This window comes from Ranitomeya variabilis, chromosome 1, assembly GCF_051348905.1.
Source record: "Ranitomeya variabilis isolate aRanVar5 chromosome 1, aRanVar5.hap1, whole genome shotgun sequence".
In the NCBI taxonomy this organism is placed as follows: Eukaryota; Metazoa; Chordata; class Amphibia; order Anura; family Dendrobatidae; genus Ranitomeya; species Ranitomeya variabilis.
Window position 1 is genome coordinate 605,223,747 of NC_135232.1, and position 115,720 is coordinate 605,339,466.

The 115,720-nt window shown below is 43.6% G+C and overlaps 1 protein-coding gene across 9 annotated transcripts; it reads left to right on the forward strand.

Annotated features, from left to right (window-relative positions):
* Positions 1 to 8,898: 8,898 nt before the first annotated feature.
* Positions 8,899 to 111,779, forward strand: IGSF9 (immunoglobulin superfamily member 9). 9 transcript variants are annotated; one of them, XM_077259797.1, is made up of 21 exons: positions 8,899 to 9,454; positions 16,040 to 16,424; positions 16,659 to 16,847; positions 41,929 to 42,081; positions 67,188 to 67,339; positions 69,235 to 69,352; positions 69,434 to 69,575; positions 69,737 to 69,882; positions 69,973 to 70,115; positions 70,196 to 70,336; positions 70,415 to 70,531; positions 71,448 to 71,598; positions 88,140 to 88,251; positions 90,026 to 90,201; positions 90,346 to 90,596; positions 93,638 to 93,722; positions 96,916 to 97,089; positions 105,410 to 105,455; positions 106,483 to 108,036; positions 109,607 to 109,743; positions 111,280 to 111,779. In XM_077259797.1, the coding sequence occupies exons 2-21, from the start codon at positions 16,346 to 16,348 to the stop codon at positions 111,498 to 111,500; spliced, it is 4,287 nt and encodes a 1,428-aa protein (XP_077115912.1). In that variant the 5' UTR covers positions 8,899 to 9,454; positions 16,040 to 16,345; the 3' UTR covers positions 111,501 to 111,779. The 9 variants fall into 9 exon arrangements, with proteins under 9 accessions (XP_077115912.1, XP_077115904.1, XP_077115853.1 ...); XM_077259789.1 differs by having other exon boundaries at positions 69,740 to 69,882; positions 88,140 to 88,263; XM_077259738.1 differs by having other exon boundaries at positions 8,900 to 9,454; positions 88,140 to 88,263.
* Positions 111,780 to 115,720: the final 3,941 nt, after the last annotated feature.

Consider the following 115,720-nt stretch of genomic DNA (forward strand, 5'->3'; position numbering starts at 1 on the left):
CGAAATTACTAATCTGATTGTGAAAAGCATGAGTTGTCACATGTCTGGCTGCCGCTCCGCTGTCAGGAAACCTCCTGGATTATGGAGCATTAACTGCTGCGTCAATTAAGGATTTCTCACTATTTTAACCATAATTACAGAAAAGCAGCCAAGGGGTAGTGGGGAGGCGTCAGTAAGAAAATAAGTCTTCTTTCTACCAGTCAGTAACACCTCTATTGCCATTATCTTACCTACCTGTCTTGGGGCACGGGTATAAGGATCCAGGATCTGCTTTACTCTGAAGGTGTATTTTGGTGCCTACTCTGTTCACTTTAGCAATAGAGAACCATAGGGGATTTACTAGTAAGATTACACTAGTTCCCTCCCCAAATCTTTGTATATGGCACCCATGTAGCCAAGAGGGGATGTGGTCACCAGGTCCCCTCTTCCTCCTATGTATGTCCCATGATTTTCACACTACACGGACTCTGCAGAGCTGTTATTCCGCAGGGTAGGGGCCATTGATAATAATGGGCGTGCACCAACAGGCCGAGGCTTAACGCCAGGAAATTAAGGGGACTAAATTTGGTGTAGCTATGGGGCCCACCTGACTAAACCTTTAGGTGATGCAGATTATCGGCTGTATTTATCACTACTAGGGGGCAATCTATAGATGGTTTTATGTGGATGATAATAAATGGCAGATACAGGATAATCTGGAGGGTTCTGACATGGGCGATACATGTGGTCTGTGAGTGATGTAATCAGTAGGTTCTGCTCCCCGTGTGTTGCTGATTTAGTCAGCGGCTCTGTCTTTGTATAGAAATATCCGATGCTTGATACAACGAGCCACATCCGGAGGGGAAAAAGAACACTGGATCAACAAGGACAAAGAAACCACCAGCTAAGCATTGAGTGTGTTATTACTGAAAATACCAACCCCCCGACCAGGACGGGCACAACAGGAGCCGCTGTACAGTGACCTAAGGAGGACATCAGCGACGGCTTGTAATAAATCACATATACTTGATGGTAAAAAAACCCTCAAAAACAGAATAAATAATCGTCCTGGTGGTAAATAAGGTAACTGAATCCTGTAATTTCTCACCTTGGGGCACAATTTTCAACACTTCTCGAGATACAGTCACTGCATAGTTGGAACCCACCAATTTTTAAGTTTCTTTGCACATAAAATGTTAGTGTGACACTAGTCACTACTTATGAGTCCGAAGTCTAAAGCAAGGAGGGTGCGTCACAGAGGGCTGAGGCAAAGGTGTAGTCAGGTTACAGTTCGGGGTCAGAGATCCAAGAAGGTAATGGATCAATACAAAGGGCCTAGGCTTTAGTCCGAAGTCTAAAGCAAGGAGGGTGCGTCACAGAGGGCTGAGGCAAAGGTGTAGTCAGGTTACAGTTCGGGGTCAGAAATCCAAGAAGGTAATGGATCAATACAAAGGGCCTAGGCAAAAGGATGGTCAAAGGAGCACTCATCTGGTCCATATCCCTTCCAGTGAATGAGATACTGGAGGGAATTACGGGCCTTCCGAGAATCCCCAACTTTTTGTACCTTGTATTCTGAACTGTCATTGACAGAAACTGAAGGCAGCGTGGATGAGGGAGACAAAATCGAAGGAACAAACTCATTTAACAGGGATATATGGAAGAAGTTAGGGATGTGAAGAAATGGATTAAGTTTCAACCTAAAAGCACTGGATTGACAACATTCAGAATCTCGATGAACTTCGGACCTAACTTTGCCAACGGCACTTTACGGTTAATGTTTTTGGATGACAATCAAACCTATTACCTTTTAGTTTTTGAGGAATCTGAACGACCCCCATATTTTTTTAACCTACCTCCAAACATTCCCGAGTTTCTGTATGGCGAACGCCATCCTAAGACATCAGAACTAATGCTAGAAAACTCACCAAAATGGAGATGAAAACCATAATTACAAAAACACGCAAGGTCAAAGTGGACTGATTGACCTTACTGTTAACGACAAGCTCAGCAAGAGGTAAAAATGAAGACCAGTCCTCCTGCTGAGCTGTAATAAAATATCTTAACCCCTTTGAGACTCAGCCCTTTTTCGTTTTTTTTTTCTGTTTTTTGCTCCCCTTCTTCCCAGAGCCATAACTTTTTTATTTTTCCATCAATATGGCCATGTGAGTGCATGTTTTTGCTTGACAAGTTGTCCTTTTGAACTACACCATTGGTTTTACCATATTGTGTACTCAAAAATGGGAAACAAATTCCAAGTGCGGTGAAATTGCAAAAAAAGTGCAATTCCTCAACCTTTTTTGGATTTTTTTTTTTACCATATTCACCAAATGCTAAAACTGACCTGTCATTATGAGTATCCAGGTCATTATGAGTTCATAGACACCAAACATGTCTAGGTTCTTTTTTATTTAAGTGGTGAAAAAAAAAATCCAAAATTTGTTAAAAAGAAAAAAAAAATTGCGCTATTTTCTGAGACCCGTAGCGTCTCCCTTTTTTATGATCTCGGATTGGGTGAGGGCTTATTTTTTGCATGCCGAGCTTACGTTTTTAATTATACGACTTTTGTGCAGATACGTTCTTTTGATTGCCGGTTATTGCATTTTAATGCAATGTCGCAGCGACCAAAAAAACGTAATTCTGGCGTTTTGACTTTTTTCTTGCTACGCCGTTTAGCGATCAGGTTAATCTTTTTTTTTTTTGATAGATTGGGGCGATTCTGAACGCAGCGATACCAAATATGTGTGTGTTTGATTTTTTTTTTTTAATTTTGAATGGGGGGAAAGTGGGGTGATTTAAACTTTTATATTCTTTTTATTTTTTTAAAATATTTTTTTAAATTTTTTTTTTAACTTTTGGCATGCTTCAATAGTCTCCATGGAAGACTAGAAGCTGCCATAACCAGATCGCCTCTGCAACATACAGGCTATGATCAGACCACCTATATGTAGCAGAATTGCTGACTTGCTATGAGTGCTGACCACTAGGCGGTGCTCACAGCAAGTCGGCAGTGACAACCACAGAGGTCTCCAGGAGACCTCTGTTTGTCATACCAACCCACCGGTGACCCGCGATAATGTGATGGGGTCACCGGTGGGCGGATTTCTGGCCCGATGGCCGGAAGCGTATGTTAAATGCCTCTGTCAGAGTTTGACAGTGGCATTTAACAAGTTCAAAACAGCTCACATGTGCCAGGAAAGATGTTGGCTCACTGCTGGAGCCCACATCAAAGGGAGGGAAGCGACCAGCGCAGTACTAGTACGGAGGAGGTCGTGAAGGGGTTAAAATTTGTTCCAAAGATTGATTTGTCCTCTCAGTCTGACCATTGGTTTCAGAGTGGTAGGCAGAGGAAAATGGCAATGAATCCCCAATTTCTTACTGTACGCTCTCGAGAGTTTTGAAACATATTGCACTTATGTTAAGAGGAATTCCATGTAATCTCATAACATGGCAAATAAACAACTAGGCAAGTGTCTTAGCATTAGGTAACCCTGATAAACGAACAAAATGAGCCTGCTTACTAAATCGATCAACCGCCACCCAAATAAGAGTTTTCCACCAGAAATGTTTTCCACTCTTATGAAATCCATGCATAGATGAGTCCATGGTCTTTCCGGAAATGGCAATTGAAACAATTCCCCGGCTGGCCGGTTATGACAGACTTTTGCAAGTGTACTCACTAAACACAAATACAAAATCTTTAATAACATTATTCATAGAAAAAGCTTCGGAATCGCGTTCTGCATAGCTGTGACCTCAGGATGTCCAAAACAGAATCATGAAACTCCTGCAACAAATGCAATCCTAGGATCACAGGTACAAATAATTTGGACCCTGGAGTGGTGGATGGGGCCAACGACTGGACTTTACGGTTCTTAGCCTCCAACTCTGAGGATACCACAGAAACCACATTGCCTTTAGGGAGAACAGAGGATGGGGTTCTGGAGGAGAAACTGAACTATGACTGCGTGATAATGCAGATGCCTTACTATTTTGGACACCAGCCTGAATGTGATAAGAGCAATTGAACCTAGAGAAAAATAATGACCATCTGGCCTGTCTAGGACATAGCCGTTTAGCTGATTCAATATACGGTCAGTGACCACAGTAACTTGATGAACTGCCGCCTCCAAAAAACGTCTCCATTCCTCAAAGGCTAATTTCACAGCGAGTAAATCACGATTCCCAACATCATAATTTCTTTCAGGAGACAAAAATCTTGAGAAAAAGCACATGGCCACAAATTGGTCACAGTTTTGAACCCTGAGATAAAACGGCCCCTACCCCGTCCTCCAAGGCATCCACCTCCACAATGACAGGCTCCTGAAGACTCGGTTGAATTAGAGCAGGAGCGGATATAAAACACTCTTAATTTTTCAAAAGCCTTAATAGCTTGAAGTGACCAAACCTTGAGGTGTGCCTCCCCGTATGTGTGAGGTTAGTAAGAGGTTTAGCAATCGGAGAGAAACCCTTAATGAACTTCCTATAATAGCTGGAGAATCATAGAAAATGTTGCAATGCTTTCAGGTCACTAGGTTAGACCCAATCTATTATGGCTTGTACCTTCCCAGGATGCATCTTAGACTCACCAGTCGATAAAATGAACCTTATGATTGAAATTTCTTGACCAGAAAAAATATATTTCTCAATTTTCACAAACAAAATAATTGTCCCTCAACCTTTCTAATATATGAACATGTTTCTGATGAGAGTCCAAAAAAAGGCAAAAAAAAAATATCATCAAAGTAAATCACAACAAATCTCCCAATGCAATCACAAAAAATATAACTCAAAGTTTTGAAACACTGCTGGAGCAGTGGATAATCCAAAAGGTGACAACATTTTTGAATAATCCCTCAGATATTAAAAATGCTGTTTTCCACTCATCACCCTTCAGTATGCCTATCAAATTGTAAGCCCCTCTAAGGACCAGTTTAGAAAACTATTGAGCCCCCCATAAGCTGATTATAAAGGCTGGGGATGAGTAGAAGTGGGTATGGATTCTTAACTGTGATTTTGTTTGCTTCTCAGAAATCAAGGCAAGAACGGAGGCCCCCATATTTTTTTTTACTAAGAAACATCCGCCAGCTACAGGGGAGGAGGAAGGACAGATATGACCATTACGTAAACTTGCGTTCACATAATTTTTCAGACAAATGCCCAGGTCTGAGGGCCCCCTCACAGTAGGGACATGATTATTCCCATCTGCTGGAACTCGTCCTCTGAAGACTGAGGTTGCAGAGTAAAAATAGCCTACAGGTCTCCTTGAATACCCTAAACTAGTTTTTCTCTACTGAAAATGTATCAGGGTGGGCCATTACAGGTTCTGGAAAGACCAATTGTACGTCAGAAAGAACCAATGTCACAGCCTTTGCCGGCAGTACAAGGCTATGGGAAGTTTTCATTAAACTAATTATCTGACCCTGCAACTGATATTGCGAAGACACAAGACACTGGCATTCCTTAGGCAGATCCTGAATCATCTGCATCAGATTTGCCACCTGGTCACAGAATGTGTGAACAGGATGTTTAGGTCGGGGTCACACTTGCGAGTGCAATGCGAGAAACTAGCAGGAGTCTCTTGCATCAATACCCGGCACTGCCGCAGACACTCGGGACCGGAGCGCTCAGCTGCATAGAAATACATGCAGCTGAACGCTTGGGTCCCGAGTGCCGGCGGCAGTGCCGGGTATTGATGCGAGAGACTCGCCCGAGTTGATGTGATGTGATGTGACTCGCAAATGTGACCCGGCCTTACTGGCGAAAAAGGCAAGTGTATACGGCTGTCATGGTTCACGGGGAGGATACCCTTATCTTCCCCACCACTCACACCAATTTGTCATGAACCGGGGTTGTTTGGTTGCCTCTGGTTCCTTTCTGAAGGGGATTTATCTATATCCCACTTCCAGTTTGGAACCTGCAGCTCTCTGGCGCCCCCCTTACCCTCAGGTCAGACCGGGTACTGCACCTAGGATAATTAGTCGCCAGAAAGGCTGCCTTTCTTTGTACTGGCAAATGGGCACACTGCAGCGAGGGCGATATGACTACTCCCACTTAGGTGGGAACAATAATTATCAACGCCGCCGTCACTATAAAGCTTCCCAACGCACCAGGACAAATTCCTCTGTCATCAACTCTGATTTCTTAGTTATTAACGGGTCTGGAGCCAACCCAGATTAGTAGCGTAATTTACTTCAGGCGACGTGACAGTTCGTTAAAGAGCAAGGAGAGACAAAGCTAGTAATTTTATATTTTACTCCAAAAAAGGTAGGCAGTGTTTACTGAAGTATAAAAAGATATAATAAAGAAGACAAGTATCGTATGTTCAGTACATTTACAAATAAAATGGGATTAAAGTTGAAAGAACACTTACATTTCGTTTAGATCATTTCATCTTATGGCGGACCGTGTGCTGTGGGGGAAGGGCGAGCATATATCCAGATGCATCACCCCTGTATTGCAGCTAGACCCCGGTCAAAAGACACGTGAAGACTGCTGCCTAAAACCAAGGCACTCCCCGTGTGGTGACCTCACTTAAAGGCTGAATCCTCCCCTTTTCTTAGAGTTATGGCAACCATTTTTATACATATCTCACTATATGAACCTCGTATACAAAAGACACAATAATCAGGGTGTGCACCATGTCAGGGGGGATTCTTTTAAGTGTAAACACGGCGTAGATACATGACCCACTTGCGGAGAAACCCGCTCCTTGCACTGGCTGGGTTTAGCTCCTAACGATTTCAGGGGGTTATAGATCTCTCTATGGACATCCGGAATATATAATCCTTATATCTGTAGCCCTGATTGGTGTCAATATACATAACCTTAAACGAACAATAGAATTCCATGCTTTCTGTACCAATTTTAGCCAGTATCAGGTGGGAGGGGGGAATGAGGAGGGTAGGGGGAGACTTGTCTGTCGCAGCACAGAGCCATATAAATTCTTGAGGGAGGGGGAAAATGAGGGGTTTAAGATTCAAGCCTTCTGCTGGCAGGCACAGAAAACTGCAGCTGAGAGCTCTGTATGTGTGATTGAAGTAGTCAGAACGTCTTCCTATTTCCTGACAATGGCCAATTGTAATATCAAGCTAGTCACTACTTACGGATATCAAAAACCCGGGCGGTTATGTCATAAACAGATGAGTGAGGCAAAGACATAGTTGAGGTCATAATTTGAAGAACGTGGCAGATCGAGACAATGGGGCTAGGCAAAAGGATGGTCAAAGGAAAATCCAAAGTCAGTCAACAAAGATCAAAATACTAGAACTCACAGCACAGAGCAAACACACACCAAACTGAGCAGAGCTACAACTGGCAGTGATAAGAGGCAGACAGCCAGCTAAATAGCCTGGGAATTATTCCGAACATGAGACACCTCTAGGAATGAACTGTCACTCAGAAATACTGACAACTCAGCATACCCCAGATTGGATGCCTGAGCTGCCACTCCCCTCACTAAAAGGAGGAATTGTGACAGTTAGTAAATTGCAGTCTCCTGATACAGTAAAGTTCTGATATTCTGAAAATCCATGACTTGGCCAATCTAGTAGTCCAGAATATGGGCAAAATAGTTTCCATGTGTGAGCAGTTATCCAATCATCATCAGGCCAAAAAAAGGAAAATCATGGATGGACTCCATCAATCCTCAACTGCCTGAACTGAATTTTCCAACATTTCTCTTTGGATATCTACTCTGAGGTACAGTTGACCCCCTACTTTATGGGTTGAGGTGGCCCAAAGGGCTTTAGACATAAGGAAAGTGCAGGAGCTGCCCCTGAATTGTGACTGGATGCTCATTTCGCTCTACAATGTATCATTTTTTTTAGTAACAAATGGTAGATAAGTTGCCAAGCTCTGCTCACTTGTACAGAAAACAAAGTCCACCCCCTCTTCCCCCCCAAAATGTTATCATTTGTAAATGTCACTTTTACAAAATGTTTTACTAAGCGACAATATGTCTCCTTGTGGAGAGAGCCAAGTTGGAGTAAGGAGACCGATAGGCTGTGCAATGCTCCTCTGTGAAAATATAATAAAATGAAAAAATATGAAAATATTTGCATATTCAAATAAAATGAAAAATGTTAAATACTTTTATAATTTAGTGTTATCTACAGTGACCACAAAGGGGTACCATTTATTAACGCAGTAAAATAAAAACATTTTTTTCCACCTTAAAAATGAAGGATATTGCTAAATTAAAATTTATGTAAAAATATAGTTTTTTTTAAATATATATTTATTATTTCCAGAAATAATTTTTTATTTATTTTTTTCTTTTCCATGTATTATTTTCCTTAAAGTAAGATATTGCAAAATAAAAATGTAAGTTCAACGTTTAAGATTTTGTTACATTTATATTATAATACTATTATAAATTAAGTACTATAGTAATACTTATATAGTATTTTTATATTTTATAATATTAAAATAATGTAATTTTTTAAATAATTTTGATATATATTTTTTTTACTATTTTAATATTTATATAAATTCATGTAAAAATGTATATAAATTATGTTAAAATTATGTAAACAAATTACAAAAACTTTAAAAGAAAAAAATGCAAGAAAAAGTAGATGAAAGGCAGTTTATGAGCTTAGTAGAATATCTGAAGGATCATGTACTGTTGAATTGGGGGATGTTTTTCATGATCGTGGATGCATTTGGTGTTTCTATCATATGGATCCAGATTTACTGGGTGAAATAACAGAATTTTTTTTTTTTTTTGCGAATTTGCAGAATGTGCACTTCTTAGGTTAGAAATTTTAGGTGTGGTGCAGTACACTAAGCTTCCACCAGAGGGAGACAGCATAGCAGCCATGTCTCCAGCCAGAGCTCAGGACTACATTTCCCATAGTGCACTTGTAACTACAGCTGATTGGCTGCAGCTGCTCAGCCTGTGATGGGTAGACAGCAGCAGGGCAGTCTTGGCAGCAGACAGCTTCATTGGTTGTTGCTGTGGAAACAATGGGCGCTTGATTGAAAGAGTGGGTGGGCTCCAGCATCATGGGGCACACCTACTATTATGTTTGCAAGTTGCAGGCTGGCAGGGAGTTCAGGCAGGAATAGAAAGGAGGAGAGAGAGGGGGAATTAAGACACAGGAGCTTGGAGAGCAGAGTGCAAGCTTCTCTGGCAAAATTGCCCCTAGCGAATGCAGCCCGGGCACAGGTATTGACACCGTCCATCATCCCTGCCAATGCAGCAATTATTGGGGTGCGTCTCCAACATGTGCGTCCTCATCCCATGAGGCGGGAGGTCCCTGCCAGCCTCCTACCTCCTGTAATACAATTTGCCACTAATGAAGGATCCCTGGCACGCTGGCAACAGGTAGAGGGTGGATTGGATCTGGGCGGTCCAGCTTCATGCCCTCCGACGGCTTATGGTGTGCTAGGTGGTCCGGCCACCAGGACCTACACACCACCCCTTCTTATCCATGCGTATATCCCAGGAAGTCCATGGGCCCTGCTCCACCAGGTAAGCCAAAGGTGTTGCACCTGGTAACCCATGCCCTAACACCGGGCACGTCTTATGTCGGGGACTTGTTGATCTTTTGTTTGATTCTGTTAATTTGATCATTTTCCTTTTTTTCGCACTCTGGTTGCCTTGGTGGTACACCAGCATTTCGATGTGCCAGGACATTCCATTTTCCATAGCTGAAGTGGCCCTCAAAGCCCAGCCGGGTGCCCTCTATGGTCACCGCATACACCGGTCCTGGGCTAATGTGGTATCGGCATAGTCGCCCCAATCCTATTTGTAACCCCCCCCCAAATCAATATATTACATTCTGCCCCCGAAAACCCTGAACTCTCTGGCCGACTGTCCTCCGAGGTCTCGTATAACTACATCGTATGTAAATAATCCAGGGATGGGGGGGGGGGTTATATTCGTCTCTCGTGAAAGAAGCAGCAGAAGAGCTTACAATCTAACATCGACTCAAGGTCACATAGATGGAGGGGGGTGGTGATAACGGGGTGTTGTTGGGGATTAGGGTCTTTTCGGAAGGGACAAAGGGACTGTAATCCATATTATCTCTTCCCTTCCGCGCAGACAATGGAGGCGAAGGGCAGGATCGCCCTCGTAGACTGGACGGCGCAATAAAATGCCAATTATTCCTTGTGACATTTAGTGCCTATCCGTCAGCGGGGTGATCCTGGGGGGCGCCGATGGTTGTGAATGTGTCACATTGTGTGGTAAGGGCCTTTATTCCTTCCGTGCCACAATAAAACTATTTGAGTCGGGGCTGAATCCAAATCCCGAGGCCTCACTTTGTCTCAACGGGGATTTTATATCGCCGTGAGGCGATGGGTGTGGGGTCCGCCCTCTTTCCCCCTCGTAAAATCAGCGACTGCGGAGCTGGAGAAGAATAGGTTTGCAGTCAAACCTGCTCTGTGTGTTTGGCATCGGCCTGGGTAAAGTGCTATGCAGGTTTCCAGTCTACGCCTTGTGGTGTGATGGCAGACCCTCGTTACATGGATGAGGAAGGTGGTGGTGGGGGGTGCCAGTATTAAATACCATGTGGCAGCCGGGAGGTTAACTTGGCAAGAACAGATATAAGGAATCAAACGCGTGGCCTGTGTACAACGCACCTGTCCTCACCTACCTGGGCCTCGGGGCTCTACCAAAATGCCGAAAAATGCAACTTTCTGTGTTGTACTTGTATTGACTTATCTAACACTTGGGCTTGGAGAGCATCTAACGTCAGCTAAGAAAAGCCAAATATTTATTTCTTTTTATGTATGTGTTATTTTTTGTATTAGTTTATTTTTTATTTTTTTTCAAATATTTTTCAGGTAGTCTGCCTGCCACGATCCAGTTTTTATTATTGCCACGACTTCCAAGTCCTTAGTCCTTTTCACTTAGGATTTTGTTTGCAGAGCTGAGTCTGTGACTTAACTCTTTGTGGCTGCATCATCTGCGCAGTCCTATGTAACACCACCGATAACTGATTACAGATAAATAGGTGCTGCAGTCCTACGTAACACCACTGATAACTAATAACCGAGTACTCCTACTTCCCATTTTATTAGTGGAATGGTGAACATTTTCAAGAAGGAAGAACTATCAGCATTATCTTGTAAACTGTTTAAGGCATATCTGACACAGTTTATGATGTCATCAGCTATGACATCATCTTACTCTGAAGAATCTTTTCGAGACACAGACATGGGTGCGATATCCCATGCCATCGGGTTTAATTATCCCAGCTGTGTTACTTATGCAAATCCAGAAATCCTGAAGTCTGTTAGAAACTATGACTTCACTGCCATTGATATTTCGATGATGTCATAAATGACTTCATCGCCATTTTTAGAATACAGTTAGGAACTCATCATCCACATGGAGCTCCCCCTCTCTGTATTTCTGTATGTGCTACCCAAGTGCAATGATATCAAACATTGTGCGACAAAATATTATCGCCACTAAGTGAAATATTTGCATTTATTTAAGATGTGACTTGTAGTTCCTGATTATGTAAAGGCACTGAGGACGTGTAATCTGATAGGTCATTTATGGTGTGATGTCACAGAGGTCTAATCTATAATGATGGTTACATACTGTATCTACGGAATGTATTATCCATGTTGTGAGGTCACCAAAGGCAAGTCTGTGGTTATATTTAATGTTGTGATGTCACTGCGGGCAGGGCTGTGGCTATAATCGATGATGTGATGTCACTGAGGGCAGGGCTGTGGTCACATTGGATGATATGTCACTGAGGAAGGGCTGTGGTTAGTGGATGATATGATGTCACTGAGGGCAGGGCTCTGGTTAAGGTGGATGATATGTCACTGAGGAAGGGCTGTGGTCACATTGGATGATATGATGTCACTGAGGGCAAGGTTCTGGTTGCAGTGGATAATGTGATATCACTGACGGAATGGCTGTGGTCATAGTGGATGATATGTCACTGAGGAAGGGCTGTGGTAACTGTGGATGATATGATGTCACTGAGGGCAGGGCTGTGGTCACATTGGATGATATGTCACTGAGGAAGGGCTGTGGTTAGTGGATGATATGTCACTGAGGAAGGGCTGTGGTTAGTGGATGATATGTCACTGAGGAAGGGCTGTGGTTAGTGGATGATATGTCACTGAGGAAGGGCTGTGGTTAGTGGATGATATGTCTCTGAGGAAGGGCTATGGTTAGTGGATGATATGATGTCACTGAGGGCAGGGCTCTGGTTAAGGTGGATGATATGTCACTGAGGAAGGGCTGTGGTCACATTGGATGATATGATGTCACTGAGGGCAAGGTTCTGGTTGCAGCGGATAATGTGATGTCACTGACGGAATGGCTGTGGTCATAGTGGATGATATGATGTCACTGAGGGCGGGGCTCTGGTTGCAGTGGATGATATGATGTCACTGAGGGCAGGGCTGTGGTTAGTGGATGATATGTCACTGAGGGCAGGGCTGTGGTAACTGTGGATGATATGATGTGACTGATGGCAGGGCTATGGTTGCAGTGGATGATATGATGTGACTGAGGGCAGGGCTGTGGTTAGTGGATGATATGATGTCACTGAGGGCAGGGCTCTGGTTGCAGTGGATGATATGATGTCACTGAGGGCAGGGCTGTGGTTAGTGGATGATATGATGTCACTGAGGGCAGGGCTGTGGTAACGGTGGATGATATGATGTCACTGAGGGCAGGGCTCTGGTTGCAGTGGATGATATGAGCTGACTGAGGGCAGGGCTCTGGTTGCAGTGGATGATATGATGTCACTGAGGGCAGGGCTGTGGTTAGTGGATGATATGATGTCACTGAGGGCAGGGCTGTGGTAACGGTGGATGATATGATGTCACTGAGGGCAGGGCTCTGGTTGCAGTGGATGATATGAGCTGACTGAGGGCAGGGCTCTGGTTGCAGTGGATGATATGATGTCACTGAGGGCAGGGCTCTGGTTAGTGGATGATATGATGTCACTGAGGGCAGGGCTGTGGTTAGTGGATGATATGATGTCACTGAGGGCAGGGCTGTGGTAACGGTGGATAATATGATGCGACTGATGGCAGGGCTGTGGTAACGGTGGATGATATGATGTGACTGAGAGCAGGGCTCTGGTTGCAGTGGATGATATGATGTCACTGAGGGCAGGGCTGTGGTCATTGGATGCTATGATGTAATTGAGGGCAAGGCTGTGGTGACAGTGGATGATATGATGTCCTGTTTGCAGGGCTGTGGTCACAGCTCATAGTATGATGTCACTGAGGGCAGGGCTGTGGTTACACTGGATGATATGTTACGAGGGCAGGGCTCTGGTAATATTAGATATGATGTCCTCTGTATACAGTGGTTGATATGATGGCACTGAGGATATGATGTCACTTCCGGTGTGGCTATAAAATGTGAACCATTGTGCAGAATGGTATGATAACACAGAGGACAGGGCAAATGTTTTTATAAGGGTGTGGTTTTTATGTCATCGTTTCCTTGAGTACAGATTCATGGCATCTCCAAAATTGAAGGCTAAAAAAGAATGTAAAAAATTAGGAAAACTTGTATAATCTTACCTTATTTTACTATCATTAAGGTAAGTGTCCTTTTGGTTTCCTGTGCCGGCACCCATGCCCTCAGACCTGGACCACTCCATACATGTGACTAATCTGCCATTAATGATTCTGGGAATCTTTTAGCCCCCATCAAAGTCTAACCAGCTTTTCCATAGCCCTCTGTCCTTCACGGCACCATAAACTGGCACTTTCCAAGGCCTGCACCTCATGATCCTTATGTACAAGCTTTTGAAGTGTTCCTGGTGCTTACAAGCCACATAGGTGGCCAATCTGTGGATTGAAAGATCATTAAGTCTATCTGTCACATGTATGGTCACTGAGGCATGAATCACAAAGTGGCTCCTTCAACGATGTGAGATAATTCCCTTTGTGATTAGGAAAATTACTATTATGGATAACATCTTGTGACACCCATATAACTTTATTTAGTTTCTTTTTTTCTAAGTATTGCATGAAGTTTATAACATCTAGCCATGTGCCGTTCATGTATGGTATGGCTCTTAACACACAGTGCGGTATCGTCCTGGTATGGTTTGGGCACAAGGCATACATCTGACACCCTGCTGCAACAGTCTTGGCCCAGCTGCTAAACCCTTCGGTGCCAAGGTCAGTAGTGGCTGTGGTATCTAATGGGTTAGATTCAAAAACACAGTTTCACTTGTCACCCTGCTGGCGCCCCCAAATTGTAATCATGAGGTGCTGATGGGTTTCAGTGGTTGTGTTGGTCTTATTAAGACCACAAGGTTGCCATTTTGTACTTGCATTACAAGAATTCACAGCCATGCAGACTTATGGCAGAGTATTATATAAGTGGGCATGTATAATCTAGGACCCTATTGGAACTGCAAAAAAATATATATTTTATATACAGTACACACAAAACATTTTTTTTTCTCTAAAATATGAAAGAATAGAATAATCAGTGTCACCTCATCTATTTATACTATGATTTTTAACACCCAATCCCCTCCCCCCCAAGAAGAAAAAACCTCCTAAAGGCAATAACGGAATTGCCTGCAAAAAGCAAAACAAATTGAATTTGCTTTAAAATGTTAGCAATGCAACAACAAATTGCCCTGCAAAAAAAAATAAAAAAAATAAATAAAACTCTGTTCAAAGAAAAACATGTGGGTCTTGAAATGCGTCAGCACTAACTATTGTTTGTGTGGAAGGGGAAGTAGTCATACATTATATGTAAACCAAAATGGTACAAAAACACCCCACATTTTCTTTCCACCTTCCTTTCCTTACCCCACCAGTCTCCTGCCTCTTTATTATTATACCCTTTTGAATGATTGTTATTATTATTTCTGTATCCCTTTCCCATTTATGGTAAAAGTTGATTAAAAAAAAAATCCCACGTTGATGGAATAAATAAAAATTCTAAAAAATAGAATAATGCCCTGAAAGTGCTGGGACCTGAAGAGCTTACATATGGATTCAATTAGGCACAGAGGATCCAGTCATCGAAGCCATTAAGGCACCCACTCTCATTTCGGAGAAACTACGGTTGTGGTGATCACTTGATCGCCACGGGTCCCAATTCATACACCCCTAGCAAAAAGCTGCAGCGGCCACTAGAGGAAAAATGTAGTATTACATGGTGGCCATTCAGATGAAAAGGAGAGCTCTCAATTCTGGCTCACAGTGGGGTCTTGAGAGACATCCTTAGGTATTCCTTACTTATACCTGCTGGTACTTGCTGTTCTCCAGCCACTGAAGTGCACACAAATAGAGACGAATCTTGAAAGCTCAAAGTTCCTTCCACCCTGTCTACATCTGTCTTATATTGGCTGAGGCTGTTTTGTGCCAGAACCATGCTGGGACTGTTTCAATTATCATTGGGATATTAAATGTCCGCCCAACATGGCAAGAAATACAAAGTGCCCGATTTCTTTCCAAGCTTCTCTCCAAGAAAAATAAACTATTTTCTTCTTACTATTCAGCGACTTCAGTATAAAAATAAAGCTTTGGAGGTGCAAGTTTGAGAAAACCATCATGGGGAACGTTGATGCAGAATTCCAGATTTTGGGAAGATAAATATAAAAGAATAAAAGCTGTGTCTGCGGCGGCAGTGAGGCATGAGGTTCCAGGCGGTTTTGTAGTGTATAACTGGAAAAATATAGTTAATGCTATGAATCAGTTCTTCAGGAGAACATTCCTCTGCTGGAATAGTCCTCAGAGTTTTGATGGGTCAGATTCCTCTGGAATATTAGTTTAATCCTTTGGCCTTCGAGCTGCCGATCAAATCTTGGGTTTCTTTATTGTCTGCTATAAAAGGGAGAATAGTCAGACAAGTGGTTACCGGCATAGGAAGTATGGACTTCTGAAAGTGATCGGTCCTAAACTTGAATCACCAGGTCAAGTTCATGCTTAGGGTGATCTTTTCTTTTTGCAGCTTTGATTCTGCTCAGGAATTTACTGTTTGCCTTGCCCCCTGTTCAGAGTTTAGTGGACACTATGTAGATAGGTGTGGACTGAGCAAATATTGACTGATCTGCTGAGGAACAGTGGTGCTCATTACTCTTGAACTTCTCTGTTGCAGGTCTGTAAGGCGACGCTGTGCAGCCCGGGACGTATACCCCACTAGGGAAGAAGACGAGGGTCTCATAGGAGAAGTTGCAGCTCCACACACTGGATATTACCTAATAACTGGACGTTCAGCTGACGCCTTAGGGTGACTTCAGCATCGTGGGCTTGGACTCCGGCCTGAGGCTGAGTGACATTTTCCTGGAGGGACACATTGTCCGTATCTCTGTGCTGTGGAGTGTTCAGGCACGCTGGAGGTCACTGCATTGGGTCTCCTGATGCTGCATGAAAGGACAGCTGAATTTACTGTGGCCGTCTGCCTATGTGTGGCTGGCAAGTGTGTGCTATGCATTGGGCTTCCTGGATATTCTTCCTCAGCCTGTCATTCTACTGCAGTGAAGGTAAGTGGGGGAAAAAGAAACTTATCGCACAGTATTGGCGGTAGATAACCTGTAACGACCATTGTTACCAGTTTAGTCATTTAGTCACTCAGGCTTCAGAGAAATGCACAGGCCCTGCTCACTCCATAGTAATATATCCTGCAGATTATTACACTACTCTCTGTCCATATTTGTCCTGTCTCCTGAAAGATACATGGTGATGGTTGTCTTCATGCAGTTGTCTTCTTCCCTTAGGTACCATTCGATCGGACGCTCAGGCTGTGGTTGGCCGCGTAGGAGAGAGTGCGGTGCTGCCGTGCAGCCTTCTCCATGAAGCTGGCCGCCCTCCTCTCTATGTCATCGAGTGGGTGCGCTTTGGCTTCATGCTCCCCATTTTTATTAAATTTGGTCTCTTCTCCCCTCGTGTGGACCCTCAGTATCTTGGTAAGTTTCCAAAATGTAGAGTACTCCCGACATCGTTCAAGCAATTAATGATGTCCTCAATTATCTAAGTATCCGTATTCACTTCAGTCTAGACACACATGGACAGCTGTAGTGTCTACATATGTGTGCAGTTTGCGGTATGCTTCATATGTGTGCCTTCTGTAGTGTGAGATACATACGTCTGCAGGTTCTGGTGCGTGCCGGGATGCGTATGCTGAATACAGTGTGTCGGAATATACGCGAGCTTGCAGCCTGAGGCTCATAGTAACAGTTGTGTGGACATGTTGACTGATCATGAAGATCAGCATCTGTCACCTGAGCCTGGGGATAGAGTTACCTGGCCAGACACAGGCTTCCTGTTCCTTACCTGCTGTAATATAAACATCTCAGTCCACCAGCGCAGGTGGAGCAGACTCTTAAGGGAATGAGGATATGCATGCTCGAGCGACTATATAAAGAAAATCCGGGCCGGTGTGATATGGGTCACTGGTGCCTGATAACAGACTGGCATATATTACTAGTTACAATATGACTTAGTTACTTTACTTGATGTATAGTGGCATCTAAAAGTTTGGGCACCTCTGGTCAAAATTACTGTTTTTAAGAACAGTTAAAGCAAGCTGAAGATGAAATACTCTCTAAAAGGCTTAAAGTTAAAGATGACACATTTCCTTTGGATTTTAGGCCAAAATATATATATACTAGATGGTGGCCCGATTCTAACGCATCGGGTATTCTAGAATATGTATGTCCACGTAGTATATTGCCCAGCCACGTAGTATATTGCCCAGCCACGTAGTATATTGCCCAGCGACGTAGTATATTGCTCAGCGACGTAGTATATTGCCCAGTTACATTGTATATTGCCCAGTGACGTAGTATATTGCCCAGTGACGTAGTATACAGCACAGAGCCACGTAGTATATTGCCCAGCCACATAGTATATTGCACAGTTACGTAGTATATTGCCCAGTTACGTTGTATATTGCCCAGTCACGTAGTATATTGCCCAGTGACGTTGTATATTGCCCAGTTACATTGTATATTGCCCAGTGACGTAGTATAAAGCACAGAGCCACGTAGTATAATGCCCAGCTACGTAGTATATTGCACAGCCCATGTAGTATATTGCCCAGCTACGTAGTATATTGCCCAGCCACGTATGTCACAGGTTAAAAAAATAAACATATACTCACCTTCTGCAGGCGCATTGTAGCTCTGTCGCCTGTGTGGGGTGCAGGCGGCAGCATCCGGTCTCAGGGTGTGATGACGTCACGGTCACTTGACTGTGTCGTGGTCACATGACCGTGACGTCACAGCAGGTCCTTCTCGCGCAGGCGCGCAGGACCTGTGATGACGTCGCGGTCACATGACCGTGTTGCGGTCACATGACCGTGACGTCACGGCAGGTCCTTCCCACGCAGGCGCGGAGGACTTGTGATGACGTCGCGGTCACATGACCGTGACGTCACGGCAGGTCCTTCTCCCAGACCATCCTTGCCACTGGAACGTGCCGCTTGCATGGACAGGCCGGAGCATCGCGAGGAGCGGGAAAGGCAGCGTAGGTGAGTATATAATGATTTTTTATTTTTTTAATTATTTTTAACATTAGATGTTTTTACTATTGACGCTGCATAGGCTGCGTCAATAGTAAAAAACTTGGTCACACAGGGTTAATAGCGGCGGTAAAGGAGTGCGTTACCCGCAGCATAACGCGGTCCGTTACCGCCGGCATTAACCCTGTGTGACGTGACCGGTGACCGGAGGGGTGTATGCGGGTGCCGGGCAGTGAGTGCGGGGAGTAAGGAGCGGCCATTTTCTTCCGGACTGTGCGCGTCGCTGATTGGTTGTGGCAATGGTTGTGGGTGTTTTGCCACGACCAATCAGTGACTTGGATTCCATGACAGACAGAGGCCGCGACCAATGAATATCCGTGACAGACAGACAGAAGGACAGAAAGACGGAAGTGACCCTTAGACAATTATATAGTAGATATATTTTTTTTTACAGTTTAAAAATTACAAAAAGGAAAATGGGCACATGCAATAGTTTGGGGACCCTGCATGGTTAGTACCTATTAGCACTTCCTTTTGCAAGTATCACAGTTTGTAAATGCTTTTTGTAGCCAGGCAAGAGTCTTTCAAATCTTGTTTGAGGGATTTTCATACAGTCTTCCTTAGAGAATTCTTCCAGTTCTGTGAGATTCCTGGATCGTCTTCCATGCACTGCTATTTTGACATGTAGCCACAGATTTTCAATGATTTTCAGATCAGGGGACTGTGAGGGCCATTGTAAAACCTTCAGTTTGTGCCTTTTGAGGTCGTCTATTGGGAATTTTGACTTGTGTTTAGGATCATTATCCATTGGTAGAAGCCATCCTCTTTTCACCTTCAGCTTTTTTGCAGATGGTGTTATGTTTGCTGCAAGAATGTTGAAATCTCACTGAATCCATTCTTCCCTCTACCCTTGAAATGTTTGCCATGCCATTGGTTGCAACACAAACTAAAGGCATGATTGATCCACCTCCATACTTAATGGTTGGCGAGATGTTCTATTCCTGAAACTCTGTACAATATTTTACCCTCATTGATCCACTGGACTTGTTTCCAAAATGCATCAGGCTTGTTTAGATTTTCTTTTGCATGTTTCTGACTCTGAATTTTATGATTAGGATGCCGAAGAGGTTTTCTTCTGATGACTCTTCCATGATGGCCATAATTGTGCAGTTGGCTTTCAACAGTAGAACAATGTACCACAACTGCAGAGTCTGCTAAATCTTTCTGAAGGTCTTTTGCAGTCAAGCGGAGGTTCTGATTTGCCTCTCTAGCATTCCAATGAGCAGCTCTCACTGAAATTTTGCTTGGTCTTCCAGACCTTATCTTGACCCCTACTGTTTCTGTTAACTGCAATTTCTTAATGACATTTCGAAGTGAGGAAATGGCAACTTGAAAACGCTTTGCTATCTCCATATAGCCTTCCCCTGCTTTGTGGACCTCCACCATTTTCATTTTCAGAGAGCTAGGCAGCGGCTTAGAAGAACCCATGGCTGTTGCTTTTTTGCGCATGATTAGAGGAGGCAGTTTTCTTTTATAAACCTGGGAAATTTGCATCACCTGGCATTTCCTAACGTTGATATTAAACATGCCATAACCCTAACAGGATAATTAAGTTCTGAAACCTTGGTAAAAGTGATTTGAGCACACAAATCTCCAAAGGTGCCCAAACTTTTGCATCAGCCCAATTTCCTTTTTGTGATTTTTAAAATGTAAAAGATGAAAATAATTTAGTTTTGTTTTGCTTAAAATACGAAAGAAATATGTCATCTGTAACTTTAGGCCTTTTAGAGATCATTTCACCTTCAACTTGCTTAGGCTTCTTTCACACTTCAGTTGTTTGGCGTCAGTCACCTCCGACATAGTGACGGATCCGTCACAATTGTTGAGAAAACGGTTCTAACGGATCCGTTTTTTTGACGGATCCGTTACTTGGGGGTTGTCTGGGAAAAGTATCTACTTTTTGGAGCATGCGCAATTGAAAAAGTGGATTGGGGCGATGGATCTGCCGAAATGACAGTCGCGACGGATCCGTCGCCCATAGGCGGCCATTCTACGGAATGGCGGACGCGACGGATCGGTCGCTAACCGCCATTTCGGCGCAGACAAAAACGTTATAATGTCCGTCAATGTCTAGATGACGTCCGCCAAATCTCGACGGATCCGTCGCATGGCGGATGGAACGGACGACCATCCGCCACAATCCGTCGCTAATGTATGTCTATGGGAAAATAGCGGATCCGCCAAAAAAAATGGCGGATCCGCTATTTGACGAAAAAGGCGGTTTCAAACTGACGCCAAAAGAATGAAGTGTGAAAGAGGCCTTACCTGTTCACAATAACAGTAATTTTGACCAGGGGTGCTCAAAGTTTTACATGTCACTGTATTGTGTGTAAGCTTGTTATGTATTTTGTCTGAATTGTCAGCTCTTGGGACTGGACTACTGTCGCTATCTTTTTTGTTTTGTTGGGGTAGAGGGCATAACAAATTTCTTAGATTCATAGGCTCTTGGCAGATGAAGGGTAACTTTGCCTTTGGGAATCTAAGACGCCTTGCAGTTTTGCCTCAGGTGTCAGATTGGATTATTCACGCTTTACTGCATATAGAGGGGAAAGGGGGGCTTCTACTTGACAGTTGGAGAGGGGGGAGCACATTTTATGAATTAATCCTCTCATTTAGATTAGGGTTACACCCGAGACGGAGACTTCAGGCGATAATCCCAGACACATGCAGGTCATGCAAACTAAATTGACATCCACCCTCCCCCACGTTGAGATTTGGAAGAATATTTGGTCTTCTGTCACTTATGGTACAACTGACTATTACTTGTTAAGCAAGTCGCAATAAAGTGGGGTACAACTGCATCAACGTATGGTGGTATATTTAAGTCTTGAGCCAAAGAGTGTGAAATCGCTTACCATTTGACCTCTGAACTACCAATTTGTTTTCCTGAGAATCTAGTTTACGCAAATTGGATAGAAGAGGATACTGGATAAATGAATAATGAAAACGGAGTTAGGCGATCCCTTTCAACATCACAAAGCGCTTAAGAGTGGGGTATCGACTGGGAGATCTTGCCTCCATTATTTTAGGATTACTAGGTGTCTATTCAAAGAAATATGTCTCCATGAGACGTTCTCTAAGTTGGTCAAAGTAAAGACAAATAAAGTCTCTGACCTACCATCATGTCAGTAAAGTAAGACTTAAGATGACTACAACTGTATCACTATTATTATTTAACAGCCTTCAGTTCGATCTCGAGCCATGGTGACTTGATGGATGAATGTCCTGTAGGAAGATCAACCTTGTGCAAGCCTAGATCGGTCCACCAGGGTCTTCTACGCCGTTATCTTGATAGTATCAAGCTATCGGGTTTCTGGTCTTTGTCTTCTTCCTTGTACACATCACTACGTATATATTACGGCATGGTGTTGTATTTAGACCACGAACTAATGAGCTCGGTGTCACCCACCAAAAGACCACTGAAATACCAATTTGTATTACCAAAGCTTCTGTTCTAGTGTATTGGGGAGCTTAGGATTTTTAGGGTGTCTATTTGAAGAAGTCAATATCTGAAGTTCTCCAAGTTAATTTATACATTTCTTGACTTTAACTAACATGTAGACAACTTGACCAACTGGCTGTGTTCATTATAACCAGAGGGTTGAGCTGGTGACGGAGATAAATGGCACATTTATCTTCATGGATGGGTAAAAAAACAATTTGCCCAGTCCAGCTTTTCCTCAGTTTTGTAAATCCCACTGAAATTGATGCCCAAGAACAGGCATTTTTGGTTCCAAGTCTTCATATTGAACAGGGTCTCATTTTCTGGTCTATGTTAATTCTTATAATGTATCCATTGTGAACATGGAAAAAAACATCAACCACATGATTAAAATACATTAATGAGCATAATTAAGATGAGAGCAAACATTGTCTCCATTCTCTGAACCTGCAGTTCTTGTCATGAGATGATCCCAGGTGGTGTCACCAGAGATGAGAGAAGATCCTATTCTCTTGGGAAAGCAAGCATTGTCTCCTACAGGGACAAAAGAACCTTTATCTTCTCAACAGGGGAGGGGTCCCAAGGGTCACTTCAGAACAAGTTAGTGTCCTCCGGCATTGGGGTGTGGAACATTCGGTCCTTTCACAGGAATATTTTTACTCTGAAAGTTTCTGTGGTATTGGGATTAGGTTTAAACGTAAGACGTATATTGGAGGAGAAAAGCGGGTGTATTTACAACTAGTGGATTATGGGACAAAATGTGAATGTAAACTCCCAGCAGCTCACACAACTTCGAGGTTACACAGCAAAAACAGTAGCAATAATAATAAAAGTGGGAAGAAAAATATTTGTTTCTAAAACTTTTGCCTTTAATATTTTCATGGTCTCAACTTCTAAGTAATGTGACCAACAGCAATTTAAGAGTTTCTTATTAACCTCAATGAGTGGCCGAGAATGCTCCCCGAAAACTATTTGGGTCCTTGTATGGTCCGAAGATTAATGGATTCTCACTACTTTGGCTACCTAAACGTTTCATTAAATAGTAGTTATGTAGAAGTATATCTGGGTCTGGGAATGTCATGTCTGGGGGGGGTCCAGTCTACACATTTTTCTAAGGTAGGCACATAGTAAACCTTCTAAGACACCACCTCAAAAACACACAAAGTCCAATGCGGATAAGTTGTCACGTCGGCCATCCTTTAGCAGGAGATTTACTCAAATGGTAGTGGGCCACACAGCTTGTAACTGCCATAACTAATCAGCCACTCTGCTATTAAGGTAGAGGTTTGTTAGCCACCATTTTTCTTCCAGACTTCAAAAATTAACTGTAGCCAAAATATATAGTCAGAGAGCCACTTTTAATAGTTATTCACAGATATCATCTCTTTTAAGGTCCTCCACAATAGGATACATACAACTAAAAGGAGAACTCATGCCAAAAATTATTGCTTGAGATATTTAGGGAATTATTATTTTTTTAAGGCCCTCCCAAAGAGTTGTCAATTGTAGGATTTATATGGGACGTGGTGCAATTATTTTTTCCCATGCTAATCTGTTAACCCTCTTTGTGCTGTGTTTTAATTCCTACAAGATGATGATGACCCTCTCCAAGGTGATCTGTGTTCCCTAACAGCAGGTAGGGGGTATATATCACATATAGGGGGCTTCTGTGATGGATACACCAGATTCACTGATGAGGAGACCTAGTATCTAAGCCATATTTTCACCCGAGTCTCATAAGTGGGCAAATTGTCACGGGCTGAAGGTATCTGCTGCCTATTCAAACCCATTTGGACATACCCAATACATTTTCAGTATAAGTAAAAAAGAAATGAAACCATGCTCACCAGGGCTCTAGACTTACTAAAGCAGAGGATTCCATGGGACCAAAACCTGACTATTCAATCGTAGAGAAATTTAGCTTCTTAAAGTGCAAAAACGTTATTGGAAAACTAGGTTAAAAAGATTTTGTGTCACGATTGTAAAAAGTTATGCATTTCGAACGCACTCGGCAATCTTTGTCAGAGCTCAATTCTCCCTTTTTCAACAGTTCAACAGTGCATGTGGGCGAACAGTCCCAGCAATAAATAATAATTTTTTTTATATAGCGCCATGATATTCCACATCACTGTACAATTAAGCGGTAACATATATAAACAATAAATTCAATACAAGGTAAGACAATTTGGAGAGTTCAAGTAGGAGTGAGGGGCCTGCTGGCAAGCTATAGGGGGACACAATAGGTGAAAAGTCCCTGTCCTACCCATCCATGAAGGGCTGTGACATTCTAGCGCAGCTCAGCTGTTGTTTGGTTGCCAGGAGCAGAGGGTGGCATGCGTTTTTTTCCTCTGTTATTTATTAATGGTCTCCTTCTCGAAGATGGGAGCCTCAGTAGAGGGCAGCCATGGTATGGTGCATAAAAAGGCCAGGTGACTAGTGGCGGCCATCACCAAGTGATGTGAATTGGTAATGACAGGCAAAAGGCAGAGATTTGGGGCTTGTTGCATGGTCTCCGCTTCCCTGGTAACAGCTTGTTTATTTTCAGTCCCAGGGAAGGACGGGTGTGGAGAGGCAGGGACGGAGGGGTGACAGGGGAAGCGGACGGCCATTGTCCAAGTGCTTAGATTTGAATTTCCTTTGCCATGGTTACCAGGTGGACGGAGGGAGGGTCTCAGGGCCGTGATGGAGGAGGGGCGGGTAGGCAGGCAGAGGTATGGAGCTGTTGCTTGTGGTTGTTTTTCATTTTTGCATTTTTCAAAGTTTTGAATGAGAGATTTTAACACAACCCGGCATTGTGTGTACTCCCTGATGGAGGAAGCCTGAGGCCATGCACTATTACCTGTGATCAGGGAAAGGGGAGATACCAGGAGTGTGCCCACCTTGCATCACAGAATATCTCAGCTGCTGTATCTAAGCATCTCAAGTGTGATACTGTCTGCTGAGCCATGTATCCAAGCCTCTCATTACTGTGGCATGGCGGACACTTTGGTGCTGCCCTGAGAATACCTTTCTTCAGCATGTAATGGCACAATCATTCTCATTCGTCTTTTCTAATAAATTGCTTTTCTTTGTTTTCTGGCTGTAAAATGGCTGACATGTGACTGTGGCAGAAGCCAGGGCAATAAAAGCTGTGGAGGACACTGTGTCCCCTCCCGAGTCCTCGATGTGCTGCTCTGCACACTTCATATGTGGAGACTATATGACAATCCACAAAGCTAAATGAAGGCCAAGGTGCGGCTCCGAGAACGGGACCAACGAGGGGCGGTCATAACACCCTCATAAACACACCGCAGTCGTTTTAAGGTAATCTCTGTAGAAAACACCTGAAAAGCAGCATGCTTACGACATGACCATTTTTTTCCAATTATTTTCTCCATAGGAAATGTCAGAAAATATATGTACAAAATGGAAAAACATCTCCTCACACAATACCAAGTGGTGTATCTAATCCCATCATATGAGATACTGTCTCTTGAGCTGTGTTTCTAACCTTGTGTGATGCTGTCTGAGATGACAGTGTGTCTGTATTTTTTTTTTTTACAAGTAGCCAGTAGATTGTAAACTCCTGCCATTCATTGTCCTGTAAATGGGAATGGATTATAAATGTCATTGTCTGAATTCCAATCCTGATTCCGGATCTGATTAGTGAGAATAATCAAGCAGTTGCGTCCTCCCCAGCTTTTGTCTGGGTCTCTCATCCGCACACCATGACCCTGGGAACGAGAGCGTTAATGGCCGACGCTGAGGCTTTTCCTGGATGCATCTTTTGAAAGTTTGAAAAATGCATATTTAACTTTGATCTGACCCCCCCCCCCCCCCCCACTCTCTGGCCCCAAATCCCTCACCCCCTCCCCTCCACCCCTAGTCATGAACCCACCCCCCCTTCCTCCTCTCTCTTATCTCCATTCTTCTTTCTCCCTGTTCTTACTTGTATGAGGCGCAATGATGTGAATGGCTGAGGGGAAGGGGGGCACATACTTTTTTTTTTTATACTACATTTCAAGAATCTTTTCACATAGGGTACCCGAGAGTCACAATTTTCCATTTTAGGATACAGTGTGGAAAGCTGGGTGACAATTAAGTCTATGAAATCAACAGATTTCCTAGACTACTGAATGGAATAAATGTATCACCCTTGGTCTCCCGGGTTTTGTCATCTTTTTTTTTTTCATAGAACCCCCACCCTGGTTAAGGATTGACCATTAAATTTTCTTTTCGGCTCATAAATTCAGGGAGAGCGTTGTCATGGCCTCTCCCTGCTTTACCCCAAATCCTCCTCTCAGAGTGATGCTGTCAGTTGCTATGCAGTCTGCGGCCGGTTACTAAGACGACAATAATGTCATTGAAAAAGGAAAAAAAAGAAAAATTCATGAATGGAAGTTAATGACGACGCGGAGGCTGCAAACATGAGGGCTATATATACACACCGCAGAACACCCCGGCTTCTCCTCAGCCAATCAGATTCCCTGCTTCTTACGGTCATCATATCTAAACATGCATGAGGATGGGGGTCTAGGCGCAATAGGATTTAAAGGGCTAGATATTCTAAAGTGGTCACCTTTAAGAAGGGAGTCCAAGGCATTAATCCAGGACTGACTAGATTTCTGTTTCGGCAAGCTGCCTCTCGGCCCAAAGAGTTGTTAAGGTTTTAGGAGAAGGTGAATCTTTTCGCTTCACCATTAGGAGTGTTCCTTTGAACTCTCAAAAAATCCATCCTAGAGGACTAGGACTGTCTCTTGGCACTTGCCCAATCATGGGCCCTTACTGGGTGCCAGGACAGTGGTTTAGACACAAATGGTAAGGCCTGAATACACATTCGTGGTGATGGTGATGTGACCTCACTGCTGTCTACATATGAGGTTATGTCTCGTAGGCGCTCATCATGAAGCCGCGTGTATTTACTGTAAAGAATGGCAAGTGCTTGAGTCGTCTTCAGGAGATTAGACGGATTTCCTCCCGACCCCAGGTGACCTCAGCCACATACTCTCCAAGATTTACACGGGGTTACCCTTTGTTACCCGAAGCATGGATATTAGGTTGTAAGCTCTACTGCAAAGACGACTTGTGTGCACATCTGACATAAGGCACCACAGAAAACGTGCCACTATATGTGTACGGTATCGATATACTACTCGATAGATCTCTGATTTACACTGTCTTCTTCTGGTATCTCATACACCTTAAGATACAGGTTGGCTTTCTGGAATGGAGGGACTTGTCAATAGCCGCTGTTGGTGAAGGAGTTAAGTATAGGTGAGGCCTGTGCCTCAGACTCGAGTTCTACAGAGGGCTAAGACCTGTTGTGGGTAAGCTGCGGTGTCACAATGACTATCCCGAGCTTATCCACTACGCCGAGGGTCTGTGGTTTTAGCCAATTCAAATTTTACTAATGTCGTTCTGATCGGATCAGGGGACTGATAATAGCAGCAGGCAATTAAGGCGATTGAATCTTCTCCTCCTGTCTTATCTCCCATCTCATCCCCTGCTGCTGTGTCCATCAAGAATCCTGAGAAGTACATCAACAATATTAATAATCTCTAAATCTGACAGATTTGAGAACGGGCAATATCACTGTACTTCTATTCTTGTTCATTCTTATACATATTGTGCAGTATTATAGTAATTATTTTCTTGTACATAGGGGCAGTATTATAGTAGTTATATTCTTGTACATAGGGGGAAGTATTATAGTAGTTATATTCTTGTATATAGGGACAATATTATACTAGTTATATTCTTGTATATAGGAGGCAGTATTATAGTAGTTATATTCTTGTACATAGGAGGCAGTATTATAGTAGTTATATTCTTGTATATAGGGGCAGTATTATAGTAGTTATATTCTTGTACATACGAGCCAGTATTATAGTAGTTATATTCTTGTACATAGGGGGCAGTATTATAGTAGTTATATTCTTGTACATAGGGGGCAGTATTATAGTAGTTATATTCTTGTATATAGGAGGCAGTATTATAGTAGTTACATTCTTGTACATAGGAGCAGTAGTATAGTAGCTATATTCTTGTACATGGGGGCAGTATTATAGTAGTTATATTCTTATATATAGGAACAGTATTATAGTAGTTATATTCTTGTACATGGGGCAGTATTATAGTAGTTATATTCTTGTACATAGGGGGAAGTATTATAGTAGTTATATTCTTGTATATAGGGACAATATTATACTAGTTATATTCTTGTATATAGGAGGCAGTATTATAGTAGTTATATTCTTGTACATAGGAGGCAGTATTATAGTAGTTATATTCTTGTATATAGGGGCAGTATTATAGTAGTTATATTCTTGTACATACGAGCCAGTATTATAGTAGTTATATTCTTGTACATAGGGGGCAGTATTATAGTAGTTATATTCTTGTACATAGGGGGCAGTATTATAGTAGTTATATTCTTGTATATAGGAGGCAGTATTATAGTAGTTACATTCTTGTACATAGGAGCAGTAGTATAGTAGCTATATTCTTGTACATGGGGGCAGTATTATAGTAGTTATATTCTTATATATAGGAACAGTATTATAGTAGTTATATTCTTGTACATGGGGCAGTATTATAGTAGTTATATTCTTGTATATAGGGGACAGTATTATAGTAGTTATATTGTTGTATATAGGAGGCAGTATTATAGTAGTTATATTCTTGTACATGGGAGGCAGTATTATAGTAGTTATATTCTTGTACATAAGGTCAGTATTATAGTAGTTATATTCTTGTACGTAGGGACAGTATTATAGTAGTTATATCTTATATATAGGGAGCAGTATTATAGTAGTTATATTCTTGTACATAGGCAGTATTATAGTAATTCAATTCTTGTATATAGGGGACAGTATTATAGTAGTTATATTCTTGTATATAGGCAGTATTATAATAGTTATATTCTTGTACATAAGTGTCAGTATTATAGTAGTTATATTCTTGTACATGAGAGGCAGTATTATAGTAATTACATTCTTGTACATAGGGGACAGTATTATAGTAGTTATATTCTTGTACATAGGAGGCAGTATTTTAGTAATTATATTCTTGTATATAGTGGACAGTATTATGGTAGTTACCGTATATTCTTGTACATAGGGGCAGTATTATAGTAGTTAGCTTCTTGTATATAGGGTACAGTATTATAGTAGTTATATTCTTGTACATAGGAGCAGTATTATAATAGCTATACTCTTGTGCATATTAGGTAGCATTATAGTAGATACATTCTTGTATATAGGGGACAGGATTATAGTAGTTATATCCTTGTACATAGGAGGCAGTATTATAGTAGTTATATTCTTGTACATGGGAGGCAGTATTATAGTAGTTACATTCTTGTATATAGGGGACAGTATTATAGTAGTTGTATTCTTGTACATAAGCAGTATTATAGTAGTTATATTCTTGTACATAGGAGGCAGTATTATAGAAGTTATATTCTTGTGTATAGGAGGCAGTATTATAGTAGTTATATTCTGGTATATAGGAGGCAGTATTGTAGTTATATTCTTATATATAGGAAAAATATTATAGTAGTTATATTCTTGTACATGGGAGGCAGTGTTATAGTAGTTACATTCTTGTATATAGGGGACAGTATTATAGTAGTTGTATTCTTGTACATAGGCGGTATTATAGTAGTTATAGTCTTGTACATAGGTGGCAGTATTATAGTAGTTATATTCTTGTACATAAGGTCAGTATTATAGTAGTTATATTCTTGTACATAAGGTCAGTATTATAGTAGTTATATTCTTGTACGTAGGGACAGTATTATAGTAGTTATATCTTATATATAGGGAGCAGTATTATAGTAGTTATATTCTTGTACATAGGCAGTATTAAAGTAATTCAATTCTTGTATATAGGGGACAGTATTATAGTAGTTATATTCTTGTATATAGGCAGTATTATAATAGTTATATTCTTGTACATAGGTGTCAGTATTATAGTAGTTATATTCTTGTACATGAGAGGCAGTATTATAGTAATTACATTCTTGTACATAGGGGACAGTATTATAGTAGTTATATTCTTGTACATAGGAGGCAGTATTTTAGTAATTATATTCTTGTATATAGTGGACAGTATTATGGTAGTTATATTCTTGTACATAGGGGCAGTATTATAGTAGTTAGCTTCTTGTATATAGGGTACAGTATTATAGTAGTTATATTCTTGTACATAGGAGCAGTATTATAATAGCTATACTCTTGTGCATATTAGGTAGCATTATAGTAGATACATTCTTGTATATAGGGGACAGTATTATAGTAGTTATATCCTTGTACATAGGAGGCAGTATTATAGTAGTTATTTTCTTGTACATAGGAGGCAGTATTATAGTAATTACATTCTTGTACATAGGAGCAGTATTATAGTAGTTATATTCTTGTACATAGGGGCAGTATTATAGTAGTTATATTCTTATACATAGGGGGCAGTATTATAGTAGTTATATTCTTATACATGGGGGCAGTATTATAGTAGTCATATTCTTGTATATAGCTGACAGTATTATAGTAGTTATATTCTTGTACATAGGCGGCAGTATTATAGTAGTTATATTCTTGTACATAGGAGTTAGTATTATAGTAGTTATATTCTTGTCAATAGGAGACAGTATTATAGTAGTTACATTCTTGTATATAGGGGACAGTATTATAGTAGTCATATTCTTGTACATAGGGGGCAGTATTATAGTAGTTATATTTTTATACATACGGGTAGTATTATAGTACTTACGGTATATTCTTGTATATAGCTGACAGTATTATAGTAGTTATATTCTTGTACATAGGGGCAGTATTATAGTAGTTATATTCTTATACATAGGGAGCAGTATTATAGTAGTTATATTCTTATACATGGGGGCAGTATTATAGTAGTTATATTCTTGTATATAGCTGACAGTATTATAGTAGTTATATTCTTGTACATAGGGGCATTATGATAGCAGTTATATTCCTGTACATAGGGGGCAGTATTATAGTAGTTATATTCTTGTACATAGGGGCAGTATTATAGTAATTATATTCTTGTACATAGGGGCAGTATTATAGTAGTTATATTCTTGTACATAGGGGCAGTATTATAGTAGTTATATTCTTGTACATGGGGGCAGTATTATAGTAGTTATATTCTTGTATATAGCTGACAGTATTATAGTAGTTATATTCTTGTACATAGGGACAGTATAATAGTAGTTATATTCTTGTACATAACATAGGGTCAGTATTATAGTAGTTATATTCTTGTATATAGGGGGCAGTATTATAGTAGTTATATTTTTGTACCTAAGGGGCATTATTATAGTAAATATCTTCTTGCACATAGGGGCAGTATTTTCGTTTTTTATATTCGTAAGTACATATATTTATTTGCACTAGCTTCTCAAGTGATTTTGACTAGATGTCCTTTTCTTGTTGTATGGTTCTGTTCTGTTTGATTGATCTGCTTGCTAATAACACCACATTATAGCGCACTTAATGCAACTGACCTTTAACCTTTTGACCTCTCCTTGCCATAGTGACCTCCATTAGGCCCTCTGATCATGGTTTTTTTTCTGTTGTTTTGTCTATATAGTAAATGGAAGTCACAATCACAGGAGAGATCTGGGAACTTCTTTTTTAAAAGTTCAGAACTCAAAATCTGTGCCTTGCTCTGTCCTTAAAAGGCACTTTTATCAGAAGTGATGGCCATCATAACATTCCTGTGTCAGCTCGGCCTGCCCTGTTCAGTGTCCCATCTACACAGCCAAGAGACAACATACCTTTATACAACTCCCTCCTGTCACTTTGTAGTGTGAGCTGCCCCAGAATCCATGACCCTTGGTATGTTCCCATGGTCAGCAAACGCTGGGGGTTGGGCGCTGCATACATCCACAGCCTCCAACCCGCAGCGGCCAGATGATGCAGCCTAGTGGATGGGATTTCAAGAAATCCCATGCCCACTATGCGTGCTGAGACACCTCCGACTTCCCTGTGGAGACGGACATGCGGCGCATCTTTCCAGGCCGCAGCATGTCTATTTATGTAGCGGAGACGCTCAGTCTTCGCTGCATAAATTACCCATCCACTTTCATGAGATGCAATAAAACTGCATTATCTTCCTAATCACATGCATATTAAGTGCGGGAACGCAGCTTACTGTGCATGTGTACTAATTTAAATAATGGTAATTCTTGTGACACAACTGGAAGTACACGACACAGGAAGTGGAGCAAAGCACAGAGAGAGGTCTCCCCTTTTTTTAATAAATAAATAATAATTTTAAAAAAATAGCGTGCGGGCCCTCTATATTTGTTAACCAGCCAGAGTGAAGCAGACTACCAGGACTGGTATTTCAGGCTGTTAGGGATCCAGTATCCATGAGCCTTACCAGCCTGATAACACCAGGCCACAGCAGTCTGCTTTGATGGTTAGCACAAATAGTGTAAACCCCCCCCCCAAAAAAAAAAAAAAAAAAAAAAAAGCAGTGTGGGGTCAGCCTATTTTTGTTAACCAGCCAAGGAAAAAGCAGACAGGTGCAGCCTGGTATTCTCAGACTGGCGAGGCCCATGGATTTTGGCCCTCACGAGCCTAAAAATAGCAGCCCGCAGCCAAAGATGCGCCAATTGTGGCACTTTACTTGACTCATCTTGCCCTGTAGCGGTGGCAAGTGGGGTTCATATTTCTGGGGTTGATGTCACCTGTGTATTGTCTGGAGACATGAAGCCCACGGATTAGTAATGGAGAGGCATCTATAAGAACCCTATCCATTACTAATCCTATAGTTACATGGTAAATAAAGACTTTTAATTGAAATAATGACACAGATTCCTTTAATAGATCTTAATTAAACCATGCTCACTGCATCGCCTAATTCCAACGAAGCCCTCATCTCCTGGAAGATGCGCCAATTGTAGGACAGCTGCAGGCTGCTATTTTTAGGCTGGTGAGGGCTAAAATCCATGGGCCTCGCCAGCCTGAGAATACCAGGCCGCAGCTGTCTGCTTTTTCCTTGGCTGGTTAACAAAAATAAGAGGACCCCACTATTTTTGCTAACCATCCAAGGTAAGCAGACTGCTGCGGCCTGGTGTTATCAGGCTGTTAAGGTTCATGGATAATGGATCCCTACCAGCCTGAAATATCAGTCCCAGTAGTCTGCTTTACTCTGGCTGGTTAACAAATATAGGGGGAACGCACACTATTTTTTATTATGTATTTATTAAAAAGCAGGGGACCTCTCTCTTTGCTTTCCTCCACTTCCTGTGTCGTGTGCTTCCAGCTGTGTCACAAAGTTTACCATTATTTAAATTCGTACACATGCGTAGTAAGCTGCGTTCCCGCACTTAATACGCATGTGATTAGGAAGATAATGCGACTTTACCGCATTTAATAAAGTGTATGGGTAATTTATGCAGTGGAGACTGAGCGTCTCAGCTACATAAATTGGCATGCTGCGGTCTGAAAAGACGATCCGCATGTCCGTCTCTGCGGGCATCAGTGCACGCATAGTGGGCATCCACTATGCTGTAATAGCTGGATGCTGTAGGTTGGACATTGCGCATGTACACAGCGTCCAACCTGCAGCGTTTACTGACCGTGGGAATATACCCCAATATATTTGGTGCAGACTTCACCTGCGTCAAATCCTGAGCCAGTCCTGATCCTGTGCACATACCCTCTATCTCATTATCACGTTATTTACAGTGTTGTGACAGTGAGACATTGCAGTTTTTACCTTTAAAGTGTGTGCAGTGTCTGTCTTCAATCACAATGGCAGAAATGAGTGTGCAGTAACACAGCTGGGCCAGTGTGGAGTTTTCTATTGTGTGATGTATTCTCCCTTTAAAATTGTATAGCACCATGTTGACATGTGCAGAACAGTGAGCTGTAGAGTCAGGTCTGAGCCTCAACACAACCCATATTCCTCACATTTCTACTTACTGTGAAAAGGAGTAAAACACTGTGGACAGCAAACAAGCTTGGACTGTGTGCCCCCCGTGCAGATATTCACATCCTGTATTATACCCCAGAGCTGCACTCACTATTCTGCTGGTGCAGTCACTGTGTACATACATTACATTACTGATCCTGAGTTACATCCTGTATTATACTCCAGAGCTGCACTCACTATTCTGCTTGTGCAGTTGCAGCGCCCCAGAGTTCTGGTCGTTGCAGTACTGTGGCTTCGCCGCTAAGGGGAGCCATGGTACGTTCGATGGCACCGAAGGAGTTCCTCCAATCAGGTATCACAGACACCAATATATTTCACAGCTGGGCCTCCGGGGGGAGCTAAGGGTGCTATTCATTAGGCCACTCCCCACCATAGTGGGTAAACTGGGGGTCAGGCAGGAAGTTAGAAGAGAACGCTGACGGGATTGAACGGAGCAACACCCTGTGGCAGGGGGTGTTGTGAAGGGAGAGACTGTAGGGTCTCTGCCAGGGGTGGGATCCTGGCAGAGGCTTGGCATTGAAAGAACGTAACGGGTCCGCGCAGGCTCCTGGAAGCGGCGGGACTCAAGAAAGGACTAGAAGCGAGATAGATTGTGCTGAGTGAGAAACGAGATCAAGCAGAAGGAGAATACCAGCAGGGGTTTTGTTGAAAGAGGCAGCACCCTGCTGAGGCGCAATACCGGTGGCCGGAACGCCGAGGGAGTGGATTAGAATACAGCTTCAAGCCATACTCCAAACAGCGGCAGGGCAGTCGGTCTTAGGCGGGCTGTCTACCACATATCACCTATGAAGTCTTGGGGGGCAATTGCGGGAGAGGGGCGACTCTAGGGTCCCGGAAGAACTCCAGGCCTACCTGACAAACGGGTGCCATTCCAACCTGAATACAGGGAAGGGGTGGATTACAGAGGAACATCAAATCGAGTTGTGAGGGAACTTAAGAAACAGACACAACCGTTGTGGGGTTACTTTCCGTAAGCACAGCAGGGAAGGACTACAACACATAGCGCTAGAAGGAAGGCACAGATTTCCACCTGAGAGGAGAACTCTGGAGGTGCCATTGGACCGGCCGGACTTGCGTAGCCTGGTGAACCGTGTTCCGGACTGAGGACTCAGAGATCTCCAGTAAAGAGGTAAAGAGACTGCAACCTGGTGTCCTCGTTATTTACCGCGACTTACACCCCACAACTGCACCGCTCCACCGCTATCATTACTACCACCTATTACTCCGGACGTCCCCCACTGACGGACAGGGCCACGGACCGGGTCTAGCCACCGTGACAACCCCGAGACTGAGACCCAAAGGCCCGGCTCCGGGTAGCCCCTCGGCCCTGCGGCGGTGTGGGGGCGCGCCGCAGACTTGGCGTCACGAACAGGATCTACTTAAGCCTGAAGAATCAGGTCATGTGTGCCTAGAGACTGTGATTTGTTGTGCTTAGACTGTACTTTATTGTAAGACTGTGCTGCGCCATTAGCCGCCAAAAGTTCCCGCCAAAAGGCGCCGCCATTGCTACACCCAAGGGGAAGGAGGGCGTGTTATGGGCGGAGACTCCCAGTGTGGCGCGAGAAATGGCTACCGCCCCCTGCACTTCTGGCTGCAGAGGAATGACCTGCCCCAAAGCAGAAGAGAAACACCCCTTGATATGCAACGGCGAGAGGCTGGTGACGGAGAAGCCCAACCTCAGAGAAATGGCGGAGTTAGGTGCATGCACTGCCACCGACTATCAGGCAGCGATGATGAACGGCGAGTGCCTGAGCGAGGAAGAAGCAGTTCCGGCCTGCCCTTCTTCAACGGAGATGGACCGGAAGCCTGCGGACCCAACAGCGGAGTTGCGTCCACCAATCCCGACCTCGGAGTTAGAGGAGGAGGAACCACGGCCAGCGGAGCCGAATCCGAGCATCCCATTGGAGGAGCCCCGGTCCGGGCTGCAGCAGACTCTAGCGTCCTCGTTAACGGACCGGAGCGACACCGATGGAACCATATTGGGCGCAGGTATGGCCGGCGTCCCTGCTCCCCTCCGCGAGCCCGCTTCCATGACCCACCTCTATCGCAGTAGGGAGCGACTTATCTCGGCAGGGCTAATGGTGCTATCCCCCGATGACCTGGGAAGGATGGTGCCACCGCTGTCGACTGGAGTGGGGGAGCCGGTGGATGTGAGCTTAGATGGAGTAGTTCTTCGGTGGGACACCCCCTGGTTTAGAGCAGATGGATCCCGGGAGAACGGGTCCACTCTTGCGGTGCTTACATGGGAACAATATAGACAGTGCTTGATTCTGCAGTGGAAAGGCCGGAAAGAGGCCGAGTCGGTGGGCCCATCGAAAGTACAACAACCCCCTCCGGCATGGGATGACAGAGACGTGACAAGGCGGGGCACTGTGTTGGCCTACCATGCAAGAAGAGGGTGGGGCCTCATACACGAGCCAGGATTGGATACTGACGTTTTTGTTGCGCATTGTAACGTGAGGGCTCCCTGCTGTGGCCGAAGTGGAGAACCATTGCAAAAGGGGGATTCGGTGACCTACAGCCGCCACCAGAACCCGCTCGGGTGGTATGCACGGAATGTTCGGCGGTGTATGTCTGGAGCCGCGACCCTTACCGCCTCGGACCTGGTCCCAGGAGCACCCGATCTTGTCACCATCGCAACGGTGCGCCTGGTTGCGGCCACCGAGTTGGCCAGTCGAGTTCATCTTCACGTTCGAACCGCGGACGCTGGCACCACGGTGGCTGGGGGGCAGGAGCCCGAGCCGCCTGAAAAAGAATAAACCTCGATACCATGAAAATGTAAATAGTTACTGTTTGTTCTTTTGTTCCTGTTGCTGCTAAACCCGCCCAGGGTTAATGGATCCCTTTGTTGACCCGGGATCCCTGTGTTTGTTCTGAGTTTTCCTAAAATTTTTGCACAAGTTTAAAGAACTGCAGAAATCATGGACTGTGCATGATTCGAACTTCCCTTGTAAATAGTTTGCACCTTCTTAAAGGTGCTCCCTACTGGTTTTAGCCAAAGACACTTTGCGAAGATATTTGCCCTATTTGTTTGAGCCAAAGACACTTTGTGAAGATACCTTTCCTACCGGTTCTAGTTAAAGACACTTTGCGAAGATACCATACCGGAACCTTTGCGTGGGCTGGTAGGCTGAGAAGACGAGCTACCTTAGAAAGACTTGGTCTCCTCTTAAAGGGGATGTGAGAAACTGAACTTGAGAGAGATACTGTTGCAGAACAGTAATGCCATAATGATGCCTTGAAAAGAAATGTAACTGTTTTACATGCTAAGTTATATGTGTTGAATTTGTTGAAATGTCTAAATAATGTTTGCAGAAAGAAAAGATGCAGAGAGCCCGTAGGGGTAGAGATAGAGGTCTGCATAGTTGAAAGTAAGCAAAGTAATAATGAAGGTGAGGATAGAAGGTAAACCCCGCGTCCCCATTGAAAGTTACTTTGTTACTAAGGACAGAGAGTGACCCGTAGGGGTTAGAGAGTGAGTCCTTAACCCCTTCCCGACATGTGACGGAATAGTACGTCACATGTCGGGACCCCCGCTTTGATGTGCGCTCCGGCGGTGAGCGCACATCAAAGTCGCGACATGTCAGCTGTTTTTTACAGCTGACATGTGCGCGCAATAGCGGCGGGTGAAATCGCGATCACCCGCCGCTATTAACTAGTTAAATGCCGCTGTCAAACGCAGACAGCGGCATTTAACTACCGCATCCGGCCGTGCGGCCGGATATGAGCGCATCGCCGACCCCTGTCACATGATCGGGGGTCGGCGATGCTCCTCCATTGTAACCATAGAGGTCCTTGAGACCTCTATGGTTACTGATTGCCGGTGGCTGTGAGCGCCCCCCTGTGGTCGGCGCTCACAGCACACCTGCATTTTAGCTACATAACAGCGATCTGATGATCGCTGTTATGTAGCAGAGCCGATCGGGCTGTGCCTGCTTCTAGCCTCCCATGGAGGCTATAGAAGCATGGCAAAAGTAAAAAAAAAAAGTTTTTAAAAATGTGAAAAAAATAAAAAAAACATAAAAGTTTAAATCACCCCCCTTTCGCCCCAATCAAAATAAATCAATAAAAAAAAAAAAAAAACCTACACATATTTGGTATCGCCGCGTTCAGAATCGCCCGATCTATCAATTAAAAAAAAGCATTAACCTGATCGCTAAATGGCGTAATGAGAAAAAAATTCGAAACGCCAGATTTACGTTTTTTTGGTCGCCACGACATTGCATTAAAATGCAATAACGGGCGATCAAAAGAACGTATCTACACCAAAATGCTATCATTAAAAACGCCAGCTCGGCACGCAAAAAATAAGCCCTCACCTGACCCCAGATCACGAAAAATGGAGACGCTACGAGTATCGGAAAATGGCGCAATTTTGTTTTGTTTTGTTTTTTGCAAAGTTTGGAATTTTTTTTCACCACTTAGGTGAAAAATAACCTAGTCATGTTAGGTGTCTATGAACTCATAGTGACCTGGAGAATCATAATGGCAGGTCAGTTTTAGCATTTAGTGAACCTAGCAAAATAGGCAAGCAAAAAACAAGTGTGGGATTGCACTTTTTTTGCAATTTCACTGCACTTGGAATTTTTTTCCCGTTTTCTAGTACACGACATGCTAAAACCAATGATGTCGTTCAAAAGTACAACTCGTCCCGCAAAAAATAAGCCCACACATGGCCAAATTGACGGAAAAATAAAAAAGTTATGGCTCTGGGAAGGAGGGGAGCGAAAAACGAAAACGGAAAAACGGAAAAAGCTCCGGGGGTGAAGGGGTTAAAGGAGCCGAGTAGAGCTGGCTCAGAGTTCTTTAAACGAAAGGAATGTTATGTCTATACCATGTATAGTAGAGAAAGGCAGTAGGCCCTGGATGAACAGGGCGGTCCTGTAAAAGAAAGGAGAGGCAGTAGGTCTGGTGCCATAGGGACAGGCGGTCCTGCAGGTTCAAAGTAGGAGAATGTGAAGTTACCTTACCCTGTAATGTGATTATAGGAAGGCCTTTGGTAAACTAAGAGTGTATGTTTCTTAAAGGCAATGTTAATTTATTGTTCCAGAATTTGCACTAAGTAGAATACCCGGTTGGGTAACAGGAGTTATGCATAGCCTGTAATTTATAATGTTGACCATGTTTGTAACGTTAAAAGTGTCCTCACCTCCCATAAAGGGAAGCCTGTTCAAGTATACTTATTGTTTTGCACTCAACAAAATTGTATGTCTGTTTGCTAATCTGTATTGTTGTTTTTCTTCCCAGTCCCGGAGTACTGTGTTTAACCAGGGGGGAGTGCAGCGCCCCAGAGTTCTGGTCGTTGCAGTACTGTGGCTTCGCCGCTAAGGGGAGCCATGGTACGTTCGATGGCACCGAAGGAGTTCCTCCAATCAGGTATCACAGACACCAATATATTTCACAGCTGGGCCTCCGGGGGGAGCTAAGGGTGCTATTCATTAGGCCACTCCCCACCATAGTGGGTAAACTGGGGGTCAGGCAGGAAGTTAGAAGAGAACGCTGACGGGATTGAACGGAGCAACACCCTGTGGCAGGGGGTGTTGTGAAGGGAGAGACTGTAGGGTCTCTGCCAGGGGTGGGATCCTGGCAGAGGCTTGGCATTGAAAGAACGTAACGGGTCCGCGCAGGCTCCTGGAAGCGGCGGGACTCAAGAAAGGACTAGAAGCGAGATAGATTGTGCTGAGTGAGAAACGAGATCAAGCAGAAGGAGAATACCAGCAGGGGTTTTGTTGAAAGAGGCAGCACCCTGCTGAGGCGCAATACCGGTGGCCGGAACGCCGAGGGAGTGGATTAGAATACAGCTTCAAGCCATACTCCAAACAGCGGCAGGGCAGTCGGTCTCAGGCGGGCTGTCTACCACATATCACCTATGAAGTCTTGGGGGGCAATTGCGGGAGAGGGGCGACTCTAGGGTCCCGGAAGAACTCCAGGCCTACCTGACAAACGGGTGCCATTCCAACCTGAATACAGGGAAGGGGTGGATTACAGAGGAACATCAAATCGAGTTGTGAGGGAACTTAAGAAACAGACACAACCGTTGTGGGGTTACTTTCCGTAAGCACAGCAGGGAAGGACTACAACACATAGCGCTAGAAGGAAGGCACAGATTTCCACCTGAGAGGAGAACTCTGGAGGTGCCATTGGACCGGCCGGACTTGCGTAGCCTGGTGAACCGTGTTCCGGACTGAGGACTCAGAGATCTCCAGTAAAGAGGTAAAGAGACTGCAACCTGGTGTCCTCGTTATTTACCGCGACTTACACCCCACAACTGCACCGCTCCACCGCTATCATTACTACCACCTATTACTCCGGACGTCCCCCACTGACGGACAGGGCCACGGACCGGGTCTAGCCACCGTGACAACCCCGAGACTGAGACCCAGAGGCCCGGCTCCGGGTAGCCCCTCGGCCCTGCGGCGGTGTGGGGGCGCGCCGCACAGTCACTATGTACATACATTAGATTACTGATTCTGTACTGATCCTGAGTTACATCCTGTACTATACCCTGGAGCTGCACTCACTATTCTGCTGATGCATTCACTGTACATACGTGTACATACATTACATTACTGATCCTGAGTTACATCCTGTATTATACCCCAGAGCTGCACTCACTATTCTGCTGGTGCAGTCACTTTGTACATACATTACATTACTGATCCTGAGTTACATCCTGTATTATACTCCAGAGCTGCACTCACTATTCTGCTTGTGCAGTCACTATGTACATACATTACATTACTGATCCTGTACTGATCCTGAGTTACATCCTGTACTATACCCTGGAGCTGCACTCACTATTCTGCTGATGCTTTCACTGTGTACATACATTACTGATCCTGAGTTACATCCTGTATTATACTCCAGAGCTGCACTCACTATTCTGCTGGTGCTATCACTGTGTACATACATTACATTACTGATCCTGCACTAATCCTGAGTTACATCCTGTATTATACTCCAGAGCTGCACTCACTATTCTGCTGGTGCAGTCACTGTGTACATACGTTACATTACTGATCCTGTACTGATCCTGAGTTACATCCTGTATTCTAACCCAGAGCTGCGCTCACTATTCTGCTGGTGCAGTCACTGTGTACATACATTACATTACTGATCCTGTACTGATCCTGAGTTACATCCTGTACTATACCCTGGAGCTGCACTCACTATTCTGATGCTTTCACTGTGTACATACATTACTGATCCTGAGTTACATCCTGTATTATATTCCAGAGCTGCACTCACTATTCTGCTGGTGCAGTCACTGTGTACACACATTGCATTACTGATCCTGAGTTACATCTAGTATTTCACTCCAGAGCTGCACTCACTATTCTGCTGGTGCAGTCACTGTCTACATACAGTATATTACATTACTGATCCTGAGTTACATCCTGTATTATACTCTAGAGCTGCACTCACTATTCTGCTGGTGCAGTCACTGTGTACATACATTACATTACTGATCCTGCACTGATCCTGAGTTACATCCTGTATTATACTCCAGAGCTGCACTCACTATTCTGCTGGTGCAGTCACTGTGTACATACGTTACATTACTGATCCTGTACTGATCCTGAGTTACATCCTGTATTCTAACCCAGAGCTGCGCTCACTATTCTGCTGGTGCAGTCACTGTGTACATACATTACATTACTGATCCTGTACTGATCCTGAGTTACATCCTGTATTATACCCCAGAGCTGCACTCGCTATTCTGCTGGTGCAGGTCACTGTGTACATACATTACATTACTGATCCTGTACTGATCCCGAGTTACATCCTGTATTATACTCCAGAGCTGCACTCACTATTCTGCTGGTGGTGTCACTGTGTACATACATTACATTAATGATCCTGTACTGATCATGAGTTACATCCTGTATTATACTCCAGAGCTGCACTCACTATTCTGCTGGTGCAGTCACTGTGTACATACATTACTGATCCTGTACTGATCCCGAGTTACATCCTGTATTATACCCCAGAGCTGCACTCACTATTCTGCTGGTGGTGTCACTGTGTACCGAGTTACATCCTTCTGTCTTATTCACGCTGTTTATCCATCTCTTGACAGGACGCACGCGGATAGAGGAAGGCGCTTCTCTACGCATTGACTCCCTCCGTTCTGATGACCAGGGTTGGTATGAGTGTCGGGTGCTGTTTCTGGATCGTCATCACGCAGATGAGGACTTTAAGAATGGGACATGGATCCATCTCACTGTGAACTGTACGTCTTTTACAACCCCATAAATAATTGCTTATGTGGCGATGTAGTTACATTGAACCCCATTTACCCGATGGCCATTGTGAATGTGGACTCATGGACAAACTGGCATTACCCAGATTTTTTTTAGCATTGTATGGTGATATTTGGAGATAGACATGTAATATTATGTGGGAACTATATGGTAGTATTACTTGAGCACTAGACAGTGGTTTTATATGAGCTGTGTATGGCAATATTAGGTGTGCTGTTGGTTGTGTATTGCATATTATTTTAGCACTATATGGTGGCTTTATATGTCAGTAATACATGGGCTCTTACTTGTGTAATGGATATTAGTTGGGCTCATTACAGTGTTTATATAGGCTGTATATGGCAGTAGTATGCATACTACTTTGGCACTACGCAATGTTTTTGTATTGGCTGTGTATGGCAATATTATTTGGGTTCTAGTACAATGCATGCTACTTGGGTACTATATGGTAACTTTACATGACCTGCTTATTGCATGTGGGCGTGTAATATGCATACTTGAGTACTATAGAGTAGCTTTGGATGAGCGGTATATGGCAGTATTATGTGGTCTCTTACTTGTATATTGCATTATATTTCAGCACTATATGGTTGCTTTATATGTTCTTTATATGGCAATATTATGTTGGCTCTTACTTGTCTAATGCATATTATTTGGCCACTTTACGGATGTTTTATATGTGCTGTATATGGCGGTATTAATTTTATAATACATATTATTTAGGTCTTGTATCTGCAAAGTCAAAGCGTACTCATGAGCGGCACCTTTTTACTTTTTCTTTATATGGAATAGCCATGTCTGGCAACAGCAATGCCCCATATAGAGCTGGAGAGATCGTTGCCAACACAACACTGTGCTGTTTAGACTGGCAGAGACGTGACAAGTACCAGTGCCAACAGTAAATAGCGCTACTCCCATTATCCCGGACGTATGCCCTGTGCCAGGCTTACAATTAATAGGAGCTTAGAATACGACGTATTGTCAGTCCTGCATTCGGTGCACTATGAGCTTCAAGATTCATGAATATAATGCCAGACCGCAGTAAAGACTGACACAGGAGCGGCACAATAGGCTCTGGGGAATGTTATGGCAGTGTATAACCCAGATGTATATGCTGTATACCAGTTACAGAAAGTAAAAGGGCCACTTCTGACCATGAACAGATCCTATCCTTTTGTAAGTTCTCGGATTGGAGGGGAGGATGGCGGGCCGAGTGATTGCCCCCCTCACTTCTGTTCATACTGACACGTACATACAGTGACGCCTCATCAGGCGGAGGCCATGGAGATGATGACATCCCGACAGTGGGTGTAATCCTTGGAGCAAAGGCTCGAGGACCTCTACATGCAACATGTGGAGGATGTTCTCGATTTCCTGCCCCCTATTTTAGCCTGCACAGAGTTGGGCTTTGTGTCCACCGAGACCCCATGCCCATGGCTTGTTGTGACAGAAAGGTTCCTGAGGCTGTCTTCATGGTCCTAGATAAAAGCCAACAACTCAGAGGAAAGTCTATGAAACCAAAGAACTCGAAAAGAAAGGCAACTCGACACTAATTAGATCAGAATTGAGGTTTGGGAAGACCTTTGACCACAAGCCATGCCCAACCCCCCTCAATGCCCCTTTTTATGACCCACATCCTACAATGTGAAGCCCTTCTGAGGGTCTAGATCTTTCTGGGTTACTCTTAAAACCAGCAATAAGATGGAAAAAAAAGTACCGTCTGAGGAAGAGACTAGTTTGACCCGAAACGTTGTTTTGGAGAATGGGCATCTGGGATGTTCCTGACTGCTGGTTGATGTCATGGCCTCAACCCTTCCCAAACAATCCGTCAGTCCGTGATTGTTCTTTAGTCAGAAAATGGGCTCTTGTTGGTTTTTTATCCTTTATACTACAGATGGCTTCACAGTCTGCCATGATGTGTGACCTCACCTAGCGGACCTCCATCCTGAAGCCATTTGTCTTTGATCTTTTGTAATCTCCACCACTGAGCCCACAAAAATAGGCTTTCCTTTGGTGTTCATAATGAGTTAACGTAAAGAGGATGTCCATGTTATATGGCACCAGGGCCGGACTGGCCATAGGGCACTTCTGGCAAATGCCAGAAGGGCCGGTGCCAGTGGTGGGCCGCTCAATCCGCCGCCCCCGCATTCAACTGTACCGGCGTATAGACGCCGGTACAGTTGAATGCAATGATGGAGGAGGGAGCGTCTACAGACGCTCCACTCCCATCATTCCCCGCTCTGCCTCTGACACTGCGGGTGCGCGATGATGTCATATCATCGCGCACCTGCTGTGTCCCGGGCAGACTGCAGCTGCTGAGACAGGAGCAGGAACCAGGAAGCAACGCTGGGCACGAGGAGAGGTGAGGAGAGTTTTTTTTTTTTCTGGACTGTGGGGCCATTCTCGGAGGAGGTGAGGGGAGGAAGAGAAGAGATGTGGGCTGTATATAGTTCTCTGTGGGCTGTCCTCTGTGCTGTATACTGCTGTGGGCTGTATATAGTTCTCTGTGGGCTGTGCTCTGTGCTGTATACTGCTGTGGGCTGTATATAGTTCTCTGTGGGCCGTGCTCTGTGCTGTATACTGCTGTGGGCTGTATATAGTTCTCTGTGGGCTGTGCTCTGTGCTGTATACTGCTGTGGGCTGTATATAGTTCTCTGTGGGCTGTGCTCTGTGCTGTATACTACTGTGGGCTGTATATAGTACTCTGTGGGCTGTGCTCTGTGCTGTATACTGCTGTGGGCTGTATATAGCTCTCTGTGGGCTGTGCTCTGTGCTGTATACTACTGTGGGCTGTATATAGCTCTCTGTGGGCTGTGCTCTGTGCTGTATACTACTGTGGGCTGTATATAGTTCTCTGTGGGCTGTGCTCTGTGCTGTATACTGCTGTGGGCTGTATATAGTTCTCTGTGGGCTGTGCTCTGTGCTGTATACTGCTGTGGGCTGTATATAGTTCTCTGTGGGCTGTGCTCTGTGCTGTATACTGCTGTGGGCTGTATATAGCTCTCTGTGGGCTGTGCTCTGTGCTGTATACTGCTGTGGGCTGTATATAGTTCTCTGTGGGCTGTGCTCTGTGCTGTATACTGCTGTGGGCTGTATATAGTTCTCTGTGGGCTGTGCTCTGTGCTGTATACTACTGTGGGCTGTATATAGTTCTCTGTGGGCTGTGCTCTGTGCTGTATACCACTGTGGGCTGTATATAGTTCTCTGTGGGCTGTGCTCTGTGCTGTATACTGCTGTGGGCTGTATATAGTTCTCTGTGGGCTGTGCTCTGTGCTGTATACTGCTGTGGGCTGTATATAGTTCTCTGTGGGCTGTGCTCTGTGCTGTATACTGCTGTGGGCTGTATATAGCTCTCTGTGGGCTGTGCTCTGTGCTGTATACTACTGTGTGCTCTGTGCTATATATAGTTCTCTGTGGGCTGTGCTCTGTGCTGTATACTGCTGTGGGCTGTATATAGTTCTCTGTGGGCTGTGCTCTGTGCTGTATACTGCTGTGGGCTGTATATAGTTCTCTGTGGGCTGTGCTCTGTGCTGTATACTACTGTGGGCTGTATATAGCTCTCTGTGGGCTGTGCTCTGTGCTGTATACTACTGTGGGCTGTATATAGTTATCTGTGGGCTGTGCTCTGTGCTGTATACTGCTGTGGGCTGTATATAGTTCTCTGTGGGCTGTGCTCTGTGCTGTATACTGCTGTGGGCTGTATATAGTTCTCTGTGGGCTGTGCTCTGTGCTGTATACTACTGTGGGCTGTATATAGCTCTCTGTGGGCTGTGCTCTGTGCTGTAAACTATATACAGCCCACAGTAGTAATCTGTAGGCTGTGCTCTGTGCTGTATGCTACTGTGGGCTGTATATAGTTCTCTGTGGGCTGTGCTCTGTGCTGTATATAGTTCTCTGTGGGCTGTGCTCTGTGCTGTATACTATTGTGGGCTGTATATAGTTATCTGTGGGCTGTGCTCTGTGCTGTATGCTACTGTGGGCTGTATATAGTTCTCTGTGGGCTGTGCTCTGTGCTGTATATAGTTCTCTGTGGGCTGTGCTCTGTGCTGTATACTACTGTGGGCTGTATATAGTTATCTGTGGGCTGTGCTCTGTGCTGTATGCTACTGTGGGCTGTATATAGTTCTCTGTGGGCTGTGCTCTGTGCTGTATATAGTTCTCTGTGGGCTGTGCTCTGTGCTGTATACTACTGTGGGCTGTATATAGTTCTCTGTGGGCTGTGCTCTGTGCTGTATACTACTGTGTGCTGTATATAGTACTCTGTGGGCTGTGCTGTATATAGTACTCTGTGGGCTGTGCTGTATATAGTACTCTCTGGGCTGTGCTGTATATAGTACTCTCTGGGCTGTGCTGTATATAGTACTCTCTGGGCTGTGCTGTATATAGTACTCTGGGCTGTGCTGTATATAGTACTCTGGGCTGTGCTTTATATAGTTCTCTGTGGGCTGTGCTTTATATAGTTCTCTGTGGGCTGTGCGGTATATAGTTCTCTGTGGGCTGTGCTGTATATAGTTCTCTGTGGGCTGTGCTGTATATATTACTTTGTGGGCTGTGCTGTATATATTACTTTGTGGGCTGTGCTGTATATATTACTCTGTGGGCTGTGCTGTATACTACTGTGTGGACTGTGCTGTATACTTCTACGTGGGCTGTGCTGTATACTACTGTGTGGTCTGTGCTGTATACTACTGTGTGGTCTGTGCTGAATACTGCTGTGTGGGCTGTGTTATCTACTACACGAGCTGTGCTATAGTATGCAGGCTGTGCTGTATACTATGCGGTTTGTGCTATATAATATGCGGGCTTTGCTATATACTATGGGGAGTATATTATATTCTATGGGGGAGGCCATGTTATGTACTATGTGGCTGTGTTATATACTATTGTGGGGGTATATTATATTCTATGGGGGAGGCTGCGTTATATACTATGGGGGGCTGCATTATATTCTATGGGGGGCTACATTATATATTATGGGGAGGTGGGCTGTATTATATTCTATGGGGGTTACATACTCTGTGGGGTGGCTGCATTATACTCTGTGGGGTGGCTGCATTATACTCTGTGGGGTGGCTGCATTATACTCTGGGGTGGCTGCATTATACTCTGGGGTGGCTGCATTATACTCTGGGGTGGCTGCATTATACTATATGTGGGCTGCATTATACTGTATCGAGGACTATGGGGAATACGTTATACTATATGAAGAACTATGGGGTGCATTATACTATGGGAAGTGAATTGTACTACATGGATGACTGTGGCGGTGCATTATACTATATGGAGCACTATGAGGATTGTATTATGCTATATGGAGGACTATGAGGAGTGTATTATACTATGTGGAGGACTGAGCAGTGTATTTTAATATATGGAGGACTATAGGGAGTGTATTATACTATATGGAGGACTATGGAGCACATTATAATATATGGAGGACTATGGGGTGTATTTTACTAAACAAGTAAAATGCTGCATATTCGGATTGTTTTTGCTGGAACAAAAAGCCTTGTTGTCAGCAGCACATTGCCAGTGTAAACTGTAGATGTGCTGCTGAAAACATGATACTGTATGGTGATCTATTAGTGATCGTTCTGTCTCATCATTATTCCTCAGCTGGTGGAAAGAGGCCGGGAAACAAGCGTTGAACAACTTCAGTATTGTCGATCAAACTCGTTTAGCGGCCTGAACTCAGCGCACGTAAATACAACAGAAAGGCTTCTGTGTGATGTGCAATATGTTAGCATTTGGGGACCCATTTTAAACTTTGCCTAGGACCCCACTTTGCCTAAAACCGGCCCTGCCTACAAGTGTACAAAGATATTATACAGTCACCATGTGACAAGTGGGCCTGTGTAACTTCAAATGCCAGGGCTGAATTTTAGTCCCAGTCCGGCCCTGTATGGCACACAGGGTATTTCACATATATCTGAGGTGACACAGGTCAGAGAGGCTGGGCACTACCCAAATCTGACCCCATGGCATGAAGCCATGTTATTTGATGGACTGTATCGTTTTATTTAACGTGATGGCGCCCCCTATACAACTTTTTGGATTTTAGCTGTCACTAGTGTGATTTTATCTGGCACCGGCTCAGGTGAACTTGCATGAATTACTTCCCACAAAGCACATCTGTGTAAACATGTGTAGATCACCTCCGGGGAGAGAATCGTGTTCACAAGAGGCTGCCAGTCTAGACACATACCGGTTAACTCTTCCCTCTCCGCCCAGTGCAGTGTGTGCGCCCACAGGCGGCATGTTATGTTTTTTAAATTGCTTACAAAATACAGCAATAACTCGTAAACACTGCAGGGCCTGGAGCGTAGCGGTAAGGTGCCAGCTGCGGTACACAACATGATACCAACAGTGCACGCAGTATACATCTCTCTACCTGTGGGCCTGTGCGGTAATGACATATACCAGCTGTACATATATAACTATATACCGTGGATTCCCAGGTTATACCAGCTGTACATATATAACTATATACTGTGGATTCCCAGGTTATACCAGCTGTACATATATAACTATATACCGTGGATTCCCAGGTTATACCAGCTGTACATATATAACTATATACCGTGGATTCCCAGGTTATACCAGCTGTACATATATAACTATATACCGTGGATTCCCAGGTTATACCAGCTGTGCATATATAACTATATACCGTGGATTCCCAGGTTATACCAGCTGTGCATATATAACTATATACCGTGGATTCCCAGGTTATACCAGCTGTGCATATATAACTATATACCGTGGATTCCCAGGTTATACCAGCTGTGCATATATAACTATATACCGTGGATTCCCAGGTTATACCAGCTGTGCATATATAACTATATACCGTGGATTCCCAGGTTATACCAGCTGTGCATATATAACTATATACCGTGGATTCCCAGGTTATACCAGCTGTGCATATATAACTATATACCGTGGATTCCCAGGTTATACCAGCTGTGCATATATAACTATATACCGTGGATTCCCAGGTTATACCAGCTGTGCATATATAACTATATACCGTGGATTCCCAGGTTATACCAGCTGTGCATATATAACTATATACCGTGGATTCCCAGGTTATACCAGCTGTGCATATATAACTATATACCGTGGATTCCCAGGTTATACCAGCTGTGCATATATAACTATATACCGTGGATTCCCAGGTTATACCAGCTGTGCATATATAACTATATACCGTGGATTCCCAGGTTATACCAGCTGTGCATATATAACTATATACCGTGGATTCCCAGGTTATACCAGCTGTGCATATATAACTATATACCGTGGATTCCCAGGTTATACCAGCTGTGCATATATAACTATATACCGTGGATTCCCAGGTTATACCAGCTGTGCATATATAACTATATACCGTGGATTCCCAGGTTATACCAGCTGTGCATATATAACTATATACCGTGGATTCCCAGGTTATACCAGCTGTGCATATATAACTATATACCGTGGATTCCCAGGTTATACCAGCTGTGCATATATAACTATATACCGTGGATTCCCAGGTTATACCAGCTGTGCATATATAACTATATACCGTGGATTCCCAGGTTATACCAGCTGTGCATATATAACTATATACCGTGGATTCCCAGGTTATACCAGCTGTGCATATATAACTATATACCGTGGATTCCCAGGTTATACCAGCTGTGCATATATAACTATATACCGTGGATTCCCAGGTTATACCAGCTGTGCATATATAACTATATACCGTGGATTCCCAGGTTATACCAGCTGTACATATATAACTATATACCGTGGATTCCCAGGTTATACCAGCTGTACATATATAACTATATACCGTGGATTCCCAGGTTATACCAGCTGGACATATATAACTATATACCGTGGATTCCCAGGTTATACCAGCAGATGCCCAGGTTATACCAGCTGTACATATATAATTATATACAGGAGATTCCCAGGTTATACCAGCTGTACATATATAACTATATACAGTGGATTCCCTGGTTATGCCAGCAGATGCCCAGGTTATACCAGCTGTACATATATAATTATATACAGGAGATTCCCAGGTTATACCAGCTGTACATATATAACTATATACAGGAGATGCCCAGGTTATACCAGCTGTACATATATAATTATATACAGGAGATTCCCAGGTTATACCAGCTGTACATATATAATTATATACAGGAGATGCCCAGGTTATACCAGCTGTACATATATAACTATACACAGGAGATGCCCAGGTTATACCAGCTGTACATATATCATTATATACAGGAGATGCCCAGGTTATACCAGCTGTACATATATCATTATATACAGGAGATGCCCAGGTTATACCAGCTGTACATATATAATTACATACAGGAGATGCCCAGGTTATACCAGCTGTACATATATAATTATATATAGGAGATGCCCAGGTTATACCAGCTGTACATATATAATTATATACAGTGGATTCCCAGGTTATACCAGCTGTACATATATAATTATATACAGGAGATTCCCAGGTTATACCAGCTGTACATATATAATTATATACAGGAGATTCCCAGGTTATACCAGCTGTACATATATAACTATATACAGGAGATGCCCAGGTTATACCAGCTGTATATATATAACTATATACAGGAGATGCCCAGGTTATACCAGCTGTACATATATACTTATATACAGAACATGCCCAGGTTATACCAGCTGTACATATATATAATTATAACATAACTAGACTGTGGCCCGATTCTAATGCATCGGGTATTCTAGAATATGCATGTCCCCGTAGTATATGGACAATGATGATTCTGACTGTGCCCGTCGCTGATTGGTCGAGGCAACCTTTTTGACATCATCGTCGCCATGGCAACCATTATGACATCTACGTCGATACTGTGCCCGTCGCTGATTGGTCGAGGCCTGGCAGCCTCGACCAATCAGAGACGCGGGATTTCCATTATGACATCATCGTCGCCATTCTATGCCCGTCGCTGATTGGTCGAGGCCCAGGCGGCCTCGACCAATCAGCGAATGAATAAACGGGACAGACAGACAGACGGACAGAAAAACCCTTAGACAATTATATATATAGATAGTATTGAAGCAAGCATATTAGATAAATATAAATAGATTAAAGATGTACCACAATGGAGATAATGAGTAGCAAATATGCATAGAGGACTTATAGGGGACAGCTGCCAACAATAATTATCAAAAAGAAAACCAAGCCGCCATAAAGTCCCATAAAATAGTAAACTTTATTAAGCAACATTAACCCCTTCATGACCGTGTGATTTTCCGTTTTTCCGTGTTTGTTTTTCGCTCCCCTCCTTCCCAGAGCCATAACTTTTTTATTTTTCCATCAATTTGGCCATGTGAGGGCTTATTTTTTGCGGGACGAGTTGTACTTTTGAACAACATCCTTGGTTTTACCATGTCGTTTTCTAGAAAATGGGAAAAAAATTCCAAGTGCAGTGAAATTGCAAAAAAAGTGCAATCCCACACTTGTTTTTTGCTTGGGTTTTTTGCTAGTTTCACTAAATGCTAAAACTGACCTGCCATTATGATTCTCCAGGTCATTACGAGTTCATAGACACCTAACATGACTAGGTTATTTTTTACCTAGGTGGTGAAAAAAAAATCCAAACTTTGCTAAAAAAAAAAAAAATAAATTGCGCCATTTTCCGATACTCGTAGCGTCTCCATTTTTCATGATCTGGGGTCGGTTGAGGGCTTATTTTTTGCGTGCCGAGCTGGCGTTTTTAATGATACCATTTTGGTGCAGATACGTTCTTTTGATCGCCCGTTATTGCATTTTAATGCAATGTCATGGCGACCAAAAAAACGTAATTCTGGCTTTTCGGATTTTTTTCTCATTACGCCGTTTAGCGATCAGGTTAATGCTTATTTTTTATTGATAGATCGGGCAATTCTGAACGCGGCGATACCAAATATGTGTAGGTTTGATTTTTTTTTTATTGATTTATTTTCATTGGGGCGAAAGGGGGGTGATTTAAACTTTTATGTTTTTTTTATTTTTTTCACATTTTTTAAACTTTTTTTTTTTAACTTTTGCCATGCTTCAATAGCCTCCATGGGAGGCTAGAAGCAGGCACAACGCGATCGCCTCTGCTACATAACAGCGATCATCAGATCGCTGCTATGCAGCAGAAAATCAGGTGTGCTGTGAGCGCCGACCACAGGGTGGCGCTCACAGCTACCGGCGATCAGTAACCATAGAGGTCTCAAGGACCTCTATGGTTACAATACTGAAGCATCGCCGACCCCCGATCATGTGACGGGGTCGGCGATGACGTCATTTCCGGCCGCCCGGCCGGATGCGGTAGTTAAATGCCGCTGTCTGCGTTTGACAGCAGCATTTAACTAGTTAATAGCGGCGGGTGAATCGCGATTTCACCCGCCGCTATTGCGGGCACATGTCAGCTGTTCAAAACAGCTGACATGTCCCGGCTTTGATGCGGGCTCACCGCGGAGCCCTGCATCAAAGCAGGGGACCTGACGTCGGACGTACTATCCCGTCCGACGTCAGGAAGGGGTTAAAACCACCAAATAAGATACAGTGATGCAACATAGGGGAATAGACATGCATTCCTAATGGCCATAAATAGCGGGCCAGGACAACAACACAAACCCTGCTAGAGTGTAATAATAAGCCTCATTGTAATAAATGCCCATAGCTACAAAACAAATATTGGATCAGTGCCATAGCATGGGAAAAATTGATGTCAATCAACCGGGTCGGGTCCGGTCACCCATCCATCCTGCGTACACTGGGTATGTACTTATGCCGGTTGATTGACATCAATTTTTCCCATGCTATGGCACTGATCCAATATTTGTTTTGTAGCTATGGGCATTTATTACAATGAGGCTTATTATTACACTCTAGCAGGATTTGTGTTGTTGTCCTGGCCCGCTATTTATGGCCATTAGGAATGCATGTCTATTCCCCTATGTTGCATCACTGTATCTTATTTGGTGGTTTTAATGTTGCTTAATAAAGTTTACTATTTTATGGGACTTTATGGCTGCTTGGTTTTCTTTTTCTTTTTGATATATATAATTATGTAGAGGAGATGCCCAGGTTATACCAGCTGTACATATATATAATTATATAGAGGAGATGCCCAGGTTATACCAGCTGTACATATATAACTATACACAGGAGATTCCCAGGTTATACCAGCTGTACATATATACTTATATACAGAACACGCCCAGGTTATACCAGCTGTACATATATACAGTATAATTATGTAGAGGAGATGCCCAGGTTATACCAGCTGTACATATATACAGTATAATTATATAGAGGAGATGCCCAGGTTATACCAGCTGTACATATATACAGTATAATTATATAGAGGAGATGCTCAGGTTATACCAGCTGTACATATAAACTTATATACAGTGGATTCCCAGGTTATAGCAGCTGTACATACACTACCGTTCCAAAATTTAGGGTCACCCAGACAATTTTGTGTTTTCCATGAAAACTCATACTTTTATTAATCAAATGAGTTGCCAAATGAATTGAAAATCTAGTCCAAACATTGACAAGGTTCGAAAAATAGATTTTTATTTGAAATAATAATTTTTCTCCTTCAAACTTTGCTTTCGTCAAAGAATGCTCCCTTTGCAGCAATTCCAGCATTGCAGACCTTTGGCATTCTAGCAGTTAATTTGCTGAGGTAATCTGGAGAAATTTCACCCCATGCTTCCAGAAGCCCCTCCCACAAGTTGGTTTGTCTTGATGGGCACTTTTTGCGTACAATATGGTCAAGCTGCTCCCACAACAGCTCAATGAGGTTGAGATCTGGTGACTGCGCTGGCCACTCCATTACAGATAGAATACCAGCTGTCTGCCTCTTCCCTAAATAGTTCTTGCATAATTTGGAGGTGTGCTTTGGGTCATTGTCCCGTTGTAGGATGAAATTGGCTCCAATCAAGCCTTCCTTATTCAATATCCCTTTTACCTTGTACAAATCTCCCACTTTACCAGCACCAAAGCAACTCAGACCATCACATTACCTCCACCATGCTTGACAGATGGCGTCAGGCACTCTTCCAGCACCATCTTTTCAGTTGTTCTGCGTCTCACAAATGTTCTTCTGTGTGATCCAAACACCTCAAACTTGGATTCGTCTGTTCAAAACACTTTTTTCCAATCTTCCCCTGTCCAATGTCTGTGTTCTTTTGCACATATTAATCTTTTCCTATTATTAGCCAGTCTCAGATATGGCTTTTTCTCTGCCACTCTGCCCTGAAGGCCAGCATCCCGGAGTCGCCTCTTCACTGTAGACGTTGACACTGGCATTTTGCGTGTACTATTTAATGAAGCTGCCAGTTGAGAACCTGTGAGGCGTCGATTTCTCAAACTACAGACTCTAATGTACTTCTCTTGTTGCTTAGTTGTGCTGCAGGGCCTCCCACTTCTCTTTCTACTCTGGTTAGAGACTGTTTGTGCTCTCCTCTGAAGGGAGTAGTACACACCGTTGTAGGAAATCTTCAGTTTCTTGGCAATTTCTCTCATTTCTAAGAACAAGAATAGACTGTCGAGTTTCACATGAAAGTTCTTTTTTTCTGGCCATTATGAGAGTTTAATGGAACCAAAAAATGTAATGCTCCAGATTCTCACTAGATCAAAAGAAGGTCAGGTTTATAGGTTCTCTAATCAGCCAAACTGTTTTCAGCTGTGCTAACATACTTGCACAAGGGTTTTCAATGGTATTCTAACCATCCATTAGCCTTCTTACACAGTTAGCAAACACAAATACCATAAGAACACTGGAGTGATGGTTGTTGGAAATGGGCCACTATACACCTATGAAGATATTGCATTACAAACCAGACGTTTGCAGCTAGAATAGTCATTTACCACATTAACAATGTATAGAGCGTATTTCTGAATCATTTAATGTTAGCTTCATTGGAAAAAAAATGTGCTTTTCTTTCAAAGATAAGGAGATTTTCTAAGTGACCCTAAACTTTTGAACAGTAGTGTATATAATTATATACAGGAGATCCTCAGGTTACACCAGCTGTACTTATATAATTATATACAGGAGGTACTCGGGTTATATCAGTTGTACATATATACAGTAGCATATAAAAGTTTGGGCACCCCTGACCAAAATGACTGCTATTTGAACAGTTAAGTAAGTTGAAGATGAAATGATCTATAAAAGGCTTAAATGTAGATGACACATTTCCTTTGTATTTTAGGCAAGTATATGCCTATACACTTTTGGTATAACTATATACATATAGTATATATGTATTTGATTTGATTATATACATATAGTCATCTTTTACATTTTAAAAATTGCAAAAAGGAACATGGGCGGATGCAAAAGGCACCCTGCATGGTTAATACCTAGTAGCACCTCATTTTGCAAGTACCACAGCTTGTAAATGCTTTTTGTAGCCAGGCAAGAGTCTTTCAATTCTTGTTTGAGGGATTTTCATCCATTCTTCCTTGGAGAATTCCTCCAGTTCTGTGAGATTCTTAGGTTGCCTTGCATGCTCTGCTATTTTGAGGTCTAGCCACAGATTTTCAATCATGTTTAGATCAGAGGACTGTGAGGGCCATTGTAAAATCTTTAGCTTGCGCCTTTTGAGGTCATCTATTGTGGATTTTGAGGTATGCTTAGGATCATTATCCATGTAGAAGCCATCCTCTTTTCAACTTCAGCTATTTTATATATGTTGTTATGTTTGCATCAAGAATTTGTTAAAAATTAATTGAATCCATTCTTCCGTCTACCCGTGAAATGTTCCTAGTGCCATTGGCTGCAACACAACCCCAAAGCATGACTCATCCACCTCCATTCTTAGTGGTTGGGGAGATGTTCTATTCCTGAAATTCTGTGGGGGGTTTTCTCCACACATACCTTTGATCATTGTAGCCACACAGTTCTATTGTAACCTCTTCGGTCCACAGGACTTATTTTCAAAATGCACCAGGCTTGTTTAGATGTTATTTGCATACTCCTTCCTCTGAATTGTATGGTGAGGATGCAGGAGAGGTTTTCTTTTGATGACTCTTACATGAAGATCATATTTGTGCAGGTGTCTCTGAACAGTAGAACAATCTAACACAAATTCAAAGTCTGCTAAATCTTTCTGAAGGTCTTTTGAAGACAAGTGGGGGTTCTGATTTGCCTCTCTAGCATTCCTACAAGCAGCTCTCACTGAAATTTTGCTTGGTCTTTCAAACCTTATTTTGATCGCCACGGTTCTTGTTAACTGCAATTTCTTAATTACATTTTGCACTGAGGATCTTCATATAGCCTTCTCCTGCTTTGTGAGCCACCACCATTTTCAGAGTGCTAGGCAGCTGCTTAGAAGAATCCATGGCTGCAGTTTTTTGGCACGAGGTTAGAGGAGGCTCGTTTTTTATAAAGCTGGGAGATTTGCATCACAAGGTGTTTCCTGACGATGATAGTGAACAAGCATACCTCCCAACTTTTGAAGACGGGAAAGAGGGATAAAGTTTGCAAATTTTAGGCCATGCCTCTTACCACACCCATTCATTACTAGTCACACCCATATCCACGTCCCAACCACACCCATTTAGCACTGCTGATCACTCTTTTTCATAAAGAATAATTATAAACAAAAAAATATGGCCACACAGTGCTCCATACTGTATAATGGTCACACATGATGCTCAATACTGTATAATGGCCACACATGATGCTCAATACTGTATAATGGCCACACAGTGCTCCATACTATATAATGGCCACACAGTGCTCCATACTGTATAATGGCCACACATGATGCTCAATACTGTATAATGGCCACACATGATACTCAATACTGTATTATGGCCACACATGATGCTCAATGCTGTATAATGGCCACACAGTGCTCCATACTATATAATGGCCACACATGATGCTCAATACTGTATAATGGCCACACATGATGCTCAATACTGTATTATGGCCACACATGATGCTCAATGCTGTATAATGGCCACACAGTGCTCCATACTGTATAATGGCCACACATGATGCTCAATACTGTATATTGGCCACACATGATGCTCAATACTGTATAATGGCCACACATGATGCTCAATACTGTATAATGGCCACACATGATGCTCAATACTGTATTATGGCCACACATGATGCTCAATGCTGTATAATGGCCACACAGTGCTCCATACTGTATAATGGCCACACATGATGCTCAATACTGTATATTGGCCACACATGATGCTCAATACTGTATAATGGCCACACAGTGCTCCATACTGTATAATGGCCACACATGATGCTTCATACTGTATAATGTGTTATGAAGGCCTGGTGGTTAGGAGCACCTAGAATGACCTGATGGTTAAACTGGAAATCGGGACAAGCTCTGGGGAGTGGGAGCTCTGCTGACCGCAAACCCTGATCCTATCACACAAACACTAGAAATAGCCGTGGAGCGTACCTAACTCTCCCTAGACGCCTCTTCACAGCCTAAGAGCTAACTACCCCTAAAGATAGGAAATAAAGCCTTACCTTGCCTCAGAGAAATTCCCCAAAGGAAAAGGCAGCCCCCCACAAATATTGACGGTGAGTTAAGAGGAAAGTCACAAACACAGGAATGAAACAGGTATTAGCAAAGGAGGCCAGTCTTCACTAAATAAGCAGAGGATAGTAAAGGGATCTATGCGGTCAGCACAAAAAACTACAAAAACCACGCAGAGTGTGCAAAAAGCCCTCCACACCGACTCACGGTGTGGAGGTGCACCCCTGCGCCCCCAGAGCTTCCAGCTAGCAAGGAAATATCATGAAAGCAAGCTGGACAGAACTTAGCAAGTACTAAGAAATATATTCAGAACACAATGAACAATAAATGAGCTAGCAGTGACTTAGCTGCTACTGGAACAGTCAGGTCATCAGAGAAATCCAAGAGAGATCTGAACCAGCACTGAGACATTGACAGCAGGCATGAGGTAACAATCTGAGTGGAGTTAAATAGAGAAGCCAGCCTAGCGATCAACGAGGGCAGCTGGGAAAGCAACCTCAAGGATCAGCAGTACCACTCAAAGCCACCAGAGGGAGTCCAAGGACAGAACTCACTGAAGTACCATTCATGACTACAGGAGGGAGTCCAAGAACGGAATTCACAACAATAATGGCCACACAGTGCTCTATACTGTATAATGGCCACAGATGATGCTCCATACTGTATAATGGCCCCACATGATGCTCCATACTGTATAATGACCGCACATAATGCTCCATACTGTATAATGGCCACACATGATGCTCCATACTGTATAATGACCACACACGATGCTCCATACTGTATAATGACGGCACACGATGCTCCATACTGTATAATGACGGCACATGATGCTCCATACTGTATAATGACGGCACATGAGGCTCCATACTGTATAATGGCCACACATGATGCTCCATACTGTATAATAGCCCCACATGATGCTCCATACTGTATAATAGCCCCACATGATGCTCCATACTGAAAATGACCGCACATGATGCTCCATACTGTATATTGGCCGCACATGATGCTCCATTCTGTATAATGACCACACATGATGCTCCATACTGTATATTGGCTGCACATGATGCTCCATACTGTATAATGACCGCACATGCTGCTCCATACTGTATAATAGCCCCACATGATGCTGCATACTGTATAATGACCGCACATGCTGCTCCATACTGTATAATAGCCCCACATGATGCTCCATACTGTATAATGACTGCACATGATGCTCCATACTGTATAATGACCGCACATGATGCTCCATACCGTATAATGACCGCACATGATGCTCCATACTGTATAATGACCGCACATGATGCTCCATACTGTATAATGACCGCACATGATGCTCCATACCGTATAATGACCGCACATGATGCTCCATCCTGTATAATGACCACACACGATGCTCCATACTGTATAATGACGGCACATGATGCTCCATTCTGTATAATGACGGCACATGAGGCTCCATACTGTATAATGGCCACACATGATGCTCCATACTGTATAATAGCCCCACATGATGCTCCATACTGTATAATAGCCCCACATGATGCTCCATACTGAAAATGACCGCACATGATGCTCCATACTGTATATTGGCCGCACATGATGCTCCATTCTGTATAATGACCACACATGATGCTCCATACTGTATATTGGCTGCACATGATGCTCCATACTGTATAATGACCGCACATGCTGCTCCATACTGTATAATAACCCCACATGATGCTGCATACTGTATAATGACCGCACATGCTGCTCCATACTGTATAATAGCCCCACATGATGCTCCATACTGTATAATGACTGCATATGATGCTCCATACTGTATAATGACCGCACATGATGCTCCATACTGTATAATGATCCCACATGATGCTCCATACTGTATAATGACCACACATGATGCTCCATACTGTATATTGGTTGTACATGATGCTCAATACTGTATAATGGCCACACAGTGCTCCATACTATATAATGGCCACACAGTGCTCCATACTGTATAATGGCCACACATGATGCTCAATACTGTATAATGGCCACACATGATACTCAATACTGTATTATGGCCACACATGATGCTCAATGCTGTATAATGGCCACACAGTGCTCCATACTATATAATGGCCACACATGATGCTCAATACTGTATAATGGCCACACATGATGCTCAATACTGTATTATGGCCACACATGATGCTCAATGCTGTATAATGGCCACACAGTGCTCCATACTGTATAATGGCCACACATGATGCTCAATACTGTATATTGGCCACACATGATGCTCAATACTGTATAATGGCCACACATGATGCTCAATACTGTATAATGGCCACACATGATGCTCAATACTGTATTATGGCCACACATGATGCTCAATGCTGTATAATGGCCACACAGTGCTCCATACTGTATAATGGCCACACATGATGCTCAATACTGTATATTGGCCACACATGATGCTCAATACTGTATAATGGCCACACAGTGCTCCATACTGTATAATGGCCACACATGATGCTTCATACTGTATAATGTGTTATGAAGGCCTGGTGGTTAGGAGCACCTAGAATGACCTGATGGTTAAACTGGAAATCGGGACAAGCTCTGGGGAGTGGGAGCTCTGCTGACCGCAAACCCTGATCCTATCACACAAACACTAGAAATAGCCGTGGAGCGTACCTAACTCTCCCTAGACGCCTCTTCACAGCCTAAGAGCTAACTACCCCTAAAGATAGGAAATAAAGCCTTACCTTGCCTCAGAGAAATTCCCCAAAGGAAAAGGCAGCCCCCCACAAATATTGACGGTGAGTTAAGAGGAAAGTCACAAACACAGGAATGAAACCGGTATTAGCAAAGGAGGCCAGTCTTCACTAAATAAGCAGAGGATAGTAAAGGGATCTATGCGGTCAGCACAAAAAACTACAAAAACCACGCAGAGTGTGCAAAAAGCCCTCCACACCGACTCACGGTGTGGAGGTGCACCCCTGCGCCCCCAGAGCTTCCAGCTAGCAAGGAAATATCATGAAAGCAAGCTGGACAGAACTTAGCAAGTACTAAGAAATATATTCAGAACACAATGAACAATAAATGAGCTAGCAGTGACTTAGCTGCTACTGGAACAGTCAGGTCATCAGAGAAATCCAACAGAGATCTGAACCAGCACTGAGACATTGACAGCAGGCATGAGGTAACAATCTGAGTGGAGTTAAATAGAGAAGCCAGCCTAGCGATCAACAAGGGCAGCTGGGAAAGCAACCTCAAGGATCAGCAGTACCACTCAAAGCCACCAGAGGGAGTCCAAGGACAGAACTCACTGAAGTACCATTCATGACTACAGGAGGGAGTCCAAGAACGGAATTCACAACAATAATGGCCACACAGTGCTCTATACTGTATAATGGCCACAGATGATGCTCCATACTGTATAATGGCCCCACATGATGCTCCATACTGTATAATGACCGCACATAATGCTCCATACTGTATAATGGCCACACATGATGCTCCATACTGTATAATGACCACACACGATGCTCCATACTGTATAATGACGGCACACGATGCTCCATACTGTATAATGACGGCACATGATGCTCCATACTGTATAATGACGGCACATGAGGCTCCATACTGTATAATGGCCACACATGATGCTCCATACTGTATAATAGCCCCACATGATGCTCCATACTGTATAATAGCCCCACATGATGCTCCATACTGAAAATGACCGCACATGATGCTCCATACTGTATATTGGCCGCACATGATGCTCCATTCTGTATAATGACCACACATGATGCTCCATACTGTATATTGGCTGCACATGATGCTCCATACTGTATAATGACCGCACATGCTGCTCCATACTGTATAATAGCCCCACATGATGCTGCATACTGTATAATGACCGCACATGCTGCTCCATACTGTATAATAGCCCCACATGATGCTCCATACTGTATAATGACTGCACATGATGCTCCATACTGTATAATGACCGCACATGATGCTCCATACCGTATAATGACCGCACATGATGCTCCATACTGTATAATGACCGCACATGATGCTCCATACTGTATAATGACCGCACATGATGCTCCATACCGTATAATGACCGCACATGATGCTCCATCCTGTATAATGACCACACACGATGCTCCATACTGTATAATGACGGCACATGATGCTCCATTCTGTATAATGACGGCACATGAGGCTCCATACTGTATAATGGCCACACATGATGCTCCATACTGTATAATAGCCCCACATGATGCTCCATACTGTATAATAGCCCCACATGATGCTCCATACTGAAAATGACCGCACATGATGCTCCATACTGTATATTGGCCGCACATGATGCTCCATTCTGTATAATGACCACACATGATGCTCCATACTGTATATTGGCTGCACATGATGCTCCATACTGTATAATGACCGCACATGCTGCTCCATACTGTATAATAACCCCACATGATGCTGCATACTGTATAATGACCGCACATGCTGCTCCATACTGTATAATAGCCCCACATGATGCTCCATACTGTATAATGACTGCATATGATGCTCCATACTGTATAATGACCGCACATGATGCTCCATACTGTATAATGATCCCACATGATGCTCCATACTGTATAATGACCACACATGATGCTCCATACTGTATATTGGTTGTACATGATGCTCAATACTGTATAATGGCCACACAGTGCTCCATACTATATAATGGCCACACAGTGCTCCATACTGTATAATGGCCACACATGATGCTCAATACTGTATAATGGCCACACATGATACTCAATACTGTATTATGGCCACACATGATGCTCAATGCTGTATAATGGCCACACAGTGCTCCATACTATATAATGGCCACACATGATGCTCAATACTGTATAATGGCCACACATGATGCTCAATACTGTATTATGGCCACACATGATGCTCAATGCTGTATAATGGCCACACAGTGCTCCATACTGTATAATGGCCACACATGATGCTCAATACTGTATATTGGCCACACATGATGCTCAATACTGTATAATGGCCACACATGATGCTCAATACTGTATAATGGCCACACATGATGCTCAATACTGTATTATGGCCACACATGATGCTCAATGCTGTATAATGGCCACACAGTGCTCCATACTGTATAATGGCCACACATGATGCTCAATACTGTATATTGGCCACACATGATGCTCAATACTGTATAATGGCCACACAGTGCTCCATACTGTATAATGGCCACACATGATGCTTCATACTGTATAATGTGTTATGAAGGCCTGGTGGTTAGGAGCACCTAGAATGACCTGATGGTTAAACTGGAAATCGGGACAAGCTCTGGGGAGTGGGAGCTCTGCTGACCGCAAACCCTGATCCTATCACACAAACACTAGAAATAGCCGTGGAGCGTACCTAACTCTCCCTAGATGCCTCTTCACAGCCTAAGAGCTAACTACCCCTAAAGATAGGAAATAAAGCCTTACCTTGCCTCAGAGAAATTCCCCAAAGGAAAAGGCAGCCCCCCACAAATATTGACGGTGAGTTAAGAGGAAAGTCACAAACACAGGAATGAAACCGGTATTAGCAAAGGAGGCCAGTCTTCACTAAATAAGCAGAGGATAGTAAAGGGATCTATGCGGTCAGCACAAAAAACTACAAAAACCACGCAGAGTGTGCAAAAAGCCCTCCACACCGACTCACGGTGTGGAGGTGCACCCCTGCGCCCCCAGAGCTTCCAGCTAGCAAGGAAATATCATGAAAGCAAGCTGGACAGAACTTAGCAAGTACTAAGAAATATATTCAGAACACAATGAACAATAAATGAGCTAGCAGTGACTTAGCTGCTACTGGAACAGTCAGGTCATCAGAGAAATCCAACAGAGATCTGAACCAGCACTGAGACATTGACAGCAGGCATGAGGTAACAATCTGAGTGGAGTTAAATAGAGAAGCCAGCCTAGCGATCAACAAGGGCAGCTGGGAAAGCAACCTCAAGGATCAGCAGTACCACTCAAAGCCACCAGAGGGAGTCCAAGGACAGAACTCACTGAAGTACCATTCATGACTACAGGAGGGAGTCCAAGAACGGAATTCACAACAATAATGGCCACACAGTGCTCTATACTGTATAATGGCCACAGATGATGCTCCATACTGTATAATGGCCCCACATGATGCTCCATACTGTATAATGACCGCACATAATGCTCCATACTGTATAATGGCCACACATGATGCTCCATACTGTATAATGACCACACACGATGCTCCATACTGTATAATGACGGCACACGATGCTCCATACTGTATAATGACGGCACATGATGCTCCATACTGTATAATGACGGCACATGAGGCTCCATACTGTATAATGGCCACACATGATGCTCCATACTGTATAATAGCCCCACATGATGCTCCATACTGTATAATAGCCCCACATGATGCTCCATACTGAAAATGACCGCACATGATGCTCCATACTGTATATTGGCCGCACATGATGCTCCATTCTGTATAATGACCACACATGATGCTCCATACTGTATATTGGCTGCACATGATGCTCCATACTGTATAATGACCGCACATGCTGCTCCATACTGTATAATAGCCCCACATGATGCTGCATACTGTATAATGACCGCACATACTGTATAATAGCCCCACATGATGCTCCATACTGTATAATGACTGCACATGATGCTCCATACTGTATAATGACCGCACATGATGCTCCATACCGTATAATGACCGCACATGATGCTCCATACTGTATAATGACCGCACATGATGCTCCATACTGTATAATGACCGCACATGATGCTCCATACCGTATAATGACCGCACATGATGCTCCATCCTGTATAATGACCACACACGATGCTCCATACTGTATAATGATGGCACATGATGCTCCATTCTGTATAATGACGGCACATGAGGCTCCATACTGTATAATGGCCACACATGATGCTCCATACTGTATAATAGCCCCACATGATGCTCCATACTGTATAATAGCCCCACATGATGCTCCATACTGAAAATGACCGCACATGATGCTCCATACTGTATATTGGCCGCACATGATGCTCCATTCTGTATAATGACCACACATGATGCTCCATACTGTATATTGGCTGCACATGATGCTCCATACTGTATAATGACCGCACATGCTGCTCCATACTGTATAATAACCCCACATGATGCTGCATACTGTATAATGACCGCACATGCTGCTCCATACTGTATAATAGCCCCACATGATGCTCCATACTGTATAATGACTGCATATGATGCTCCATACTGTATAATGACCGCACATGATGCTCCATACTGTATAATGATCCCACATGATGCTCCATACTGTATAATGACCACACATGATGCTCCATACTGTATATTGGTTGTACATGATGCTTCATACTGTATAATGACCGCACATGATGCTCCATACTGTATATTGGCCGCACATGATACTTTGTACCGTATAATGGCCACACATAGCTACTTCTACACACGCGGCTGTGCTCCGTACACTTTGCACACACTGCTCCGCTCCGTACACACGGCTTCGCTCCGTACACCTCGTACACATTCAGCTCTGCTGCGTACACCTCGTACACATTCAGCTCTGTTCCATACACCTCATAGACACATTTAGCTCCGCTCCATACACCTCATACACACACGGCTCCGCTCCATACACCTTTTACACACACGGCTCAGCTCCATACACCTCGTACACATTTAGCTCCGCTCCATACACCTCACACACACATGGCTCCGCTCCATAAACCTCATACTCACACGGCTCCGCTCCATAAACCTCATACACACACGGCTCCGCTCCATACACCTTGTACACACACGGCTCAGCTCCATACACCTCGTACACATTCAGCTCCGCTCCATACACCTCATACACATGGCTCCGCTCCGTACACCTCGTACACACGGCTCCGCTCCATACACCTCATACACACACGGCTCCACTCCATACACCTCATACAGACATGGCTCTGCTACATCCACACTGTACACCTCCTGACAAAACACAAGGCAGCTTACTTACCTCATCCAGCAGCACCATGTGGCAAGTTGGCAACCAGCAAAGCCGAGTCCTGCAATCCACGGAGGTCCCGATCATGTGACCCCTGACTCCTCCCGTCCTGTGCGCACAGAGCAGGCAGCCAATATGTGGTGTAAGGCTCTGCGGCTGACAGGGATGACCGGCTGATACGTACTGCACTGCATACGGAAGGGTAGGGGGCATGGCTTAACACAAGGGGGCGTGTCGGCTGCTTCTCCTGCTGTCTGCGGGAAGCAGAGCATCCCGTGCTGGAAAGCGGGGCAAAGGCTCAAAACCAGGACAGTCCCACACAATGAGGGACAGCTGGGAGCTATGGAACAAGCCATAACCCTAGCAGGCTAATTAAGGTATGAAGATTTGGTCAAAGTTATCTGCGCACACAAATCTCCAAGGGTGCCCAAACTTTTGCATCGGCCCATTTTCCTTTTTGTAATTATGAAAATGTAAAAAATGACAATCTATTTGCTTTCTTCCTAAAATACAAAGGAAACGTGTCCTCTTTGACTTTAGTCCTTTAGAGATCATTTCATCTTCAACTTTCTTAACTGTTCACAATACCAGTAATTTTGACCAGAGGTGCCCAAACTTTTACATCCCACTGTAATTATATGCAGAAATTGCCCAGGTTATACCAGCTGTATGTACAGTGGCATGTAAAAAATGGCACGATTAAAGCAGCACACATACCGAAGCAGTCATTGGAGTCAGAGGAGATGGTGGCAATCTTCAAAACAACAGCGCCTTAACCCATTAGAATCTCAGACACCTCAGGTGTGTCTAAGTGAGCCTGAAAAGGCCTTGATTGATGACATCACCGAGGCAACTTGTAAAGCTCAACTTGGAGCAAAGCAAAGGGCAGCAGCCATATGAGAAGGGAGCAGAGCTGCACCAAAAGCCGAGACTGATGTATAACAAGAAGTACACTCCTCAACATTGAAATTGCAACACCAAGAAAAAAAAGTTGTGGGATTGTAGAAACAACAGGATTGAGATGTGCAAATAATGAAAACAAAATTTTTGAAATATCTCAATTTAGTCATTATCGAGTATGAGATGAGCGTGACATACAGAAATCCCCGCACTTACAGCCTCTAATGCTATCAGTGAGGTTATTAATGGTTGTCGGAGGAAAGTTGTGCCGCTGAAAGCACTTCGGCAGATCATCAAGATCTGCTGCTGGCAGCTGCTTCTGCAATTTCTGACCAATGATGTCCCATTATCCATAATTTTATGTAGAGTGTAAAAATTACACTTTTAATACAGAGTGTCTATATAGCATCGCTCCAATGCAACCTATCCTCTCCGCAATGCAAGATTTTAACATACTTCATTTAAACTTTTTCCATTTTTTTTCTTTCACAGCCCCGCCTTCTTTCATTGAGACTCCACCCACATACGTAGAGGTTCGTATTGGAGACACCTTGACTCTCACTTGTGTCGCCAACGGGAATCCGCAGCCGGTCGTCTCCTGGAAGCAGAATAATGTCAACATACCAAATGGAGACAAGATCCAGGCAAGTCAGGAGATTCACAAGGCGCTGAGTGTGGGAGAGAGGAGGCCCTGCCCTGCTTATTTCTACATGTAGTTTTAGGAGTTTGCCTTACTGCTCTTAATTAAGGTGCTGAGCGTGGGCATTAGCAACTGTCAGCTCCGCCCATGCCTATCTGGATCTACATTTAGCTTTGAGTACAACATGCCTTACTCTTGTTAATAATTGTGCTGAGTGTGGGGCGTAGCAGTTGTCAGAGCTCTGCCCATGCTTAGCAAGGTGTACATTTAGCTGTAATTACAACATGCCTTACTCCTATTAATAAATGTGCTGAGTGTGGGGTGTAGCAGTTGTCAGAGCTCCGCCCATGCTTAGCTAGATCTACATTTAGCTTTGAGTACAACATGCTTTACTCCTATTAATAAATGTGCTGAGTGTGGGGTGTAGCAATTGTCAGAGCTCCGCCCATGCTTAGCTAAGACTACATTTAGCTTTGAGTACAACATGCCTTACTCCTATTAATAAATGTGCTGAGTGTGGGGTGTAGCAGTTGTCAGAGCTCCGCCCATGCTTAGCTAGATCTACATTTAGCTTTGAGTACAACATGCTTTACTCCTATTAATAAATGTGCTGAGTGTGGGGTGTAGCAATTGTCAGAGCTCCGCCCATGCTTAGCTAAGACTACATTTAGCTTTGAGTACAACATGCCTTACTCCTATTAATAAATGTGCTGAGTGTGGGGTGTAGCAGTTGTCAGAGCTCCGCCCATGCTTAGCTAGATCTACATTTAGCTTTGAGTACAACATGCTTTACTCCTATTAATAAATGTGCTGAGTGTGGGGTGTAGCAATTGTCAGAGCTCCGCCCATGCTTAGCTAAGACTACATTTAGCTTTGAGTACAACATGCCTTACTCCTATTAATAAATGTGCTGAGTGTGGGGCGTAGCAGTTGTCAGAGCTCCGCCTATGCTTAGGTAGGACTACATTTAGCTTTGAGTTTGACACGCCTTACTCCTATTAAAATATGTGCTGAGTGTGGTAAGGAGCAGTTATCAAAACTCCGCCCATGCGTAGTTAGATCTACATGTAGTTTTATGAGTTCGACAGGCCTTACTGCTATTAGTAAAAGTGCCGTGGGAGGGAGCAATTGTAGGAGGTCTGCCCCTGCTTTATTAGGTCTTCATGTGGTTTTAGGAGTATCACATGCTTTAATGTTGTTAATAAATGTGCTTAGCATGGGAGGGGACAGTGGTCAGGACACCACCCCTGCTTAGCTAGTGGTTTAATGAGCCCACTTTATTGGTATTAAATGTACGTGCACAACTGAAAATAAGGCATACATGATTCAGCTTTCAAATCCAAACTCATATTCTGTAAAGTGGTTTTAGGGACATTTTTTCCTGACTGTTGTCATTTTTTTTTACCCTGCATCACGTTAATACGTCTCTGGGAAGACATTGTGGTGACAGTGGCTTCCAGTAACTGGTACTGCAGGCCTGAAGCCATATGTACACAGCACACCCTTTCTCGCTTATACTGTGGTGGGATGGATTCACGCTGAAGACAGTAAACACTAATCTGTTGTTTTTGGAAGTCAGATGTGCGGTCCCAGTATCGCCCTGTTTACTCAGAGCTCGCATTGTCTTCCTCCCTTTTAACAATAGGTGACTGGGGTGCATTATAGTGAGGATGGTGGAAGCTGCTGTCTGTATGTCACCGCCGCCCTCTAGTGTTGACTGCTGGTAACTGCACTTGTTTTATAGTGCATAGTCAGCATTTAGTATAATTAAAGGGACACTTCACTATTTAATTTAAGACTGAAAATAGGAAATATTATATTGTAGACTTGTCGATTATGGATTGATGCACTATGTTTCTTTTCTGATTTTCCATTTTATCTCCCTCTTGATGCATGTAGGTTAATAATGGATCATTACGAATAGTCGGGGTGCAGCGCTCCCATGCCGGTGCCTACACATGTTATGCTGTTAGTGAAGAGGGCGAGGTGACCCACACCAGCCGTGTCCTGGTCCAAGGTATTAAGTGATCCTACGTAATACGGAAAGTGAGAAGACCCCTAGAAATGTTTTGTGGTCATTCCTGTATTTTCTGTGCAGGCCCGCCCATCATCGTCATCCCTCCAGAAAACGTCACCGTGAACGTTTCCCAAGACGCCTTTCTGACCTGCCAGGCTGAGGCCTACCCCGCCAACCTCACATACAGTTGGTTCCACGGGAACAGTAACGTCTATCTGCTCAGGTGAGATGTGTGATACTGTCTGCTGTATCTAAGCCCATCATGTGTGATACTATCTGCTGCATCTAATATTATGTGTGTGCTAGTCTCCTCATCATGTGCAGGTCCTGTTGTCCCTTACATGCTGTGGACCCTCCCTTACATCCTCCTTTTGTTACTTTCAGCAGCCTCCAGTCACGGGTTCGCATCTTGGTGGACGGAAGTTTTCTGCTACATCAGGCCACACCAGATGATTCTGGGAAATACACCTGTATTCCAAGTAACGGGATGTGGAAGTCACCGTCTGCCTCCGCCTACCTCACTGTGCTACGTATGTACTGGCTCCCTGACACCACGACATGGACACTGTAATCTCTACATTGGTTAGGCTTGGTTTGTTATATCGCCATTTCCTTCTTAGATCCCGCCTACGTGACTGACATGCCGCCAGAAACCTTCCTGCCCATCGGAATGATGGGCGTGATCCGCTGCCCCACCAGAGCCAACCCACCATTGTTATTTGTCAACTGGACCAAGAATGGGATTCCTCTAGATTTTGACAAGGTATAAACTATTCAATGTTTCAAAATCATTAGGCGCCCCTGACAACCTCTCAGATATGATGTGAAGGCTCTCTTTCCTAGTTTCCTGGGTGGTATTTACAAGAGGATGGCTCTATCATGGTGGCCATGGGCAATGACGATGCTCCTGGCACATACACATGTACTCCATATAACAGCTATGGTACAACCGGCAAGTCGCTGCCCACCATAGTCATTTTAAAGGTACAGTATACCGCCAGGCAGTGTACACTGTCACTGTATGGATCCATTTCTTTGTCTAATGGTTTGTCTTCTCACTAGGATCCTCCATCATTCATTGAGTTCCCGAAGGACGAATATTTCCAGGATGTTGGGAGAGAGCTGATCGTTCCTTGCTCGGCAACTGGAGACCCTCTCCCGATGATCAGCTGGACTAAGGTGAGACTGGGAAACAATTAATCTTTATTTTTTTTAAAGGGAACCTGTCACCAGGTTTGGCTGATATGAGATATGGCCACCGCCTTTCAGAGCTGGTATACAGGATTCTATAATGCTGTATGTCTGTGCTCAACCCTACCTGTAAGACTGTGGGGCGGTCCTGTCTGAGGGGTGTCTTGCGATGCCGTCCTCCTTCTTGCTTCGTGTGGATGACTCATCCCTACGTAATCCACGCTGTCTCCTCGGCATCACGCTCCTTCACAGGCGTACGTCTCTGTCCTGCTGAGGGCAGAGCAAAGTACTGCAGTGCGCAGGTGCCGGGCCTCTCTGACCTTTCCCGGTGCCTGCGCACTGCAGTACTTTGCTCTGCCCTCAGCAGGACAGAGAAGTACGCCTGTGAAGGAGAGCGATGGCGGGAGCCTGTATGGAAGACGTTGTCCCTACGTCATCCACACAAAGCATAATGGAGGACGGCATCACAAGAAGAGGGGACCCTCCGACCAGACCGCCCCGCAGGTGAGTATAATAAAAGTTCTTTTTCTTCACTCACAGGTCGGGTTGGGGGCAGATATACAGCATTATAGAATGCTATATATAAGCCCTGAAAGGTGGTGGCCTTATCCCTTAAGGGCCAACCCTGGTGACAGGTTCCCTTTAAGCATTCGCCCCCACTCTTCTCCTAGCTTGCGAGCTGTGTAGCTAGGTTTGTGCACTTCCTTAGTTGCAGTCCGCTTGTAGCCTGCAGTAGGTTTTCCACCTGGTTTTCCTTGTACTTTGCCCTCTGCCTGTAAAACTCTCCATGGCCGTGATTGTAAAACCTCCTTAGTGCAGACCTTTCCACCACTCGTGTTTCTTTTATGGTGGAAATAGTGTTTTTGGCTTCTCCGCTGTATTTTGGACTCATTTTGTTCTGCAGCTGGGGATACCTGGAAAAAGCATTGCTCAAATGGACATCAATGGCAGCTTGGTGTTTCGGCCACTCACCAAGGAGGAACATGGCGATTGGGAGTGCACCGCAGCCAACGATGTGGCAAGCATCAGTACACGCACCACCATCTTTGTTTTGGGTAAGTTATCTATGCATCCAACAGGCAAATACGTTTTAGGCTGAAAAAATGATGGACATATTTGGAAAATGAGGAAATTCATTTGGAAATTTACTTTGCAAAATTATTTGTTTTCTGCAGCTAAAATAAAAAAAAAACACAGCATATTTAAAATGCAGCACTTGTCACAAATCCACCTCTCACTGTATCGTAGGGAGCATGCAGACTATCCTCATGCTAATCAGCGATAGTCCAGCCTCCCAAACGGGCTGGGGCATGCTGGGTTATTCCCATGCAAATTTAATATTGCCTAGCAGCCCAATCACAGGCTGGGCCAGCTAGGTTTCCTCCAGGTGTCAACCTTTCAGTGTGATCCCCTGGCTATTTAGCTGGCTGACAATGACTTGACCATTGCCAGTCGTAGCTTTGCTTGGTGGAGTGTGTGCTTTGTGCTTCAGTATTCTGCTGTTCTGACCTCTTGCTGCCTGATCTCGGACCTTTGCCTTTGACTATTCGTTTGCCTAACCCCTTTGTATCGATCTGCAAAGTTTTGGACTGCTCACTATGGACTGTGACCTGTTTTCTCTTTTGTGTTGCCCCTCTGCTTTTGACATACACTTTTTGTATTTGACCCCGGACTCCTTGACTCCCCTGCTTATGGCTTGTCCGTGAGAGGTGACAATAGCTAGTGTCACAATGGCCTCACAGCTTGTCTGCGAGATGTGATGAAAATCAGTGTCACAGCATTGTAAAGGCCACATATAAATAAACATATGTATGTATTGAAGTGAGTTGGTCTTTGGCAGCTGTGCTCTGCATACGAAGTGGCTGAAATGACAATAGCTCTCAGTATAATGAGGTGGCTTTTGTCATCTTGGTCGCTGCCTATGCAGAGCGCAGTGGCCTGCAGCAAAATCATCTTGACTACTGCACCCTGTGTAAGCAGCAATGAGACAGAAGTTGTGCAGCTAATGAATTAAAACAGCATTTAATCATGTGTGCTTGATACAATACTATCTTCATTCATTGCTAAGAGCTGCTTTTGTGTTCTATCCCCAACTGACTAGAATAAAATAAAATAAAAACTAGGGCTAAAGCTAGGAAAAGAGCTAGGGAAATATAAAAACTATAGTTAGAGCTAGGGTAATAACATAAAAACCATAGTTAGAGCTAGAGCTTAGGGTAATAACAAAACCTAGGGTTAACGCTAGGGTAATAACATAAAACCTAGGGTTACAGATAAGACTAGTAATAGAGCTAGAGATATAAATTGTGACATAAAAAATTGAAGAATAATTTTGTTTTTAACATTTTATGACTTATTTAAGTAAAAAAAGAGAAAAAACTAGTGGGTCAATGGGCAAACTATAATTACATCAGAATGTTCTTATAATACAGCTACAGTGCCTTGCAAAAGTATTCGGCCCCCTGGAACTTTTCAACCTTTTCCCACATATCATGTTTCAACCATAAAGATACCAAATATGAATTTTTGGTGAAGAATCAACAACAAGTGGAACACAATTGTGAAGTTGAACGAAATTTTTTGGTTATTTTACATTTTTGAGGAAATTTAAAAACTGAAAAGTGGGGCGTGCAATATTATTCGGCCCCTTTACTTAATACTTTGTTGCCCCACCTTTTGCTGCGATTACAGCTGCAAGTCTCTTGGGGTATGTCTCTATCAGTTTAGTACATCGAGAGACTGAAATTCTTGCCCATTCTTCCTTGGCAAACAGCTCGAGCTCAGTGAGGTTTGATGGAAATCGTTTGTGAACAGCAGTTTTCAGCTCTTTCCACAGATTCTCGATTGGATTGAGGTCTGGACTTTGACTTGGCCATTCTAACACCTGGATACGTTTATTTGTGAACCATTCCATTGTAGATTTTGCTTTATGTTTGGGATCATTGTCTTGTTGGAAGACAAATCTCCGTCCCAGTCTCAGGTCTTTTGCAGACTCCAACTGGTTTTCTTCAAGAATGGTCCTGTATTTGGCTCCATCCATCTTCCCATGAATTTTAACCATCTTCCCTGTCCCTGCTGAAGAAAAGCAGGCCCAAACCATGATGCTGCCACCACTATGTTTGACAGTGGGGATGGTGTGTTCAGGGTCATGAGCTGTGTTGCCTTTACACCAAACATATCGTTTGGCATTGTTGCCAAAAAATTTGATTTTGGTTTGATCTGACCAGAGCACCTTTTTCCACATGTTTGGTGTGTCTCCCAGGTGGCTTGTTGCAAACTTTATTGACACTTTTTATGGATATCTGTGAGAAATGGCTTTCTTCTTGCCACTCTTCCATAAAGGCCCGATTTGTGCAGTGTACGACTGATAGTTGTCCTATGGACAGACTGTCCCACCTCAGCTGTAGATCTCTGCAGTTCATCCAGAGTGATCATGGGCCTCTTGGCTGCATCTCTGATCAGTCTTCTTGTTTGAGATGAAAGTTTAGAGGGACGGCCGGGTCTTGGTAAATTTGCAGTGGTATGATACTCCTTCCATTTCGCTTGCACAGTGCTCCTTGGGATGTTTGTATCCAAATCTGGCTTTAAACATCTCCACAACAGTATCACGGACCTGCCTGTCGTGTTCCTTGGTCTTCATGATGCTCTCTGTGCTTCAGACAGAACCCTGAGACTATCACAGAGCAGGTGCATTTATACGGAGACTTGATTACACACAGGTGGATTATATTTATCATCATTAGGCATTTAGGACAACATTGGATCATTCAGAGATCCACAATGAACTTCTGGAGTGAGTTAGCTGCACTGAAAGTAAAGGGGTTGAATAATATTGCACGCCCCACTTTTCAGTTTTTGAATTTCCACAGAAATTTAAAATAAGCAATACATTTTGTTCAACTTCACAATTGGGTTCCACTTGTTGTTGATTTTTCACCAAAAATTTACATTTGGTATCTTTATGTTGGAAGCATGATATGTGGGAAAAGGTTGAAAAGTTCCAGGGGGCTGAATACTTTCCCAAGGCACTGTAGATGGAGGCCCGATGCTATCGCACCTGGAGGGTGGTAATGTCACAATGGGGGCACGCTTTGCAGCGTTGAGAATCTCTCCCCCCCCATGTGCTCACCCACCTATCCATTCTCTTTCCCCATGTGCTGACTTCTCCCGTCTGTGCTCTCTTCTTTCACCTGTCTACCCCATGTGCTATGCGCTCCTCCTGTACAAAGATGGCAGCGGTCAGTGAATCATTCGGCCGATCCCGGCGGCGATGTGTTCACGACGATGTTCCGCTAATGGTACCGTGCAAGAGGCTGCGTACGGCGTATACAATGTGTGTGCGTGTGTGGTGCGTACAGCGTATACAGTGTGTGTGTGGTACGTATGGCATATACAGCGTGTGTATGTGTGATGCGTATGTGTCTCAATATGGAGGTCGGTGAACTTACACTGCTTGGAATTCTGGGATCCGGACACATCTGGACAAAACAGGATGTGAAGACATTACAAGGTAAGAATATAGTAAGATTCATGTGCTTGGGGGATAAAAGGTTTCATACTGGACTAGAGGAATGGATCCAGGAGTGCTCTTCACAGGATAAGGGGAGCAAAATATTTGCCTTGCCTGGGGCGTTAGTAACCAGTGCTATGCTATAGATCCAGAATATCATCATAAAATGTTATAATTACGATTGCTGATGCATTATGCAAAGGCTAAGAAGCAAAATTGTGATGTTATTTATTACTAATGTATTTTTTTCTAATTCATTAGTTTCTAATAGCGATGAGCAAACGTTATCCGAGCATGCTCGGGTGCTATCCGAGTGACTTCAGCGTTCTCGAATAATATGTTCCGAGTCCCTGCGGGTGCATGTCTCGTGACCGCTCGGCAGCCGCAACACATGCAGGGATTGCCGGTTTGTTTGCTGGGTTGATATTGGGGTTTCCATGGTTATGTAATCACAATCCTGTTATTGATTGCTATCAGAAAGATACTATTCAGTGGAGCCCTATTGTTATAAGAAATATCTGTACAAATTTACTCTGCTAGTCTGGAGGGTCTGCCGGGGTACCTGAAGGACTTCCAAGATGTGTTCTCGAAAAAGGAGGCAGAGACATTACCCCAACATCGTCCCTATAATTTTCCTTTTGATCTTCTCTCTAATGCCAAATTACCTAAAGCTCGCCTGTATAATTTGTTGGGACATGAACTTACCACTGTGAAAGAATATGCAAACGAAAGTTTACAGAAGGGTCATCTCAGTCTTTTCTCCTCCCCTGTAACTGCTGGATTGTTCTTTGTTTATTAGAAAGATGGTGGCCTCTGGCTTTGCCTCGATTTCCGGGAATTTAACAAGATTACTTACCCACTTCCACACATCCCCGCCCTATATAATCAGCTAATGGGGGCTAAATGGTTTTCTAAACTGGATCTTAGGGGGGCTTATCATTTGATACGCATCTTGCAGGATGATGAGTGGAAGACAGCATTTTTAACATCCGAGGGCATTTTTGAATATCTTGTCATGCATTTTGGGTTAACCAATGTGCCTGCAGTATTTCAATATTTTATTGTTTATTAGTTTAGAGTAAATTCTTTGTTTGATAAATTTAATTTTTTTTACCTTTACTGTCCAAGATATATCATTCCTGTAGTTCATTGATTCGGCTGAAGGTTTTAAGATGGATCCTGGGAAGATGCAGGCCATAATTGATTGGGTTCAACCTCGTGACCTTAAAGCGAACCTGTCAGCAGAATTTTGCTAAGTGAACTACTGGAATTGTCATGATGGAGTTGTAAAACTGATTAAAATGATACCTGGGGCAAGGAAATCCATCTTGTGGTTCTTGTGTAATCAGTGTTAGAAGTTCTCGGTTAATGATATGCTCATGCTCCGGTGTCGAACCGTAAGCAGGGTCTTATCTTGGTGCTCTAGGCCAGAGAAACCATGAAAAAACCTGCCCACAGGCCGCCCCTGATTTATTAATCTGGTGGTGAGATTGCATGGCATCCCTCTGAACATTGTATCTGATAGGAGGGTGCAATTTGTCTCCAAATTCTGGAGAGAAGTTTGTAAGAATTTGGGGATTGACTTATTTTCCTCTGCCTACCGTCATGAAACCTACGGTCAGAGAGAGGAACAAGCAAACGTTGGAACAAATTTTAAGATATTTTGTTGCGGCACAGCAAGAGGACTGGTCTTTATTTTTACCCCTTGCTGAGTTCATCTTTAACAGTCTGGTCAACCAGTCTGCTGGAACCTTGCCTTTTTTTGCAATTATGGTTCTCATCCCCATTTTGGTGAATTTTGTAAGATGAGTTTTGGGTGTCCTTGAGTACAGGTGGTCACATAGAAACTTGAGGATGTCTGGAGGGAGGTTCAAAGGAATATTGTGGTGACTCAACTTCGTCAAAAACTAAAGGTTGATAGGAAACGTTGGAGGGTCCCATCTTCAAGGTAGGGGATAAGGTTCTTCAAGGTAGGGAATAAGGTTCGGTTATCTTCCTAAAATTTTATGTTGAAAGTTCCATTGGCGAAGTCGGGTCCAACATTTATTGGCCTGTTCAAAATTCTGGAGGTAGCCGATCCAGTTGCCTTTAGATTAACCCCTTAATGACCGCCGATACGCCTTTTAACGGCAGCAGTTAAGGGTACTTATGCCACAGCGCTGCTTTTTAACGGCGCTCAGAGAAATATGTGTATAGCGCCCCCCAGAGTCGGAATTTCTCCGGGGTCTCAGCTATCTGGGAACATGATTCAGGTCAGTTTTTTACCGACCGCAGTGTTGCAATCGCCATTATTAACAGAATAACGGCCACTGCAAAAACAAGTCTGATTTCCCATTTAATTTCTCTCATAATGTGATCGCATATCATAAGAGAGAGAAATGGGGTCCCCCGATCCCCCCGGTGACCGGTGTCTTGGTCATTAAGCACCAAATTGGCTGTCACTACGGGGGTTAAAACTTCCCTAGTCTTTCTGTGTCACTGTATTCCTATTAAAAAATTGTCCCTTCTGTGTTGTCTGTCTCGCGCCCACCTCCTCCAGTTCTTGTCGATGGAAATTTAGAGTATGAGGTGCAGAAGATCGTGGATTCTCAGAGGGTCCGAGATTCCCTCCTGTACCTTGTTCACTGGAGGGGATATAGACCTGAGGAAAGATCCTAGGTTCCGGCTTGTTCTGTGAGGGCCGATTGCTTGGTCAGGATTAGTGATGAGCGAGTGTACTCATTGCACGGGTTTTCCCGAGCACGCTCAGGTTGGTCTCTGAGTATTTGTTAGTGCTTGAAGAATTAGTTTTTGTCACTGCAGCTGCATGATTTGCGGCTAATAGACAGCTTGATTACATGTGGGGATTCCCTAGCAACCAGGCAACCCCAACATGTACTCAGGCTGGCTAGCAGCTGTAAATCATGCAGCTGCGTTAACAAAAACTAAATCTCCGAGCAGTCACAAATACTCGGAGACTACCCGAGCGTCCTCGGGAAAACCCGAGCAACGAGTATAGTCGCTCATCACTAGTCAGGATCTTCCACATTACGTTTCATGGAAAGCCTGGGTGTCCAGTGTGTTGATAGACAGCTCAGTCCTCCAATCTGATGCAGTGGTGTGCCGATATATCGGTACTTTGACAGCTCAGCGGTCCAGTCAGAGATTGGGAAGTGCTGGGCCTCACCAGTTTGCCTTGTTTTCTGTGCTGTTTGTTGATCTAATGCTGCCTGACTTTGGACCTTGTTCTGACTATCCGCTTACTCAACCCCTTTGCTCTGATCCTCTATTCTCCTAGTATTCTGACTTCGGACCGTGACCTGACTTTGGATTTATCTCTGCCTTTTGTGTGCTCTCTTGGTATCTGACCCCAAAACATTTGACTATTCTGCCTCACGGCTGGTCCATGGAAGGTGACTAGCGTTACAAGAGCTTTTTTATAAGTTTGTAATAACTAGGCAGTGCATAGCTGAGCTGTTTGTCCCTTGCTGCTGATGGATCAGTGATGTGAAACTGCAAATGCTCCTCTGTTGATGTATACGTCAGAAGATAATCTTCTGCTATATGCATCAGCAGAATGGCATTAGCAGTTTCAAATTAGTGATCAGCAGCAGGCAACAAACACAGCTGAGCTCTGCCTAGTTATTACAGGCTCTGTTGTGGAGGAGTACAGGAGAGTTGAGCTTTAAGAGAAACAAGCTAACAATAACGAATAACAATACAGGTATCTATACTAATATAGATGGAAGGTACGCAGAGAGTGTACAGAAGCATAAGGTAAATTCTACACTTAGATTAACTTGACAACTTAGGAGAAGAAGGAGAGGGGGGTGGCAATGACAAAAAAGCAAGGTGCTGCTGAGGAATGTAGTTTTAGCAGTGTAAGACCCGCGCCACTCATTCAACTCTGAATCTGAATGCACAGAGAGGACGAAAGAGATGAAAAAATACACAAAAGGTACAAGAAAGAAGCTATATGTAGGGCTTAGTTTGTATATTAACAATAATATAATACATAATTTGGAGCATATTGATCGCCAGAATGCTGACATAATTTACGTCAAAAACAGTATTTCTTGGCCTAATGTGCGAGACCATATACTAAAGAAGTGTACCTGACACTGATGAGTTACTATTACAGTTATCATCTTGAGAAATGCAATTACTATATATACACTATAGTATTACAGTGTATATAATATACTTATCTAATATATAAAGCTGAATGTGTGTATGTGTGTATGTCTGGGATTGGCATCTGAACCGTCGCAGCTACAGGCACAAAATTTTGCACAGTCACACGTCTGGACCCCGAGAGCGTCATAGGCTATGTTGTGAGGTGAAATTTTAACCCCGCGCTTTCCAATTCACCAAACAATTTTGCCCCTATCTACATAATGGGGAAAAAGTGAAAGGAAAAGTGTTGGAGGTGTCGCAGCTACAGGCACAAAATTTTGCACAGTCACACGTCTGGACCCCGAGAGCGTCAAAGCTATGTTGTGAGGTGAAATTTTAACCCCGCGCTTTCCAATTCACCAAACAATTTTGCCCCTATCTACATAATGGGGAAAAAGTGAAAGGAAAAGTGTTGGAGGCGTCGCAGCTACAGGCACAAAATTTTGCACAGTCACACGTCTGGACCCCGAGAGCGTCAAAGCTATGTTGTGAGGTGAAATTTTAACCCCGCGCTTTCCAATTCACCAAACAATTTTGCCCCTATCTACATAATGGGGAAAAAATGAAAGGAAAAGTGTTGGAGGCAAATTAACAGCTGCCATATGTGAACAAGGGGGACTTAAAGAATGACAGCGATGGCGCCAAAGAGTATATACTGTACAGTTGCTAAGGTGGGGCCCCGACATGGGATAATCACCACACCACCACGGGGATATGAACACACACACAAAATGCGCCACACACTACCAAGTGCTCGAACACATATACCACCCTCAGCGCACATTTCACCACACATACCCCAACCTCGCCACATAAAAGTCGAAACACAAAAGTCACCACTCAAAACTCGCCACGCGCAAAACTCTCCACATGCAAAACTCGCCACACGTGCAAAACTCACCTCATGGAAAACTCGCCACACGCAAAACTTGCACACGCGGAAAAATTGCCACATGCACAAAAGTTGCAACACATGCAAAAGTTGCCTCACACAAAACTTGCACATACTGAAAAGGCACCACACATAAAACTCGCCACGCGCAAAACTCGCCATGCGCAAAACTTGCTGCACACAACTTGCTACACTAACCTGTCACATGCAACTCGACACACAAAAAGTTGCTACACGCATGTCGCCACACAAAACTCATCTCACAAAAGTCGCTACATGCATGTCGCCACACGCAACTCAACACACACAACTTGACACACGAAACTCGCCCTAAAACACACACAAGTCTGGTATTATCCTTCAAAAATAAAAATCTGATTAATAAGCAGACAAACTACAAGAGCAACAAATGTACCATATAGGAATCCGGCAGCTGTCAGTCACATGACCAGTCTATTATGTGTATGTGTGAGCTAATATATACTGCCAGGGGGGGGCTTACTGCTGGCTGGGGATTTATCAGGCTGCCAATTTAGCTTACAAATACTGAGGTAAAAATACTGACCAAATAACGTGTGAACGAGGTCTAATACAGGAGGAGATGACATACAGATATATACTATATACAGGAGGAGATGACACACAGGTATATACTATTTACAGGGGAGATGACACACAGGTATATACTATATACAGGAGGAGATGAAACACAGATATATACTATATACAGGAGAGATGACACACAGGTATATACTATATAGAGGAGGAGATGACATACAGGTACATACTACATACAGGAGGAGATGACATACAGGTATATACTATATATAGGTGAGATGACACACAGGTATATACTATATACAGGAGGAGATTACATACAGGTATATACTATATATAGGAGGAGATGACATACAGGTATATACTATATACAGGGGAGATGACACACAGCAGGTATATACTATATACAGGGGAGATGACATACAGGTATATACTATATACAGGAGATGACATACAGGTGTATACTATATATAAGGGAGATGACAAACATGTATATACTGAGGTGAAAATGAGAGGTGTGAGGTGACAATGAAAAGGTGTGAGTGCAAAATGAGAGGAGTGAGGGAAAATAGTGGAGTGATCGGAAAATGACAGATGTGAGGTCGAAATGACAAGTGTTAGGGGGGAATGAGAGGAGTGGGGGGAAAATGAGAGGTGTGAGGGAGAAAATGAGAGATGTGAGGGGGAAAATGAAAGATGTGATGGGGAAAATGAGAGGCGTGATGGGAAAATAAGAGAAGTGAGGTGCTATAACTAACCACAGATATTTACTATGCCCAGGCAACGCCGGGCTCTTCAGCTAGTATAGATATATAGATATATGTATATATATATATATATATAATATATATATATTGTAGGGATTTCACTCACTCAGGTGCGACGGCTGACACTTAGGAGGCAGGTTCCAACAAAAGTTCAAAGGTTTATTGCTTCATAAACCAGTTTAGCATAAACAGGAAAAACAAATAGCCTTTAACTCAGGCAAAAGGGAAAAAACAAGTGTCCATTCCTTCAGGCTCAGTGCTGGAGCCTTAACACTCTGGAGGCTAGCACCTCCACACATACAGTGGGGCAAAAAAGTATTTAGGCAGTCAGCAATAGTGCAAGTTCCACCACTTAAAAAGATGAGAGGCATCTGTAATTTACATCATAGGTAGACCTCAACTATGTATCGTGAGATTTTGAGTGCAAACCTCCTTCCATCAGCAAGGGCATTGAAGATGAAACGTGGCTGGGTCTTTCAACATGACAATGATCCAAAGCACACCGCCAGGGCAACGAAGGAGTGGCTTCGTAAGAAGCATTTCAAGGTCCTGGAGTGGCCTAGCCAGTCTCCAGATCTCAACCCTATAGAAAACCTTTGGAGGGAGTTGAAAGTCCATGTTGCCAAGCGAAAAGCCAAAAACATCACTGCTCTAGAGGAGATCTGCATGGAGGAATGGGCCAACATACCAACAACAGTGTGTGGCAACCTTGTGAAGACTTACAGAAAACGTTTGACCTCTGTCATTGCCAACAAAGGATATATTACAAAGTATTGAGATGAAATTTTGTTTCTGACCAAATACTTATTTTCCACCATAATATGCAAATAAAATGATAAAAAAACAGACAATGTGATTTTCTGGATTTTTTTTTCTCAGTTTGTCTCCCATAGTTGAGGTCTACCTATGATGTAAATTACAGACGCCTCTCATCTTTTTAAGTGGTGGAACTTGCACTATTGCTGAATGAACTAAATACTTTTTTGCCCCACTGTATCCCCTGTGTTAAACATTAGCCTGTCTTATATAGAGCTAACCACACCCAGTACCCCATCACATGATTAGCCATGTGGTCTGACATCACCACAGGTCCTGACAGACATATAGGTAGCTATGGTTACATCACAGCGGCAAGCCATCTATGCGACACATATTTCCCGTCGATTAGACACCCTTTAGCCATGCTACATACCTCCCCCCTCTGCCTAAAGCCGTGGGGCTTGGCACTTTCCCCTTGACAGGGCATCAGCATTACCGTGCAGCTTTCCGGCCCTATGTTCCATATGGAAACAGAAGTCCTGCAGGGCTAAGAACCAACGGGTGACCCTAGCATTTCTACCCTTCGTCTATCCACCTAAGTGGGGCATGGTCGGATATCAATCTAAATTTACGTCCCAGCAGATAGTACCGTAATGTGTCCACCGCCCATTTTATGGCCAAGCACTCCTTCTCAACAACTGAGTAGTTCTTTTCAGACGAGGACAACTTCCTACTCAGATAGAGGACAGGATGCTCCTCCCCATGTAGCTCTTGGGAAAGGACTGCTCCCACCCCGACATCTGAGGCATCTGTCTGAAGAATAAACTCTTTTTTGAAGTTTGGGGCCATCAGAATGGGTTGCTTACACAAAGCCTCTTTCATTTCTTGGAAGGCTGACTCTGTTTCTTCGGACCACTTAACCATTACTGATTTTGTCCCTTTTAGCAGGTCAGTCAGAGGCGCAGTCATCGTGGCGAAGTTTGGGATGAACCTCCTGTAATATCCCACGATTCCCAGGAAGGCTTTAACTTGCTTCTTGGAAACTGGTTTTGGCCATGTTTGAATTGCCTCGACTTTACTGATTTGGGGTTTTATTTCTCCACGACCCACTATGTATCCAAGGTACTTAGCTTCTTCTTTACCCAAGGCACACTTCTTCGGGTTTATTGTAAATCCGGCCTCTCTTATAGCATCAAACACCACTTGGACCTCTTCCAGTCTGGGCTAAAGATGACGATATCATCCAGGTACGCAGCAGCGTATGCCTTATGGGGTGCAAGGATTCTATCCATAGCCCTCTGGAAGGTCGCCGGAGCTCCCTGTAGGCCAAACGGCATCCGGACATACTGGAAACATCCATCTGGTGTAGAAAACGCCATCTTCTCCTTGGCTTCCTGTGCCATGGGGATCTGCCAATACCCCTTCGTCAAATCCAAGGTGGTTATGTACCTGGCGGGCCCAAGCCTTTCGATGAGCTCATCAAAGCGGGGCATGAGATAAGCGTCAAACTTGGAGACCTCATTCAACTTCCGATAGTCGTTGCAAAACCTCCACTCTCCATCAGGTTTTGGGACCAGGACAATTGGGCTCGACCAACCGCTCTTGGATTCCTCAATGACTCCAAGCTTCAACATATGTTCCACTTCCTTGGAGATAACTTCTCGACTAGCCTCAGGAATACGATAGGGCTTCACATTCACCCGCACATGTGGCTCTGTTAGGACCTCGTGCGCTATGACCTTCGTGTGTCCTGGCAACTGTGAAAACAGGTCCCTGTTTTTCTGGAGTAACTCCCGGCACTGTTGTTTCTGGGTCTTCGATAGCGTCTCCGCTATAGTAACCGCTCCAACCTCACCTTCTGGGTTGCTTAACAACGATGGAGTTACTGTCGGCTCTCTATCTTGCCACGGCTTGATGAGGTTGACATGGTACACTTGGAATGGTTTCCGTCTTCCTGGTTGGTGAATTTTATAATTTACTTCACCAAGTTTCTCGACAACCTCATATGGCCCTTGCCATTTGGCCAAGAACTTGCTTTCCATCGTCGGAACTAACACAAGAACTCGGTCTCCCGGATTGAACTGCCTCACTCTTGCAGACCGGCTGTAGATTCTGGCCTGAGCTTCTTGTGCCTGGAGGAGGTGTTCTTTCACGATAGGCATCACCTTTGCAATCCTCTGCTGCATCAGGGCCACATGCTCAATGACGCTTCTGTGGGGCGTGGCTTCGGCTTTCCAGGCTTCCTTGGCTACATCCAGGAGTCCTCGCGGATGTCGGCCATATAGAAGCTCAAACGGTGAGAACCCTGTGGAGGCCTGTGGAACTTCAGGAATGGAAAACATCAGATAGGGTAAGAGACAATCCCAGTCTCTACCGTCTTTCTCTATAGCTTTTCTCAGCATGCTCTTCAGTGTCTTGTTAAATCTCTCAACAAGACCATCTGACTGGGGATGGTACACCGAGGTCCTCAACTGGGAGATTTTCAGGGCTTTGCATAACTCCCTCATCACCTTGCTCATGAAAGGTGTCCCCTGGTCAGTCAGGATCTCCTTCGGCAGACCTGTCCGGGAAAAGACATGGACCAACTCGCAGGCTATACTCTTCGAGGAAGAATTTCTCAAGGGAATTGCCTCAGGATAGCGTGTGGCATAGTCCAGGATGACTAATATATACTGATGGCCCCGGGCTGATTTAACTAAGGGACCAACCAAGTCCATGGCAATTCTCTCGAACGGTACCTCAATAATGGGCAGTGGCACAAGGGGGTTCCGGAAATGAGGAGTGGGAGCAGTTAGCTGACATGTAGGGCAGGACCTGCAATAGTTCACTATTTCTCGGTGACACCCAGGCCAATAGAATCTCTGCACAACCCGTTCCTGCGTTTTTTCCACCCCTAGGTGTCCACCCAAGATGTGTGAATGGGCCATGTCCAACACCTTCCGTCTATATGGACCCGGCACTACCAACTGCTCTACCAACTCCTCCCTTATTTTCGTGACCCGGTACAACAACTCCCCACTCATCAGAAAATGGGGAAACCTTGTGTCTGCCCCCGGCTCCTGTACCACCCCATCAATAACTGTGACATTATTAAAGGCTTCCCTCAGAGTGGGGTCCCTATGTTGGGCAGTCCCAAAATTTTCACCGGTTACCTCTAACTCCATAGTGTCAGATGCAGGGGACACTTCCTCCTCATCCCCAACCAGCACACAAAAAGGAAACCTGTCTGTCTCTGGGTGTGGTGACACCCTTCCAGGGTTCACTGGTTCCCTACTCTTGCTAGGGAGCTCAGAACCTTTTCCCCATAAATCCCAAAACAGACAGAAATCCCGGCCAATAATTATAGGGTGCAACAAGTCCTGCACGACGCCGACTATGTGGGACTCAGTGCCACATGCTGTTTCAATGTCCACCCTGGCCAAAGGGTAGTCCTTGGCATCACCATGTATGCACCGCACGCCGACCTTCTTTCCCGGGAGCAGGTGGAGAGGGAAAGTGGCCCTCACCAGGGTCACTAAGCTCCCTGAGTCTAACAGCGCCGTTGCTGCTCGACCGTTCACCCTTACGGGACACGCTTGAGGTCCCTCATTGGGCGGAGAGTTCACACTGCAGGCTGGATACTCATAGTATGAACAACGGCGTCCCATGCTGCAGTCCATCTGCTCAGTGGTCTGGGAACAACGGGCAGCTATATGTCCTGGCCCGTGGCACCTCCAGCAAATAATATCACCCGTAGGGACCTTGGGCACCACCTCCCCCGCCCTTTGTGACCTTGGACGCGCCACCCCTTTTTGGGACTCAGCAGCTTTCTGGGACCCCCAGTACGGCATGGGCTGCCTCCCAAAGGAGCCTTCCATCCCTTGGTATCTCTCGACCAGTCCGATCAGTTCGTCGGCATTCTGGGGATCACCCTGGGCAACCCAAGTCTGTATGGACCTCGGGAGGGAATGCACAAACCGATCCATCATCACTCGTTCCACCATCTGTGCAGGTGTACATAACTCTGGCTGCAGCCATTTCTGGACCAGGTGCAACAGGTCAAACATTTGGGAGCGAGGCGGTTTGTCCCGGTGATAGGCCCATCAGTGAACTCGCTGTGCCCTAACAGTCAGTGTCACCCCCAAACGTGCGAGAATCTTGACTTTCAATTTGTGATACTCTTTGGCATCCTGCAAGGTCAAATCATAGTACGCCTTCTGGGGTTCTCCCGTCAGGTATGGCGCCAGTACCTCTGCCCACTGCTCTGGCGGGAGTTTTTCCCTCTCAGCGACCCTCTCAAACACCGTCAGGAAGGCCTCAACATCATCCCCGGGGGTCATTTTCTGTAATGCGCGTCTTACCGTCTTCCGGACGTGGGTGTCATCAGCCAAACCTGGGGTTGGGGCACTCATCTTGCCCTGGATGGCGGTTGCCAGAAGCTGCATCTGCTGCCGTTGCTCCTGCTGACTCTGCCGTTGCTCCTGCTGGCTCTGTTGTATCTGCTGCATCAACAGCTTGTTGGTCTCTTGCTGGTTCTGTTGCAACTGCTGCATAAACAGCCTGTTAGCCTCTTGCTGCTGTGACTGCGGCTGCCTGTTGGTCTCTTGCTGCTGTGACTGCAACTGGACCAAGTGTTTCAGCAGGTCCTCCATTGCTTGCTGGCTTACAGCCGACTTGACCCAGGACATCCAAAAAATAGACTTACGTCTCCACTGGGAACGCTGCCCGCACGTCTACCACCAATTGTAGGGATTTCACTCACTCAGGTGCGACGGCTGACACTTAGGAGGCAGGTTCCAACAAAAGTTCAAAGGTTTATTGCTTCATAAACCAGTTTAGCATAAACAGGAAAAACAAATAGCCTTTAACTCAGGCAAAAGGGAAAAAACAAGTGTCCATTCCTTCAGGCTCAGTGCTGGAGCCTTAACACACACTGGAGGCTAGCACCTCCACACACATCCCCTGTGTTAAACATTAGCCTGTCTTATATAGAGCTAACCACACCCAGTAACCCATCACATGATTAGCCATGTGGTCTGACATCACCACAGGTCCTGACAGACATAGGCTGCGTGTCCACGTTCAGGATGGCCGGCGGTATCGCCGGAGCGGCGAAGCCGCTCGGCGCTAAGCCCCGCCCCCTTCTGGGACGTGATGATGCCGGATGTGTTAACTGTACACATCCGGGATCATCGCCCCCCTCCCATAGGGCCTTGTGTTATGCCTTGCGGGGACGCTGCGTCCCCGCAAGGTGTACGGACATGCTGCGATCTGAAAAGACGCGCAGCATGTCCGGAGTCGCAGGCCCGCCACGTGCGGGTTTCCACGCATAGTGGACACGGGATTTCAAAAAATCCCCTCCACTATGCTGGAACATCTGGACGCTGCGTGTTTGACGCTGCAGCTCTGCGCAGCGTCAAACAAGCAGCGTTTCCTGACCGTGGACACACACCCTTATAGGTAGCTATGGTTACATCACAGCGGCAAGCCATCTATGCGACACATATCTCCCGTCGATTAGACACCCTTTAGCCACGCTACAATATATATATTTACTTTTTTATAAACAGTTTAAATAATTTTATATTTTAATAACTTTTTAGACAGGATTATATAAAATGTTTTTGTTGTTTTTTTTTTCCATTTTAATTGACAGTAAACAGTAAAAAGAAGAAAAAAAAATCAAAACTCCAGGATAAAATAAAATAAAAAGCAATGAAAACATTGTATGTGTCCTCCTATGGTATCAATAAAAACATCATCTTCTTGCGGAAAAAATAAGCCCTTACACCGCTCAATGGATGGAAAAATAAAACGGTTACAGGTCTCAAAAAATGGTGCCACAACGCTCTTATGTGATGTGAACAAAGCCATATGAAATGTTTAAAAATAAATCCACTTTTTAAGATCTACTTCTCTTAGTGTTTTGACCTCTAAGAGAATTAATAATTTCTTACCTTTGTTTTTCACCTTCAGGCACCAGCCCACACATGGTGAGCAATGTTACGGCCCAGGCGCTGGTATCGGCGGTGAACATCAGCTGGCTGGCAGGTTTCGATGGAGGTTATTTCCAACGGTTCAGCGTTTGGTATGCTCCCCTGTGAGTCTTTTTTCTACTAACATAGGTCAGAGATGTATCTTTGTTTATGCATGGCCTCTTGGCATGAGGGCCATATACACTGTCCTGCGACAGAAATAACATGTAGCATGACCGGTCTTGTTAAGGAACACACAAAATGAGACGAAACTGACCACTTTTGGGTGGAGATTTGGCCATGAACTTCACCAAATTTGCCAGGATTGTCACAAAGAAATTGGTACTGTTGGCATCTATGAGTTTTCTTGGACTCCAATTAGCCAGTGACAACCCTTGTTGGAACGATGATGGCAGCCATACTAGTGGTCAATGAAAAATGTAGTATGTAGATCATAAATCAATTTGTGGTTTGTAGGTTACTTTTACGGGACGTTATAAATATATATCTTTTTTATAAAGATGTTTTTGTAAAGTAGATTCATCTCTCTAGCTCAGTTCTAAACTAATCAAGTAGTCTGTGTGGTGAACGTAGATACGGGACTATTTGCACAACCGAGGTCAAGTCATGGACAAAAATGGGACATTAATGTACTTAAAGTGGGTATCTGAGACTGTTAAAATAAAAAAAATGTATCTAAGCACTAACAGGCAGGTAATTTCAGCTCTACCTGCCTGTGGTGCATGGCGCCGTTCTCCCCGGTACAGAGCAGTCACAGAGCGCTGCTGCTGGGGATTCAGTTCCCTCTGCTGAAGCGACGGGCTGTCAATCAGAATGACCTATGAAGTCCCACCCGTCTACAGAGCGGACAAGAAAAGAAGCCGCCGCCCTGTAGGCGTGACATCAGCAGAGACAGCTGAATCCCCGGCAGGAGCGGTCTGTGATCGCTCTGTGCCAGGGAAGAACAGCGCCGGGCACAACAGGCAGGTAAGTTGCAATTACCTGCCTGTTAGTGCTTAGGTACATTTTTTGTTTTTAGAAAAGTCCCGACTATCCAATTTAATTAACAAAAAAAATTGTTTGCCGATATTTAAAAATGTATTTCAATTTGTGCAGATTTTTTTTTCATTTTTTTTTTTTTATTGCAATTTTTTTTTATTGCTCTTTTAAAGAAAACATTTTATTTTTCAAATGCTTTAAATTTCTGGTAAGACCCAATAGCTGTAAATTTGCACCTCTGCTGTGAAAACTGGTCCCCCAATTTTTTTTACAAGTATTAAAGGGGTTTCTTTATTATTTCAAAATTAGGGGAACATGTTAAAATTCTTAGTTTTACATTAATTTGCCATACAATAACTAATAAGATAAACAGATAAACATGCCCTCCAATTTGATCATCCTAAAGAACCCCCTTTGATATATGATTATGTCTGATGACAAATCCTGCTAAAGTGTGAGGACACGGTCGCAGAATGACTGCTGCTTGCGAAGCTCAGAAGTAGATTAGATTGATGTATAGATTTTGGGGGGAAAAGCTATCTAACTTGTTCAGGAGCCAAGTGGGTGGTCCTACCATATGACTGACCAGTATTTTCATGTACAGATTTATGCAAGAATGTTTGTCAATTTCTGTGTAGAATCACACACCCATATTTATCAATAGCATACCATTTCTAATAAATCTTTCCTCACAAATTATTTATCAATCTTCTCTGCTCCTCCAGCTCTATGAACTGCTGCCTGCGGATCAAACTCTCACTTCAGTGTGATGCAATACAATTGAGAACCGGCATCAATCGAGTCAGATCCGCTGGTCAGCAGTGGTCTCCTTGTTCTTGTATCGAGTTGTCCTTGATCATTGTTGGATGTCTCTTGTGCCGCTGTCAGGGTAAAGCGGGTGTCACATGGACACCATGAATGGATCTCCCTCTCGGCACCGGTCGGAGCCAGCTCCATGGTGGTGGAGAATCTGCAGGCCGACAGTCCCTACCAGTTCAGTGTTTTGTCTCAGAATAAGCTGGGGAGCGGCCCGTTCAGTGAGATCGTGACCGCCTCTCCTCTCAGTGAGTATACAGTAGAGAGAAGAACCCGCTGCTGTTCTGTCTACCTTCCTCTTTCCTTGTTGCCAGTGGTCTTCCTTCTTTCCATCTCACAACTCCTAATCTCTTTCTCTGTCTTCAATTCTCACTACTATTTTGGCCTCTCAGGTGTCCCACCCACCACATTGCCTCCTCCTATACCCACCACAGACTCTAGAGATACCCTCACCCCTCCTCGCTTCCTGGCTGCCAATGAGACATCCCGTGGAGTGCTGCTGACTTGGGTGCCTCCTCTGCGATCCTTGTATCCTCTACGTGGATATGGCTTGGAGTGCCGGCGGGATGAAGGAGACTGGGAACTGCTTGATGATGCCATACCTACAACAAAGACTCAGCTGCTCGTTCCTGGACTGGTCAAGGTGAGAAACGGATGGCGAGCCACCATTTTCCAGTGAAGCTCTTATATAATAGAAGTAAACCATAGTCACATGGACAATTATGCCAATATGATCAATAATTAAAACTACATCTTAGACTTTCCCCTACTTAATTCAGATCCCCTCTATTTAGTTTAGATTTCAGCTCATAACTTCTCTATTTAAAGGGGTATGCCAGTAGGAAGAAGTTATGCACAACACAGGGGGCCAACTTAACCATATTTGTGGGGGCCAACGGCTGGGACTCTCAATGATGGCTGGAACAAGGCACATTTATCTCCACTACAATACCACCAATCCATTTATTCCTTATGGGACTGACAGAGTAAAGTGCACATAAAGAATGACTGGGGCGTTGGTTGCACTGCGGCTCGGTTGTAACGAAGATAAAAGCACCTTGTTCTGGTTGTATCCTACCTATACGTATAACTTCTTCCAACAGGGATTCCAATTTATTAAGGTCCAGACCCCTCCAGTTAATTCATATTCAAGACCTATAAAATGATTGTCAATTCCAAAGAGGACAACAAAAAAAAGGCAGATGTTTCCTTCTGTTCCAGTGTCCATACCCAGACACCATTACAAACGTCCTGACGCTGGCCATGGCCAAGACTGACCATGCTTCCGCTATGCAGGGATGTCATGCGCAAATACACAAAGGGCTAAAATTAAAAGCTCGGACAGAGTCTCGGACCACCTATGATATTTATTAAAATAAAATGTCTACAATTGAGAAAGTTTTTCCAAACTTAAAGGGATTGTCCCAAATACATTTTAATTGTTAAATCTTGGAATATAATAAACACATAATCACAAATGGGGCATGCTGGAATAATAAATGTTTTGTAAGAGCAGTAAAAACATATGCCCTAATTTAAAAATGTAACAACAGAAGATGACAACCTTGAATTAATACATAACACAGATAATAAAGTCTGATGCCAAGAAAAGTACCAGCCAAACACAGTAAGACACCCCACAGTAAATTCCTCCACATGCACGGTATGATGACCCTACTTGTACCCCCCTACTCAAAACCCCAGGCAAAGTTGGGCGACCCCATCATATATGATTCCCCACAGCCCTCCATACAGTATAGTGGGCCACACATAATCCTCTATACAGTATTGTGGGCCACTCATATACTCCTCCATACAGTAAAATTGCTCCTCGTAGTCCTGCATGCAGTATAATGGACCAAGAATTGCCTTCCATACAGTATACTGGCTGCACATAGTCGTTAGTCCTCCATATAGTATAATGGGCCCACATAGTCCTCCATACAGTATAATGGACCCTGCATTGCCCTCCATACAGTATAATAGCTCCACATAATCCTCCATACAGTGTAATAGCTCCACATAGTCCTCCATGCAATATAATGGGCCCTGCATTGCCCTATATACAGTATAATATCCCCACATAGTGCTCCATACAGTATAATAGCTCCACATAGTCCACCATGCAATATAATGGGCCCTGCATTGCCCTACATACAGTATAATAGCCCCACAAAGTGCTCCATACAGTATAATAGCTCCACATAGTCCTCTATACAGTATAATGGGCCCTGCATTGCCCTCCATACAATATAATAGCCACACATAATCCTCCATACAGTATAATAGCTCCACATAGTCGTCCATACAGTATAATGGGCCCTGCATTATCCTCCATACAGTATAATAGCCCCACATAGTGTTACATACAGTATAATAGCTCCACATAGTCCTCTATACAGTATAATGGGCCCTGCATTGCCCTCCATACAATATAATAGCCACACATAATCCTCCATACAGTATAATAGCTCCACATAGTCGTCCATACAGTATAATGGGCCCTGCATTATCCTCCATACAATATAATAGCCCCACATAGTGTTACATACAGTATGATAGCTCCACATAGTCCTCTATACAGTATAATGAGCCCTGCATTGTCCTCCATACAGTATAATAGCCCCACATAGTGCTATATACAGTATAATAGCTCCACATAGTCCTCTATACAGTATAATGGGCCCTGCATTGCCCTACATACAGTATAATAGCGCCACATAGTGTTACATACAGTATGATAGCTCCACATAGTCCTCTATACAGTATAATGGGCCCTGCATTGTCCTCCATACAGTATAATAGCCTCACATAGTGTTACATACAGTATGATAGCTCCACATAGTCCTCTATACAGTATAATGGGCCCTGCATTGTCCTCCATATAGTATAATAGCCCCACATAGTGCTATATACAGTATGATAACTCCACATAGTCCTCTATACAGTATAATGGGCCCTGCATTGTCCTCCATACCTTATAATAGCCCCACATAATCCTCCATACAGTATAATAGCTCCACATAGTCCTCCGTGCAATATAATGGGCCCTGCATTGCCCTACATACAATATAATAGCCCCACAAAGTGCTCCATACAGTCCTCTATACAACATAAGGCCTCCACATAAAAAACAACAAATCCTTTCTCTCTCACTGAGCGCTCTAAACCTCTGCACAGTGGGTGTGTTGTAGAGACGTCATCGCCCTCACTGAGCTAAGATGTCAGGCACAAAGGAAGAATAATGGCGGAGGGAGCAGATGGCTTTCCTCTTTCATCATTGCTTTCAACTGAATCCCAGCGTTTGACATGTGTGTGCTGGAGCCTTTGGTTCAGAAACAGCCCTCTTTTCAATACATCTGTGACAAAAGGTCCGAAAGGTCCAGAGAGCTGGTGCACATGGTTTGGGTTCAGAACCATGTCCTGCAAGTTGAGGGCCATTGCGCTAGAAGAAGAAGAAGTATGGCTTTTGATAGAGTATGCCATTTTTTCTGTTGGATTGATATATAATCCATACTAAGTCCCTGTCCATGAGGCCTTTTATTCTGGAGGTCCAGGTGTCAATACTTCTTCAGATAGTTATGTCTACACCAAGCTCACGCCAAACCTCTTGGTTCCCTTCAAATACTCATCTGACTGAAAAATTCGACCCCAAAGTAAAATACAACTTTCCTTGTTTTCCAGGACGCCATGTACGAGTTCCGTCTGGTGGCGTTTGCTGGAGATTATATCAGCGACCCCAGTAACTCCGTCAATATCTCTACAGCAGGTGAGTGGAGGAAACAGATGAGTCGGTTACTTTATCTGATCAGAAAGTGGCTATATTAAATATTAATAAAAAAAAAAAAATGCAGACCTCTTATCTAGCATAAATGCCAGACCAAATATTGTGTAATTTTTCATAAAATTTGTAGTTTTTACCACACTGACACTTTCAAATCTTTGCACTATGCTAATAGAATTTGCCACCAGATGGCACTATGTTCAAACACAATCAAACCAGATCCATTGATCTGAAGGTGATCCTATAAGGAACATGGCATTACAGTTCAGGATCAGGAGTTATACTTTAATCCTTTAAAGGGAACCTACCACCCCGTTTTTTAAAGATTAGATAAAAATAGTGTGAAATAGGGGCAGAGCTGGGCTTTACATTAGTGCCTTTTTGGGCCTTTACACCCCCGTTAGGCTGCCGAAATACCTTAGTGAAGTGTCCGTTTTGACCTGTCACTCAAGCTGGTCAGGTCGGATGGGCGTGGTCACAGCGCTGTTTGTCCCCCAGGATCCTGCTCATCATTACGTTGGTGGCGTAGTGGTGTGCGCATGTCCAGCAGGCGAATCCACTGCCCAGGAGATGAATAACGGCGCGGTCTTCGCTATTCAGCCGTTTACCGGTGGGCGCGGCCATCTTTCCTGTGGCCGCGCCTGCGCAGATGGAGCGCTCTGCTGCCCGGGACTTCAGGAAAATGGCCGCGGGATTCCGCGCGTGCGCAGATGGAGATCGCGGCGGCCATTTTCCTGAAGTCCCGGGCAGCAGAGCGCTCCATCTGCGCAGGCGCGGCCACAGGAAAGATGGCCGCGCCCACCGGTAAACGGCTGAATAGCGAAGACCGCGCCGTTATTCATCTCCTGGGCAGTGGATTCGCCTGCTGGACATGCGCACACCACTACGCCACCAACGTAATGATGAGCAGGATCCTGGGGGACAAACAGCGCTGTGACCACGCCCATCCGACCTGACCAACTTGAGTGACAGGTCAAAACGGACACTTCACTAAGGTATTTCGGCAGCCTAACGGGGGTGTAAAGGCCCAAAAAGGCACTAATGTAAAGCCCAGCTCTGCCCCTATTTCACACTATTTTTATCTAATCTTTAAAAAACGGGGTGGTAGGTTCCCTTTAAGGAAAGTGGGTTTTGTTTTGGGTTGTTTTTTTTTCGGCTTGTTAAATAATTTTTTAAATTTTTTTTTTTAATTTTCGTAAACTTTTATTTTATTTTTTTACTTTGTACATGGTCAGTTATTTTTTTTTACAGTATCAAAGGAAATGATCAAAATTTAATTTTTAGATTTAATTTTACATTTTAATTTTTTTTATAACTTTACCAATGTTTTTTTCAGTTTTTTTTTTTTTTTTATATGCATGATATATACCGTAAATTGTTCCATATGGCCACAACCCGTAGACTTAGTCATGGACGTAAGTGTTGGCACCCTTGAACTTGTTCCACAAAATGAAGTATTTTTTGCAGAAAATTATAGCAATTACACATTTTGTTATGCACATGTTTATTTCCTTTGTGTCTATTGGAACAATGCAAAAAAAAAAAAAAAACAGAAAAAAAACAAATTGGACATAATTTCACACAAAGCCCCAAAAATGGGCCAGACAAAATTGTTGTCACCCTCAACTTAATATTTGTTTGCACACCCTTTGGAATAAATAACTGCAATAAATCGCTTCCTATAACCATCTACAAGCTTCTTACACCTCTCAGCTGGAATTTTGGAGCACTCTTCTTCTTTTGCAAACTGCTCCAGGTTTTTTATATCTGAAGGTGTCTTATATCAACACCAATTTTAATATCTCTCCACAGGTGTTCAATGAGCTTTAGATGCAAACTCATTTCTGGCCACTTCAGAACTCTCCAGCCCTTTGTTACCATCCATTTCTGGGGGCTTCTTGAAGTATGTTTGGGGTCATTGTCTTGCTGGAAGACCCATGACCTAGTACACAAACCCAGCTTTCTGACACTGGGCACCACATTGTGACCCAAAATCCTTTGGTAATCTTCAGATTTCATGATGCCTTGCAGACAGTCAAGGCACCCAGTGCCAGAGGCCGCAAGACAACCCCAAAACATCTTTTGAACCTCCATCATATTTGACTATAGGTACTGTGTTCTTTTCTTTGTAGGCCTCATTGCGTTTTCGGTAAACAGTAGAATGATGTGCTTTACCAAAAAGCTCCATCTTGGTCTGATCTGTCCACAGCACTCTGTCCCAGAAGGATTTTGGCTTACTCACGTCCATTTTGGCAAACTGCCGTCTAGATTTTTTTTATGTCTCTGTGCACCAGTTGGGTCCTCCTGTCATAGCATTTCATTTCATTCAAATGTCAACGGATAGTTCGCGGTTAACACTGATGCACCCTGAGCCTGCAGGACAGATCAAATTTATTTAGCACATGATTGGGGCTGCTTATCCATCATCCGGACTATCCTGCGTTGAAACCTTTCATAAATTTTTCTCAGCCATCCACGTCCAGTGAGATTAGCTACAGTGCCATGGGTTGTAAACTTCTCAATTATGTTGCGCACCGTGAACAAAGAAATATCAAGATCTCTGGAGATGGACTTGTATCCTTGAGATTGTTGATATCTTGCAACAATTTTGGTTCTCAAATCCTCAGACAGTTTTCTTCTCTTTCTGTTCTCCATGCTAGGTGTGCATACACAGACACACATTGCTAAGATTGAGTCAACTTCTCCCCTTTATCTGGTTTCAAGTTTGACTTTCATGTTTCCCACACCTGTTAAAAAAAGGCAAATTGGATGTAATTTCACACAAAACCCGAAACATGGGCAGGACAAAATTGTGAGTTTGCACGAGCATCACATGCTTGAAACAAAGTTGTTTACCCACAATGTTGGAAAGGTGCCAACAATTTTGTCCTGCCCATGTTTCGGGTTTTGTGTAAAATTGCGTCCAATGTGCCTTTTTTTCTCAGTTTTTTTTTTTAAGTGTTGTCCAATACACACAAAAGAAACAAACATGTGTATAACAAAACATAGTAATTTCAGTTATTTTGTGAGATAAATACTTTATTTTCTGGAACAATTTACAAGGATACCAACACTTTGGGCCATGAGTGTACAGCCTATTTTGGCCCGCGATACCTATCGTTCTTCCTGTGTGGAGCTGGACTTGGCCACTAATGACTTGTGCCGCACTGTTACACAGGAATGAAAGTATACCCCTCGCAGACAGAGAATCCCGAAGTCCAGCAGAAGTCCCTGATGGCCGGAGTAGTTGGGGGTGTCTGTTTCCTTACCCTGGCAATTATCCTTAGCACCATTGTGGCCTGTTGGATGAACCGGCGACGAGCCAGGCGAAGACGCAAACGGAGGCAGCAAGGTAAGACCGGGAAAGAGACATGTGACTAGCTAGAAGTAGGACACCCACAACAATGGGAGTGCATTGCATTACATGTACAGCCATGTGCCCGGAAGAAAGAGGTAGAGAACAAAGCAACAAGGATTTCCAGAAGACTTCACAGCCAACATTCGGGAGAATCTATTGCAGAGAGCCCACAAGTTGCATCATTTTGGGCAGATTAAAACTTGCAGTGTGGGTTTAGTGTCGATTTCTTAGCCTGGCTGACAGACTACCTTTACTAACTCCAAGTTGGTTTTGGACTAGCCAAGATGTTATTTCCATAGATGGCTAAATAAGCCTAGTTAGTTGGTGTAAAATAAGCCATTTTTGGGAGAGTCCTACTTATATAAATACAGACTCGGACATGCCTAGGTAGCGCAAAATGTTATGTAAGTTGATGCGGAAAAGTTAAAAGGATATATTCCTGGCCAAAAATAAACCAAAACAAAAGGTCAATAGCCTCCTCATCTGCTCTGATGATTATTTCCCAGTGATGCATTTTGTGCCTTACATCCATGACAAGCCCCCAAGTTTTCTACAATCAGTACAAGAATGAAAACATCCCAATGTTGTTATTACTTTGCAGATGTGATTAACCCCTCTACCACCTTAGACGTATCCATACGTCCCTGTGGCCTGGTACTTGCCGACCTGTGACGGATGGATATGTCCAGGCGATTTTGCATGTACGAATGCTGTGCGTGCACGATAGCCACCGAGTGTCAGTTGATTGTGACAGCTGACACCTAGCACTCAGTGCTAGGAGCAGTCCCGCACCCCTCCAGGCACTTTAACCCTTTCAGGAGCAGGCAGAGGGAAGAAAACCCCTCTGCCCTTGGATTGGAGAGCCTGCGACGTCATTGCGGGGTCCCGATCGTTGCCATGGTGACCTGATGTCTTCATGAGGACATCTGGGTCACCAGGCACTAGGAAGTTATTTAGATCATGCGTAGTGCATGAACTAACTTGTATCTGCAGGGCTGATATTTGGTATCGCTGCTTCCGTAATGATCCAACCTATAAAACTGTCCGACTAGACAACCCCTTTAGTGTACACCGCAAAAAATTGATGCTTTATCATCATACTGTTGAATAAAAAGTGGAATAAACAAGACTCATACAGCTCCATCAGCGGGAAAGTAAAAAAGTTTTAGCTCTCAGAATAAAGGGGTGCAAAAATAATTATTTTTTCTATAAAATACCATATTTTTCAGACTATAAGACACACTTTTTTCCTCCAAAAATGTGAAGGAAAATGGACAGTTCGTGTGTGCCGGCTACTTAAGGCAATGAATATTCACTGCTCTCCACTCCCATAGGCGTGGAATGCAGTGAATATTCATTCCCTATAGTAGCCGGCACACGAGAACGCCCGGCAGCTTCAGGAAGCCTGTGGCTGCGGCTTCACTATGCCCGATATTAAAGAGCAATAAATATTCACTTTTCTCCATTCCTATAGTCCTGGCATGGAGGGCAGTGAGTATTCTGGTAGCTGTTCTCAGGTTGTAAGCAGCGCATGATGTCCCTGCCATGTGGTGCTTACAAGCATAAAGCAGCTGCTGGCATCGGAACAAGACGCTGCAAGGGAGAGCAGGAAGGGTAAGTATAAGGCCAGGATCACACATAAGCGAGATATGGCCGAGTCTCGCAGGTGAAAACCCAGCTCTGGCGCCGGCACTCCGGAGCGGAGCATGCGGCTCCATGTATTGCTGTGCGGCTGCACGCTCCGCTCCGGAGTGCCGGCGCCAGAGCTGGGTTTTCACATGCGAAACTCGGCCGTATCTCGCATATGTGTGATCCCGGCCTTATAGTTTAGGGTTTTTTAAAATGTTTTTCTGATGGGGCCATGCATACCGGGATAAGGATGGGGCCTTGCAAACTAAGGATGGAGATGGGGGCCCTGCATACCAGGATAGGGATGAGGGGGACCATGCCTACCAGGACAGGGATGAGGGGCCATGCATACCAAGATAGGGATGAGGAGACCATGCATACCAGAATAGGGATGAGGGGGCCATGCATACCAGGATAGGGATGAGGGGGCCATGCATACCAGGATAGGGATGAGGGGGCCATATATACCAGTACTCAGTACCGGGTCCTTCTTTCTCGTTTCTGGGGATGTCACGGTGGCCTGACCCGGTCCGTGGCCCTGCTAAGGGGCGCCCAATTAAAGGTGTAGGTGAGAGTTTGTCAAGTGTTCGTGACGCCACCTGTGGTATTCGGTCAGGGTGACCGACGCTGCTAGGGGTCCACTAGGGTGATGGAATGGCAGCTAGATGGTGTAACTTCCCACAGGTGAAGTATGTCCCCAGGGCTTCCCTTGATGAGTAGGTGGTGATGGTGTAGGCCGCAGTAAATGACGAGGACACAGGGTTGCAGTCTCTTTACCTTTTTACTGAAGGCTTCGGCATCCACAATCCAGAGCACTGCTAACAGGGCTGGCTGAGACCGGCCGCTCCGAAGGCACATCCAGATTTCCCTTTTTGCAGGTGGAAATCAGTAGCCTTCCTACTAGCGCCCGGGTGTTGTAGTACCTCCCTGCTGAGCACCACGGGATAGTCCTCACAACTGTCGTGTATGTTTCCGTTCTCTCTCTCTCTCCGTCCCCCAGATGGTTTGGATAGGATGCACCCGTATGACGGGGTAGGCCTGGAGTTATTTTATAGGGACCCTAGAGACGCCCCACTCCCACAACTTGCCTCCGTTGTCTTCGTAGGTGTAAAGGGTGGACAGCCAACTTGGAATTAGCTGCCTCTGCCGCTATCTGGAGCAATGCATGAGGTCAGTACTCCCTCGGTGTTCCGGCCACCTGCTACGCGCCTCAGAAGGATGTTGCCGATCTTGGGGCACGACTCCTCCTGGTTCTATCTCCTAGTGCTGTGATCTCGATTCTCACTTCTCCACAAAACACTTCGCTTCTTGTCCTTTCTTAGGAAACTGCCGCGGTGCAGTGCAGGCGCAGCTCCGTAACGATCTCTCTGTGCTAGGCCACTGTCAGGATCCCACACCTGACAGGTCCTTCCTGGAACTCTTCCAGGCTGCTTTCTTCCTAACTTCCTATCCAACCCCCAGTTTTACCCGTGTGTGAGGAGTGGCCTAGTAGATAGGATCTTTTGCTCCCCCTGGTGGCTGGAGTGTGAAGTGTAGTGTGTGACTGTGATACCTGGTCAGGTGAACTCCTTTAGTGCCATCAGACGTACCATCACTCCCCCTTGTGGAAGAGCGACAATACTGCAACGACCAGGACTCTGGGGCGCTGCACACATATAACAGGAAAGGGGATATTAGTACAGAATTGAACACATTTGTTTTGCTTCAATTTTTTTTTTCTAATTTCCTCCTCTAAAACGTAGGTGTATCTTATGGTCTGTTGTGTCTTATAGTCCAAAAAATACAGTAGTTTTTATTGTGTAAAAGTGGCAAAACATAAAACGAAATAAATGGGGTATTGCTGTAATAATACTGACCCGAAGAATAAAGCTGTCTTATCAATTTTACCACACGTGGAACAACACAAAAAAAGCAAAACAATTCCTGAATTGCTGGTCTTTCTTCATTCTGCATCCCAAAAATCAGAATAGAAAGCAAACAAAAAATGTCATGTGCCCGAAAATGGTACGAATACAAACGTCAACTTGTCCCGCAAAAAACAAGCCATCACATGACTCTGTCAGCCGGAGTGTGGAAAAATTATTGCTCCCAAAATAGGGCGATGCAAAAACTAGTTTTGAAATAAAAAGCGTCTTTCAGTGTGTGACAGCAGCCTAACCTAAAAACCAAATATAAATCTGGTATCGCTGTAATCGTACCGTCCCGAAGAATAAAGTCATCTAATCGCTTATATTGCACGAGGAGTTTTGTAGAAAAAATTAATACCAATTCTTCACCTGCTGATGATTTGTTCATTCTGCCTCCCAAAGATCGCTGTAAGGCTCTACGCACATTTATCCTGCACGCTACACTGAGCGCTTACTCTGGGGTTTCCGTGTAAATCTTTAAAATACGTGATTCAGATGGAACCCCCAACAAAAGATTTCCTATAATGAGGCAGATGAAGGCACTGTGAATGCCATCTGGCCCCCTATGATTTGGCGGTGTCCATCTTTTTAGGCATGCATAAAAGTGCAGTCAGTCACAGTTTTGTGCACTTCTGAAAAGGACACCACTGAGCAAAGGCCAGGCGGAGTCCAGAGTAATTCTGCTGCCTCATTATAGTGAATGGATCCCTGGGGAGTTTCACCTGAATCGCGTAATTCGAAGATTTAGATGGAAACCCCAATGTAAGTGCTCAGGGTAGAGAGCAGGATAAGTGTGATCCCAACCGTTATGTAAAATGTTCCCAATAAAAACTTCAACTCAATCCTCAAAAAAAAAGTCCCTACTCAGGTCCCTCATCTGTTAACGGAAATATAGGAGACTTTCACATACTGGTTGTACATTTCAGAGGCTCCCAAATCCAAATGCCCCCTCCCTTCCGAGCCCCAGTGTGCATAAACCACATATAGCATACACATGCTTATTTCTGTAGTGATGACAACCCACCTAATTTATGAGTGTGTGTCTCCAAAAGCATGAGCTGGGCATAACGTAGTGTTTACTACAACGGCAGTTTGCAATGTTCACTCGGCAACATCCACTGCTTTCTGGAAAAAAACATGGAATCAAAATTGTCACTAAACATGTAGACAAATTCACAAAGGGGTATCATTTCGAAAATGGGGACACTTGAGGGAGGGATTCTGCTCCTCTAGCAGTTAGGGGCTCTGTATATGTACATGAATCTGCAAACTATTCTAGGAAAATCTACGCTTCACGAGGCAAATAGCGCTCTGTCCCTCCCGAGTCTCGCCATGTGGTTAAGTAGTACTGTACAGTCACATATTGGGTATTGCCACATTCAGTAGAAATTGTTGGACAAATTATGGTGCCATTTTTAAACACTGATTATTTTTTCTTCACTGCAAAATAGTATAAAATTCTGTGACACACCCGTGGTGTCAATATGATCACTGCACTCCTAGATTAATTTGTTGTAAGGTATAGTTTGTAAAATGAGGTCACTTATGAGGGTTTTTCCTGTGCTGGTACCCTAGGGGCTCTCCCATTGGGTCATGGCACCCGCAAACCATAACAGTGAAATCTGCACTATAACATGGCACTCCTTTCCTTCTGAGCTTCGCACTGTGCCTGACAAGTATTTCCCGATTACATGTGGGGTATTGGCACACTCAGGAAAAAATGGACTGGTTGTAAAAATGTCTCATATTAGCCCTTAGGCTACTTTCACACTAGCGTCGTGCACTGCACGTCGCTATGCGACGTTGCGGCTCACCGACGCTAGCTGTGAAAGCGCCTCACACTGGGGGCAGCGGATGCTGTTTTTCAACGCATCCGCTGCCCCATTGTCAGGTGCGGGGAGGCGGGGGCGAAGTTCTGCCGCACATGCGCGGTCGGAAATGCTGCAGACGACGCACCAAAAAACGTTACAAGCAACGGTTTTTGGTGGCGACGGTCCGACGCAACACGACGCAACCGTCGCACGATGGTTGCGACGTGTGGCAATGCGTTGCACTGCGTCGCTAATAAAAGTCTATGGAGAAAAAACGCATCCTGCAAGCACTTTTGCAGGATGCGTTTTTTCTGAAAAACGACGCCTAGCGACGTGCAATGCACGACGCTAGTGTGAAAGAGGCCTTAGAAAAATTAAAAACTTGGGGTTAAAACAACATTGTAGTAGTAAAAATGTAATTTATTCTTTCTTCACCGCTCAATGATATACAATTCTGTGAGGCACCTAGATGAATTCATTGGGGAGTGTAGTTTGTAAAATGAGTTTACATATGGGGGCTAAAATAATATAATAATAAAAACTGGGACTAAAATAACATTTTTGTGGGGAAAATGTGATTTTTTTTTATATTTCCACGGATCAACTTTATAAACTTCTGTGAAGCACCTGGGGGATCAAGGTGCTCACCACACATCTAGATAAGTTCCACTGTTTAGGCACATCAGTGGCTTTCCAAACACGACATGGTGTTCACTGATTGTTCCAGAAAATTTTGCATTTAAAAAGTCAAGTAGTGCGCCTTCCCTTCGAAGCTCTGCCATGCGCCAAAACAGTGGTTTTCCCCCACACATTGGGTATCGGCATGCTCAGGAGATATTGCACAAAACATTTCGGGGTCCATTTTTTCCTGTTACCCTTGCAAAAATAAAAAAATAAATTGTGAAAAAAATGAAATGTTCATTTTTTTCCACATTACAAAAATTCCTGTGACACACCTGAAGAATTAATGAACTTCTTGAATGTGGTTTTGAGCACCTTGATGGAAGCAGTTTTAGAATGGTGTAATGTTTGGGTATTTTCTGTCATATAGACCCCTCAAAGTCACTTGTGATTTGGTCCCTAAGAAATAGTTTTGTTAATTTTGTTGGAAAAATTAGAAATCGCTGGCCAAGTTTTAACCCTTATAACAACAAAAAAAAGTTATTTAAAAAATTGTGCTGATGTAAACATGTGAGAAATGTTATTTATTAACTATTTTGTGTGATATGACTCTCTGGTTTAAGGGTATAAGAATTCAAAGTTTGAAAATTGCAACATTTTCCTAATTTTCACCAAATTTCCGTTTTTTCACAAGTAAACGCAAGTCATATCGAAGAAATGTTACCACTATCATGAAGTACAATATGTCATGAAAAGGCAGTCTCAGAATCAGTGGGATCTGTTGAAGCGTTCCAGAGTTATTACTTCATAAATTGACAATAGTCAGAACTGTAAAAATTGACCTGGTCATTAATATGCAAACCACCTTGGGGGGTTATGAGTGAGCAAAATTGTTCGTTTTTAAGTCTCTAGTAAGGTTTACTCGTAGGTTTGACAATAAAGATACAAGTAGCTAGATTACCTTCTCATGTCGTTCTGAAGGCGTTGTTGCTATTTCAGGCTGATTACAGCCCAAAGTCATAATTTGGACTAAGTTTCAAATATTTAGTTTTTTTCAGATATGTAAGGTATCTTATTGTTTTCGTAACGAATAAACAACACTTTTGTTCAGACTAAAGGCTCCACTCGAATCATTCCATTACCCCATAACCGCAAGACACTGCATGACTACGGTGCTTCCAGTGATGTATTTGTCTATCATTCATCAGCTCCATCTAAACATTGTGCAATATTTCTTTTGGATTGGATTATGCCCCCCAGCCTGTTTGGGGTCCATTTTTCTTTATTGTGTACATTATGTAGCCCTTACATTTCGATTTACCCTGCATGTCCCTCCTGTCATACTACTAAACATGTTGGAACATTCATATCAGTAGATCTGGAGCATAGAGGACCAATTTTAAGACCATTATATTGGACTGTGACCTAAAACCTTTATATCAAAGAATTTTGTGATTGCTTCTATGGTTTTAAAATGTCTATTATGTCTACCATAGGCCCCATTTCCTATTGGTAGTATGCTAGGAACCAAGTCATGGTCTTAGATTTCCAAATCAGCTGACTATATGTGTGTCATATGGTTAGCACAATTCTTCTACAACGTAGCTTAGACATGTACTTAACGTGACACTCTGCTCTGGTACTCAAGAGTGACTACACATTTGTCACTTATAGTCACTTTATCTTGTGCACTCTGTGCCTTCTGAGGCTGGCATTCTGGTTCTCCTACATCAATAAGGCAAGAAAAGCTGAAAGTCTGAAATGTGTTTTCCTGGTGCTGTGGTGGCACATTTCAAACTTACCACTGAACTATAGGCCGCTAAGGCCGCCATCTTAATGCAGGAGGGAACGGAAAGTCCCTGCATTGGTAGATAAATGAGGACGTGAGGTAGGGTGACTATAGATGATAACTGTAAATTAATAAACATATATACATAGTCACTGATGTACGAAAACTAGCACAGACTAGTAGTGGCGGTGTTGTTTTCTGCCACCGGGGAGAATAATTTAAATCTGGTGGGCAACACGTCTACTTTTTTCTGAGCTAATTTTTCAAACAATAAGCCCAATTGTAATGTTTTTTTTGGGGGTACCGAGGCATGCAGTAAAATGCCAATTAGGAACGGTCCTTTCTGGCTGGTAAACTAGTTGAGTGGTTTATATGCAATACAGAGTTTAATTCTGAGCTTTTTAAGACGCCTTGACTTGGGTTAGATCCACGTGTTGGGATTAAGTTCTTTGGATGGCATTAGATACAGGAAGATAAGTAGGTCACTAGATGTACAGGTCACATTGGCTCGAGTTCTACTCCTCATTGATCCCTGTTGTGTTCTCATAACCTTCCAGATGCACCAATGGTCTTCTCCCAACCCAAGAAAGCTTCTCCTTCACAGTAAGTGTCTTCATGCTCATACGTCACTTCCCGTTCACTCATTTCATGCTGCCTGTCTGTTGCTTTGATCATTGCTGTATTTATTTATTTTTTTGCTTTACGTCTTTATGCTCCAATCACAGATCAACAACTGGTAGATCCTGCTCGATGGTGGTTGCAAGTCTAAAATTAACGGTGTTGTGTCCTCATGATCAAGCATCTCCTTTTCAGTCGCACAGACTATAGTGTTGACCTGTACTAGGGTCAAGGTGACTTTGAGGCCCTCAATGAAAAGGTTTATCTGGCTTAAAGGGGTGTCCCAGACTTGAACTAAATTTCTGCAGTCAATCTATGTGACTGCAAATTGGTGAATCCTCACAGTGTTCATTATGACCACTGACAGTATTTCCCTCAATTACCAGATTACGCAGACGGTCACATGCCAGCTAGATTCCCATCCACTTCTCACAGTAGAACATTGAAAGTAGCAGATGACAATCTAGATGGAACATGACACATGCTCGATTTAGAAATTGAGGGGGAATCCTAACAGTGTGTGTAATTCCCCAATCTGCAGTCACAAAAATAGCCTGCAGAAATTTAGCTTGAGCCTGAAAACCCCCCTCAATTTACGAAAGAACAATTTCAGCAGAAAAAAAAATTGTCCCATAAGTGATTAGTCGAACATTTTTTCTTACAGTATGGTGAGTTAATCCACAGCAACTATGTATACTATTTTTTTCTGATGGTTGCTATAGGTTAACTCTGATTTTGTCATCCATTTTAAAATTAAAGACTTCCAATTCTGTTCTACCTAAATTGGTACTGAAATTTATCAAAAATCCCTGGCATCCTCAACGAAGAGATTCCACTCTGAAACCATCATTATAACAGTTTTATACCTACTTTTTTACTTTATTTTTTAACTATGAACCCATTAGTCATTAGCTGTAATGTGCCTTTAGTGACATTTTCACCCTCTTCTTTCGTTTTCTGTCCGCTTTTTACATTTTTTGTTCAATTTCATTTTGGTTCTTTTATTTTTTAGAAATACTAATGGTTCTAACAGCCCCGACAGTCTCGTGAGGCTCAAGTTTCAAGTGTCACCGTACGAAAGCTTCCGCAAGTCTCTCCAATTGGGCGAGAATACTGTGAATAATCTTGGCGCAAGCCATGGGAGCAGCACAAGCGGCAAATACACCATTTACGAGAGTCATGTTGGAGAGTGTGTTCCTTTGGAGAGGATAAGCCGAGGACCCGATGGGCGTTTTGTGGTGGAAACTGACACTCAGCCAAACAGAGGGAGCATCCGAGGCTTTCCTTATGTCACGGAGACTGATCTGTATCCAGAGTTCAATGCCAGGGACTCATCTGACCTGAGCCAATGCTCACAGGCCAAAACTTATTTGCAGGTTTGTCAACTACCTGAGCGACCTCCAGAGTGCTGGAGGGATGAAGTGCAGTTGAGACCAAAAGCTACAGGTCAAGCTCGTAAGGAAGCAAGAGATTCTGGCTACCGTCAAGGGAGATACTTTGGTTGTAGCAGCAGCCCTTTGGATGAAGGAAAACCCTTTCGAATTCCAGACATCAGTCCTGTGACTTCTTCAGTGACCCTTCCATACAGTCAAGTTGAAGAGGCCCGATGTGGGGAATCTACTCAAATAGAAAGCGAATTGGAAAGAACTGTTTCTACCCTTCGAGAATCAGAGACTGACTGTTTCTCGTCATTGAGCACAGTAATTAGGGCACCTTCTTTACTATTACAGAAACCCTTGGGACTCAATGACCAAACAAATCAACTGACACATAGCTTGTCCACGCAAAGTGGGATTCTGCAATACTTGAGTTTACCTTTCTTCAAGGAGATGAGCGTGGATGGAGACTGGCCTGTAGAAGACGTGGCTCAGACCGTAACATCGGAGGAAAGCTCTTCAGAGACTGATAATAAAGACTCTTCTAATAATGCACAGTTGGATGATAGGACATTAATGGACGTTGATGGCACAAGTGGGGTTCGTAAAGAAGAATCTCCGTGTGCCCCCCACCAATTGTTGTCTCTTGATTACTTGAGCTGCAAACAAGAGCAATCTGTGCCTGTTAAGTCTTTTCTGAAACCACCAGAGCCTAATTTAGGACCGGCAAAAGCAATCTTACCTGGTAGTCTCATGTGGACTCAGCCACCAGAACATGCTGAACGTTTAAAGGTAGGGCAAAGAGCACATTGGGACCACGGAAATACCCACCTGGATAGTAGATTTGGCCATCATAATCCTTCTCATTTTGAATTTCCTTTAAAAGACCATCCACTCTCAGTGTTCACAGACTTCCATGCTTTGGAAAAGCAAAGGCCTCCAATAGACAGATCCCTTTTTTTGCACGGCTCGGAGAAGGTGATGCGGAGCAGTCTCACCAGTCAGAGCAGTGGCAGAGGGAGTGTTTCATTCCTCAGACCCCCATCTTTGGCACAGTCTGTGGGGGGCAGCTACCTCAACTCACCATTAGGTGAAACATCTAGTTGGTATAGTGGAGGAGGCTCCCAGGGCTCCAGTGCTGAGGACTATAGACACAGAAAGGACTCTTTGTTGGCCACTGTATGCAACAGGTATGTTAAGTCCTGAGTGTAGTTCTCAGTTATTTTAATGATTGTACTGGTGACCATGATAATCTGATACTCCAGTATTGTTATTTAAGACCACATTCTGCTAGAAATGTATAGAATTGCAAAAGTTGGATCATATGTTATTACAATCATAAGTGAGATTAAGTTTAATTGTGCAATCAAAGTCCGTGAAACGAAAAGTAAGGCTGGCACTCACCGTCCCATAAAAAAGTCCAATTTATTGAAGTTGCTTAAAACATCCAAGGCAGGAGAGTCCCATATGGAACTCAATGGACGATGGCCATTTCGTGCACAGCTCGCTTCTACGGATCCTGAGGGAGGAAGGAAATGACGAGGTCCATATACCTGACACAGGTGGAGGACCTCCCCCTTCCCTGACATCACCTCAGTGTGGGAGAAACGAGGCTCTTTAGCCTATTGGATAGACATACAACACACAGGTAAAAAGAGCAATCCAAGAAAGAGAAATTAAGAACAATACAATATACATTATAATAACTACAAGAACACAGACATATCGATTTTATCATTAAAACCTGTTGTACCCTGCGCCCGTGTACGCATGATCCATCTCGCTTCCCTTCTGAGTAATAGTCTATGAAGATCTTCTCCCTGGACAGGTAACACTACTCTCTCCAACCCATGCCTTTCCCTCATGTGGTTTATCAGTCTCAGGGCACCCTTAACCGATTGTATTGAATTGAAATGCTCGCAGAATCTGACAAAAAGTGGCCTAATTGTCTTGCCGATGTAAAAAAAATGTCCATTGGCAAAATATGACATACACTGTATAACAAGTTCTACAAGAAATGAAATCACGGTCCTGGTGCAATATGGCTCCTGTTTGAATGGACCGTGCAGTGAGATGAAAAGGGCAAAACGAACAATGGCTGCATTTAATGTTGCCCTTCGGTACACTAGTTCTCAACCAATTGCTCGAATCATTCTTGATGCGGTTATATACCAAAATGTCTTTTAAATTGGTTGTTCGCCTGCATGAAATTAACGGGCCTCGTGCCACAATGTCAGATAGCTCGCCTGCGTACAACTAATTTAAAAGACATTTTGGTACAGTTTTTTTTACATTGGCAAGACAATATAAAAAATGTGAGGGAAACAGTGTGTGCCAACCTTGTGAAGACATACAGAAAACGTTTGACCTGTGTCATTGCCAACAAAGGATATGTAACAAAATATGGAGATGAACTTTTGTTAATGACCAAATACTTATTTTCCACCATAATTTGCAAAATAAATCTTTCCACATCAGACAAGGTGATATTCTGGCTTTGTTTTCTCATTTTGACTCTCATAGTTGTGGTCTACCTATGGTGTCAATTACAGGCCTCTCTCATCTTTTTAAGTGGGAGAACTTGCACAATTGGTGGCTGACTAAATATTTTTTTCCCCACTGTACATATGTATGTATGTTTGTATAATGATTATATATAACAAATATTGGGCATCCCAAATTGAAGAAAGATCAGTATATATACAATTTTCTCCAAGCTAATCCTAGTAAAATGATAACAAGTGCTTGTGTTCTGTACAGGAGGAATACATCTGTGGATGAGAACTATGAGTGGGACTCAGAGTTTACCCTTGAAGTTGATCTTATGGATGCTCTCCAAGTCTATCGTAGCGGTAACAGTGGCCAAACCATCTCTGCGGGAAAGGTAGAAAGACAAAGTGAGTGAATCATTATCTATATTACTATCGATATGATCTGCAGAACATGTTATAATAGACGTGCCTTTAAGCATTGCTTAGAAAATGCATTGTTTCTGGTCATGCCAAATAAATAGATTTTTCCATTCGCTTGCTTGCAGTCTATGGAGTAACCAGCCCATGTTGACAGTATTAAGTGCTGCCAAACCGAATTAACATGATATGAGCTTCTGAACACTTGCAAGCAGGGAGTCGTGCGAGTTTTCATAAAACATTGGTCAACTAGAGAGATCACATAACCCTCCCGCTCCATACAGGGTCAAAACAGAAGGAATCTATAGTCAGAAGTCTTAGGCTCTCCCATGGTTGTTGGGATTGCCAGGATATCCTAATCGGAGGTCCTGCCAATTCCCACAAAAGGTAAATATATATTTTGGTTGTAGCTGAGGGTTTATTCTAAAGGTCACAGATCAACATGAATCTAAACGTCACTAAGCTGATTGATGACCGCATCAAAGTTCAGCTCAACTTTGATGTGGTTTGTGTTCATAAAGCTGCAGAGAAGTTCAGAAAATGACAGGTAAGCCATTTTTCTCAGCAGCACTAATCCTGTGTACACAGAATAATGTGCTCCCTTGAACGATGGTGCAAATCAAAAGATAATTTCAACCGACAAACGAACATTTTGCTCGTTCATTTTGCTCTTGCTTATCGTGAGCCAGTCAGGAATACAAAGAACTTGTAGAAAAAATTATCACTATTTGACTTTTAAAGATATTCAATTGGAAAAATGATGCGTTGCATGGAAATAAAAAAAGAAACCATGGATGTCTTTTAAAAAGACCTGTGACTTAGACAATATCTCAAAAGGGTTTTACAAGAAAAACATGAGTCTGTGTGTAATTACAGTAATCGCTCCTTGGGGATATGGAGCCTCCCTTGCCAAAGAGAAAGCGGCTTAGAAATTTTCCATCTCCTCATATTCTCGGTGACAAGCTTATTGTCCATTGAAATTATCTATATTTCTATTGCTTGATCATGGTATTATGAAATGAGACAAAATGTACAAATAGGGGCATGACTCGACAGGGCTCAGATGTTACACATAATACAGTCAACATATTCACTTGCATTGGTCTCTCAACCGGTGGATTTTACAATAAGAATGATATTACTTGTTTATGTTCCTAAAAAATACCTTCAGAATAGATTCAAAATTATCTTGCAGAAGTCCTGAAAGGGTTCTTCCTTCTTCAGCTATATGTGTCTCATCCACTAGCTAACAAGGTGGGTGACACGAGCCTTCCCTGTCTAAGCACCTGTCTCTTTGGCATTTGAACAAGATCAAACCTTCATCTATGTACAACTACATCAGACTTCTAGATTTAATATAGAATACGTAGGACCTGAAGAAGGTTACCTGTCAGATATATCTTCGTCAAGCTCCTTACATAGACTGTCTACGGAGGAAATAACTTGTGAATGTTTAAGATTACTAATTGCACATAGTACTAGTAATATGTTGGATAGACCAAACTTTTTTTTTCTCTTGTGCAGATGTAAAACTCCCTTCAGAGGTGGCTCCATGCCCGGCTGGTTCGGGACTGGTGGATGCATTGGACAGTCGATACCCCCAGGCTTTATCCAGCCCAGAAGAACGTTGTGCAGCCTTGAAGGAGGAATTTTTAGAATATCAAAGGCGCAGGCAGGCAGCACAGAAAATACACACAAGGAACAAGGACTACGAAGAATGCTTTGAACAAGCGACACTGTTATGACCCCCATTGCAGTTCCCTAAACTGGAACATTTATGAGCAAGACCAGAAGGGACACTGTTATTACATTTATCAGGGGTATTTCCATATCTCTTCTGAGTTTACCATCATGTTTACCAATACTGGCCAAAAATACATTGGGGTTATTGTCAGTTAGTACAGTGTTATGGGATACAACAATTCTACATCATCTGTGATCCCATAGCGGCCCCACATAAAACAAAATACTTACTACAGATCTGTACAAGTTTTTTATATAAAATTTTCCAAATGTCTCTCAGGGGGACTTTTTCTAGTATTTTTTTTTGTTGCCATTTGTTGCATTCTCAGACAGAGCTGAGAGGCGTGTTTTTACAGACACCTCCATACATGCATAATTATATGAATGTTAGAACTTGGTGCAAGCTTCTTTATTGGCTTTGAGGAGCTATCCCCGAGGAGACAAAAGCAGCTGAAACCTTTCATCACTTTCCTGCATAACACGGAATTGAAATCGGCCACATTTCTCCAAACCAATCTTTTTCAGCTTAACACCATCACTGCCAAAAGCCATGGTTTCTTCATTCAAAAATCTTCAAACACACTCGGGCATCTTTACTAATCCTTTCTAAAAAAAAAATATATATATATATATATATATATATTATATATATATACAGTGTAAACTTAGCCAGGGTATGCACCTAAATTTATCACAGCGGCTCATGCTGGATGATAAATTTGACGCAACTCAAGCTATTTCTCTTTACCCGTCAGCCACACTCCTTTGAGTAAGCTGTAAAAAGGGTCTTAAGCACATAATAAATAGGTCTAAGACTTGATGTGACATTTGGCACCAAAATGTGCCAAAATTTTGGTGATTTTTTTTTTTTTGCCAAATCTGAGATGCTCACATAATAGTAAATTGGCCCCCTATGGAGTCTGCCGGGGATTATTTTTGAAAAGTGGAAGTGTTGTCCATTGCAACCAATAAAATCACAGGTGTTTTACTATTTTCAAAAATAAAATCAGCGATGTAATTGGCTCCCTGGACATCTTCTCCATCACTCAATTTGCCTGATCCAATAAAGCCAGGGAGAATAGGGCGCAGAATAGATAGATAGATGCACATACTAATTTTTAATCACATCGGACAAATTATCACTGTGCCTCTGGCCATTTACACTCCCACTTGGCTGCGTAACTTGGGATATCACTATATTTTATTTCGTATTTGAGAAGTTGGTGTTAATTGCTTTGTGGATTTATGTTTCAGATAATCCCATGAAAAATGTCCTACTTGGGCATGTGCTGGAAAATCAAGGTAGTCTCCCTCACTATAAGATGACATACAAACATCTGTGTATCATGGGTCAAATTCGGGTAAGGAAACCCATGGCCAGTCCATGAATCATGATCTGTGGTCAGACCGATGAAGGCCTCCAGCACACAGTACTACTGTATGTCTTAAGAGCAGGCATTTGTAACCACTTAGTTGAGTATTAGCTTTTTTTTTTAGGCAGACAAGTTATTCCAAAAAACGTTTCTATATTACGACTCCATTAATCATTTATAAGACATGATTAATGGGGTGTCGTGCAAAGTTAAAAACAGCAGCCTTCAAAATGTATGACAACCAGGAGACATAAGGCACAGTGTGCATCACGGATTTACGATTATGATTTTCTTTTTCGTAAAATTGGGTTCTGGGTAGTGATGGGCGAGTAGCATTGTTGCTCGGGTCTCCGAGTATTTTGGAGTACTCGGAGATTTAGTTTTCGTCGCCGCAGCTTCATGATTTGCGACTTGTAGACAGGCTGAATACATGTGGGAATTCCCTAACAAACAGGCAACCCCCACATGTATTCAGGCTGTCTAGCAGCTGTAAATCATTCAACTGAGGCGACAAAACTAAATCTCCGAGCACGCCAAAATACTCGGAGACCACCCGAGCATGCTCGGGCTAACCCGAGTAACGAGTATACTCGCTCATCACTAGTTCTGGGGAATCTATAGCAGGTCAGGCTGCTTCATATACTAAAAAATGTCCCTTTGCCGCTCTAGGCTCAGGCACAGGATTAAGAACAGGTGCCTCTGCTTAATACGCAGACTAGTTTACCAGGTTCCTCTAAAGAAGTGTAATTTATATGATGATGATATCAAATGTTCATTTCAGTCCCTTCCCCTTCCAAATCTAATCAACAAATCACCAAAGGAGCAAAAGGGTCACTTATTTTATTGTTTTTATTTTATGCAAACTTGTTTAAAACTTTTTAAAGTGGGTGAATTATTAAAAAAAATCTGCAATTACAGTGTTATAGTAAGTAACATCCACCTACTATTTTACATTGAGAATTGCTTTACATGCACAGGCTGGGAATTGATACATGGACAGAAAAACCAAGAACACTTTTTTTTAGACTGTAATGTCTAAAAACCTGGAAATCATTCTATTACTGTAAGGTATTTGCTGCCACCGTTGCATCGACTCTCCTTATGTGTTTCATCATCTTTTATGTTATCTTTTCCATTGTTACTTGTGAGTACTGTCATAATTATCTTTCTTATGTTCTGTTATCATCTTTGTGGGTTTTTTCCATGTTTTTTGTTTACAGGCCTCTTTACTCAGGGCATTTTCACCACGTATTTTCACTTTTAATCGCTACCTTCCTGAGTAGCTTTTCTCTGGCGGTAGTTTTGTGGGCCTTCTACTCGTCAAGCAGTCTATTCCCTCCACAATTACCCATCGAGTGTTTTCACCAATACCCACCTATGCCAAATTAAGTCCATTAGCTGTTGTTTTCTGCTCTTCAAATCTTCATGCCAAGGTCCATTTCTTTCTAATTTTCTCCATATCAACAAACCTCTCCAAAGGAACAACTGTTTGAGAAGACCACCTTTTCCAGTGCCATTATGAACTATGCATAAAGACCATCTGAGGACCAACCCTCTAGAAGACTATTTTCCATTATGAGGATGAGGTTCTTTTCTATATTTTCAGTCCTTTTCTAGACATCTCCACTCATCTTTTCATCTCACTCTTCACAGGCAATCATTACACCGATTCTTCATTTGCTTTCTTTACCCATGTTTCCCGTTCTTCTATACAGCATCTGTTCTTTGTAACTTGCCTCAAATCCATATCTATCACACCTCCTACTTTCAAGCACTCGTCAGGCCATGTCTAGTACTCTCCTGTGACATTTTTCCCTCGTCAGTCCATGTCTAGTACTCTCCAGTGACATTTTCTCCCTCGTCAGTCCATGTCTAGTACTCTCCAGTGACATTTTCTCCCTCGTCAGTCCATGTCTAGTACTCTCCAGTGACATTTTCTCCCTCGTCAGTCCATGTCTAGTACTCTCCAGTGACATTTTCTCCCTCATCAGTCCATGTCTAGTACTCTCCAGTGACATTTTCTCGCTCGTCAGTCCATGTCTAGTACTCTCCAGTGACATTTTCTCCCTCGTCAGTCCATGTCTAGTACTCTCCAGTGACATTTTCTCCCTCGTCAGTCCATGTCTAGTACTCTCCAGTGACATTTTCTCCCTCGTCAGTCCATGTCTAGTACTGACATTTTCTCCCTCATCAGTCCATGTCTAGTACTCTCCTGTGACATTTTCCCGCTCATGAGTCCATATTTAGCACTCTCCTGTGACATTTTCTCACTCGTCAGTCCATGTCTAGTACTCTCCAGTGACATTTTCTCCCTCGTCAGTCCATGTCTAGTACTGACATTTTCTCCCTCGTCATTCCATGTCTAGTACTCTCCTGTGACATTTTGTCCCTCATCAGTCCATGTCTAGTACTCTCCTGTGACATTTTCTCACTCGTCAGTCCATATTTAATACTCTCCAGTGACATTTTCTCCTTCGTCATTCCATGTCTATTACTCTCCTCCTGTGACATTTTCTCCCTCGTCAGTCCATATCTAGTACTGTCCAGTGACATTTTCTCCTTCGTCAGTTCATGTCTAGTACTCTACAGTGACATTTTCTCCCTAGTCAGTCCATGTCTAGTACTCTCCAGTGACATTTTCTCCCTCATCAGTCCATGTCTAGTACTCTCCTGTGACATTTTCACGCTCATGAGTCCATATTTAGTACTCTCCAGTGACATTTTCTCGCTCGTCAGTCCATATTTAGTACTCGCCTGTGACATTTTCTCCCTCATCAGTCCATGTCTAGTACTCTCCTGTGACATTTTCTCCCTCATCAGTCCATGTCTAGTACTCTCCTGTGACATTT

What these genes read in the sequence shown, in the direction of transcription:
- IGSF9 (XM_077259738.1), top strand. Translation starts at nt 16,346, where the DNA reads ATGTGTGGCTGGCAAGTGTGTGCTATGCATTGGGCTTCCTGGATATTC. An exon ending in CAAATGGAGACAAGATCCAG is followed by an intron (nt 67,340 to 69,234) that starts GCAAGTCAGGAG and finishes TGATGCATGTAG; the next exon opens with GTTAATAATGGATCATTACG. An exon ending in TTGGCCACTGTATGCAACAG is followed by an intron (nt 108,037 to 109,606) that starts GTATGTTAAGTC and finishes TGTTCTGTACAG; the next exon opens with GAGGAATACATCTGTGGATG.